We start from the raw sequence: 119,877 nt of genomic DNA on the forward strand, positions 1-119,877 counted from the left end.
GTGTAATCCACAATGACAATGATTGTAGGTATTTTGTCCAGTGAAAAGGAATCCTGATTTTTCAGGTAATTTGGGCCAGAGTTCTTCTTTTTTTTTTTTTTTTTAACGTTTATTTATTTTTGAGAGACAGAGACAGAGGGTGAGCACGGGAGGGGCAGAAACAGAATCGGAAACAGGCTCCCGACCCTGAGCTGTCAGCACAGAGCTCGACGTGGGGCTCGAACCCACAAACTGTGAGATCATGACCTGAGCACAGAAGTTGGACCCTTAACCAACTGAGCCACCCAGGTGTCCCATTTTTTCCCCCGGCCTGTAGTTCTGAAAGCAATTGCTTTCAGCCTACCTTACAGGAATCAAACACCAACTTTGTAGCATTACTAGAGGTGTGCCTGTAATCCCTCCATGTTTATAATAAGGACTAGGATAAATAAATCTGTACGAATCATGCAATCTTATGAACAAACAGGATATCCCAGTGACAACTGCCAGAATAGAAATGTTTTCTCTAACTCTGAGTATGATGTGCTTAATGGAGACAGTAGTATCTCTGCTGAAAATATCATGGTCTGTGGATTACGGTGAGACTGTTTTCTTCTGGAAGCTATTGAAAATAGCATTTAAGGAAAAGACAGTTCTGTAATAATGTGTTTCAGAGAGTAGCTGTTAGGCTCACGTGTATCCTATGGTGTTTTCTCTGGTATCAGTTGTAAATTCTATAACATCAGTTTGTAAAGCACACAATGGTCCTGTATTAGAGTTTACAATTTGCATATGTCATATTTTAATATATTTCAGAGAAGTTACCACATGGTTAATAGTTCCTAACCTGGTATTAATAAATAAGCATATGATCTAAAATTACTGATACTTCAGTTTTTACCTTACTCTATTTTATCCCATATTAGATTTCAACATCCCATACTTCAGGGCAACACATGAGATTATGATAGGTTTCCTTATACTTTTGTTCTTGACATAAAGGAAAATGCCCCAAAGTTTTTTTCTTTCTGTTTCCATCCTACTCTTGAGTCATTCTTGCTTGCATTCATTCAATTCAATTTGTCATGGGACAGGTTCCCATAACACGAATCTGCAATCAGTGCATCCACATTTTATTAAATCTCTAAAGCTTTATTCATTTTGATATTGGTGTACAGAACAAATCTTTACACACTGTGAAAGTTATTATAATAAAAATTATAAAGTAACATCCTATCAAGCTAAAATAAAAAGGCAAAGCTAAAACCAAAAGTCTATATATAGATTTTTCAAAGAACACAGCTGTCTAGCTTACTTAGCATAGTATAGCCATTAGATGCACTGACTCTGCAAACAACTCAGCCAGATTCAAGTCCACACTTTGCCCCAAGTACGGTATGAATTTAGACAAATCACCTATCCTGTCTGTATTCTCCTTGTCTTTAAAATGAAAGGGATAGTAGTGATGACTCAGAGTTTTGTTTAAAAAGTAAGTTACAACATGTATGAACCTCATAGCAATGGCTCATACATTGTTATTTGCTTTAAACTCTTGGGGCGTCTGGGTGGCTGAGTCAGTTGCACATCTGACTTCAGCTCAGGTTGCGATCTCATGGTTCTTGAATGTAAGCTGTACAACGGGTTTGCTGCTGTCATCACGGAGCCTGCTCTGGCTATCCTAATGCTCACTCTCTCCCAAAACTGATTAAACAATTTTTAAAAAAAGGTTTTATACTCAACTCTTGAAAATCTCTTTAAAAATTAATATTTCTCTTGTTAACCTTTATTGATATACAATTGACATGCCAAAAATCGCACATATTTAATGTATATATTTTGATGAGTTTGGAAATCTGCTTACCTATGTGATACCATCACCACAATCAAGGTACTAAAATATCCAGCACTTCCAAAACATTCCTTGTGTTCCTGTGTGTGTGTGTATGTGTGTTTGGTCAGAGCACTTCACTTAAAGTATAGGCTCTTTTCATAATTGAAAGTGCACAATACTGTACTACTAACTATAGTCACCATATTGTACAACAGATCTCTACAACTCACTCATCTTGTATAACTGAAACTTGACACACATTGAACAACAATTCCCCATTCCCCCTCCCTCCAGCCCCTGGCAACCACTGTTCTATTCTCTGCTTCTATGGGTTTGACTATTTTAGATTCCGCATGTAGGTGAAACCATACCGTATTTTTCCTTCTGTGATTCGCTTATTTCACTTAGCATAACGTCTTCTATGTTCATCCAAGTAGGAGTTCCTTCTTTTTGAAGCTTAGATAATATCTCATTGTATGTATATACTCCACTTTCCTCATCCATTCATAGTCAATGGGCATTTCAATTGCTTCCATAACTTGGCTATTGTGAATGATGCTGTAATGAATGTGGCCATGCAGACACCTCTTTGAGATCTTGGTTTCAATTCTTTTGGATATATACCAAGAAGTGGGATTTCTGGATGATGAGATAGTTCTATCACATTTTTTTTGAGGAACTTCTATACTTTTCCATGGTGGCTGCAATATTCTACATTTCTACCAGTAGTGTATAAGGACTCCAATTTTTCCACATCTTTACCAACACTTGTTATCTTTGGGGCTTGGAAGATACTAGTCATTCTAACAGATGTGAGATAACATCTCGTTGTGGATTTGATCTGCATTTCCCTGATGATTAGTAGAGTCGACCACCTTTTCATATACTTGATCATTCATATGTTCTTTGGAGAAATGTCTATTCCTAAAGTTGCCCGTTTCTTAATTGGGTTATTTGGTGGTTTCTTCTATTGAGTTGTTGGAGATTATTATGTTTTGTATATTAAACCCTTGTCAGATGAATGCTTTGCAAGTATTTTGTCGCATTCCATAGACTGCCTTTTCACTTTAGTGATTATTTCCTTTGCTCTGCAGAAGCTTTTTAGTTTTATATAATCCCACTTGTGTTTTTTTTGGTTTTGCTGCCTCTGCTGCTGATATCAGATCCAGGAAATCATTGCCAAGACCAGTGCCAAGAAGATTTTCCCCTATGTTTTCCTGAAGGGGTTTTACAGTTTCACATCTTATGTTTAAGTCTTTCATCCAGTTTGAGTTGATTTGTTGTGTATGGTCAAAGATAGGGGTCCAATTTCACCCTTTTACATATGGATATCTGGTTTTCTCAACACCATTTCAAAGGAGAAACTAGGGGCGCCTGGGTGGCGCAGTCGGTTAAGCGTCCGACTTCAGCCAGGTCACGATCTCGCGGTCCGTGAGTTCGAGCCCCGCGTCAGGCTCTGGGCTGATGGCTCAGAGCCTGGAACCTGTTTCCGATTCTGTGTCTCCCTCTCTCGCTGCCCCTCACCCGTTCATGCTCTGTCTCTCTCTGTCCCAAAAATAAATAAACGTTGAAAAAAAAAATTAAAAAAAAAAAAAAAGGAGAAACTAATGATAAGTGGAGAATATTGGATTTTAGTTGACAAGACGCATGATGCCCACACCTCATATTCCCATGCAGGATCCTCTGGTTCTGAAGATAAATCTCAGTGACTGGAAACCAGCAGAATGGCCTCCAGGGATTTGGTCATAGGCGTGATCTTCTTAACCCAAACTGTGGTCGGAATCTTGGGGAATTTCTCTCTTCTTTACTATTATATCTTCCTCTCCTTCACTGGGTGCAGGTTGAGGCCCACAGATTTGATTGTCAAACACCTGGTTGCAGGCAACTCCTTATCCCTCCTCTGTAAAGGAGTCCCCCAGATGATGGCAGCTTTCGGGTGGAACAATTTTCCAGGTGATTTTGGATGCAAACTTATTTTCTATCTTCACAGAATAGGCAGGGGTGTGTCCATAGGCAGCACCTGCCTCTTGAGTGCCTTCCAGGCCATCACAATCAGCCCCCAGAACGCCAGGGGGATAAAACTTAAAAGGAAAGCTCTGAAGTACATTGACTTCTCTATATTCCTGTGCTGGACTGTCTACATGCTGGTAAATATCATTTGCCCTATCTATGTGACTGGCAAATGGAACAACGTGAGCATCTCAATGAGAAAGGATTTGCAATACTGTTCGGGGACAACTAATAACAAAATCACACGATTGCTACCTGCAGCGTTTTTATTCCCTGATGTGTTATGTTTGGGGCTCATGGTCTGGGCCAGTGGCCACATGGTCTTCATCCTGCACAGGCACAGGCAGAGGGTCCAGCACATTCACAGCACTAATGTCTCCCCCAGATCCTCTCCTGAGTCCAGAGCCACCCAGAGCATCCTCGTCCTGGTGAGCACCTTTGTGTGTTTCTACTCCCTCTCCTCCATCTGCCAAGTCTTAATTGCTGTTTTCGATAATCCCAGCTGGTTGCTGGTGAACGTCTCTGCCTTGATCAGTGGATGTTTCCCAACTGCCTGCCCCTTTGTTCTCATGAACTGTAACTCCTGTGTGTCCAGGTTCTACCTTCCCTGGCTGAGGAACACAACATCCACGAAAGTGATAACAAACGCGTAAATTATACGTTTTTGCACAGTGTACAGTTGTTACTTCATTCATTCCCCGAGCTGCCAGCATAATGACGCAACAATCACACTCCAGGAGAGTGGTCAGCAAGCCAGAATGAGCATCTGTCCCAATAAAAAACAATCAGTGGTAATAGTAAATGTAAATGAAATATTAATGCAATTATTATGAAAATACTTATGTAACTGAAATTTTGTTCACACTTCCAGTGAAATAGTTTGGAATCTGTGCAATTGAAAAATGTTCCTGAAACAACCTAGAGATTGTGAGGGAGTATTTGAGTGTTGTAATTTTTAATTTGACATACTAAATATATCCAGAAATTAACTACGCTTGGAATTGTTGGAAAAGTTGCAAGAGAAGTTAACATGTGAGACCGCCATTCAAGAAAGTGAAGAAAAGAATGTTCTCAAGTAATAATGAAGTAGGATGGGGTGATGGTGGAGTGCAAATTCAGGTTCAGTTAGGAACCTTTGGGACGAAGTTATAAAATTTGTAGTTTAAACCTTAGGGAGACAGTAATCTTTAAAATATGATGACATGGAGGGATATTAGCACATTTAAGGCATTTAACATAGAAATGGACAAAGGGACCTGGGTTGGGACAAAGGAGAGCACAAAAACCTGTTGTCACTGATGAAAAAAGTGAGTGGGTGGCAATTTTAAAAAACACATCAGGCAACCTACTGAATGGGAGAAGATATTTGCAAATGATATATCTAATAAGGGGTAAGGGGGTAATGTTCAAAATATAAAAGGAGCTCATACAGCTCAACCAAAAAATGATAATAATCTGATTTTAAAATGAGCAGAGGAGTGCATCTGGGTGGCTCAGTTGGTTAAGTGTCTGACTTTAGCTCAGGTCATGACCTCAGAGTGTGTGAATTCGAGCCCAACATCAGGCTCTGTGCTGACAGCTCAGAGCCTGGAGCCTACTTCAGATTCTGTGTCTCCCTCTCTCTCCCCCTCCCCTACTCTCACTCTGTCTCTCTCTCTCTCAAAAATAAATAAACATAAGAGAACTTTTTAAAAAATTGGACATGGGGGGCGCCTGGGTGGCTCAGTCGGTTGAGTGTCTGACTTCGGCTCAGGTCAACAAACTCACAGACTGTGAGTTCGAGCCCCGCGTCGGGCTCTGTGCCGACAGCTCAGAGCCTGGAGCCTGTTTCAGATTCTGTGTCTCCTTCCCTTGTTCATGCTCTGTCTCTCTCTGTCTCAAAAAAATAAAGGTTAAAAAAAAAATGGACATAGGACCTGAATCAACATGTTTCCAAAAAAGACACTCACATGGCCAACAGACACATGAAAAGATGTTTCCTATCACTAATCGTCAGGGAAATGCAAATCAAAACCACAATGAGATATCATCTCACACCAGTTAGAGTGGCTAGTATCAAAGATATAAGAAATAGGGGCGCCTGGGTGGCGCAGTCGGTTAAGCGTCCGACTTCAGCCAGGTCACGATCTCGCGGTCCGGGAGTTCGAGCCCCGCGTCAGGCTCTGGGCTGATGGCTCAGAGCCTGGAGCCTGTTTCCGATTCTGTGTCTCCCTCTCTCTCTGCCCCTCCCCCATTCATGCTCTGTCTCTCTCTGTCCCAAAAATAAATAAACGTTGAAAAAAAAAATTAAAAAAAAAAAAGATATAAGAAATAACAAGTGTTGGCAAGGATATAGAGAAAAGGGAGCCTTGTGCATTATTGGTAGAAATGTCAGTTAGTGCAGCCACTTTAGTGGCCACTAGTAAACAGTATGGAGATGTCCACATAGTATTAAAATCAGAAATATAATACAACCCAGTAATTCTACTTTTGAGTATATGCCCGAGGAAAATTAAAACACTAATTTGAAAAGGTACACACAATGCCGCTGTTTACAGCATTATTTACAATAGCTAAGGTACAGAAGCATTCTGGGTGTCCATCAGTAGATAAAAATGGGATATATATACATGATGGAATATTACTCAACCATAAACAAGAATGAAATCATGTCATTTGTGACAACATAATAGACCTAGAGTTTATTATGTTCCATGAAATAAGTCAGAGAGAGAAGGACAAATACCATATGATTTCACTTATTTGTGGAATCTAAAAATCAAAAGAAATGAATGAATGAACAACAGCAACAAAAGAGACACATACTCACAAACACAGAGAATGAACTGGTGGTTGCCAGTGGGGAGGGTGTAGAGGGATAGATGAAAGAAATGAAGGGGACTAAGAGGCACACACTTTCAGTGATAAATAATCCATGAGGATGAAGAGTTACAGCATAGGGAATATAGTCAATAATACAGTAACAACTGTGTGAGGCGACAGAAGGTGACCATACTTATCATGGTGAGCATATCATAATGTACATAGTTGTCAAATCACTACGGTGTACACCTGAAAGTAATATGATATTATGTGTCAACTCTACTTCAATTAAAAGTTTTAAAAAAGGAAAAAAAAACCAAATACATGCCATCTGGGATAAACTGGCATGAATCTGTAGAAGGTAGGTTTTTCTTTAAAGTGTGAGGATGCCAGTTGGCCATGTTGGAATGAGGGAGATTTGGGAGGAGCACCCTCAAATGTCTAAGGTGAGAAAGTAAGGGGAGGCTTCCACTTTACTGAAATTCACTTCAATGGATAAAGAAAATGTGGTGTATCCATATACAATGGAACATTATCCAGCAACACAAAAGAAGGAAATCCTACCATTTGCAACAACACAGATGGCTCTCGAGGGCATTCTGCTAAGCAAGGTAAGTCAGATAGACAAAGATGCATATATGACATATATGATATTGTTTGTATGTGGAATATAAATAAAACCAAACTCCTAGACAATAGAATGGTCATTGACAGGGATGGGCGCCAGGGGAGATGGGGAGATGGTAGTCAAAGGGTACAAGCTTCCAGTTATAAGATGAATAAGTTTCTGGGGTTCTAATGTACAGCATGGTGACAATAGCTAACAATACTGTGTTACATACTTGGAAGTTGCTAAGAGAATAGATTTTAAACATTCCCAATACACCAAAAAAAGAATTACGTAATGAGATAAAGGTCTTAACTACCTCTGTTGTGGTATTCATTTTGCAATATATATGTGTATCAAATTGTCACGTTGTATATCTTAAACTTGCACAATGTTACATGTCAACTGTATCTCAATAAAACTGGGAGGGAAAAACACTCATTGTCTTCATGGTGCTTGCTTAAGATATTAGAATCCCTTCCATATTGTGGGAGGATGCCAATAGTTTTGCTTCTATTTTTCTTTTCTTTTTCATTTTTTTTTTTTTGAGAGAGAGAGCACATGCAAATGGGGTAGGGGCAGAAGGAGAGATAGGAGAAGAGGATCTTAAGCAGGCTCCATGCTCAGCATGGTGCTCAGTGTGGGGCTTGATCTCATCACCCCGGGATAATGACCTGAGCTGAAATCAAGAGTCTAATGCTTAGCTGATTGAGCCACCCAGGAGCCCCTCTATTTTTCTTACTTGGACCATTCCTGCTGGGCACTGCAAACCTTGTGCACACTGTGACTGCCAGCATGGCAGTGAAATTGGGGTCCTGGCCAAAGTGCTTGGGTGCAGCATGGGGTGCATCAATAAGTCCACCTCCCATCCTAAGGTTGGTTCATGAGCTAACAGAGAATTCAGTTTAAGTCTTTTTTTTTTTTTCTTAAGTTTGAGAGAGACAGAGAGAATGCAAGTGGGGGAGGGGAGAAAGAGAGGGAGAATCCCAGGCAGGCTCTGCACTGTCAGCACAGAGCCCAACATGGGGCTTGAACTCACAAAACGACGAGATCATGACCTGAGCTGAAATCAAGAGTCAGATGCTCAACCGACTGAGCCACCCAGGTGCCCCTTCAAATCCAAGTCTTTAGATGGAAGGCTGAATGGATCCACATGGGCGGATGTCATCTCAGGTTTCCTGACAGGTCAGATCTATTCCTGGATATGTGGGTAGGCGTCAGCCTGGTAGGATGTTGTAGAAAAACACCAGTCAAATAAAATATGTTTTACCATCAATGAAGAGTAAAAAGACATCTCAAAAAAGGAAAAAGAGACCTAGGACCTATGGAAACATTTCACAGGAAAAGAAATGCAAATGGTCATTTCACATATACAGAGGTATCCAACCTCAAGGGGCGCCTGGGTCGCTCACTTGGTTGAGCATCCGACTCATGATTTAGACTCAGGTCATGATCTCACAGTTGGTGAGTTCCAGCCCCAAATCAGGCTCTGCGCTGGCAGCACAGGTCCTGCTTGGGATTCTGTCTCCCTCTCTCTCTGCCCCTCCCCCACTTAGTCTCTCTCTCTCTCTCAAAATAAATAAAAGTAAACTACAAAACTGGAAATTTCAGCATACATATTCCTTAAATTTTATAATTTTATTTTATATTTTTATATATTTTATATACAATACAACATTTAAAATATAATATGCAATATAATAATATATAAAAATTTAAACATTATATATTAAACATATATCTGTTATATATAACATACGAGTTATATATATCATATATATTTACATATATTATACAATTTAAAATATATGTGTTATAGGGGGACCTGGCTGCCTTAGTCAGTGGAGCATAAAACTCTTGATCTCAGGGTTATGAGTTTGAGCCCCACATTGGGTGCAGAGATTATGTGAAAGTAAAATCCTTAAAAATATGTTATATATATATATATTTCATATATTTATATAACATAAAATATATATTTACGTACACAATGGGTAAATTTTTATGTATGATTATATTCTATACATATATTGTTATTATTTATCATTTTGCGTTCCTGAGTGAGGAACCCTGAAAACTATTGAGCTCTTTGTATATTTCTATTGAATCTCTGTCTGAGCTTGGAGATGGCTGTGCAAAGAAAAAGACATCGGATTCCAGGGTCCTCGGATTCCAGTTCTAAGAATGGTTTCAACCACCCAGATTCCTCACCTTTGCCTTTTTTGCTTCTGTCAGTCTTGCCAGGAGGCCCGGGGTCTGGAGTTGCTGAGGCTTCCTTGGTTCCAGGTTCTTCTCTTCCCTGGAGGCCGAGGGCTGGGAGACAAGGGCCCCAGCCCAGCCCTTCAGGGGACACCTCCTGGTCCTCGCCATGTGTCCACAGGCCTGATAACAGTTCTTGCACATTATCTGTGGGTCGAAGAGGACAGTGGTCAGTGAGACAGCATCAATCACAGGCAGTTTTCAAAGGTTACTATCATGACAAGCGTTTTAATTTGGGAATTGTTTTTTCTGGAGGGCACACAGACATGTAACCTCTTAAGTGTCTGGAACTTCATGATACAATCGATAGTCATAACCGCAACTCATTTTATTTTATTTAAAAAAATTTTTTTTATTTAAGTTTTTATTGAAATTCCAATTCACAACCCATTTTAAATCGGGAACCAAGGACAAAAGATCAAAAGGTCTGAGGAGGATGATAAAGACTCAGCTGTCCTTGCAGCTCAAATTTTGGATGCTGAGCAAACTCCATGGACATAGTGAATATGTCCAGGATGATTGAGAAAGGATGAGGCGGACCAGAAGCTTCCCCCTCCAGCTGGCCTTTTTAATGCCCGAGGAGGCCCCGCTCAAGCTTTGGAGCTCACCGCACCAGCTGGAGACAATCCACTTTGATTAATCACCAGCCCCCTCTGAAGATATAAAGGGATTATTTCCTGTTAATTTTCCTCTGCATTTTTATTTCATTTTTATTTGTTTTTTATTTTGCCACACATCTGATACCATCAACTATAATTTGATGAGTGTCATTTCCAAGCATTTAAGATATTTTAACATACATGTACATACTTTTTAAATTCTATATTGCTTTCTGAAAGTGCAAGATATGTATATACATCCATAGACTGTTCAATTCTGTATCATGACTTTTCTCTCAATTGTTTCTGAAGAATCTCCCTTTCCCACCTATACCTGTAGTTCATCCTGTTTCACCACTGTTTGCCATTTACTTGGGTCGACAGACTGGACTTTTTGGTTTTAATCTCTGATCCTATTCAAGGGGATTTATGTTGTTCCTAATATTTTCCTTCCACTGGCAATGCTGCCACGGACATACTTGGCCCATGTTCTTGTTTGCTATGAATTCCCTATTGTTATGAACAGAAAGTGAGGAACCAAATTTCTGCATCATGGTTTTCAGGCATCTTCATATTTAGTGCCCATATTGTCCCCTGAAGGGGTTAAGCCAATCACAACCCACACTAACCCTGGAGGAGAATCTTAAATTCCCCACATCCTTGGTACACAGGGTAATATCTGAATTTTATGCATGTGAGCTGGTGATGTTGTTTATTTCCATTTGTTTTATTCTCAGCAATGCTGTATGTAACATAATATCATGTTCATCACAGGCTTACTAACGCGTGAGCTGTTGTTTGTTTTTTTTTTTTTAATTTCTTTTTCAATTCACTGTGGATTGTCTTTCTTTCCTTTTAATGGGTAGACATTACTTTTTATATTTCCTGGATATATTTCTCTCTGAATGATGGGACTTGGGAGTATGTGCTTCCATTTTGTAACTGGTCTTAAATTATATTTTCAGACAAGATGTTCTAGTTTTAGTGATATAATAAGTATTAGTAATGTAGGAACTTTATTTAGATCCTGGTTCAAAAAAAGACAATTAAAAGATTTGTTTGAGTAATTTCAGAGAATGTGAATATGAACTGGGTATTAGACGACATTAAGAAATTAAAAAATAGGGGTGCCTGGTTGGCTCAGTCAGTAAAGCATGTGACTCTTGTACTCAGAATTGTGAGTTCAAGCCCCAGGTTGGGTGCAGAGATTACTTAAAAATAAAATCTTCAAAATAAAAAAAAAATTAAGTAAAAAATAAATTTGTGTTGTAATAGACTGGGAGTCTTTTCATCTTTATATCCTTGAGTAGTTATTTATTAGAGATGAATGTTATGGCTCGCCACTGGTTGATTACAGAAATCCTGAATTCCACGATTTGCACTCGATTCCGGTTCCATTTCCCACTGAACCCCCATTCCAAAGGAGAAGTTTTCAGTGGATGATACAAGAATGGCAAAACACCCACACATTTTGAGGTGGCCTCAAAAAACAGATTCACTTTATTTTCTTTAATTGTGTGAATGCTTGAAATTTCCATATTAAAACCTTTAATGAGGGCACTTGAGTTGCTCAGTCAGTGAAGCTCAGGTCTTGATCTCAGGGTTGGTGGGTTGAAGACCCACATGGTGCTGAGCACTGTGAGTGAGGAGCCTGCTTGGGATTCTCTCTGCCCCTCCCCCCCCACTTGCACGTGCATTCTCTCTCTCTCAAAATAAATAAATAAACTATTAAAAGTGTTTAAAAACCTTTAATGAAAATAAATCAATATTGGCGAACTATCTTCACCATGAATTATTTTTAGTTCATTGCTGGTTTCACTTTTATATAAACATGTGGTATTTGTCAGATGTACTTATAGGTAAGATTGACTTGTTGATGTTCCTACAGTGACATCCAGTCATTAAAGGTCCAGGGCAGAGTTCCCGCTCTCTTTGGCCAAGAATGGAAACACAGGAGAGAAATACGCCCTTTGCATCAGAGGGGTCTGGTGGACATTTTTTTTTAAGTCCGATTTTCCTGTGACTTACTCAGAACGAAATTATCAGTGAGAAGAATACTGACAATACACGTTTTCCAACGATATGGAAGAAATCTTTCCGATAAACCTACCTAATCCCTGTACTCCTGGGAAGAAGGAACACGAATCCAGCAGGGTCTTAACTACTTGTGGGTGGGAGTTGGACCAGAAGTAAGAGAGGGAGGGGTCCCCAGCCTTCCAGTCCCTCTGCCCCCTGGCTTTGCTGGCCCGCTTTTTGTCACCACGACAGGCCCCTAAAAGGCTCCCCTTGGCTGAGTGGGGCCTCCCACAGGAAGCACAAGCGGCCACGTTCCATCTCTCGCGAGAGCCCAGGTTCCCAAGCGGCAGGAAGGTGGAATTTTTCCAGCCAATAGGAGCGAGCCACGCCCTGCGAGGGCGCCTATAAAAGGCAGGTGCCAGCGGCCAGGCTGCACTTGGGAGATCTGGCGGTGCAGGGAGAAGGCTGTCCCCGGGGGCTTCCAGATGGACTCTGGAACTGAAGGCTCAGAGCCCCGCAGCTCCTCCGTGCGACACCCCACTGACCGGCCGCCCTGCCAGCAGAACTCGTTCCCAGAAAGCGGCTCGGATGTGGAGGAGAAAGCACTGGAAGGGAAAGAGGAGACGTTACTGTCGCCGTTGAGAGAGAGCCGCACCCAAAGGCGAGGTAGGAGTCGGGTGGGTTGTGTTGGGGGGGCTGGAAGGAGGGGTAGGGGTCAGGGTTGTATTCGGAAATCGGTGGTAGGGAACATCACCCAGCTCCAGGGAGGCTTTGAGAAGCGGGGCATTGATCCCCAGGGACCAACTTGCTCAGGTTCACCTCGGACCCTGGCTGAACAGCCTCTGTTGAGAGAACCGTCCACAAATCGGGGTCTGGGATGGACTAGAGGGTTCCGCGGGCCTCGAGAGAGGCCACTCGCGCAAACGGCCTCTTTTCCCCCAGGGTCAGAGCCCAAGACAGAGGAGGAGGATCCCAGGGAAAGTGAGCCCAAAAGGGACAGCTGCATTTCCGGATCAGGTGAGAGCTGGTTTTGCTGGGGAGGGGGCACAGGACGTGGGGCGGCTCAGTCTCCCCGGTCAGGGAACTGGAGCTCGGGGGCACCCTCGCACATCCTGGGCTCTAGGAAGAGCTGGGAACCTGGTCTTGGCTGCCAGCCCCGGTCCTCGCGTGTGCAGGACGGATTAGGGCCGCGAGGGTGTCGGCCCGAGGCGGTCACCAAACCTCTGGCCTTGTCCACAGAATCGGAAGGCTGCTCCAGTTGGGAGGGCTCCGGCAAGAGGAAAGTCACTTCCAGCGACAGCACCTGCCCCCCAGCAGCAGGTAGGATCTTGCTTTGGGGCGGAGGTGCGCGGAGAGGAAGGCAGGTCCAGCACGCGGGGCGTGGGCACCGAGGGTTGTTGAGGGGCTGAATCGGGTGAGGAGGCCCTGGAATCCAGGGAGCTCTGGGGGACCCGTGCCGGGCCTGGCCTCGCCTCGTCCCAGAGCCGGGGCAGGAAGGCTTAGGAGACCGGCGGGGTTCACCCGAGGGGGTGGGGTCCCCGGGAATCCAGCTGGCGGGGCGCTCGGCCACGTGCTGCCTCCGCAGGGCCCTCTCCAGCAGGTGAGCGCAGTGTGACTCCGGGAAAGAGGAAACGGACGACGCCGGACTCGGGCCAGGGCAGCGAGAGCGAGGAGACCGCGGGTGCCCAGCGCAGGAGACGCGGGGCGCGGGGCGCCGGGCGCGGCCGACGGAGCAGGTGCAGGTCCCCGGGAGACCGGCCGCCCCCACTTCGGAAGAGGCTGGTGACCGCCGTGCGCGCCCTGTCTGAGGCCGTCCGTCAGGACGTGGCTGGGGCGTGGGAGCAGCGGGAGCGTTCCCCGCTGACCTGGGAGCAGCGCTCGGGGCTCGGGCGGCTCTGGGCGCCTCTGTGCGCGGCCTTGCAGACCGTCTACACCATGGCCAACCAGGCGGCCTACGTCTTCCCTGCAGAGAGCTGGCTCGTCCCAGCCCCGCCGCCGGGCCCCCGGGCTCCAGCTGGGGATACAGGAGAAGCCCGGGGCTCCCCCCGCGAGGGACACGGGGCCTCCCCTCCGCGGGCCGGGAGCGAGGCCGCCCGGACTCCGTCAGGCGCCCGCGCTGCCGCAGAGCTGCGCGCGCAGCCCGCGGGGTGAGACCGAGGCCCTGCTACCGCCCACACTGCGGGCACCGCGCGTGTCAGACTTGGGGCGCTCGGAGCAAAGGCACTGCAAACACCGAGTGCGGAGCTGACGAGCTCGTGTCCGATTTCGTGTTAGGCACCGTAGTGTGTTTTGAGGGTCTTAGGACGGCCGAGCATTATTTCATGATGAGAACAGGTATCGGGGTGTAATTCCTATGTTGTTGCCAACGTCTCGCCAAGTAAACATACTTCTCTCCTCCCCTTTGATCCGAAAAGGCGCTAAGTCTTGGGTCCCCTGCCTCCAGTCTTGGAGGACTGAAGCCACAGGCCTGGGGGAGCATCTGTGTGGAGGGATGGTTGTACTGTGGTTTGTCCTTCGCTTTTCTGTTACTTTATATGAAACCTGGTTCAAGATACATTAGTGTTATTGACCGTATGTGCTTATTCTCACAGCTGGCTCATATGCCAAATTTTAAATTTTCTTCTAGTTTGCAGATTTCAAGTTATCCTATTTATGAGAGGATATTTAAGATAGATGCTGTCATTTTATATATATTTTATGTACTTTCCAATTTGTATTTTACACTGGGATCGTGTAGTCTTTCATCTATAAATGTGCAGAATTTTATGTAAGCAAAATCAACCTTTTTCCGTATTGTCTTGTCCTTTGGTTCCTAATTTCTACATAACAACGATAAAATAAAAATGCTGCTCATGGATTGTAGGTCTTAGATAATTTCATATTTATCTAGATGGAGTTTGTCTTATGGCAAGTGAGGGTTAGGAAGGAGGCTGTTTTCTTTTCACCTCTACTGCATTTCCACCTTGACTTTCCTACACCTAGCAGCTCTTATTGTAGGACGGGGATAGCAGTCAATTATCCCACTGAATGGGGCAATTCAATTATAATATATTATAAATCAGTTTGAACCCATGCCCTGGCTTCAAATTATACAAAACAAGTGCCTGCATGTGTACAAAAAATTACAATTGGCAAGTTACATTTGGGGATTGGAGGTGCTATTACCAAAGGATGAAAAATGAAATTTTAAAATAATAAAATAATACAACAAAATAAAATAAAAAACAGAACACCTGGGAATAAATCCAATAAAAATGTATCAAGTGTATATGAGAAACCATATAAGATTTCAGAAATATATGAAAGTAGACAGAAACAAATATAAAATCACATCATTGTTCTTAGGTAGAAAAACTCCATGTTATCAAACATCAATTGTCCCTAAGCTAATTTATAAATTTAATTTGTTTCTGAAACAGATACCACCAGTTCCTTATTGAATCCAAGCATGTTATTACAAAAAAAAAAAAAAAAATCCCTACAGCTGAAAATACAAATAAAAATATGCAAGAAAACTCTGAAAAAGAAAAAAAGATGAGGGTAAACTTTTAGTTAAGCAAGAGCTCCAGAGATCTCCTGTACAACATTGCACATATAGTCATCAATGTATTTGTACACTTAAAAATCCATTAAAAGTGGGGCAAGTGGATATGCACCCCGATGTTTAGAGCAGCGCTATAGACAATAGCCAAATTATGGAAAGAGCCCAAATGTCCATTGACTGATGAAGGATAAAGAAGTGGTATATGTATGCAATGTAGTACTACTCGGCAATCAAGAAGAACGAAATCTTGCCGTTTGAAACAATGTGGATGGAACTAGAGTGTATTATGCCAAGCAACGTAAATCAGAGAAAAACAAACATATGATTTCACTCATATGTGGAATTTGAGAAACTCAACAGATGAACATAGGGGAAAGGAAGGGAAATTAAGATAAAAACCAAGAGGGAGGCAACCATAAGGGACTCTCAAGTACAGAGAACAAACTGAGGGTTGCTGGAGAAGGGGTGTGTGGGGGGAATGGGTTTTGGGTGACAGGCATGAAGGAGGGCACTAAGACCACTAAGGTGACCTATCATATAAGTTATAAACATAGAAATGAAATGAAAGTACCTGAAAAGGATTTTCAGAGTTACAATCAAAGAGAAGAACATGCCAACAATAATTTACATCAGAGATCACTGGATTATTTGCACAACTCAGTGCCAGTATATTTGGAAGTGTACATGATGCGGAAATTTGGTACGAAGATATGCTTTACCAATATTGATCTCCCTAGTGTTAACAGGAAGTCTAAACAGAACAGTATCTACAAAAAGGAAGAAGTTTCTGAGACCCTCACAAACAAAAGCACCAGCATCAGAGGGTGAAATGTGAAGATTCAATAATTCCTTTAATTCTCAGTTAAGCCAATATTCATTTAAATTGAATTAATTTTAAAAAATTTAAATTTAATTTGAGAGAGAGAAAGAGAGAGAACAAGCACACAAGTAGGGGAGGGGCAGAGAGAAAGAGAGAGAGAATCCCAAGCAGGCTCTGGGCTGTCGGCACAGAGCCTGACATGGAACTCAATCTCACTAACTGTGAGATCATGACCTGAGTCGAAATTCAGAGTTGGATGCTTAACCAACTGAGTCACCCAGGTTCCCCAATACTCTTTTAAATAGCATTGGGTGGTTACCACATCTTTCCACACCTGTAGTTTTGCTGATTTTTCAGTCATCAGCTCTGATTAACTTTATTATTAAGAAACAAGAGTTCAAATTAATCCTTTGTTTTCCCTACCCACAAACACACAATCAAATACTCCCCGTATCCAAGTCAGACACTAGAACCATGATGGTGGACAACCCTTAGTTCACAAATATAAATACAGAAACATTACACATAGAGGCAAACACACATGCATATGCACAACATACACTCAAATGCACAGCCATACACATTTACACACTCACATACACTCCATAGCAAACTCACACTCATGCACACGCTCATCAAATACAAGCACACACTCACATTTACACACTCACCCATATTCCTACATTCCCAGTCCCGTGTATGTAATTACATTCAAACTGTCTGCATGCACATGTGTGTCTCGACGATATGCTCCCATGTTGGATGAATACAGGAATCTCCTGACCTTCGATGCCTGAAAGCGGGGGGCACTTTCCACCTTTCTAACTTCTTCCATCCCTGCAACAACCCCAAAGATGATATTTACCACGTGCTACATCTTCAAGTGCTGGGAGCATTGCCACTGCAGGTTCAGGCAAACAGGGCAAAGTTGGAAGGTTGCAGGTGTGTTGGAGCAGGGTCCAAATGAGGCCAGAGGGAGAGGGTATAGTTAGTGTGCAGAGAGCATGGGAGCATGGAGAAACAGATGCAAAACTCTTCAAAGGCATAAGATGCCACAGTACTTGGTAAATACAGATAGGGACAGAAAAGCAAGGGGGAAATGCTAAGATGAACCCTGAAGTATGGGATCAGAGTCAGGGACATCAGTATGTGCACAGAGTTGGCTGTAGATATGCAAGTAAAATCACTATGAAAAATAATTCAGTAAGCTAACAGGATATACTATTGATATACAAGGAAAAATGAAAGAGGGCTCATGAAATAAATAGCTTTAAAAAAAATAAAATGAAATAAACCCACCAGGTATGAACCTAACAAAAATGTGTAAAGCCAATATGTAGGAAAAAACAAAATATTCCTGACATATACGAAAGTAGAAATAAATGATGTAAATTTACATCATGTTCTTGAGTGGAAAAACTAAATATTATAAAAGGTCAATTTTCCTTAAGCTAATTTATAAATTTAATTGGATCATGATACAGATATCATCAGTTAGTTTTTCGAATTAACAATGTTACTGTAAAAATCTAACAGAATAATGAACAAAGAAGAATAGGCACAAAAACTCTAAAAAAAAAAAAAAAAAGAAAACAAAATGGGTATGGTTATCCTTCTGAGATGTTTTTTTATTAACAGACTATTAGGTCAATGAAGTCAAAAATTGAGAAGTATGCCAAAGTGCACAAGAAAAGTTAATAAACAGCAAAAACTAAAGTGGGGACACATCAATAACGCTTGGTATTTGGGAAATGGGAATTCCTATCAAAATGACCATGAATGGTCTTTTCTTTAAATCCCTCAGCAAGATAAAGGTCAAACAAAAGGGAAGTCTATAGGGTAAAAAATAATTAAAACAAGGTTAAATTCTTCGTAAGACTTGCTTCTTTCTCCCTGAGTAAATTTTTCTTAAAAATCTAATTTTCAAGCATAAAATAGTCTTCCAAAGTAACTGAGAACAAAGGTTTTTTAAAAATTGCAATTACAATGATATTTAGCAACTAAGGAGCTTAATCAATACACAAGTGCAATCTGGTAGTTCTGAAAGGCGTTTGGATTTATAATTCATCTCGAGATTCGAATATCAAAGAGAGAAAATTGATGACCACCCACAGAGGCAGAAATGTTTGTTCCTTTAAAACAACAAGCCGCCCTCCACCCCCCACAGCCCAGGGCCCAGCGGTGAACGCCAGGGAAGGCAGTCCAGCAAACAGGGAGCAGAAGTGACAATTCAGTGCAAAGCTCTGATGGGGAGTTAGTACCAAACTGCACATTGTCCACAGAACAGTTTTGCATTTCGCAATGTAGCGTCCATCACCGACACTGACCACCCCGGCTTTTGCTGCATTAAACAAGGAGCTGTTCCTGTCCAAGTCTCAGTCGCCCCTCAAAGACCCCAGGTCACAGGTTCCCGCACAGCTCCGCCTCACTAGTCGGAGCGCGTCTCCACCGCTGGCTACAAATGTTTCCCAGGGTACTGAGATCAACTTGTCAAATACCACCACTCCCAACAGAAGCGGCCCACCCTTCCCTAACGTTGTACCCAGGCTGGATCCGAACGACACCAGCGAGATTGGAATGAATCCAAAAGCGGAACCCGAAACCGCCGGTCTGCAGGACAGAGGACCAAATGCCAGGCGAAGGACGGTGCCGGAGGCGAGACCCGGCTCGCCCAGGCCCCCGCCCGCACCCGCCTCTTCCTAGACCGCTTCGGCCCCACCCCGAGATCGCCCCGCCCGTTCGTCTCGACGCACGCGCATGCGCGCCTTTCTGCAGACCCGGAAGCGGATCCCGCGGAGCAACGATCCAGCTGGTGGGAGTGAGTCTCCATTTTTTTGGATCTTGCCCTGGAGGCGTTCCTAGTCCCCGCCTCCACATCCAGATTTCGGGGATCGCCTGGTAAGGTAGAATCCTTGAACCCTCTCACCCCTCTCGCTGGGAGTTCGTCCCTTTCGCCTTCGCGGCGTTACCGTAAGACGTTTCGATCCCAGTCGCTGGGTGCGGGTCCCGGGCGTCCGTGTCGTTTCTGGTTAAAATCTCTCTGAGGCAGGTTCGGGCCAAGCCTTTCTGCCTCTGGCCCTTGCAGACCCCAGTCGCCTTGCCAGTCGCTTTCCTGCTCAGAACCTTTCTCTGACTCCCGAAACTCCCCCCTCCCCTCAATCGCGTCCGGCACAGTCGTCACTAGGAAGGTGGATGCAGGCCCTTCGCCCCGCCGCAGGGAGGGCATAGTGGGGACAGAGATGGCAGGGGAAGACGCAGGAATCTGCGGATCGAGGATCCGATCGAGGGTCATCGGAAAGTGTGGGGAGAAAGAACGGTGGGGATTCAAACAAAGGCTGCCACAGAGTAGGGTGAAACTTTTGGAAGAGGAATAGTGAGGGAGGGAAACGGAAATGGACTAAAGGACAGAAGAGAAACAAGGACACAGAGAGACTTACTCAGAGAACAAAACATGTAGTGATCTCAAACAAAGCACGGGACCCAAACGCTAGTGAGTACAGAAGATAGTAAGTTGTGAAGTACTGATTTGTGGCTCTATGATCTTGTTAATCTAAAATTTGGTAAATTTTTTCAGTTGTGCAGAAGAAAATGAGAGTTGTGAAACCTGGTGTTTGAAGCAACTGCACTTTCTAAGTATTGCATCGGAAGATAATTCCATTTGCAACCACTACTCATCTAGAGGGCAGAGGTCTAGCTCAGTCAGTCAATGGGGAAGACTTTCTGTAACCACATGGTGCTTTTTACAGTGGCCATTATTAACAGTACTGTTGCTGTTCCCCTTTTTTCTGTGGCTCATGGCATTCTTTTCTAAACTTGATGTTATCTGCACACTTGTTTTATCTTTAATCTCAGAATCCATTGGCTATCTTTTTAATTTCCAAATTATTTTACCTCTTAATTTTATTGTTCAGATTATGAGTTTTACTTTCTAACCTATCATATATTGGAAGTATTCTGGATGTCTGTTAAATAACTTTATAGTATTTCATTACACATCCGTTAAGGATGTTGATAATCTCTTAACACTCAAAACCTAGTTTAGTCAGTTAATTTAATATTCAACAGTTCTCTTCTTCCCCTAAGTTATCTTTTAAATTACCAAATGCTGAGCCGAAATCTCCAACTAAATAGATGTTCCCCTCAAGTCCCCTCTGCCTTCTCTGTACAGATGTTGAAGGGTGGTCTGGATTGATACGGAACTTTGTTCCAGCAGTGCTCATCTGTTCATAATACAGAGATTGCTCAGAGCTCATCCCCACAGGTGACCCTTTTTCATGTTTTCCAGGACTAGTAACTATTTGTAATTTCATATAGGTTTTCTGGAAAAGAGGAATTAAATGCTTGGGTTTGGTTAAACCCATGAAAGAGAAGCTTCTCTTGTTCAGGAATATGAACAGTAATCTGGAATTAGGATAAGCCCTTTGTACTTAAACCTGTCCAGACCACCTTTTCAGAATTTACTTACACACAGTTCTGCTCACTCTACTCAGATTTCTTAAGGCTAACTTGGTCAAATTACTCCTCTTTGGAGTGCACCCACCTGTAACGTGAGATGATAGGCCAAGAATTCTGAACCTGGGCTAATAAGATCCCTGAAATGATTTTCAGAATTGGGTGTGTGTTTGTCTTTGGCCATTTTCTAGGAGAGGGTGTACAGTTATCATTAGAGTTTACAGTGTGGTCTAGTTCCAAAAATAATGAAAACCACTAAGAAAGAGGCAGGAGCATAGTCTTAGAGACAGGGATATGCCTCTGTCAGCTCCATCCTCTCTGTGTATCCTGGCTAAATCTTAAACATTTGATCATGTCATCCTTTGACATTAAACCCTCTTACAGGCTTCCCATCACCATCAAGACAAAGATCTAGACTCTCAGTATGGCTACTGGGGAGCTCTGGAGCTGGGGTGACCCTTAAGAGTTATTCCAAATTGATGGCATGAACAGTCTTCTGTATCCTGCATCAACCATTCCTTGGATGCTGGCTGCCTACGGAGGAGCCAGGAACTTGAATGAAGCAATTCCTTTTGGTCAAGTGCCGGGATAACGTAGACTGTGGAGTGTGTTGGTTTCAGCAGCGGGGAGGGCTTTCTGAAGGAATGGGTGAAAAATGTACCTGTTGGACTCCATATAAGACTTTATTGTCCCTGCATCCCTCCTGTTGCAATGGGCAGCAAAGAACTCTTTCTCCCACAGTGAGCTTCTCTCTATGTATTGTGGCAGAGGAAGGGGTTATGTTGATTCCAAACATTAAACAACATACCTTTTGCCACACAGTATAACCTTACCTGAGAAAGAAGACCAGAAGGGGGAAAAAAGGAGGAATGGCTCTTTTCCAGGTAAAAGTCATATTTGTCACTGATTGTTCTTTTTCCTAAAATGTCACACTTTGGACTCATTAATCTTCTCTGTCTCCATAGAGTTCTGCCTGAATTATTTACTGACACCCACGGCCTTCTCCCTATTTCCTCTCATCTCCATGTAGATTCCATCTCACTGTGACCCAGTGACATGGCACTTGGGAAGACGCTCCTTTTAGGTGGTCGTCCTGTGAGGGATTTTCTCCGCAGGCAGGAACTGGAGATGGGGAGTAGGCTCTGTGGTGTCCATGAGGTTGGGCAGTAAGGATTCTTCACAGACCCCTTCTGGATGCCCTTCAGCTCATATAAACCAGAATTAAAGAGATTACTATTATGTAAGTAATGTGTTAGCATGCACAAGTACCTGAGAAACCCTGAAAAATAAGACGACTAATGGGGGAAGTTTGCTTGTCCAATTTTATAATGTCGTTTGACGTTAAACAAGAAAATCAGTGTGCTTCTGACTACAAAACATTAATATTTTGGAATAGAATGGGAAGTTCAAAGTAGGAATAAGGAATAGAGAGGGTGTTTTATTTAATTAACATAATTAGTTTTATTTTTTTGTTTTGTTTTTTTATTATTATTATTTTTTTATTTTTATTATTTTTTTTTTTTTTAATTTTTTTTTTTCAACGTTTATTTATTTTTGGGACAGAGAGAGACAGAGCATGAACGGGGGAGGGGCAGAGAGAGAGGGAGACACAGAATCGGAAACAGGCTCCAGGCTCTGAGCCATCAGCCCAGAGCCCGACGCGGGGCTCGAACTCACGGACCGCGAGATCGTGACCTGGCTGAAGTCGGACGCTTAACCGACTGCGCCACCCAGGCGCCCCTATTATTATTTTTTTTAATACATGAAGTTTATTGTCAAATTGGTTTCCATACAACATAATTAGTTTTAAAGTGTAGAATCAACCTATTTCTCTAACACTAAGTGTTCCTTGAATTATTTATAGCACATCCATCTCCAAAGACCATCTCAAAAGAGTACCTTTAGGAACTCTTACACCATACATCTTTTAGATAAAAATGTTTATAACTTAACCAGACATAGGAGCAGAACTTTCTGTCATCAGAGAGGCTGATGCTCAATTTTCATTTTATGAATTATTGTTAAATATTGTTATTTTTATATTTTTCTATTAAACTCCCCTAGAATATGTATTTTTGTGGTTCAGTTCCACACAGGTATGTATTCTGGAAGCTAAGAAGTAAAATACCTCCTTCGCTGTCATATCTTCCACCATCAATGATTGTCTTCATCAGGAAGTGGTGTTCTCTTTAGTGCAGATCTTCTAAAAATGCATTTATATATTATAATGTGATTTTAGAAAATATTTTTCTGTAAATGTTTTATCACATTTTCTGCAAATTTGAAATGTTTACATATGATATGTTTGGATGTTGTTTTCATGTTAGTAAACATAGAGATAACTGCTTTTTTTAGATCCTCATTGGAACATTCTGTAAGTGAAGATACGTGAGTCCTTTACAATTTCTTACTGTTACAAAGAATGCCATGGTTGCTGCTTCTGAGCAGGCCGACTTCACTACAGACTTCTAAGGATATCTTATGATTCTGCACCTTAAGCATGATTACCAGATTAATGATGGTCTTTCTGAGGAGACAGATGTTCCACTTACTAAAAAAAGATTTTAAATCAACTGTCTTGAACATCCTCAGCTAAAGGAAAACATGGAAGAGAACTAAGAAGTAGGGAAACAGTGTTTCAACAAATAGAAAATATCAGTAAAGAGACAGAAATTATAGTAAAGGGAAGGAATAGAAATTCTAGAGTTGAAAGAGTGTAAACACCAAAATTAGAAATTCACTAGAGGGTTCATTAGCAGATGGGCAATAAGAATAATCAGTGAACCTAAACATCGATTAACTGAAATTATCAAGCAGAAGAAAGGGGGGAAAAAGCTGAATAAAAGGGGAAAAACAGAAGAAAAATGACCAGAGACTAAGAAACCTTTATGATACTATCAAGAATACTTATATACATATAATAGGAGTCCCAGAAGAAAAGGACAGAGAAAAAAGGTACAGAAAGAATATTTGAAGAAATAAGACCTGAAAACCTAATTGTATCAAAAACAACCTACATATTCAAAAAACTCAATGAACTTCAGCTCTGACAGGTACATGGAGATCCCTGGCAGTCACATAATCAGTCAAATTTTATAAGACAAAAAAGAGAATGTGGAAAGCAGCAAGACAGAAAAACTTCTCGCATACAGGGATTCTGAATACGTTTAATGGCCTGTTTCTCATCAGAAACTGGAGGCCAGGGAGCATTCTCATGACGTATTTAAAGTTTGAAAGATTAAAAAAAAAAATCTATGAGGAATTCGTTATCAGGCAAACTATGCTTTAAAATTGATAGCGTAATTAAGAGCCTCCTACATGAACAAAAGCAGGTTGAGTTCACACTTACAGACTCAGCCTACGTGAAATACCAAATGGAGTTCTTCAGGCTGAAATGGGTAGTAATTAGTGGTACATCACTAATAATAACGAACACTAGTAAAGGTAACTACGTAAGTAAATACAAAAGCCAGTATTATATATTTGTTTTCTAAGTCATTTTTTCCTATGTGTCTTAAAAGACAAATGTGTAAAACAATAAGCAAACCTGACTTCGAGTGAGTGAAACATCTGTTCATTTGTTATAAAGTAGTTTTGACAGTAACATAAAGGGAGACTGTATAGCAGCAGTTGTTGTATGCTATTAAAGCTAAGTTAATATCAACTAAACTGTAAACTGTAGTTCCCAGGATATCCACTCAGAAAATAACTTGAAAATAGACAAAAATAAATACAAAGGCAATCAAAATGTTACGCACACACATAGACACCAAAAGAAAGGAGGAATTATGAAAGAAAATAGACATACAAACAGCAGATGTCAGAAGTATTTCTTACTAGTTGTAATTTAAAATATGCATAGATTAAACTCTTTAATAAAAGACAAAGGAATTGAGTTTTAAAAATGATTCCACTCTATGTCTATAAAAGGTTCACTTTTTTAAAGTCTTTATTTTGAGAGAGAGGTTGAGTGGGGGAGTGGCTGAGACAAGGAGAGAGAATCTTAAGCAGTCTTCACACTGTCAGTGCAGAATCAAATGCAGGGATCGAACTCATGAACTGTGCGATCATGACCTGAACTGAAATCGAGAGTCAGATGCTTAAGCGACTGAGCCACCCAGGTGCTCCAAGGCTTACTTTAGGCACACAAATAGGTTGAAAGTGGAAAGATGGAAAAAGATATTCCATGCAGATAGTAATGAAACCTAGCTGGGTAATTATACAGATATCAGCCCAAATAGAGTTTAAGTTGTAAAATTGTTATCAACGATGTGGAAGGACCTATACTGAAAAAAGTGCCGATCCATCAGGAAGATAAAACAAGTATAAGCAATATGTACATGGAAGCAAAGCCCCCAAATTTTTGAAGCAACCATTGAGGAGATGGTTCTATAGTAGTTGGAGACCTCAGTGCTCCCTTTTTTTAAATAATGCATAGAACAACCAGACATCAGTAAGAAAGGAGTGAGCAATGCTGTAAACCAGCTAGGCTCCGCAGATACATACAGAACACTGCATCCAACAAAAACTGAAAAATTAGGAGTAGAAAGGAACAAAAACTGAAAAATTAGCAGTAGAAAATACACTGGAAAAGTGTATTATTAAAATTCCATGGCTAACTTCATACTCAATGAACAACTGAAAACTTCCCCTTAATATCAAGAACAAAACAAGTGTGACTCATTTTGCCACCACATATCAACACTACTGGAAGTTCTAGCCAGAGAAAACACAGAAGAAAAATAAATACAGTATGTCAAAATTGGAAAAGAAATCAAACTATCTATATTCATAGTATACATGATCTTCTACTTAGAAATAAAGAATCCTTAGACTTAGAATGAATTCATTGAAGTTACAAAATACAATATCAACACTCAAATTTAGTTGTATTTCTCTGTACAGTAGCAATCAACAAATGGAAAGTAAGTAAACAATTCCATTTACAAGAGCAAGAAAATGAATGAGAATAAGTTTAACCGAGGAAATGGAAGATTTATATACAGTGAAAAACAAAAAGTTGCTGAGGAAAATTAAAGAAAACTTAAATGTCAAGATATCCAGTGTTTGTGGATTGGAAGACTGTAAAATGTGAGTCCTCCCCAGAGCAGTATAAAGTAATACAGTCCTCAGCAAAATCCCAGCAGTGTTTTTTGCCCAAATGGGAATCCTGATTCTAAAACTCATATTGAATTGGTAAGGATGCCACATAACCAAAATAAACATGAGAAAGAACAAAATTTGAGGACCTACAATTCCCGACATCAAACCTTCTACAATAACTTGGAGTAACCAAAAGTATAATTGCATCATAGGCTACAAATATTGATCAAAGCGATAGACCTGAGTGTCCACAAATAAACGCATACATCTATAATCCATTGCTTTTTTACAAGTGTGTCAAAACCAGTGGAAAAAGAATAGTCTTATAAATCGTACAACTAGTTGTCTGTGTGAGAATGAAATTGAAACTACCTTGTACAATATAAGGAAATCAATTCAGAATTAACGATTAAATGTAAGAGCTAAAACTATAAAAGTCTTAAGTGAAAACATAGGGGTAAATCTTTAGTACCTTAGGGTTGGCAGTGGATGTTTACACATGACCCCAAAAGCAAAAGAGAAAAAGGCAAAGTAGATAAATTGGTCATCATCATAATTAATCATATCTGTGCATTGAAGGACATTATCACATAAATGAATTGGTTTACTTTAATGGGAGGAGATAATTTGCCAATCACATATCTACTAAGGGTCTAGAACCTAGAATATAAGAACGTATACCTTATACATTTCATTATACATTAACATGTACAATATATGAAGAACATATACAAGTCAACAACCAAAATACAAAGAACCCAACTTAAAAAATGGTCAAAGGATTTTAATAGCCATTTCTCCATAGTAGATACACAAAGGAAATAAGCACATGAAGAGATGTTCAGTGAAAGGAGTCATTAGTAAAATGCATATGAAAACCACGATGAGATATCGTTTCACACCCACTAGGATGACTATTGTAAAACAACAATAACAAAAAAAGTGTCTGTAAAGAGGTGGAGGAATTAGAATCATGACACACCGTGTTAGAAAGTAGCTGCTGTGGAAAAGAGTGTGGCAGATTCTTAACAAAATTAAACCACGTGACCCAGTAATTACACTTCTAGGTATTTATATAACCAAAAGAATTGAAAACAAATATCTAAGCACTTACTTGTGCTCGAAAGTTCATAGCAACTTACTAATATTAGCCAAAGTTGATAACAACGAAATGCCCATCAGTAGTTGAGTGAATATGGTCTAGTCCTGCAGTGGAATACTCTGCAGCCAGAAGAAAGGAAATGTTCCACTGATATATACTATATCATGGATGAACCCCAAACATTATTCTAAGTGAAAGAAGGCAGATGCAAAAGGTCACATTTTTGATACCATTCCATTCACATGAAAAGTCCAAAATCGGTAAATCCATAGAGACAAAGCATTAGTGGTTGCCAGGGACTGGGCAATAGGAAGCACCTGTTAATGGGTAAAGGATTTCCTTTGGGGATGATGAAAATGTTTTCAATCTAGACAGAGGTGATGTTTGTGCAACATTGAATGCACTAAATGCCACTGAATGGTACTCGAAAATGGCTAATTTTATGTTAACTGTAGCTCATCAAAATTATTTTACACGGAAAGGGAACACTCACTCCAGCCTAGTCAGTCTTTACACATCTCTGCTTCTCTAATTTTGTGTCAAATAAGAACACTTTCCCTGTCCACTTGGTGAAATGTCTTTTCTTCTCAGGGACGGTTGACATTCAGGGATGTAGCCATAGAGTTCTCTCAGGAGGAGTGGGAATGCCTGGACCCTGCTCAGAGGGTCTTGTACAGGGATGTGATGTTGGAGAACTACAGGAACCTGGTCTCCGTGGGTGAGGATAACTTCCCTCCAGAAGTCGGTAATTACTTTTTATGTCTTTGCATTTTCTACTCAGAGCCACTGTTTTGATCATAGGAGTTTCAAATTCCTGTTCTTAAGGGAGTGATTGCAGCTGTTTTGATTGAGAATGGAAAGACTTCATAATGTGGCAAATGGATTCTAACTTCGTTTTCTTCAGAAGTTCTGCATTCCTGCATGTTTAGTTGGGAGGTGATGACAGGCACTGGATGTTATATGTAAGTGATGAATCACAAATTACTACTGAAACCAATATTATACTATATGTTAACCAACTAGAATTTAAAATCTGGGAGTTTGGGAAATAGGATTTAAAAACCCTTAAATTCTTAGTAAAGTCAACTCTCATTGACATCTTTAAAGATAAGGCTCAGAGAGAAGTTATTTAAAGTTGGGGGAAAAAAGGAAACCTTATAGTCAATTTTCATAAATATCTGATTCTGTGGTCTTACCCTTGTGCTTTTGGTTAGTCGTTCTTGGAAAAGAACCAGATCTCTGCATTCCTACAATAATCCTTAAGCATTCTGGCAGTTAGCTGATTAATTTTCGAAATATGTTTCTACACCCACATAAAATGAATGTCCTTTTTTCTTTGCTGAACAAAGAGCTGGGAATGTATTCTGGAAGAGCAAAGCAGATCATGTTCTGTTTTTCTTTATAAATGGAAATCTCTTCTTGAGCTGAATATCATCTCCATTTTGGAAGAAGGGAAAGATCCCAGGACTGTGGAAAGTGAACTGAATATATGGGAAAATCCAGACAGGTGGGAATGTGTTGGGATGTGAGCACAAGTCAGAGCTCAGATGGGCACAGAGTAAGCAGCTCCAGCAAACATTGTTTGGGAAGGATCTGTGGGAAAATAAAAGTTTATTTCTTAGGAGCTTTCAAAGGAAATCCCCTGCCACCCCCTACACACTTCTCATTCTGTTATTCAGATGAGTAAATCAAATATGTACAAGGTTAAACTCCAACTTTTAGAACCTATAACACAGTTACCTGGCCTCTCTGACCATACTGGTTCTGAGCTTTCAGAGGGACTGGGATGGCTGTCCCTAAGGAGCCTTTTCCCTGATCTCTCTTGGTTCTCATTCCATACAGGTCAGAGCTGAGGCCTCTGTAGTGCAGACCTCAGGACCTATTCACTTTCCATTTCCATTTTGTATCCTTGGGAGAACTTCTAAGGAGACAAACAAAATGTAATCAATGTCTAATAAAGTAGAGCTAAAGTTTATCTCTTTCTTTCCTGGGCCATCCTGGCTTCTTGAGGTCGGGTGCTTTTGCATTAATTAGGAGGAAGTCGTGATGTGGATAATTCCAAAAAGTGAAATTCCAAAATTAGATGTAGTTTACATATAGCACAGCTTAACTGATATCTCTAGTTAGCTTTTCTATTGAAAAAACCTGTAGTATTCCATAGATGTTTATTGTATTCTTAGTATACAGAAAGTACCATATATATATATATATATATATATATATATATATATATATATATATATATATGGTTTTTTTTTCCCCTGCAGGAGGGGGGAGTTGTTTTAAGAACTCGACGCAGCAGCAATTTTTGTTTTGTTTTTAAGTAATCTCTGCACCCTTTTGATCCCTTCACCCGTTTGTGCCACCATCCCCTCAACTTCCTGCCTCTAGTAACCACAAATATGCTCTATCTAAGAGGGGTTGTATTGTTTTTTTAAGATTCCACATATAAGAGAAATCATACTGTCTTGGTCTTGTACTCATTCTACTTAGTACAGTGTCCTCAAGGTCCATCCCTTTTGTCACAAGTGGCAAGATTCTACTCTTTTTTATGGCTGGATAATGTGTCATATACACACATCTTTATTTACCCATCAATGGACATTTAGATTGTGTCTGTATCTCAGCTATTGTAAATAGTGCTGCAGTGAACATTAGAATGCTTCTATCTTTTTGAGTTAGTATTTTGATTTCTTCAGATAACTACTCAGAAGTAGAATTAGCGGATCACACAGTAGTGTGTGGCCACACCAATTTTGGCTCCAACCAATAGTGCACAAATTCTCCACCCATCACCAACACTTGTTTATTTCTTGTCTTTTTGATAATTGACATTCTAAGAGGTGTGAAGTGAAACCTGATTGTGATTTGGATTTGCATTTCCTTGATGATGAATGATGTTGAGCATCTTTTCATGGCCCTGTTGGCCATCTCTAAGTCTTTGGAAAATGTCTATTCAGATCTTCTGCCCATTTCTTAAATTGGGTTATTTGAGCATTTTTGGGCAATATTTTAGTTTACCAGTCCATTATCAGATACATGATTTGCTAATATTTTCTCCTATTCAGTAGGTTCCCTTTGTATTTTGTTGAAAAGGTGTTCTTTTGCTGTGCAGACACTTTTTAGTTTGAAGTAGTCCCACTTACTCTTGGTTTTGTTGATTTATCTTTTGGTGTCAACAGTCAAAAAAACAAAAACAAAAATAAAACCATCCTTCCCGGGATCTGTGTCAAACAGCTCTTCCTATACCCCTATCTTATAGGAATTTTATGGTTTAAGGTCTTAAGTTTAAGTCTTTAATGCATTGTGAGTTAATTATCATGTATGATGTCAGACTGTGGTCCAGTTTCACTCTTTTGCCTGTGGCTGTCCAGTTTTCCCAAACCATCTATTAAAGAGATTGTGCTTTCCCCATTGTATAGTCTTTTCTCCTTTGTTGTAAATTAAGTGACCATCTGTGTGAGTTTATTTCTGGGCTCTATTTTGTTTTGGTGATCTATGTGTCTATTAGATTTATGCTAATACCACACTGTTTTAATTACCACAGATTTGTAATCAGGGTGTTGAAATCAAGGAATGTGATGCCTCCAGCTTTGTTCTTCTTTCTCAAGATGCTTTCACTTTGCAGGGTCTTTTGAGGTTCCATACATATTTTAGGATTTCTCTGTTTCATGTGTAGGTTTTTATGTGGACATAAATTTCAACTTATTTGTGTAAATACCAAAGAGTGCAATTGCTACATCACATTTGAGAGTATGTTTAGTTTTGTAAGAACGTGCAAACTGTCCTCCAGACTGGTGCACCATTTTGCGTTCCCACCAGCAATGAATGAGAATTCTTATTGGTCCACATTCTCACTAGTATTTGTGTTAGTGTTCTGGATTTTGGCCATTCACCTAAATGTGTAGTGATAACTCATTGTTACATATTTACCTCAGTTAAATTTATGACTTTTTTTAAAAAACATTTTTGAGAGAGAGCGTGATTTGGGTAGGGACAGAGAGAGAGTGAGAGAATCTGAGGTAGGCTCCAGTCTCAGAGCTGTCAGCACAGAGCCCAACATGGGTTTCAAAACTAAAAACTATGCAATCATGACATGAGTCAAAGTCAGACCCTCGAACGATTGAGCCACCCAGGCCGCCCCTATGGCATTCTTTAAACTGAGTGTTTTTGATATCTTGAGAACGTATTTTTTTAAGTTACTGCTTTAGTCAGAGAGATATCATTAACTTGATTTGTCATAGGTTTTTAAATAGTGATACATTATTTTTGTGAGCTTGTGTGTCTCAGTTGGTTAAGCGTCTTGACTCTGGATTTTGTCTGAGGTCATGATTTCACAGTTCCTGAGTTCGAGTCTGGCATTGTGCAGTGTGCTTACAGTGGGAAGACTGCTTGATATTCTCTCTCTTCCTGCCCCTCCCGTATTCACAAGCTTGCTCTCACTCTCTAAGTGAATAAACTTAAAAAAAAAAATTCTTGTACATGTCTCCTGGAACATGTATCTATTATATAATTCTTTTGATTATATACCTGGAAAATGAATTCGTGGGATATTTGGTTTGATAATTTTTAGAGCAAATACTGAAATAGATGTAAGCCTACAGTCTTCTTATAATACCATACTGTCTCCCTGTTGAATGTTTTCTACTGTTACATCATACCCGTAGTATAAGTTCTTACAGAATGAGTCACTATTATGCCTGTTGCTAAATCAGTTCCTTTTTCTAACATCAGGCTTTAAACTTACAACACAATCATATTCCCATAGATGTGCAAGTACAAGCACTGTCCCCACATTTATAGAAAGAAAACTTAAAAACATTGTAAATAACAATAGTGTTTGAAGTCTATGCTTGAGAAACTTCCTGTATCCATTATAAAATAATATTTTGGTGTTAATTATGGAATTCAGTATAAAATATTTACCTTCCAATTCTATTTGATAGGGAGTTCTGCTGGATTTGCAATCAAGGGATTATCACCAATACAGGACATTAATAAAGGAGAATTTTACCACTTAGTGATATTGGAGAGAAATGAAAGTCATGACATCAAGGATTTTGATCTCAAGGAAGTCTGGGAAAATAGGCATGAGTTTGAAAATCACTGGGGATATGATGCAAGAAATTACAAAGAAGTGCCTTTGACCCATAACAAAAATGTCACATGGAGAAAAGATCAAAAACTTAATCAGCTCTCAGTTACTCTTCCTCAAAAGCAGTGTGCTTCTGTAAGAAATAATACATACCTGTATTTCATGGATTATGAGCCATTTGTAAGGAATGTATTAAAAATGGACAATAATAGAAGTGGTGCTGGAAACCAGTACATAGACTGCTTGGAAAATAGAATTGGATTAAGTTTACAGGCACACCTGGCTGAACTGCAGACATTTCACAGTGAGGAGAAAATGTATGAATGTAATCCAACTGAGAAGTCTGTCGGCAATGGTTCCTCAGTCTCACCACTTGAAACAATTCCTCCCAGGACCCAAAACATTTGGAATAAGTCTAGGAAGATTTTTAAATATCGTTTGTTACCTGCACAAGACAGGAAAGCACACACTAGAGGAAAATCTTACAAATGTAATGAATGTGGGAAGGTTTTTAGCAAAAGCTCAAACCTCATGAGTCATGAAAGAATTCATTCTGGACAGAGACCTTATAAATGTAATGACTGTGGCAAAGCCTTTACGGAGCACTCACATCTTACTCAACATAAGAAAATCCATACTGGAGAGAAACCTTATAAATGTGATGAGTGTGGCAAAGCGTTTAACCAATGTTCGAACCTCACTAGGCATCAAAGAATCCATACAGGAGAGAAACCATATAAATGTAACATATGTGGCAAGGTCTGTAGTCAAAATTCAAACCTTGCAAATCATCAGAGAATGCATACTGGGGAGAAACCTTACAAATGTAATGAATGCAGCAAAGCCTTTGCTGAGCGTTCAAGCCTTACTCAACATAAAAAAATCCATACTGGAGAGAAACCTTACAAATGTAATGAGTGTGGCAAAGCTTTTAAACAGTGCTCTCACCTCATTAGACATCAGAATACACATCCTGGAGAGAAGCCACACAAATGTGATGTATGTGGCAAGGCTTTTATCCAGAGTTCTAGCCTTGTAGAACATCAGAGGATTCATACAGGAGAAAAACCGTATAAATGTAATAAATGTGATAAAGCTTTTATCAGACGTTCACACCTTTGGGGTCATGAACGAACTCATACTGGAGAGAAACCTTACAAATGTAGTGAGTGTGGCAAAGCCTTTGCTGAGCGCTCAAATCTTACTCAGCATAGAAAAATCCATACTGGAGAGAAACCTTATAAATGTAATGAGTGTGGCAAAGCGTTTACCCAATTTGCAAACCTTACTAGGCATCAGAAAATACACACTGGAGAGAAACCACACAAATGTAATGTGTGTGGCAAGGCTTTTATCCAAAGTTCAAGCCTTATGGAACATCAGAGAATTCATACAGGAGAAAAACCTTATAGATGTAATAAATGTGATAAGGCTTTTATCAAACGTTCACACCTTTGGGGTCATGAGAGAACTCATACTGGAGAGAAACCATACAAATGTATTGAGTGTGGCAAAGCATTTACGGAGCGTTCACATCTTACTCAGCATAAGAAAATCCATACCGGGGAGAAACCTTATAAGTGTAATGAGTGTGATAAAGCTTTTACCCAATTTGCAAAACTTACCAGGCATCAGAAAATACATAATGAAAAGAAACAGTATAAACCTAATATGTGTTGCAGTGCTTTTATTCAAAGCTCAAGCTTTGGAGATCATCAAAGAACTCATAGGAGAAAGAAACCTTGCAAGTAATATGAGCAAGTATTCAACACTTACTTAACATCAGATTTTCCATCATGGAGAGGAACCATATGAAACTAACATATTTGGGAAAGCTAGTAACGAGGGTTCACACTTCACCTGATATCAGAATACAAATCTCTGAAAGGAAGCACACTGAAGAAATGTATGGCAAGGCTTATCCAAAATTTGTTACACCTTGTGGAACATAAATTTTACCAGAGAATTCTTACAAATGTAGTGAGTGTGATCAGGTTTATAAAAAATGTATAAATTGGGGAGGGGGGTAAAATAGATGAATGAGATTAAGAGGTACTGACTTGCAGTTATAAAAAAAAAAAATGTACAACTCTGCTTTGTGGTCTTGAAAGCATTCACATAACATGGAAGCCATACAAATATGTCAAGGTCTTTACCTCAGGAAGCACCTAAGAATTTATCCTGGACAGAAACATTACACATGTAATGAAGGCGATAATTTCTTTAGCCAGTTCTCTCAGTAGATTGCAATTAAAGAATTCACACTAGAGGGAACTAGGTCTGTTTTGAGGATTAACTATTCTTAGGTATTAAATTCCACAGAAAATTAAAATTATTTAAAACTCATGAGATAATGTATGTCAATGGAACAAGTAGATCTGTGGAAAGACCTAATCATCTTCTGTTTAGATATTTTGTAAAGAGTTTATTTACCTCTCTACACCCAACGTGGGGCTCAAAGTCACAACCCTGAGAGCAAGAGTCATGCTTTTCCAACTGAGCCAGCCAGGAACCTCTATGACGTTTTTCACTCAGTTATTTAAGGTTTCTTGATGCTACATTATTATTGATGACTTATAACCTCAAGTTTGGAATCCACTGATGTTATACTTTCATTACATGTGTTTCATTTGTCAACCATCGTGGTGATCTCAGAGAAAGTATGAAAGGAACCTCTTTTATTAGGTGGGGCTTAGTCATACCTATATACCCTGGAAAAACTAGGATGCTGGTTTTAAGATCTAGAATAGTATATATTTTGGAGCATAAGGAGTGACAAGGAATAAATCTAAAAGCTATTATGTAAATTACCATGTTTTCTGTGGTCACATCCCCTTCTCTGGATTTGTTGGTATGATTGAGAGCCTTGGTTGATAACTATATGAAAGGGTTATGCTATCAAATGTGTGATCGTGAAACACTAGACTGAGACATTGAGACAATGATATTTTCATGTGGGAATGAGGGGTTATTAAGGATGCTATTTATGTTAGAGAAAATGGAGGGGGATTGATGGTCTCTCCCTCTTTTGAAACGTAATAGCTATTATATATCATGGATGAGTAAAAATTAGTCTTAATTTTGGAAACTGAAGAGAAAGTTCTAGAGGACACTTAAATCAAAAGAGCCAAAGTAGGGGCACATAGGTGGATCAGTATGTTTAGTATCTGCCTCAGTTTCTGCTCAGGGTCATGGGATCAACCTCTATGTTGGGCTTTCCTCTTGAGTGTAGAATCTGCTTATAATTTTCTCTCTCTCTCTGTCCCTCTTGCCTACTCATGCTCTTTCTAAAAAATAATAAGTAAATAAATAACCCAAAAGAGTATGCTTGCGAAAGACCCAAATTTGGCCACTTAAAATGCATTTTCATACCATTTTATTTAGGGTACCCTATTTCCCATATCTAAGTAAGTAAAATATAAGCTTTTATGTAACCCTGAATGAATCCTGTTCCTTTTATTATCCCAAGTGCATCACACTTCTTTGGGGCATTTCATAATGAACACTAATAAAACATCCTTAGACTCTTAGGTTGAATGTCATCCATAACAATTTTTTTTCATGTTATAGTCAAACCTACAGTTTTGGAAATATATGTTGAATTTCAGAGTTACCCACCCATAGCACATCCCAAGTATTTTTGTGGTTCTAATGAAAATACCATAGCAATGCAATTTCAAACTCTCACCCATCACAATTTGCATCCCCATTCATGAATACAGACCATGATTCTATTTCTGCCTGCCTTTTGTGCTGAAATGAGACCCATGGTTTGCATTAAGTGAAATTTACATTAAATGAAATTAGAAAAAGAGTAAGCATATGAAAAGTATTAGGAACTGAAGGAAAATTTGAGGAGTAAGGATAAAGGTAACACAATCTATATTTTGTGCTGGAGTGCTCAGGGAATAATTTGAAAAGATAAATCTTCATGAGTTTACTCTCAAGAATGAACAACACGATGGGAATCTTGTTTGATAACTAGAAATCTCACATATTTACCCTCTAAAACATTTTTTGCTTTTGTTTGCATTTGTGCTTACTCCACTGGGACAGGATGTTCGGATGTCAAGAATGATGACTCCGTTCACTCAAGTGTTCGGAGAATGTTGGTTATATAATGACGCTTTCTCGGGAGAGCAGGGCAGACTTCTCAAGTTCTGAAAATGGCTAGAGAAAGCAGGCAATGGTGACTACTTTGTTACGATGCATCCTGTGTGGGGCCAGGGTGATGGTACTCATTGACACTGTGAACTTAGAACTACTGCCAAGGGAAGGGCCTCTTGGGCTTTATTATTAGCTTGCCCTGCCCAGATGAGCAGAATAGTAAGAGGTAATGACGCTTCACAGGTATCATTAGTCGGCCATCAAGAGTAGAGTCAGACTCTTTTCTATAAAACTGAATGTTTACTCCTGACTGACTTGGTTGGGAAAGACCACAATCTTCCTCATGCTAACTACTACCTTCTTTTTCCAGCTGTATATGTAGCCCCCACCACACAATATGATTGTGGAAAAGGGTTATGATACACTGTTTAGATCAGTTACTTAAGGTATTTTTAGACTCGTTATGATGTCAGGATTTTTTTTTATTGAGTTATAGCCTAATATTAAAATACATTCAGAAATGATACAGTATTTCCCAACTACAAACCTTTTGTAGATCGTTCACTTTAAGGGAGGTTAGAATGAATTGAATCTCAAAATCAGTCCTATCATTTTTCTAGCAAGATGCTAGAATCAGAGAGTGCCTGAGTGGCTCAGTCAGCTAAGAGTCCAACTCTTGATTTTTTGTTCAGGGCATGATTTCATGATTCATGGGTTTGAGCCCCGGGTTGGGCTCCACACTGAGTATGGAAAAATAAACAAACTTTAAGAAACTTTTTTAAAAAGTACTAGAATCAGAATATCTGTATTGAAACTTTGCAAATTAGTGTTAGATGCAGGTAAATAAAATTAACTTAAAATTAATAAATTTCAAAGGAAATAAATCTGTAAGTTAGAAAACACTAAGGACTAATAATTTTGACACATTTGGAACACCTATGACACTGTTCATGGGTTGCATGCAATATTACACACTGAGGATAAAGAACAAAGTCTGGTGATGAAATCTGTCTCATCCACAGTTCTCCTTGACAACCTTGATCTTTAATATTAATAAGGAGTATGTTTAAATTTGTTCTGCAAAATGTTTTCTTTACCATCTTTTTCTTTTACCTTCTGTTTAGGCATGAATATGAAGTTTGAAAATTCCCCAATATACTTAATTAATTAATTAGAGAGAGAGAGTACACACAAGTGGGAGGCAGGGACAGAGGGAGAGGCAGAGAATCTTAAGCAGGTTTCACTCTCAGTGCAGAGCTGATACAGGCTCGATCCCAAGTCCCTGGGATGTTGGCCTGAGCAAAAATCAAGAGTGATGCTCAACTGACTGAGCCACCCAACTGCCCCCTAATATTCTTATAAAATTGCATTATTAAAATGTGTAGCTAATTAGGGAAAAAAAAAAACCTCCTGGGATTATATCCACGTAAATAAGACAAAACCTAATAAAAGGCCTTTGCCCCTCCCCATTCATCCTTCTTGGTCCTACAGCGGCCATCCTGCTGTAGGGAGAGAGAGTGCTGAGTCCTAAGGGAGGTGGAGCATGCAGAGGACTGCCCAGGGGACCCGTCCCATCCCAACCTGCATCTCTGGGTTTCCTGTTATGTGAGAATGATAAACCACCTAGTTGTTTCAGCCACTAACTTCCAGGAGGTCTGTCCTTCACAAATGAAAACTGTCTGACCTGACCAATAAGATTAATATTTGTATTGAGAGTAGAATGGAGCATTTGAGAGGGAATCTTGAATTTAACATTTTGTAGCTGAGAAAAGCTGCAAAAAGCATCATCTTTCACAGATGGGTTAGAGCTGTTTGGCACATGTTGCCTAAAACTCACAATGTGAATGAAACAAAATATAGCGTGAGAATTTATGACAAATGTTCAGGGTGCTAGGGTAGAGACTTACAGGAGTAAGGAATTTGGTGCCATAAATGGAATAACATGTTTACTTGAGTATGTGAACTATTAGTCTCTGAGTGTATACGCTGCAGTAACTTTCTACTTTGGACAGATAAAATGCATTCAGTCATTCTACCAGTCAGAAACTATTCTAATCACTGATATTAGCAGGAAACAAAACTCCCTGTCTTCAGGTAACTTATATTCTATAAGGTTGAGTCTATAAGGATAAAATATGATAGTGATAAATACCATAAACGTGTTCATATGTAATGATCGGCAGACAGGGTTTCCTAATTTAAACAACATTTTCAGGCAATGCCCACATGCTGAGGTCGTCTTTGGAGAACCACTGAAAGTATCATGCAAATACACATGGAGAAGGGCAAGTGGGTGTAGGAAAGAAGCAGAAAATCACCACAATGGGAACATAATTACGGTGGATCAGGAATACCCACAATTGGCATGTGGCTTGGTGAAATGTGAGGCTAAATTTCTACTGGAGACCTTTAAAATTTGGGAAACCTTATAGTTAGAATTTGTACAATTTTAATAACAAAACTCCCCAGAAGGCTTAGGAGCATATGTGATAGATCCAAAACCATGACCTGTTTGGAGAATGCACAGACCTATTTCTTTATGGCAGCCTTACCACTATTGAGAGAACACAGCAGTGAGGTGGGGTAATGAATTAATGGAAAGATGGTAAATACCATTTGTGAAAACTGTCTAGGGAGTTGATCCCAGGACTTGTTAAGATACATGCTTTTCCTGTTGTCTACGCTTATACCCAGACAAGGGTATGTTGCTTCTTCCGCTTACGAATGTGTACCAAGTAATACTAGTCAGGTCATTTATGCCCCAGTTATATCTTCAATGTCAATATCATCAAAAAAAATCGTTCACATGTAAGAAGATACTGTACTTACAAATTGAATAGTAACAATATCGCATATTTCATGTTTTCCTCACTAATTCAAGACCTAGTAACTCCCAATTATTCCTAGTTTTATTCTTCCAGTTGAGACCAGTCTTGTGTCAGCGTTGCCTAATATTTTGACTATAAAATTGACTTTTCAGTATGTTTCATATCCCAATTTTATACTAAATCAGATGTGATGAGAATGGGACTGTGTGCAAGGTCGGCAAACATTTATTTAAGGAACATACAGTAAATATTTTATTCTTTGTAGGCAATACTGTTTCTGTTACCACTCTTCCAGTATGTCCTTTTTGAGTCAAAAACACCTAAATATGAGTGTGGCTGCATTCCAGTTACACTTCACTTAAAAACAGACAGTAGGTTGCATTTGGCTCATGTTCTGTAGGTGGCAGACTCCTGATCTACCCAAAGGAATTAAGAGCGCTATATAGTAATAGTAACTATATGGTAAATAAAAACCGTCTTCCCTATTTTTAAGCCTCGTTAAAGAAACTAACAGTCTAGTGTATATGTGTATAGCATATGTAAAAGAAACCTATACTAATGGTAGCACAGGGCTGGAGTAGAGAAATGGAAGTCCATGTGGAAAGGAAAGGCCGGATGCTCTGTATGAAGAAGTATAAACGCACGTGAAGGTATACTGTGGCCATCTGTGTAGGATAACCCCTAAAGCAAACAAAAGCAATACTTAGAGCTAACAACAGTGAACCACAGTAAAGGATTTAAAACCGTCTGGAAAAATCAGTTATTTCAAAGAAGACAGATAGAGAGGGAATAGAGCAAAGGAGACATTATAAAAGCAAGAGCAAAATAATTTAAATCTATCTGTAAAACGAAATCATCTAAAGACCCCTTTGAAAAGCAAAATTGTCACTGGATTTTTTTTTAGTTTTATTTATTTTGAGAGAGAGAGACTCAAGGAGGCTCTGTGATGTCAGCGTAGGCCCAACATGGGGCTCCATTTCAAGAGCCATGAGATCATGGCCTGAGCTGAAATCAAGAGTCTTACACCAATAAGCATGTGAGCCAACCAGATGCCCCTGACAATTGGACTTTTTAAAGACAACACAATATTTCCTATGAGAAATTCACAAATTAAGGACACAAAGTAAACTCTTGAACAAAAGATAAACAAATGCTATAAAAAATAGCCATATTAAGATCAAAGTAATTTCAAGACCAAGCAATATGACTGGGGAAAATGAAATCTATTTCCTAATCATAAAGAGGCACATTCACCAGAATGACATGAAAATCCTAATTAATCCCTTGTTTTCACTACAAACAAATATGTAATCAAATGCTCCACATTTCCAAGTCAGACACTAGACTATGATGGCGGACATCCCTTAGTTCACAAGCACACACACGCACACACACACACAAGCATTACACATAGATGCAAACACACATGCATATGTGCAACATACACTCAAATGCACAGCCATATACATTTACCCACTCACACTCACATGCACTTCACAGCAAACACACTCATGCACACACTCATGAAATACAAGCACACACGTTTACACACACTCGTCCGTACTCCTACATTCCCAGTCCCGTGTATGTAATTACATTCAAAGAGTCTGCATGCACATGTGTGTCTCCACAATGTGCTCACATGTTGAAAGAATACAGGAATCTCCTGACCTTGGATGCCTGAAAATGGGGGGCACTTTTCACATTTTTTACTCATTCCATCCCTGCAACAACCCCCAAAAATGATATTTACCACATGCAATATCTTAAAGTGCTGCGAGCATTGCCACTGCAGGTGCAAGTGAATGGGGCAGAGTTGGAAGGTTGCAGGCATGTGATAGAGCAGGGTCCAAATGAGGCTAGAGGGAGGGGGTTATAGGCAGTATGCAGAGAGCATGGGACCATAGAGAAACAGATGCAAAACTCTTCAAAGGCATAAGATGCCATAGTACTTGGTAAATACAGATAGGGACAGAGAAGCAAGGGGGAAAGGCTAAAATGAACCCTGAAGTATGGGAACAGAGTCAGGGACATCAGTATGAGAACAGTTAGCTGTAGTTATGCAAATAAACTGACAGATAAAGAGACAACTATAGATATGGGTGTGAATAGGTTATTCCCAGGTCAGTCTACTCAGAGAGTCTTAACAGCAATGACATCCCAGTAGCAAGAACACTCAGCACCTTGGTTTCTAACACTATTCTAACATCTTGGTTTCTAACACTATTCTCTTTAAAAAAAAAAAAAAAAAAAAAAAAAAGGCTCCTTGTAATTATGGCTGATTCTATGGCAGGAGCAGGGAAAATACAAGATGTGGCCGGAGGATCTTGTAATGGCAGAATGTTAAGAGTAAGGAAGTAATAAAAAAAAAATGGGGACATATCAAAGGGACATAATAGCCAAACCTGAAAGAGCTCCTGCCTCCTGTTGCTAAATCTCTGATACCAACTGGGTGTCCTGCAATTCAGTGTAATTCTGACTTTATCTGGTGTTAGTAGAGACCCCACAAGTTAAGGGCAAAGTCCTTTCCAGGACTGCCCCCACTTCAGACACCAGTTAACAAGTCAGGCATTCCCAAACCTCCTGTGCATCTCCAGCCAACTACAAATTTAAGGCTTCCTCTGAGCCCTGGTCTTCAATATTTGCTGGAAAGACTCACAGAACTCGGAAATTGCTATATGTATGATAATCCTTGATAAAGTTAACTCATATATTGGGACCCACAAAAATGGAGGCCACCCCAGTGGCCCCACTCACATCACAAATCTAAACCTGAATCAGCCTGCTCTTATGTGACACATCCAGCAAGGGAGCCAATCACAGTCCTCCGACTCTGTTTCAGGTAGCTGACCATGCCCTAGAAAACACCTGCTAGTCTTTCTTCTAAGGAAGTCCCTGACCTCCCAGCCAATCATGCACTGTTTCTGCACTGCCTCTTCTAAAACTCAATCTTGCCCCAAATCCCCCAGGAAGAGCACTCCACTCACTACATGTGAGGCTCTGTCCTCCCCTCAATCAAGGGTTGTCTTCCCTGGAATAAAAGGCAGCAAACTCATTACTAAATTGTTTTAGTTTTGTCATTTCTCATTTTATTGTAAACGATAGCAGTAAAGATCCAGATGAAGGCATCCATAGAGCACGGTTTGGGAGGATTCCCCATACAGTAGCTTTTGTCCCCCACCAATAAACTCCCAGTATCTTCTCCAGGTGTTTAATCCAAGCGTCACTACCTAGGCATGAATGATTAAATCATTGGCCATATGACTGAACTCAATCTCCAGACAGACTCCTAACTCTCCCCAGAGGCTGTGCTGCTGAGTGATTCCATCTGATCATGTAGGTGGCTTTCACAGGTGTCCAGTCCCCTTTTTGAAGTTCTGTGGGGGAACTCACGAATGGTGAGTTCATGACCCATGCCAAAGTCAGATCCCCAATGGACTGAGCCACCTAGGTACCCCTAAAATATTTCATTTAAGAAATGTTCTATTTTTAAGTAATCTCTACACCCAATATGGAGCTCAAAGTCACAATCCAGAGATTAAGGGATGCATGCTATACTGACTGAGCCAGTCAGACCCTCCTTAAATAGTTCTAGGTTGCAGTTTTCTCTTCTTTTTCCCCTTTAAATGGTGTCTACATTGCCTTGGTGGTGTTTTCAAAAGCAATACTACCCTTGTTAAACAAAATATGTTCATATACTCCACCTTCAAATTGTTACTCATCTCCTGCACCAAGCTTGATGAAATGTCCTCTGTAACATCTTGTATCGTCAGGTTGGAAAAGCAGAAGTCCATCTTGAAATCTCTTTCTAGCCAACACATCCAACTGCCATCAAGATTTAACACAGAACAGTCTACCTTCTAAACATCTCAACAGTCCATTCAGTCTTTTCCCACATACCCAATCTGTTTACTGGCTGCCTCACACCTGCACTTTTTGGAAAATTTAGCTGACAACTCTTCCTATGTTCTTCTTTGTCCACTGCAGTTTACTCTTCAAATGTTGAGCAGAAAATATTTTCATACCCTCATCTTGCTCCATAAACATTATCATATTGAAACATCTCCAATTTCTCTTAGATATGAGGCATAATATTCACAACATAGCCTCCAAAGCCAACAATAAGTAAAACCTAGTTTTCCCTCCACCTTCACCCCAGGCCATTTGCATCACAAATCAGGATTTACAATTCCTGGATAATTGGAATTTAATGTCTTGGAAAATTTAATATCTTAATTTGAAAGTTACATATTCAGACATATTTCCAGTATTTCAGGACTCTTTTATGGAATCTTAACTTAGGCACCATTACCAATAATAAAATACAATTATAAAAGTACACACGTATTGATTACAGAATATTTCACGTACCATGCTCTTTACTACTTCATATTAGGCTAGTGTCAATGTGTTCTGTTCACCCCTCTCTCTGCAATGAAGATGGCACATGTTTGTTCTTACCATTCTTTGAGGTCTCAATGCATCCACGACTGAACAGGTGGAAGAAGATTCATAATTTCCCTGATGAGATAGGGAATTAAGTATTTCCTCCACAGAAGACAAGATACAGCCTGAATATAGTGGGGTCATGGTTCATGAGAACAAAGGGCTAGTATTGAAAAACACGCAGTGATTAGTACAGCGACATTCACCAGCCACCAGCTAGAATTATCCAAGAGAGCCAAGTAAACAAACTATGGACAAAACAGCATAAAACCGTACAAAGGTGGTCACCAAAACAAGGATGCTTTGGGTAGCTCTGGTCTCACGGTATCACTGGAGGCTCTCGGGGAGAGATTATTCCTAATGATACCCTGGACCCTCTGTGCCTGTGAAGGAGAAAAACCATGGAGTTTCTGGGCAGGGTCATGTGTCCCAAACACAAAATGTCATGGAAAGATGTCATTGCTGCACCTAATGAGCCTGTGATCTTGTCTCTACGCTGTGAAGCAGAACAATATACCAAATCACTTCTTTTGGTAATAGTTTTGTTGTTCCATTTACCAGTCATATAAATAGGAAAAAAAACATGTTTACGAACATGCGGAACACCCTACACAGGATACTGGAGGGGCCAATGTATTTTGGAGCTTTCACTTCAAGCTCTGTCTGCCTTGAGTTCCCAGGGCTGATCATGATGGCCTGAAAGACACAAAGGGACATACCTCTGGCCACTCTGAACACATAAGAGAACATAGCATCCATAATGATTGGTGAAATGTTTCAGCCCTAGGGGTGCCGTGGTCTCTGGGATTCCTCTAGAGAGAATGTGCAAGGAGTTGGCTACAGTCAAGTGCCTGAGAATCAAATTCATGGGTTTGCCTTGCATCCTCTGAAGCAAAGGGACATCTAATGATAGAAGAGGGAGAAATTGCCCAGGATTCTAATGACAATGTGGGATAGGAAGATCACTGCTATATACAAATGCACTGAGGCCATTCTATCATTATTTAGAACACAGTATTCAAATTCACAGGCAGCTAGTTCTGCCTGAAAAGGTGTTTCAGACTTCATGGAAAATAAAATGTCCACTTACCTTTCCTTTCCCTTCAGAATGAACATCTAAACTATATTGTCTTTTGTTAAGAGATGTCCAAAGTTACATGTGTGTCTTTTTATAGCACTTACAATGTGTGGGTCACTGTTATTACTGCTTTCCCTATTGTAACTTATATAATATTCACAACCCTATGAGTTAGGAACTAACATTACTCTCATTCTATAGACAAGGAGAATTTAACCATGGGAAGTTAAGTGACTCATGTAACTACCAGTAGAATCAGGATTTGAACCTGGGTAGCCTAGTTGCAATGACACGAATGCTTCCTACTGTACTATAGTCTGCCAGGAACCTCGTTATGGGCATAAACACACATACAGATGCCTTCTCATATTTTAAATTTATTTTACTTAATAAACCTGGTTTGATCATTTCCCACTTTTGTTTAAGTATCCTTTATAACGAATATAACTAAGGAGTGAAGATTCAAAGGTCTTAATAAATTATACTTGCACTGAATAGTTTTATATGAGCCAGTCAGATTTCTTTAATGTAGACAACTGTTAGGATAGTAGCTGAACTCATTTTATTTTTTTCCTGGACCAAAGGACAATGGCATCCATAACAAATTATTGTGCTGAACTGCACTGTGTGCTAACATATAGGACATGAAATATCACATAGTGTTAAAGCATGTTAGGGCATAAAATAAGTTAATCCTATTTAAAGATCACATCCCTGTATGTTTCTTGTTTTAGAGTAAACAAATGGAAACTCAAATCGATATTTGATTTGGAAAAGCTATTAAAATAAGTAAATAAATAAAACAAATCTGCAATATGGAATTTGAAGACTTGGAATCATGGGCATCTAATGAATTGAAAAGCAAGATAGGTGTGTGGTGAGCTGGGAATACTATTGAAGTGATTTTCACCGGAAGAAACATGGCTTAAAATTGCTTTTTTTTCTTGATGAGATTCTATTTTTAATTAATTTATTATTTTAAAATGAAATTAAAATGTAAAAATAAAGTCCTTAATACTTTGCTCTTTAAAACCCTCTATAGTGATGTTATCTTTTTCTTAAAGGATCTTTCCTAATTTTAGGAAAGAAGATTCTCTCACATATCAAGAGTCCACAGAGATTTTCAGTAGAGACACATTTACTGTCTCCATTAAGCACATGAAACTCAAGTTACAGAAGAGTAAATTTCAGCAATTCGCATTCAGTCACGCTGTTTCTGCTGTGAATCAGGTATTTCAGTTAGTTCCATCATACTTATTGTAACATGCACATGCCTTCCCAGGGCTCCCAGTATTGCTCCTGAAAATGTCTCTGTGACTCTTGCTCATGGCATTGAATAGCAGACAAATTCTGAAAGTATGATTTTTTTTTTTTTTTAAGTAGACTGTCCCTGCCCAGTGAGGGGTTGGAACTCATGACCCTGAGATCAAGAACTGAGCTGAGGTCGAGAGTTGGATGTGTAAATGACTGAGCCACCCCAGTGCTCCCTGAAATTATAATCTTGAAGCAGCATAAAATTCAGCCTCTGACAGCACTTGGATCAAACACAAAGCACCCCTTCAATGAGGATTTTGGTGAATTACATCATCAGCAGTCATGCACTGATTGAGCAGTCTCTCTCAAGCTCAGCCTGTGCCGGAAGATTCTTTCCCAGACGTGCTCACCTACCCAGATTCCTGCCGCATCTCCCAACCTTAGAGACTGCGCTCTCACACTAAACTAGAAGATTCTCACAGACTCCTTCCTGCTGCCAGGACTGGAAGCTGGGTGTAAAGTAGCAGGCAAAGCATGTGTGGGAGGGAGGGAGCCAAACCCTGAGATACAGGTTAGTGATTCTGTGACCTCACCTCCCCAAAGAATTGCCGTCATCATGTCAGCTGTAGTGACAATGATAGTTCAACACTTGGGGAACTGAGAACGGTTCTGAAAAACTCTTTAATTACCAGGATCTATTAGAAGCTTCTAGTGAACATATCCAAAGTGACTGTTGGAGTGTTTGAGAGAGACTCTTCCTTTTCCGTTATTTCTGGAAGCAGACAGGGTCTCACATGGAAGGAGGAAATGCCGAGGTCTGAGCCACTAAAGACCAGCCTCATTGGATTCTGTGCCTCCCTGAGAATTTCTTTTACTCCTGTCTAATTCTTTGTTAGTCTTCAGACCCAAGTACCACCACCATTTAACTTATGGGTAGAGAGAAAGAATCCTCCAAATGACTCAAGAAGGATTTTCTATGTTTAAAATTTTCAAGATCTGCAATTCATTTTAAATTTTCAATGAAGGGAAATAAAGGACATGAGGTCAGTAAGTGAGATTAAAAATAACTTGTTCCACTTCCCCAACGCAAAACAAATTAACTAGAAAGCCTACATAAAATGGACATTTACTAGGAAAATACATTTTGCCAAAATTGACTTCAGTAGGAGGAAATTTAAACAGATCAAAATCCATAGAGAAGAGGAAGATATTTATCAGAGTCCCTTATGAATAAAAGCACCTGTTTCAGACTAGCTGCCAGATTCTTCCATTCTTTTAAATACCAGGTAAGCTAATGCTACTTACTCAATTCAAGAACATCAAAGAGGAAGTAACATTTCCAAATTATCTTTATACATCACATAAAATTCTGAAACTAAAGCATCCTAAAGTTTGTACCAAAAAGAATACCACAGAAAGATGTCACCTTTTCCTACAGATGGTACCATGTAAAATAATGTAGCCCCAAACCCCTGAGAAATAAAACAAAAATATGATGAGCAAAGAAATTTGTGTCTCCAATTCAAGAATGATTCACTATTAGGAAGTTCATTAGTATGCTTCATCATATTTATGAAGAGAAATCAAGAAATCTTACTCATAGTTACAAAAATATTTTCTGGAAGAATTCATCATGTAAGAATGTTAAATCAAAACACTAGGAAATTCTTTAGAATCTTTCCAAACTTGAGAAAACAAAGTCTTCATCCTGCTCATAGGAAATCACTGGAGATATTCCACTCAGGCCAGAAAACCACAGTAAAAACAGTACGTGATCACCTGTTCTATTTATTTATCACTGTGTTGCAGGGTTAGCCAGGGCCATTTAAAATGGCAGAGGAGGGCGCCTGGGTGGCGCAGTCGGTTAAGCGTCCGACTTCAGCCAGGTCACGATCTCGCGGTCCGTGAGTTCGAGCCCCGCGTCGGGCTCTGGGCTGATGGCTCAGAGCCTGGAGCCTGCTTCCCATTCTGTGTCTCCCTCTCTCTCTGCCCCTGCCCCGTTCATGCTCTGTCTCTCTCTGTCCCAAAAATAAATAAACGTTGGAAAAAAAAAATTAAAAAAAAAAAATAAATAAAATGGCAGAGGAATTCGAAAGAAAGACCTAGAATTATGTTTTCATATGATACAAGTATACCTCTGGAAACATAAAGGAACTCATAGAAAATCCACTTGGAAAAACAATTCAGTATGCTAATGGGTTATACTGCTGATATACAAAAACAATAGGCTTTTGTATATAGGGTATTATTTTTAAGATTATGTTTTTAAGTAATCACTACAACCAAGATGGGTCATGATCCTGAGGTCAAGAGTGGCAGGCCCTACCAAGTAAGCCACCCAGGTGCCCCTGTACATAGCATGTGTTTGTACAATAGCCTATGTACAACAAAGAATCATTTATGAGTTTTAGCAGGAGTGTCTCCAATTACAAAAGTGTAATATAAAATGGAAGAGGGGAATAGGGGACTCAGTCAGTTAAGAATATGACTTTTAATTTCAGCTCAGGTTGTGATCCCAGGGTCGTGGGATTGAGCCCTGTGTCTTGTTGTGCTGAGCATCGAGCTTGCTTGGGATTCTCTCTCTCCCCCCCTTTCTCTGTCTCTGTCTCTCAAATAAATGAACAAACATACAAACAAATATTGTTGTAAAAAAACAAAATGAAATAAAGTAACCAGGAATGAATCTAACAAAAATCTGTAAAGCCTATATGGGGAAAAAAAATTCCTGACATATAGGAAAGGAGAAATAAATGAAAGGAAATTGACATCATGTTCTTGGGTGGACAAACTCAATATTATAGAAAGGTCAATTCTCCTTTAGCTAGTTTCTAAATTTAGTTTGATCCTGATATAGATACGATCAGTTTCTTCAAACTATCAATGTGACTGTAAAAATCTTACAGAATACGGAAGAATAGGCACAAAAACGTCCTCATTGAGTTTTGATGCAACTTGTTTTGTATGTTCCGAGTGGCCAGTGGTGTATCCATTGGCAGCACCTGCTTCTTGAGTGTCTTCCAGGACATCACGATTGGCCCCAGGAACTCCAAGATGATAGAACCTAAAATAGAGGCTCTGCGTGCCTCTCTAACAGTCAGCTGCCCAATCGTAACTTGGTGGTAAATACCACTTTCAATCTTCCTGCGACTGACTGAACCGTGAAACCATCACATAGAAACATGACTGGGGGTGCTGAATACCAAGATCACACAATCACCACTTTTAACCTTTTTGGGATTCATGCCCTGGGGCAGTATCTCCCTAGTTTTCAAGCTTTTAAGATACAAGCAGTGGGTCCAGCACATTTACAGGAACAACATCTCCAGAATTTCCCCAGAGGTGAGGTCTACCCAAGGCATCCTTGTCTTGGTAAGCACCTTTGTGTCTTTTTAAGCTCCCTCTTCCACCTTTTCACGTCATTTGGCTCTTTCTGAAAATCCCAGTTGGTGGGAGCTGAACCTCTGTGCTCTAATCACTCCATGTTTGTTTTTTTTTTTTTTTTTTTTTTTTTTTTTTTTTTCTTAACAGTCAGCCCTTTTGTTCTCTGGAGCCCTGACCTTATTGTGTCCAGGATCGTCTCTGCACGCTGCAGAAGGAATACACAACTGTCCAAAATGACAAGATACCTATAAACTATTGTAAACTGTTAGACAATGTGTAGTTACTTTTTAATTCACTCCTTGCAGAGATTTAAGCCCTGGAAGGGGCAGTCACATAATAGAGAGGATGTGAAAAGCAAATGCAGCCAGCACCACCTTCAGAATTTCCACAGGAAACAGAAGAGGAGCTATTAACTGGCACATTTCCTATTAAAAAGTATTAAGAGTGTATATGACGCTGCTGAAAACGTGAAACACTAGTGGCTGAATTTGCTTGCACCATTTACGTACAGAACAGAAATCCTTATCATATGTTTGTGGAAATACTTCAAAACCAGAATGTCATCAGTACTAGGAAAAGTTAAATCTCTCTGAAGGAGTCCACCTTTTAGAAGCTTCCTTATCTGCCCTTGACACCAACCAATCAGAAACAGAAAAAAAAAAAAAAAAGGATCAGTTAAAATATCTAATTTTCTGGGTACCTGGGTGTCTCAGTTGGCTGAGCCAGGGACTCTTCGTTTCGGCGGAGGTCATATCTCAGGGTTTGCGATATCCAGTCCAGACATGGGGTGACGGGCGGCGTACAGAGGGCTCTGCTCAGAGCCAGCTTGGGATTCTAGATCTAGCTGTCTGCCCCTTCCCGCTTGCATTCCCTCCCGTGCTCTCTCTCAAAATAAATAAATTTTTAAAACTCTAATTTTCAAGAAAAAAAAGAGACTTCTAAAATACCTGAGAACAAACACTTTAATTAAAATTGCAATGAAATTTGGCAGTTAAGGGCTTAAGCACATACAGGTCCCACTGGTAGGTCTCAAAGACATTTGGATTTGTAATTCATCTGGAGAGGTGTGGAGTCGAATATCAAATTTAAGAGAGAGACATTAATCAACACCCATTGACGCAGAAACTTTTATTCCTTTAAAGCAACGTGCCAGCGCTCCGTCCCACAGCCCAAGGCCCGGCGGGGAAAGCCTGGAGTGCAGTGCAAGGGATGGCGAGAAGTGACAGTTGAGTGAAAAGTCTGATGACGAGTTAATACCGAACAGCACAATTCCCACAGGACAGTGTTTATTTCTTTTAATGTTGACTTTATTTTTGAAAGAGAGAGAGTGCGAGCGAGATAGGGGCAGAGAGAGAAGGAGACAGAATCCAAAGCAGGCTCCAAGCTCTGAGGTGTCAGCACAGAGCCCGATGGGAGGCTCCAACCCACCATAGGGAGATCAGGACCAGAACCAAAGTCAGAGGCTTAACCTACTGAGCCACACAGGCGCCCCCCGCCCCCCAGAACAGTTGCGCGTGTCGCATTCTAGCGTCCATCACCGACAATGACCACCCCGGCTTTTACTTCACTAAACAAGGAGCTGTCACTATCCGGGTCTCAGTCGATCCACGAGGATCCCGGGCGCCAGGTCCCCACACTGCTCCGCCTCCCCCCTAGAGCGCATGTCCACCGCTCTCTAAAAACTTTTCTCTCACCCCCACCGCAACCCGCCCCCCCCCCCCCAATTGCTTCCCCGGGCACCGGGCTCAACTTGTGAAATACCGCCGCTCCCAATAGAAGCGGCCCACCCTTCCCCGAGGTTGCACCCAGCCTGGCTCGAAACGACACCAGCGGGATTGGACGGAATCCAAAAGCGGAACCCGAAACCGCGCGGCCGGAAGAGAAAACAGGCCCGCAGACGCTAGGAGGAGAGTGGTGCGCTGGACCCGCCCCACCGGATGTGTCCTGGACACGCCCCGGCACCGCCCCGCGGCGCACGCGCGTGCGCCATTTTCTGCAGCCCCGGAAGCTGATCCAGCAGGGCAACGTACGCTGTGGGGTGAGTGAGTCTTCATTTTTCTGATTCGCACCGGCGGTCGCGCTGCTCAGTGCCTGGGGCTCACCCCAGGTTCCGGGGTCGCCTGGTAAGGTAAAATTCTTGAACCGTCTCCTCCCTTTCATCTCTCGCGGCCTGGCTCTAAGACGTTCCGAGTCCTTTCTCTCGGGGCGGGTCCCGGGGGTCTGTGGTCGTTTTCGGTTAAAATCGCTCCGAGGCAGGTTCGGGCCAAGCCGTTCTGCCTGTGGCCCTTGCAGACCCCGATATCGTTGCCGGTCACTTTCCTGCTCAGAACCTTTCTCTGCCGAGTGTCCCCCGTGCTGCCCCAACCCCATACTGCGTCGGGCACAGTCGTCACTAGGGAGGTGGGTGCAGGCCGTTGGCCGCAGGGTGGCCGTCCGTCAGGATGTGGACGGAGCTGGCGGGGAAGGACGCAGAAATCTGCGGAGTTAGAGGGTCATCAGAAAGTGTGGGGAGAAAAACCTGCGGGGCTTGAAACAGGCTGCCGCAGAATAGGGTGAAACTGTCTGTTGGAGGAGGAATAGCGACGGAGGGAAACGGAAGTGGGCAAAAGGACTGAAGAGAAACAAGGACACAGACTTCTACAGAGAAGAAAACGCGTAGGGGTCACAGACAAGGCACAGGACCCAAACCCTAGTGAAGAACCGAGGATATCAAGTTGTGAAGTACCGACTTGAAGTTTTGTGACCTCGTTAATCTAACATTTGGTGAATTGTTTCAGTTGTGCAGAAGAGAATGAGAGGTGTGAAACCAGGTGTTGGAGGCATCTGCACTTTCTAAGCATTGCATCAGAAGATAATGCCATTGGCAACCCTTACTCATCTAGGGGGAATAGAACTGTCAGTTAAAGGGGACTTTCTGTAACCACATGGTGCTTTTACGATGGCCATTATTAACAATACTGTTTGTCTCTCCCCCTTTTTTCGTGGCTCACGGCATTCTTTTCTGAATTGGATGTATCCTCACACTTGTTGTGACTTTAATCTCAGATTCCACTGGAGAGCTTTTCAATTTCCAAATTATTTTCTCTTGTAATTTTATTGTTCAGAGTATGAGTTTTATATGCTTTTCTACTCTACCATATGTTGCAAGGATTCTTTGATGTCTCTTAGAGAACTTTATGGTATTTCATTACACATCCGTTAAGGATGTAGGTAACCTTTTAACACTCAAAACCTAGTTTAGTGTGCTAATTTAATAATTCAACAGTTCTCTTCTTGCGTTAAGGCAGTTTATAAATTATCAAGCTTTGAGCTGAGTTCTCCAGCTAAGTAGATGATCGCCTCAGGTCCCCTCTGTCTTCTCTGTACAGATGTTGAAGGGTGGTCTTGATTGATGTGGAACTTGGTTCCAGCAGAGCTCATCCGTTCATAACACAGAGAGTGTTCAGACCTCGTGCCCACAGGTGACCCTTTTTCATGTTTTCCAGGACCAGTAACTATTTGTAATGTCATATAGCTTTTCTGGAAAAGAGGAATTAAATGCTTGGGCTTGCTTAAACCCATAAAAGAGAAGCTTCTCTCCTTCAGGAACATGAAAGGTAATCTGGAATTAGGACAAGGCCTTTCTACTTCAACTTGTCCAGGCCACCTTTTCAGAGATTTCTTACACCCCCTTCTGCTCATTCAACTGAGACTTCTTCAGGGTAACTTGGCAAATTAACTCCCCCTGTAACCCCCGATGGACCCACCTGTAACAGGAGACAATAGGCCAAGAATTCTGAACCTGAGTTAATAAGATGCGTGAAATGATTTTCAAAAGTAGGTGCGTCTTTGGTAGTGTTCTGGGAGAGAGTGTGCAGTTATAGTGGGAGTTCACAATGTGACCCAGTTCCAAAAATATCGAAAGCCACTGGGAAAGAAGCAGGAGCACAGCTCAGAGACAGGGACGTGCCTCTGTCACCTCCACCCTCTCTGTGTATCCTGGCTAAACCTTAAAAATTTGATTGTGTCATCTTTTGACATTAAGCCCTCTTACAGGCTTCCGGTCAGCATCAGGACAAAGATCTAAACTTCTCAGTATGGCTTCCAGGGAGCTCTGGAGCTGGCTGGCCCTTAAGAGTTGGTCCATATTGACGGCATGGACAGGCTTCTGTGTCCTGCATCATCCATTCCTTGGATGCGGGCTACCTAGGGAGGAGCCAAGAACTTGAATGAGCCCATTCCCTTTGGCCAAGTGCCAGGTAGACAAGACAATGCAGTTGCAGTGGAGTGTGTAAGTTTGAGCGGTAGGGGAGGCCTTCATGAAGAAGTGGGTAAAAAATGCACTTGTTGGCCTCCACATAGGACCTTATTGTCTCCGCATCCCTCCTGTTGCAGTGGGCAGCAAAGGCCTTTTTCCCATGGCAAGTTTCTCCCCATATGTATATTGTGGCAGAGGATTGGGTTATGTTGATTCTGAAAATTAAACAACATCCTTTTTGTCACACAGTATAACCTTACTTGAGAAAGAAGACCAGAAGAAGGGGGAAAAAAGAAGGAATGGCTCTTTTCCAGGTAAAATCCCATTTTTTGTTGATTTTTCTTCCTAAAATGTCACTTTGGACTTGTTAATCTTGTCTGTCTGTGAGGTGTCCTGCCTGAGTTGTTTACTCACGTGAACCCAGGGCTTTCTCCCAATCTCCCCTCCTCTCCATGCATATTTCATCTTACTGCAACCAAGTGACGCGGAACTTAGGAAGAGGCACCTGTTAAGTGGTCATCCTGGGAATGTTGTTGTACACAGGCTAGGACTGTAGATAGGGAGTTAGCTCTTTGGTCTCTTCAGGAAGGATTCTTCAGAGATCCCTCCTGGATCCTTTTTCAGCTCATATAAACCAGGATTAAAGAGATTATGTATGTAAGTCATAACATACCTGAGTGCAAAAGTACCTGAGGAACCCGGAAAATAAGAGTGATGGAAATTTACTTCATCCGGTTTTACAAATGCATTTTGATGTTAAACCAGGGACTCATTGTGCTTCTGACTCCACGATATTAATACTTTGGAATAGAATGGAAAGTTGAAAGTAGGAATGAGAAGTAGAGAGGGTGTCTTGGTTTACTAACATAATTGGTTTTCAAATGTAGAACCAACCTACACGTCAAACAGTGTCACAGACGATGAGACTGGAGTTCTCTCTTGTCCAGAAGAGAGCAGATGCAGAATGGGATACGAGAAAGGGTGACGTCTGCGAGGAGACAGGGGCCCCCCACAGGGGTTTTGTGTCAGTATTTATTGAGCTCATGAGATATTACACATGTGGTACACGTGAAGAAAACAAGATCTTACACACGTGAATGTGGAGAAACCATCAGACAGGAATCATTAACTTGTGTGTGTAGGAAGCAGTGGGTCTGGAGGCAAGTGGAGTGTGTGACCAAAGTACATTAGTAGATTGGCGTCAGATGGAAAGGAATTTCCTGCAGGTGATCTAAGAAGTTACTCGTGATCCCTTTACAATATCTCACTAGCTAACTTCGGGCACGTTCGCCCCATGGTGGGAGATTTTCACCCTAAGCTTTTGTCTATCTAATGACTTTACCTTGGGTGCTTTTGTCCCGTGGTGGCAGCTTTCTGCCCTCAGCTTTCTAACCTGTTTGTGGAAGTCTAAGAGATTCTTGAACCTATTTCCCCCTGGCTCCCCATTTTGGTTTTTTTCATCTTACGTTTGCGTGTGAGGACTGTCATAATGGCTACCTGATCCATATTTTGCTGTCTGGAGGTTTGGAGAGTGATTCTGCAATGGCATAAAAGGAGACATCGTACAAGTATTCCACTTCACAGAGTTATAATGGAGGTTTAGCACCTATTGTCTTTTTCCTATAAGTTGGATGGCAGCCATAAGGGCTTTTAGGCGTGCCATTATTTGTTTGTAGAAGTTTGGCTTATTAGCTCTTTGATAGTGTTGACCATAACTGGGTTAAGTACATGTGCAGTTTCATCGTGTGCTGAAGACTAATTCGAGCAATGGTAGCAGAAGCTATAACGCTTACTGTGGCTTGGATCCTCATGATTAAGAGGCCTATGAAACGCCTTTGCCTGGTTAATGAATACCAGTGATGGAGATCATTGCCATCAGATGCAAATCAGGTGTGTAGGCAATACCACTGCGTTGTAAGAGGAAGTGGGCCTGGTTTGACAGGCGTTTAGGCTTCCCTCATGTTATATGAGGAGCTAGGAATTGCATTTGTGGAGCGACTTCAGGATGAGGAACAGTGAAGTGGTTTCTTCCATCCTGAAAATGGAGCGGTGGTCGTTCATCCTGAGTCATTCTCTGGAAGTCCTGGTTGATGGGAAGGTGTTCTGGGGTCTCCCCCATGCTGTGATACGGCTTCACCAACCAAGAGGGAATCCCCAGAGGTCCAGAATATGAAAGAATACAAGCATATTCTCAGACCCAAGTGAGAAGTTTGAACTGGCACCATAGGATGAGAGGGTTTATGGAATTTAGGAAAATGGAGCTTAGCTGCGTTAGTCCTTGAGGGTCAAGATTTGAAAACGTAAGAGTGATCATAGTGTGATCGAGGAGAAGTTGAGCTTGTAATGTAGAGAACCATGGGTAATTCTGCGTTTTTTGTTGTTTTTAACATATTTTTAAGTTTATTATGTGCTTGTTCTACAATTGCTTGTCCTTGTGGATTGTAGGGAATTTTAATGTTATCTGCCATTTCCTTCTTCCTTTGTTCCACATTGTTCCCCGTGAAAGTTTTGACTCTTAAAATCTTCAAGGTTGCTGAGGGTGGAGGGTCTTCTCTTCTATAACTTCTTGTTGAATAGGGCCATAGAGAGTCCATCCCTAGGGGCAACATTGGTAAGTTGGGGTAGGTATAGCAGAGTTAGGAAAAGGAAAGACAGTTCAGGGGAAACAGCCTCCTTGAGCATAAAGGATTATCTGTCTACTGGAAGTGATAGCGGTGAGGAAGTCTTCCAACAGGAGTCACAAAACTATGACAAAAAAGACACAAAAATGGACATGATTAAAAGATCTAATGGAGGTGAGAAGGAAATTCAGTTACTTCTGTGGCACATAACACTTCAATTATCAGAATATCAAGTGATGACCTTGTACCAAAACATATTAAAGCTAGGAATTGCATATAATCTCTATAATAGGTGTAGCATGTACTCAAATGTAACCTAAGGATTATTATTTGTTTGACGTTTCCAGAGTAACTTAACACACTAAAGAAGTCTAATTGGTCAAAAAGACTTCATTTACAATTTAAATTTTGGAAAATTTGTTAGAAAAAAAGTCAAAGTTGTATACCACCAAGTGTGTTTACCATTAGACCCCGATATCCTCACTTTCCCTGCAATAAGAAGCTGAAAGCAGATAAGCCTTACTTAGTAATCAGTGATTTAGCATCCCATCCTATTTAGAAAAGGCCTAGATGTCCCAACAAATTCAATCCCAATTTATCATGCATGGAAAACTTTTCGAGTTACTAAAGCCTTTGAAAGCTAGTGTAACAATGACTCATGAAACCTGTGAGACCAAGTTTCCAATTACTTTAAGTTGAAACATGAGCTTATTTGACCTTTGATTAACAGGTCTATTTCAAACCAACAAACTTACATTCGGGTCTCCCTAAGACAGTTGGTTCCCCATGGTTAATTTTTACCTGAAACACTGGTGAGGAAGTCTGAAGTGGATGGTCTTGGCTCGTTGACATCTCAGAGACAATTTTAAGGTTGGGAAAAGGTTTCTATAGGTCGTGATATGGCTTGCAGTTATGAATATTAGGTAGACCCTGGTTCAGTTTGTAATATGTGTTCCCATTTTTTTCCAATTTTCCAAAGGCAAGAAGTCTTGTGAGTTTTCTTGAGGTGTCTCTAAACACCATAAGGGTATTCTTAGTAGGTTGTTGCATCGGAGTGAGGATGTCTTCAGAAGGAATCTTTTGTTCCTTTAACAGGTTAGGTTTTCCCACTGACAAAGCGGGGAGTTGGCATTCTCAGGGTGTAGGGGTGCTGAAGGGGCTGGCTGACAATAAGGAGGTTTAGGTTCCGTGGCAAAAGTTTTTATTTACTTTCAGTGGGTCTACATCTTCATAAACATCTTCTGCACTCGGGGAAAATGGCCATAGGGACAGTAGACTATATAAGAATAACTCAGGCAGAACATTGGCGCCTTCCATATGTCATTCCTTTAGTGTGTCTTACCTGTTCATTCCCAAATGTCTAAGTCGAAGGTTCCTTGCTCGGGAGACCAAGGACAGTGTTGCTGGATAACCATTAGTAATTTAAGAAGTGCTGTATGAATTTGTTGTTTTCTGTTCTAGGGATAGGGAGTCTCCCATAATAATTCTCTCAAAAGTTCCACGGCAGTGAATCCTAATAGTTTTGCTTTTCTCTTACCTCATCAGGAGAGACTGTAGAACTGTGCACTTTTTCTGTTTGTAGAGTTCTAGTCATTCTGTGGCTTTCTGCAGTCCCTGAGTTGCATTCGCTTCTTAGCCACGTTGGCCTCTAGCTACATTGTGTTCTACCACATTGTCTTCTTAGACACGTCCCCTGCTTCACGTCGACTTCTTAGTCACGACGGCTTTTCTTCTAATCATGTTGACTTCACGTCACCTTCTATCACATGGACTTTGGTCACCTCAGTTTTTATCATGTCGATTTCTATCTCATCGGGATCACCATCTGGCAAAGATTATGAGCCTTGAGTTCTCTCTTGCCCAGCAAGAGAACAGACCTAGAATGGAATACGAGAGACGCTAATGTCCGGGAGGAGACAGGAGGCCCCAACAGGGGTTCATCTCTGTATTTATTGAGCTCCCAAGATACTACACACATGGTGAATGTGAAGAAAATAAGATCTTACACGTGTTAATGTGGACAAAACCATCAGACAGGAATCATTAAATTGTGTGGGTAAGAAGCAAAGGGTCTTGGGTGTAAGTTCAGTTTGTGATTAAAGTACATTAGTAGATTGGTGTCAGATGGGAAGTAATTTTCTGCAGATGATATACAAAGTTGCTCAGTATCCCATTACAGTATCTAGCTAACTAACCTCGGGTGATTTTGCTCATTTGTGGCTTTTTTCTATCCTAAGCATTTCTCTATTTAATGACTTAACCCTGGGCGCTTTAGCTCCGTGATGGCATCTTTCTGCCCTAAGCTTTCTTAACCCATTTAGATAAGTATAAGTGATTCTAGAACCTATTTCTCCACATAATAGTAATTTTTGTATAAATTATTGATAGCACATCCATCTCTTAAATACCATGGTTTCTTTTAGGAACTCTTATACGTTGTACATTTTTTAGAGAAAAATGTGTATAATTTAGCCAGACACAGCAGAACTTTCTGTCATCACAGAGGATGGTGCTCAATTTTAATTTTACATAATATTATTAAATTTTATTATTATTTTTGTGTGTATGTATTAAACTTCAGTTGTACAGATTTTTGCAGTTCATTTTCACACACTAATGCATTTTTGAAACTAAGAAGTAAAACATCCTCTTCCCTGTCATGTCTTCCACCATCACAGATTTTCTTCATCAAGAACCAATGTTGTCTTTCGTGCATATTTTCTAAACGTGCATTTTTGTATTATAGTATGATTTTAGAATATATTCTACTGTAAATATTTAATCCTGTTTTATTCTGCAAATTGGTATCTTTACATGCCATATGACTTGAAGTCACTTTCATGAAAGTCAACAAGAGATTACTGCTTTTTTAGATCCTCATGGGAGCATTCTCTAAATGAAGATACATGAGTCTTTTACAACTCCTTACTGTTTCAAAGAATGCCACGGTGGCTGCTTCTGAGCAGGCCGACTTCACTACACACTTCTAAGGATGTTTTAAGATTGCACATCTTTTAAGCATGATTACCAGGTTGATGATGGTCTTTCTGAGGAGGCACAGACATTCCACTTAGTAAATAAAGATTTTAAATCAACCGTCTTGACCATCCTCAGCTAAAGGAAAGCGTGGAAGAGAACTAAGAAGCAGGAGAACAATGTTTCAACACATAGAAAATATCAGTAAAGAGATAGAAATTATAGCAAAAGGATGGAATAGAAATGCTGGAGTTAAAGTATAAACACCAGAATTGAAAATTCACTAGAGAGTTCATCAGCAGATGGACAAAAAGAATAAAGAATCAGTGAACTTAAACAGAGGTTAACTGAAATTGTCAAGTGTGAGGAGGAGAGAGGGGAATAAAGCTGAATAAAAGGGAATAAAAGAAGAAAAATGGCCAGAGGCAAAGAAACCTTTGGGACACTATAACTAATACTCCTATAAACGTAATAGGAGTTCTAGAAGGAAGGGCAGAAAGAATAATTGAAGAAAGAAGAGCTGAAAACTTCCCAAATTTATCAGAGAGAACCTACACGCCCAAAAACCTCAATGAACTTCAACTAGGTCCAATGCATGGAGATCCCTGGCAGTCACATAATCAGTCAAGTTTTATAAGACAAAGAATGTGGAATGTAGCAAGACAGAAACAACTTCTCACGTACAGGGATTCTGAATAAGATTAATGGTCTGTTTCTTGTTAGAAACTGGAGGCCAGGAACCCATCTCCTTTGGTATTAAAAGATTGCAAAATTAAAAAAAAAAAAAAAAGCCGTATCAGGAATTCCTTACGAGGCAAACTATACTTCAAAATTGATAGTGAAGTTGAGATTCCTAGGTGAACAAATGCTGAGGGGGTTCACACTTACAGACTTAGACTATAGGAAATGCCACGTGGAGTTCTTCAGGCTGAAATGGATAGAAACTAGCAGTACCTCAAAGCCATAGGAACAAGTAAACAACGCTAGTAAAGGTAATTACATAAGTAAATATAAAAGCTAATTGTCTTTTTGTTTTGTAACTCATTTTGTCCTACATGTCTTAAGAGACAGTAAAACAATCAGAAAAATCTGCTCTTGAGTGTGTGCAACATCTGTTTGTATCTTTTATGAAGTAGTTTTTGACAACAACATAAAGGGAGAATGTATAACAGCACTTGTTTGTATGGCATTAAAGCTAAGTTAGCATCAACTGAAATTCAAATATTAGTGGTTTAATATTTAAGCTATAACCCCCAGGATAACCACTCAGAAATAACTTGAAAATGTACAGAAAAATAAATAGACCATCAAAATGGTATGCACGCACAGACACCCGAAGAAGGAAGGAATTATGTAACAAAATATTAGCCATACAAACAGCAGATGTTAGAATAATTCTTACCAGTAGCAATTTAAAATGTACCTAAATTAAACTCTTCAATAAAAGAGAAAGGAATTTTACAAATGGTTCCACTCTATGTCTGCATATGGCTCACTTTATTTTTACAAAGCATTTTTTGATTGTGAGAGAGCGTGAGTGGAAGAAGGGCAGAGAGCGAGGGAGAGAGAAATTCTCTCAAGCAAGCTCTGCACTGTCAGCCTGGAGACCAGTGTTGGGTTGGAACCCACAAACTGTGAGATCATGACCTGAGCTGAAACGGAGAGTAAGACGCTTAAGTGACTAAGCACCCAGGCGCTCCAAGGCTCACTTTAGATACACAAATAGGTTGACAGCAGGATGGAAAAAGATATTCCATGCAGATAGTAATGAAACCTAGTTGGGGAGCTATATAGATATCAGACCAAATAGAGTTTAAGTTGTAAAGTAGTCATCAAAGATACCGAAGAACATATATTGAAAAAAGGGCCAATCCATTAGGAAGATAAAACAAGTATAAATAATACTTACATAGAAACAAAGCCCCCGAGTTTCTGAAGCAAACATTGAGAAGCTTGTTCTACTATAGTGGTTGGAGATCACAATGCTCCCTATTTAATAATGGATAGAACAACCAGATATCAATTATAAAGCAGTGAGCAGCACTGTAAACAAGCTAGGCTCCACAGACAAATACAAAACACTGCGTCCAACAAAAAGTCAAAAATTAGGAGTAGAAGGGAACTGGCTCAGTCTGAAAAGGCGTTATTAAAATTCCATGGCTAACCATATACTCAATGGTGAACTCCTGAAAACTTCCCCCTGATACCAAGAAGAAAACAAGCATGCTCCATGTTGCCTCCACTAGTCAACACTCTCCTGGTAGTTCTAACCAGAGAAATTACAGAAGAAGAATAAATAAAATGTGCCAAAATGAGATAAGAAATCAAACTATCCCATTCATAGATTACATGATCTCCTATTTAGAAATAAAGAATCCTCAGACTTAGAATGAATTCATTGAAGTTACAAAATACAATATCAACACTCAAAATTCAGTTACATATCTGTACAGTAGCAATCAACAAATGGGAAGTAAATTCCATTTACAAAAACAAGAAAGTAAATGGGAATAATATTAATCAGGGAAGTGAAAGATTCATACAGAGTGAAAACTACAAATGTTGCTGAGGAAAATTAAAGAAAACCTAAGTAAATGTCAAGATATCTTGTGATTCTGGCTTGGAAGACCATAAAACAGAGGGATCCCCAGAGCGATATAAAGAGTAATGGAGTCCTCAGCAAAATCCGAACATGTTTTGCCCAAATGGGAATCGTGATTCTAAAACTCATATTGAATTGGTAAGGACGCCACATAACCAAAATAAACATGAGAAAACAAAATTGGAGGACCTACAATTCCCGACATCAAACCTTCTACAATAACTTGGAATAATCAAAAGTATAATTGCATCAGAGGCTAGAAATATTGATCAAAGATACAGAACTAAGCATCCACAAATAAACCCATACATCTATAATCCATTCCTTTTTTCCAAGTGTGCGGAAAACATTGGAAAAAGAAAAGTCTCTTAAATAGTAGTGACGTATCTAGGTATCTGTGAGAATGAAATTGAAACTACCTTGTACCATATAAGGAAATCAGTTCAGAACTAATCAAAGACTAAATGTAAGAGCCTAAACTATAAAAGTCTTAACTGAAAACATAGGGGTAAATTTTCATGACCTTAGGGTTGACAGGGGATTTTTATACATGATCCCAAAAGAAAAAGTGAAAAAGACAAAGTAGATAAATTGGCCATCATCTCAATTATTCACGTCTGTGCGGTGAAGGACATTATCACCTAAGTGGAACAGTCTAGCAAATGGGAGGAAATAATTTGCCAACACATATCTACTAAGCATCTAGAACCTAAAATATATGAAGAACTTACACAAGTGACAACCAACATACCAAGAACCCAATTTGAACAACGGTCAAAGGATTTTAATAGACACTTCTCCATAGAAGATACACAAATGAACCCAGCACATGAAGAGATGTTCAATGAAAGTAGTCATTATTAAAATGTAAAATCAAAACCACACTGAGCTATCGTTTCACATCCACTAGGATGACTATTATGAAACCACAAAAATAAAGAGGTTGAGAAATTCAAATCATGACATGTTGCTATAAAAACGTAGGTACTGTGGAAAAGAGTGTGACAGAGTCTGAAAAAATTAAACCATGTGCCCCAGTAATTCCACTCCTAGGTATATAACCAAAAGAATTGAAAACGGGCATCCAAACACTTCTACTGGAACTTAGTAATATTAGCCAAAGGTCGTAACTACCAAATGCTTTACAGTAGTTGAGTGAATATGGTCTACTCCTGTAATCGAATATTCTGCAGCCAGAAGAAAGGAAATGGACCACTGATACATACTATATTGTGGATGAACCCCAAAGATGATTCTGTGTGAAGAAGGCAGATGCAAAAGGCCACATATTTTATCCTTTTCCTTTTATATGAAACTATCCAAGATCGGTGAATCCACAGAGACAAAGCATTAGTGGTTGCCAGGGACTGGGCAATAGGAAGCACCTGTTAATGGGTAAAGTCTTTCCTATGGGGCTGATAAAAAAAGTTTTGGATCTAGACAGAGGTGATGTTTGTGCAATATTTGAATGCAATAATTGCCCCCTAATGGTATTTTAAAGTAGCTAATTTTATGTTCACTGTAACTCACTCAAAATTATGTTACATGGATCAAAGAACACTCATTCTAGTCAAGTCAGTCTTTACACATCTGTGCTTCTCTTGTCTTTGGTCAAATAAGAACACATTCCCTGTGCACTTGATGAAATGTGTTTTCCTTTCAGGGACGGTTGACCTTTAGGGATGTGACCATAGATTTCTCTCAGGAGGAGTGGGAGTGCCTGGACGCCGCTCAGAGGGCTTTGTACAAGGATGTGATGTTGGAGAACTACAGGAACCTGGTCTCCGTGGGTGAGGATAACTTGCCTCCAGAAGTCGGTAATTACTTTTTATCTGTGTACTGTGCATTTTCTAATGAGAGCCCCTGTTTTGATCATAAGAGTTCCAATTCCTTGTTCTTAAGGGAGTGATTGCAGCTGTTTTGATTGAGAGTGGAAAGGGTTCATAATGTGGCAAATGGACTCTAACTTCCCTTTCCTTCAGAAGTTCTGCATTCCTGCTTGTTGATGTGGTTGCAGAACTTAGCAGTCAGAAAAGTTTAAGGGAGGGAACTGGTGATGAGGAGCCCTGGTTGTTGTATGTATGTAACTGATGAATCACTAAATTCTACTCCTGAAACCAGTACTACACTCTGTTAAGTAACTAGAATTTAAATAACAATCTGGGAGTCTGGGGAATAGGATATAAAAACGCTTATATTCCTAGCAAAGTCTAATTTCGCTGAAATCTTTAAAGATAAAGCTCAGAGACAATACCGTTATTTAAAGTTGGGGGAAAAGGAAACCTCGTGGTGAATTTATTTAAATCTCTGATTCTGTGGTCTTACCTTCGTAAGAGTTTTGGTTGAGTAGTTCTTAGAAAAAACCCAGATGTCTGCACACCTAAAATAATCCTTAAGCTCTCAGGCACTCATTTGAGTAATTTTTGAAATACGTGGTTTCTACACCAAGCAAAATGAATGTTCTTTCTTGTTTGGTGACCCAAGAGCTGGAAACGTGTTCTGGAAGAGCAGAGGAGATCATGTTCTGTTTTTCTTTATGGATGGAAATCTCTTGTTGAGCTGAATATCATCTCGGTTTTGGAAGAAGAGAAAGAGCCCTGGACTGTGGAACATGAAGTGAGGTTAGGGAAACATCCAGACAGGGAATGTGAACGTATTGGAATGTGAGCACAAGTCCGCTCAGAAGGGCAGAGAGTAAATTGCTCCAGTAAATATTGTTTGGGAAGGATCTATGGGAAAATACAAGTTTATTTCTTAGGGGCTTTCAAAGGAAATCCTCCCCCACCCCCCACACACTTCTCATTCTGTTATTCAAACGAGTAAATCAGATGTGTAGAAGTTTAAACTTCCAGTGATAATGCCTACAACACTGTTACCTAGCCCCTCCGACCATACTGGTGTTGTGGCTTGAGAGGGACTGAGATGGCTGTCCCTAAGGAGTCTTTTCCCTGATCCCTCTTGGTTCTCATTCCATACAGGTCAGAGGTGAGGCCTCTGTAGTGCAAACCCCAGGACCTATTCACTTTCCATTTCCATTTTGTATTCTGGGGAGAACTTCTCAGGAGACACAAAAATTGTAGCATGTGTCTAATAAAGTAGATAAAAGTCTGTGTCTTTCCTCGGCCATCCTAGCTTCTGAAGGTTGCTCCCTTGTGCATTAATTAGGAGGAAGTCATGATGTGGATAATTCCAAAAAGTGAAAATCCAAAAGTAGATGTAGTGTAAATACAGCTCAGCTTGGTGATACCTAGTTAGCTTTTCTGTAGGAAAAACATGTATCATTCCACAGATGGTCATTGCATTCCTAGTATACTAAAAGCACCATATTGATATTTTTTGGTTTTGTTTGTTTGTTTTAAGAACTCGAGAGGCAGCAGCAACTTTTGATTTTAAGTAATCTCTACAACCAGAGTGGGGTTTGAACTCAACTGCAAAGTCAAGGGTTGCATAGTGTACTGACTGAGCCAGCCAGGCAGCCCAGTTTTTTCTTTATTAACCTTTTGATCACCTTCACCCATTTCTGCTCACCTACCTGCATGTAGCAACCACCAATATGTTCTCGGTATCTAATGGGTTTTTGTTTCTTTAAGATTGCACACATAGGAGCAATCTTTGACTCATTCCACATAGTGGTCTTTGACTCATTCCACATAGCATATTATCCTCAAGGTCCATCTCTGTTGTCACAAATGGCAAGATTGTATTCTGCTTAGTGGCTAGATAATAGTGTGTTGTATATACACATCTTTATCCATTCACCCATCAACGGACACTTAGATTGTGTTCGTATCTCAGCTATTATACATAGTGCTGCAGTGAACATCAGAACGCTTCTGTCTTTTTGAGTTAGTATTTTTGTTGTCTTCAGATAAATACCCAGTAGAATTGGTGGATCACACAGTAGTTCTGTTGGCTACACCAATCATTCTCCACCCGTTGACAACACGTGTTGTTTCTTGTCTTTTTACTAACGGCCATTCTAATATTAGGTGTGAAGCGATATTGTGCTTTTGATTTGCATTTCCCTGATGATGAATAACGTTGAGCATCTTTCATGGTCCTGTTGGCCATCTCTAAGTCTTTGGAAAATGTCTATTCAGATCTTGTGCCCATTTCTTAAATTGGGTTATTTGAGCATGTTTTGGCAATGTTTTAGATTACCAGTCCATTATCAGATGCATGATTTGCTAATAGTTTCTCCCATTCAGTAGGATGCCTTTTCATTTTGTTCAAAAACTGTTTCCTTTGCGGTGTAAACACGTTTCAGTTTGATATAATCCCACCTTTTTTACTTTTGTTGTTTTTCCTCTTTGGTGTGGAAAGTTAAAAATAAAATCATTGCCCACACATGTGTCAAGCTCATTACCCCCTAACTTTTCTTTCTTTTTTTTTTTTTTTTCCAATTTTTTTAATGTTTATTTTTGAGAGACAGAGGCAGAGTGTGAGTGGGGAAGGGGCAGAGGGAGAAAGACACAAGATCTTAAGAGGCTCCAGGCTCTGAGCTGTCCGCACAGAGCCCAACATGGGGCTCGAACTACAAGCCGTGGTATCATGACCTCATCCAACGTCAGAAGCTTATCCAGCTGAGCCACCCCAGCCCTCCACCCCTAACTTTTCTTAATAGGAGTTTTTATGGTTTCAGGTCTTAGGTTTAAGTCTTTAATCCATTCTGAGTTAATTTTTGTGTATGGTGTCAGATAGTGGTCCAGTTTCATGCTTTTGCCTCTGGCTGTCCCGTTTTCCCAAACCATTGATTGAAGAGATGATACTTTCCCCCATTTTATACTCATGTCTCCTTTGTTGTAAATTTTTTTTTTCCTTTTTTTTTTTTTTTAATTTTTTTTTCAACGTTTATTTATTTTTGGGACAGAGAGAGAAAGAGCATGAATGGGGGAGGGGCAGAGAGAGAGGGAGACACAGAATCGGAAACAGGCTCCAGGCTCTGAGCCATCAGCTCAGAGCCTGACGCGGGGCTCGAGCTCACGGATGGCAAGATCGTGACCTGGCTGAAGTCGGACGCTTAACCGACTGCGCCACCCAGGCGCCCCACTCCTTTGTTGTAAATTAAGTGAACATGTGTGTGGGTTTATTTCTGGTCTCTATTCTGTTCTGTTGATCTATGTGTGTATTTTTATGCTAATACCATACTGTTTTAATGACTATAGCTTTGTAGTCCCGGAGTTTGAAATCAGGGAACATGATGCCTCCGACACGTACTTCTTTGTTAAGATGCTTTGGCGATTCGGGATCTTTAGCGGCTGCATAGAAATTTTAGGATTTTCCCTTTTGCGGATATGTTTTCATGTGGACAGAAATATTCCACTTTTTTGAATGAATACCAAGGAGTGGGAATGCTAGGTCATATTTAAGAGTACATTTAGTTTTGTAAGAAAGTGCAAACTTCTCCAAAGGGGAGTACCATTTTGCATTTCCACCAGCAATGAATGAGAGTTCTTATAGTTCCACATTCTCACTAGGATTTGGTGTTGGTTTTGTGGATTTTGGCCATTCTCATAAATGTGCAGTGATATCTAATTGTTACAACACATATTTTCCTTGATTAAAGTTACCACTTTTCTTTAATGTTTATTTATTTTGAGATAGAGAAAAAGAGGCAGCAAGGGAGCGAGCGTGAGCAGTATAGAGGCAGAGAGAGATACACACAGAATCCAAAGCAGGCTCCAGGCTCTGAGCTTTCAGCACAGAGCGTGTCGTAGGCTTTGAAGTCCTAACTCTGTGTTCATGACCTGAGTTGATGACAGACACTTAACCAACTTAGCCCCGCAGCTGATCCTATGGCATTCTTTAAGAATTTGTGATATCTTGGGGCGCCTGGGTGGCGCAGTCGGTTAAGCGTCCGACTTCAGCCAGGTCATGATCTCGCGGTCCGTGAGTTCGAGCCCCGCGTCGGGCTCTGGGCTGATGGCTCAGAGCCTGGAGCCTGTTTCCGATTCTGTGTCTCCCTCTCTCTCTGCCCTTCCCCCGTTCATGCTCTGTCTCTCTCTGTCCCAAAAATAAATAAACGTTGAAAAAAAAATTTTTTTTAAAAGAATTTGTGATATCTTGGAAACATATTTTTTAAAGTTCCTGCTTTAGTCCCAGCAGTATCATTAACCTGATTTGCCGTAGCTTTTTCTATAATGATATATTATTTTGGGGCTTGGGTGGCTCAGTCAGTTAAGCATCTGACTGTTTTTTTTTTGGCCTAGGTCATGAAGTTACAGTTAGTTCAAGTCCCACATTGGGCAGTGCGCTTACAGTGTGGAGACCTCTGGGGAATCTCTCTCTCTCCCCCTGCCTCTCCCCCATTCACGAGCTTGTTCTCAGTATCTCTCTCTATAAGTAACAACCTTAAAAACGTGTCTCCTGGAATATGTATACATTATATAATTGTCTTGAGTATATACCTAGAAGCGAAGTCTTGGTATATTTAGTTTGATAATTTTTAGAGCAAATATTGAATTAGATATAACTGTACAGTTTTCCTATAACCCCCTACTGTTTCCCTGTTGAATGTTTTCCACCTTTGCTTCATGCCCATAGTATGAGTTCTTACAGAATGCATCAGTATTATGCCTTTTGCTGAATGTGTTTTCTTTTTCCCCAAGGTCCTGCTTTTAATTTACACCACAATCATATTCCCATAGATGTGCAAGCACAAGCACTGTCCCCACACGGTCAGTTACTTCTTATGCTTCACTCTTGCTTTTCTGAATCCAAGTCCTGGCCTTTCCTCAGATGTTGCATTGAGCTAAACAAACCACCCTTGTATATCCTGGTATATTAATTTTGATCAACAAAGCACCTCAGTTTACACAGCACCGGACTCCCCTGCCCTCCGTATTGCAGAAGGAACCCTATTCATACACAGGGGACATGTGTATGAATTGCTCAGGACAGCAGTTTGATCTGGTGGTTAATTATTCTGTGTGTTTACTAATGTATGAGCATATGATGAAAGAAACAAGATATTTTAAGGACTCTGTATGTTACAACCTACATGTTGATTGATCTAGGGGGTTAAGTTAATAAGTAACCATAGTTACACAAACTAGTAGTCTCTGGAATTCTAAAGCAGTTTTTCTTGGAGACGTAAAGACAGGATTTACATTCCATAAGGAACTCCTACTAGAAGGAATGAAAGATTCATTGAGCATCACTTAATTATGAGATATTGGGTTCAGGTAAACACGTTTTTATAAAGATTAAGAATTAAGGAAGAGAGACAACTCTATAATTTCATGCACAGTTATAAAATAGCCATTGTATAAATGGGGTCAGTAATCATGAAGTGTCATTTAATTATCCAGTTATGTGTCCAAAAAATATGGATAGTGTAAAATGTGTTTCGAAAAATTACCTCAAAATCAGAGAAATTGTTACTATGGAAAACGTTATAAAAAGAGAACTCAAAAACACTGTATATGACAGTAGTGTTTGAAGACCATGGTTGGTTAACATCCTTTGTTTATAATAAAGTGTTATTTAGGTATGTAATTATGTAATTTAGTATAAAATATTTATCTTCCAACTCTATTTGATAGGAAGCTTTTCTCCTGGATTTGCACTCAAGGAATTGTCACCAGTAGAGGACATTTATAAAGGAAAATTTTACCACTTAGTGATATTGGAGAGAAATGAAAGCCATGGCATCAAGAATTTTGATCTCAAGGAAGTCTGGGAAAATAGGCATGAGTTTGAAAATCGGTGGGGAGATGATGCAAGAAATTACAAAGAAGTGCCTTTGACTCATAACAAAAATCTCACTTGTAGGAAAGATCAGCCACTTAATCAGCCCTCAGTTACTCTTCCTGAAAAGCAGAGTGTTTCTGTGAGAAAAAATACATACCAGTATGTCATGAATAATGAACCATTCATCAGGACTTTGTTACAACAGGACAGTAATGTAAGTGGTTCTGGAAACCAGTATATAAACTGCTTGGAAAATAGAATTGGATTAAGTTTGCAGGCACACCTGGGTGAACTCCAGAGATTTGACAGTGAGGAGGAAATGTATGAATGTAGTAATCCAATTGAGAAGTCTGTCAGCAATGGTTCCTCAGTCTCACCACTTGAAAGAATTCCTCCCAGGACCCAAAACATTTGGAATAAATCTAGGAAGATTTATCATTTGTTACCTGCCCAAGCCAGGAGAGGATACACCAGAGGAAAATCTTATAAATGTAATGAATGTGGGAAGGATTTTAGCAAGAGCTCAAACCTCATGAATCATGAGGGTATTCTTTGTGGACAGAGACCTTACAAATGTAATGCATGTAGCAAAGCGTTTGTTGAGTGTTCAAGCCTTACTCAAGATAAGAAAATCCATACCGGTGAGAAACCTTACAAAGGTAATGAGTGTGCCAAAGCGTTTACCCAATTTGGCAACCTTAGTAGTCATCAGAAAATACATGCTGGGGAGAAACAGCACAAATGTAATGTGTGTGACAAGGCTTTTATCCAAAGGTCATACCTTGTGGTACATCAGAGAATTCACACAGGAGAAAGACCTTATAGATGTACTAAATGTGATAAGGCTTTTACCAAACATTCAGAACTTTTGCGTCATGAGAGGACTCATACCGGTGAGAAACCTTACAAATGTATTGACTGTGGCAAGGCCTTTTTGAGGAGTTCACACCTTACTCAGCATAAGAGAATCCATACTGGAGAGAAACCTTACAAGTGTAATGAATGTGGCAAGGCTTTTAACCAATTTTCAAACCTTCGGTGTCATGAGAAAATTCATACTGGCGACAAACCTTACAAATGTAATGAGTGTGGCAAAGCCTTTACCCAGGCTTCAGGACTCACTGAACATCAGAGAGTCCATACAGGACAGAAACCATATAAATGTAATGAATGTGGTAGGGCTTTTATCCGATCTTCACACCTTAGGCGTCATGAGAAAATTCATACTGGTGACAAACCTTACATATGTCATGAGTGTGGCAAAGCCTTTACCCAGCGTTCAGAACTCTCTACACATCAGAGAGTCCATACAGGAGAGAAAGTATATAAGTGTTTCGTAAGTGGCAAATCCTATAGTCAAAATTCAAACCTGGCAAATCATCAGAGAATGCATACTGGAGAGAAACCTTACAAATGTAAAGAGTGTGGCAAATCATTTACACAATTTGGAAATCTCACTATGCATCAGAAAATACACACTGGGGAAAAACCACACAAATGTAATGTGTGTGACAAGGCTTTTATCCAAAGGTCATACCTTGTGGTACATCAGAGAATTCACACAGGAGAAAGACCTTATAGATGTACTAAATGTGATAAGGCTTTTACCAAACATTCAAAACTTTTGCGTCATGAGAGGACTCATACCGGTGAGAAACCTTACAAATGTATTGACTGTGGCAAGGCCTTTTTGAGGAGTTCATACCTTACTCAGCATAAGAGAATCCATACTGGAGAGAAACCTTACAAGTGTAATGAATGTGGCAAGGCTTTTAACCAATTTTCAAACCTTCGGTGTCATGAGAAAATTCATACTGGCGACAAACCTTACAAATGTAATGAGTGTGGCAAAGCCTTTACCCAGCCTTCAGGACTCACTGAACATCAGAGAGTCCATACAGGACAGAAACCATATAAATGTAATGAATGTGGTAGGGCTTTTATCCGATCTTCACACCTTAGGCGTCATGAGAAAATTCATACTGGTGACAAACCTTACATATGTCATGAGTGTGGCAAAGCCTTTACCCAGCGTTCAGAACTCTCTACACATCAGAGAGTCCATACAGGAGAGAAAGTATATAAGTGTTTCGTAAGTGGCAAATCCTATAGTCAAAATTCAAACCTGGCAAATCATCAGAGAATGCATACTGGAGAGAAACCTTACAAATGTAAAGAGTGTGGCAAATCATTTACACAATTTGGAAATCTCACTATGCATCAGAAAATACACACTGGGGAAAAACCACACAAATGTAATGTGTGTGACAAGGCTTTTATCCAAAGGTCATACCTTGTGGTACATCAGAGAATTCACACAGGAGAAAGACCTTATAGATGTACTAAATGTGATAAGGCTTTTACCAAACATTCAGAACTTTTGCGTCATGAGAGGACTCATACCGGTGAGAAACCTTACAAATGTATTGACTGTGGCAAGGCCTTTTTGAGGAGTTCACACCTTACTCAGCATAAGAGAATCCATACTGGAGAGAAACCTTACAAGTGTAATGAATGTGGCAAGGCTTTTAACCATTTTTCAAACCTTTGGTGTCATGAGAAAATTCATACTGGCGACAAACCTTACAAATGTAATGAGTGTGGCAAAGCCTTTACCCAGGCTTCAGGACTCACTGAACATCAGAGAGTCCATACAGGACAGAAACCATATAAATGTAATGAATGTGGTAGGGCTTTTATCCGATCTTCACACCTTAGGCGTCATGAGAAAATTCATACTGGTGACAAACCTTACATATGTCATGAGTGTGGCAAAGCCTTTACCCAGCGTTCAGAACTCTCTACACATCAGAGAGTCCATACAGGAGAGAAAGTATATAAGTGTTTCGTAAGTGGCAAATCCTATAGTCAAAATTCAAACCTGGCAAATCATCAGAGAATGCATACTGGAGAGAAACCTTACAAATGTAAAGAGTGTGGCAAATCATTTACACAATTTGGAAATCTCACTATGCATCAGAAAATACACACTGGGGAAAAACCACACAAATGTAATGTGTGTGACAAGGCTTTTATCCAAAGGTCATACCTTGTGGTACATCAGAGAATTCACACAGGAGAAAGACCTTATAGATGTACTAAATGTGATAAGGCTTTTACCAAACATTCAGAACTTTTGCGTCATGAGAGGACTCATACCGGTGAGAAACCTTACAAATGTATTGACTGTGGCAAGGCCTTTTTGAGGAGTTCATACCTTACTCAGCATAAGAGAATCCATACTGGAGAGAAACCTTACAAGTGTAATGAATGTGGCAAGGCTTTTAACCAATTTTCAAACCTTCGGTGTCATGAGAAAATTCATACTGGCGACAAACCTTACAAATGTAATGAGTGTGGCAAAGCCTTTACCCAGCCTTCAGGACTCACTGAACATCAGAGAGTCCATACAGGACAGAAACCATATAAATGTAATGAATGTGGTAGGGCTTTTATCCGATCTTCACACCTTAGGCGTCATGAGAAAATTCATACTGGTGACAAACCTTACATATGTCATGAGTGTGGCAAAGCCTTTACCCAGCGTTCAGAACTCTCTACACATCAGAGAGTCCATACAGGAGAGAAAGTATATAAGTGTTTCGTAAGTGGCAAATCCTATAGTCAAAATTCAAACCTGGCAAATCATCAGAGAATGCATACTGGAGAGAAACCTTACAAATGTAAAGAGTGTGGCAAATCATTTACACAATTTGGAAATCTCACTATGCATCAGAAAATACACACTGGGGAAAAACCACACAAATGTAATGTGTGTGACAAGGCTTTTATCCAAAGGTCATACCTTGTGGTACATCAGAGAATTCACACAGGAGAAAGACCTTATAGATGTACTAAATGTGATAAGGCTTTTATCAAACATTCAGAACTTTTGCGTCATGAGAGGACTCATACCGGTGAGAAACCTTACAAATGTATTGACTGTGGCAAGGCCTTTTTGAGGAGTTCACACCTTACTCAGCATAAGAGAATCCATACTGGAGAGAAACCTTACAAGTGTAATGAATGTGGCAAGGCTTTTAACCATTTTTCACACCTTTGGTGTCATGAGAAAATTCATACTGGCGACAAACCTTACAAATGTAATGAGTGTGGCAAAGCGTTTACCCGACTTGGAAAACTTACTAATCATCAGAAAATACACGCTGGCTAGCAACCACCCAAATGTGATGTGTGTAACAAGGCTTTTATCCAAACGTCAGGCCTTTGGCACCTCAGAGAATCCGTACAGGAGAAAACCCTTGTAAATGTACTAAATGTGATAAAGCTTTTAGCACACGTTGAGACCTTTGTAGTCATGAGAGTACTTCTACTGGAGAGAAACTTTACAGATGTAGTGAGTGTGGCAAAACCTTTGCTGAGCGCTCACATGTTAACAGAAAAATCCATACTAAAGAGAAACCTTAACAGATATAATGAGTGTGGCAAAGCGTTTACCCAATTTGGAAACCTTACTGGGCCTCAGAAAATACACACTGGGCAGAAACCACACAAATGTAATGTGTATAACAAGGCTTTTATCCATTGTTCAAGTCTTATGGCACATCAGAGAATTCATACAGCAGAAAAACTTTACAAATGTAATATGTGTAATGAGGCTTTTATCAAACATTCTCACCTTTGGTGTCGTGAGAGATCTCATACTAGAGAGAAACTGTACAAATGTATTTAGTGTGGAAAAGCCTTTATGGAGCATTCACATCTTACTCACTGTGAACCTAATATGTGTGGCAGTGCTTTTATTCAAAGCTCAAACTTTGGTGAGCATCAAAGAATTCATAGGAGAAAAAAACAAATGAGCAAGGGTTCAACACTTGCTCAGCATCAGAGATTCCATCATGGAGAGGAACCATATGGAACTAACATAAGTGGGAAATCTTGTAACCATGGTTCACAACTCACCTGATAGAATAGAAGCCTCTGAAAGGAAGAACACTGAAGGAATGTATGGCAGGGCTTATCCAAAGCTTATTTTAAGTTGTGGAATGTAATTTCTACTAGAGAGAAAAACCTTACAAATAAAATAGGTGTGATCTGGGTTATAAAAAATGTACAAATTGGGGAGGGGATAAAAATAGGTCAATGGAGTTAGGAGGTACAGACTTCCAGTGATAAGAAAACAAAATGTACAACTTTGTGCTTTGTGGTCTAGAAAGAATTCACATAACACTGAAACCATACAAATGTGTCAATGTCTTTACCTCAGGAAATACTGAATAATTCATGCTGGACAGGAACATTAACGTATAATGAAGGCGGTAATTTGTTTAGCCAGTTCTTCAATGGACTACAATTTAAAACTTCACACTAGGGAGAAGTAGGTCTATTTTGAGGATTAACCAATCTTAGGTGTTAAGTTCCACAGAAAATTAAAATTATTTAAAAGTCATGAGATGGTGTGTCAATGGTACAAGTATATCTGTGGAAAGACCTAATCATCTTCTGTTCAAGTATTTTATAAAGATTTTATTTTCTTCTGTGCACACAACATGGGGCTCAAACTCAACAACCCCCAGAGCAAGAGTCACATGCTCTTTTGGCTTAGCTTGCCAGGTTAACATTTTTTATTCAATTATTTGAGGTTTCTGTTTTTTTTTTTAATGTTTTTATTTTTCATAGAGTGAGAGGAAGAGAGATCTAGTGGGGGAGAGGGAGAGGGAGGCAATCGGAAGCAGGCTCCAGGCTTTAAGCTGACAGCAGAGAGCCAGACTGGAGTGTTGAACTCATGAACCACAAGATGACCTGAGCCGAGGTTGGATGCTTAACCAACTCAGCCATCCAGGCACCCCAATTATTTGAGGTTTCTTGACACTACATTATTATTGATGACTTATAGCCTCAAGTTTGGATTCCATTGATGTTATACTTTCATTATATGTGTTTCATTGGCAACCATAGTGGTGGTCTCAGAGAAAGCATCTGTATGGTAAATGGAACCTCTTCAATGAGGGTGAGGGGCTTAGTCATACCTATATACCCAGGAAAACTGGTATGCTAAGTTTAAGATAGACTATACTATATACATTTGGGAGCATAGGGAGTGGCAAGGAATAAACCTAAAACTCTTATGTAAATTGTAATGTTTTCTTTGTGGTCACAGCCCCTTCTCTGGATTTGTTGGTACGGTTGAGCACCTTTGTTGAATACTACAGGAAAGAATTACTCTATCAGATAGTTGACCATGAAGCAGTAGGTCAGGACATTGAGAGAATATTTTCATGTAACGATGGGTTACTTGGGATGGCATTTGTACTAGAGAAAATAGACAGTGAGCAATGGTCTCTCCTTTTGAAAGGTAATAGCTATCATATATCACGGATGAGTAAAAATTCGTCTTAATTTTGGAAACTGAAGAGAAAGTTCTAGAGGACATTTAAATCAAAAGATTTAAATCAAAGATTAAATCAAGATTTAAATCAAAGTAGGATTGCCTGTGTGGTTCAGTATGTTGAGTATTTGACTCCATTTTGGCTCACGGTCATGGGATCAATCTTTATGTTGGGGTCTCCACTGAGTGTAGAGCCTCCTTACAATTCTCTTTCTCTCTCTTTCTCTCTCTCTGCCGCTCTCTGCTACCTGTGCTCTCTCTCAAAAAACAAAACAAAACAAAAATACACCCAGAAGTAGTATGCTTGTAAAAGACGCAAATTTGGGCACTGAAATTGCATTTTGATTCCATTTTTTTTAGGATACCCTATTTCTCATATGTAAGTAAGTAAAATATAAGCTTTTGTGTAAACCTAAATGAATCCTGTGCCTTATTATCCTGTGTGCATCACACTTCTTTGGGGAATTTCATAACGAACACTAATCATACATCCTTAAGCTCTGTATGTTGAATGTCATCTGTAGTAATTTTCATGTTATATTTAAATCTATAGTTTTGGAAATATATATTCATAAGTTGAATTTGAGAGTTACCCACCCATTGTATATCCCATAGTATTTAGTGGCTCTAAGGGAAATACCATAGCAATGCAATTTCAGACTCTCACCCTCTACAACCAGCCTCCCCATTCATGAGTATACATCATATGATTCTATTTCTCCCTGCCTTTTGTGCTGAAATGAGACCCATGGTTTGCACCTTTACAGTAAATGAAATTAGAAAAATAGCAAGCATGTGAAAAGTATTAGGAGCTAAAAGAAAAGTTGAGAAGTAAGGATAAAGGTAACAATATTTTGTGCTGGACTGCTCAGGGAATAATTAGAAAAGATAATTGTCATGAGTTTACTTTCAAGAATGAACAACACAATGGGAATCTTGTTTGATAACTAGAAATCTCACATATTTAGCCTCTAAACCATTTTTTGCTCGTTTACGCTTGTGCTTACTCCTCGAACAGGATGTTCAGATGTCAGGAATGTTGACTGCATACACTGAAGTGTTAGGAGAATGTTAATTATATACTGATGCTTGCTCAGGAGAGCAGGGTAGACTTCTCAAGTTCTGAAAATGGCTGGAGAAAGCAGGGAATGGTGACTGCATTGTTATGATGCATCCTGTGTGGGGTCAGGGTGATGATACTCAGGCACTGTGAACTTATAACTACTGCCAAGGGAGGGTCCTCTGCGGCTTCATTATTACCTTTTCTTGCCCAAATGGGCAGAATAGTAAGAGGTTGTAATGCTGCTTCATAGGTATCATCAGTCGGGCATCAAAAGTACAGTCAGACCCAGTAATACAAAACTGAAGTTTACTCCTGACTGACTTGGTTGGGAAAGACCACAATCTTCCTCAGGCTAACTACTACCTCCTTTTTCCTGATGTACACATAGCCCCACCACACAGTTGATTATGGAAAATGGCTGTGAAATAACTGTTTAGAGCAATTACTGAAGACATTTTTAGACTTGTATGATGTCATGGTTCTTTTTCTATTAAGTTATAGTCTAATATTAAAATATTATTCAAAACCGAGAGAATATTTTCCAACTCCAAGCCTTTTGTAGATCTGTCACTTTAAGGGAGAAAGCAACGAATGGAATCTCAAAATCAGTGCTTCAGTTTTTCTCCCAAGGTACTAGAATCAAGGAATTGCCAGGTCAGCTCAGTCAGTGAGGCTTCCAACTCTTGATTTTGGCTCAGGTCTTGGTCTCACAGTTCAAGGGATCACGCCCTGTATTGGGCTCCACACTGAGTGTGGAAAAATAACTGAACTTTAAAAAACTTTTTAAAAAGGTTCTAGAATCAGAATATCTGTATTGAAACTTTGCAAATTAGTGTTATATTCAGGTAAGTTAAATTAATAAATTTCAAAGGAAAGACATCTGTAACTCAGAAAACACTAAGGACTAATAAATTTTGACTCATTTGGAACACCTATGACACTGGTGATGGGTTGCGTGCAATATTATACATACAGGATAAAGAAAAAGTCTAGTGATTAAATCTGTCATCCTGTTATCCTTGACTACTTTTTCATTTAATATTATTGTGGGGTATATTTAAATTTGGTCTCCAAATGTTTTCTTTACCATCTTTTTCTTTTACCTTCTGTTGTTTAGGTGTGAATATGAAATTTGAAAATTCCCCAATATCCTGATTTTAATTAACTTATTAAATTTATTTTAGGAAGAGAGTGCACACAAGTGGGGGACAGGGGCAGAGGGAAAGGGAGGGAATCTTAAGCAGGCTACACGCTTGGTGCAGAGTGTACAGAGATCTCGATCCCACAACTCTGGGATGTTGGCCAGAGCCACCTGACTGAGCCACCCAACTGCCCCCCTAATACCCTTTTAAAATTGTGTTATTTTTTTATGTTTTTATTTATTTTTGAGAGACATATTGCGAGCAGGGGAAGGACAGAGAAGAACCGAGACACAGAATCCAAAGCAGGCTCCAGCCTCTGAGCTGTCAGCACAGAGCCCGATGTTGGACTCGAAGTTTTGACCCACTAGATCATGACTTGAGCCAATGTCAGAGGCTTAAGTGATTCAGCCACCCAGGAGCCCTTCATTCATTTTTCTTGGTCATACAGCAGCCATCCTGTTGTAAGGAGAGAGAGTGCTGAGTGCTAAAGGAGGTGGCCCATCCCAACCTGCATCTCTGGGCTTCCTGTTATGTGAAAATGATAAACCACCTTGTTTCAGCCACTGATTCCAGGAGGTCTGTCATTCACAAATAAGAACTGTCTTATGTGACCCATAAGATTAATATTTGTATTGAGAGTAGAATGGAGCATTTGAGAGAATCCTGAATTTGACATTTTGTAGTGTAGAAGAGCTACAAGAGGCATCCTCATTCCCAGATGGGTTATAGCTGTTTGGCACGTGCTGCCTAAAACTCAAAATGTTAACCAAACAAAATACAGCTTGAGAATTTATGACGAATGTTCAGAATGCTAGGGTAGAAAGTTGAGCATGTGAACTTAGTCTCTGACCTTATGCACTTTAGTAACTTTTTACTTTCCACAGATAAACTGCATTTGCTCATTCTACCAGTCAGGAACTATCCTAATCACTGATATTAGCAGGAAACAAAACTCCCTGTCTTCAAGTAACTTATATTCTATAAAGTTGAGTCTATAAGGATAAATATGATAGTGGTAAGTACCATAAACATGTGCATGTACAATGATAGATCACAGGGTTTCCTAATTTAAACAATGTTTTCAGGCAATGCCCACATGATGAGGTCATCTTTGAGCAGAACCACTGAAAGTGTATCATGCAAATACCAATGAGGAAGGGCAAGGGGTGGAGGAAAGAGGCAGAAAATTGCCCAAATGGGAACATGTTTATAGTGGATTGGGAAAATCTACAATTGGCGTGTGGCTTGGTGAAATGTGAGGCTAAGTTTCTACTTGAGATATTTAAAATTATGGACTCCTTGTAGTTAGAATTTTAAAAATTTTAATAACAAAACTCCCCAGAAGGCTAATAAAGAGTATATGTGATAGATCCAAACCATGACCTGTTTGGAGCATACACAGACCTATTTCTTTATGGCAGCCTTACCCCTACCAAGAGAACACAGCCATGGGGTGGAGTAATGAATTAATGGAAAGTTGCTAAATACCGTTTGTGAAAACTGTATAGGGAATTGATCCCAGGAGTTGTTAAGATACATACTTATCCTGTTGTCTACACTTATACCCAGACAAGGGTATATTGCTTCTTCCACTTATGAATGTGTACCAAGTAATACTAGTTGGGTCTTTTATGCCCCAGTTATATGTTCAATGTCAATATCATCAAAAATTTTTTTTTACATATAATAAATACTGTACTTACAAATTGAATAGTAACAATATCGCATAAAACATATTCATGTTTTCCTCACTAATTCAAGACCTAGTAACTCCCAGTTATTCCTAGTTTTATTCTTCCAGTTGAGACCAATCTTGTCAGCGTTGCCTAATATTTTGGCTATAAAACTGACTTCAATATGTTTCATATTCCAATTTTATACTAAATCAGATGTGATGAGAATGGGACTATGTGCGAGGTCAGCAAATATTTATGTAAGGAATATATAGTAAATATTTTATTCTTTGCAGGGCACACTGTTTCTGTTACCACTCTTCCAGTATGTCCTTACTGAGTCAAAAACACCTAAATATGAGTGTGCCTGCATTACAGTTAGCACTTCACTTAAAAATAGACAGTAGGTTGCATTTGGCTCATGTTCTGTAGGTGGCAGACCCCTGATCTACCCAAAGGAATTAAGAGCGCTATATAGTAATAGTAACTATATGGTAAATAAAAACCGTCTTCCCTATTTTTAAGCCTCATTAAAGAAACTAACAGTCTAGTGTATATGTGTATAGCATATGTAAAAGAAACCTATACTAATGGTAGCACAGGGCAGGAGTGGAGAAATGGAAGTCTTTGTGGAAAGGAAAGGTTGGGTGATCTATATGAAGATGTATAAACTTTTTGAAGGTACTGGGGTCAGCTGTATAGGATAACCCCCATTGCAAACAAAAGCAATACTTAGAGCTAACACCAGTGAGCCAAAGAAAAGGATTTAAATCATCTGTAAAAATCAGTTATTTCAAAGAAGACAGGGAATAGAGGAAAGGAGACTTTATAAAAGCAGGAGCAAAACAATTTATCTGTATTTATCTGTAAAAGGGAATAGTCTAAAGGCCCTATTGAAAAGCAAAAATTGTCACTGGGTTTTTTTTTCTGTTTTACTTATTTTGAGAGAGAAGGAGAGAGACACTCGAGGCTCTGTGATGTCAGCATAGGCCCAACATAGGGCTCCATTTCAAGAGCCATGAGATCATGACTTGAAAGAAATGCAGTCTTATACCAATAACCATGTGTGTCAACCAGCCATCCCTGACCATTGGATTTTTTAAAGACAGGCAACGCAATATATCCTATGAGAAATTCACTTCACAAATTAAGAACACAAAATAAAATCCTGTACAAAAGATAAACGCTATAAAAAATAGAATGGCTATATTAAGATCAAAGTAATTTCAAGAGCAAGTAATATGACGGGATAATGAAATCTATTTCCTAATCATAGTGAGTTACATTCACCAGAATGACATGAGAATCCTAATTAATCCCTTTGGTTTTCACTACACACAAATACATAATCAAATACTCCCCATATCCAAGTCACAGACTAGGACCATGATGTGTGCACAAACACACACACTCATACATAAATATTATATATAGATGCAAACACACATGCATGTGGGCAACATAACACTCAAATGCACAGCCATATACCCTCACACTCACATACACTCCATAGCAAACGCACACTCATGCACTCATGAAATACAAGCACACACGTTTACACACACTTGCCCATACTCCCACATTCCCAGTGCCGTGTATGTAATTACATTCAAACAGTCTGCATGCACATGTGTGCCTTGACAATATTCTCACATGATGGAAGAATTCAGGAATCTTCTGACCTTGGATGCCTAAAAATGGGGAGCACTTTGCATGTTTTTTACTTCTTCCATCCCTGCAACAACCCCTAACGATATTTGTCACATGCAGTATCTTAAACTACTGTGAGCATTGCCACTGCAAGTCCAGGCGAACGGGGCAGAGTTGATAGGTTTCAGGGTAACCTATCAGAGTGATAGAGCAGGGTCCAAATGAGGCCAGAGGAAGAGGATTATAGTTCGTGTGCAGAGAGCATGGGAGCGTGGAGGAATAGACACAAAACTCTTCAAAGGCATATGTTGCCATAGTGCTTGGTAAATACAGACAGGTACAGAAAAGCAAGGGGAGAAGGCTAAAATGAACTCTGAAGTACAGGATCCGAGTCGGCGGCATCACTATGAGCACAGAAGTAGCTGTAGATAAGTAAATAAAATGGCAAAGAGAAAACTACAGATCTGTGTGAGGACAGGTAATTCCCAGGGCGGTCTACTCAGAGAGTCTAAGAGCAATGACACCCCAGTAGCAAGGAGAACACTCAGCACCCACATCTTGGTCTCTAACAAGTCTCTAAGAAAAAGACTCCTTGGAGTTATGGCTGATTCTATGGCAGGAGCAGGGAAAATACAAGAGGAGCCTAGAGGATCTTGAAGTGACAGAATGTTAAGAGTAAGGAAGTAATAAAATGTACATATCAAAGGGACATAATAGCCAAACCTGAAAGAGCTCCTGCAGCCTGTCACCAAATCTCTGGTACCAACTGGGTGTCATGCAATTTAATATAATTCTGACTTTATCTGGTGTTAGTAGAGACCCCACAAGTTAAGATCAAGGTCCTTCCCGGCACTGCCCCACTTCAGACACCAGTCACAAGTCAGGCATTCCCATACCTGTGCATCTCCAGCCAAGTACAAATTTAAGGCTTCCTCCAAGCCTCTCTGCTTCAATATTTGCTGGGAAGACTCACAGAACTTGGAAAGTGCTATCTGTATGGTAATCCTTGATAAAGTTAACTCGTATTTTGGGACCCACAAAAATGGAGGCCATGCCAGTGGCCCACCCACATCACAAATCTAAACCTAAGTCAGCTTGCTCTTATGTGAAACATCAGAAGGAAACCTAACATACACTAATCATAATCCTCCAACTCAGCTTCAGCTAGTGGACCCTACCCTGGAAAACAGCAGGTCTTGTAAGGAAATCCCCGATCTCTTGGCCAGTCATGCCCTGTTTCTGTACTGCCTCTTCTAAAACTCAATCTTGCCCCAAATCCCTCAGGAAGAGCACTCCATTCACTGTATGAGAGGCTCTGTCCTCCCCCAAATCAAGGGTTGTCTTCCCTGGAATAAATTACAGCAAACTTGTTACTAAATTGTTTTAGCTTTGTCATTTCACATCTTATTGTAAAGGATAGCAGTAAAGAGCCAGATGAAGGCATCCATAGAGTAAGGTTTGGGAGGAGGACTGCCCATACAGTAGCTTTTGTCCCCCACCAAGAAGCTCCCAGGAGCTTCTCCAGGTGTTTAATCAGGGCTTCACTACCTAGACTTGGTTGAGTAAATCATTGGCCGTATGACTGAACCCAATCCCCAGCCAGCCTCCTTTCTCTTCCCAGAGGTTGGGCTGCTGAGCATTTCCATCCAATCATGTAGTTGGTCTTTCAGAGGTGTCCAGTACCCCATTTTGAAGTTCTGTGTTGGAACTCACAAACTGCGAGTTCATGATCTAAGCTGAAGCCAGATGCTCAATGGACTGAGCAAGTCAGGCTCCCCTAACGTATTTCGTTTAAGAAATGTTTATTTTTAAGTAATCTCTACACCCAATATGGGACTCAAAGTCATTATCCGGAGATTAAGAGACACATGCTCTACTACTGAGCCAACCAGGTCGCCCTAAAATAGTTCTGTGTTTGAGTTACATCATTTTTTTTCCTTTCAACGGTGTCTACATTGTCTTTTTGATGATTTCAAAAGTGATACTACCCCTTGTTAGACAAAATATGTTCATATACTCCACCTGCAAATTGCTACTCGCCTCCTGCACCATGCTTGATGAAAGGGTCCTCTGTAATGTCTTGTATCCTCAAGACAGAAAAGCGGAAGACCATCTTGCAGTCTGTTTCTCACCAACACACCCAACTGGTGTCAAGATTTAACACAGAACATTCTACCTTCTAAACATCTCAAAAGTACATTCAGTCTTTTTCCCACATACCCAATGTGTTTACTGGCTGCCACCCATCTGCACCCTTTGTAAAATTCAGCTGACACCTATTCCTGTGTTCCTTTTTGTTCTCTGCAGTTTAGTGTTCAAATGTTGACCAGAAAATATTTTAATTAAAGCACTCATGTTGCTCCACAAACATGAGCATATTTCAAACATCCCCAATATCTCTTAGATATGAGGCATAATATTCACAACATAACCCCCAAAGCCAACAATAAGTAAAACCTGTTATAGAATCTTGATTTCTCCATGGTTATCAATACAAATAAAACTATATAAGTACACACATATTAATTCAAGAAGATTTCATGTACCATGCTCTTTAATATTAGGCTGGGTGTCAGTCTGTCTCATTCAGCCATGTCTCTGCAAGAAACTACTCATAATTTTCTTAACGTTTTTGAGATCTCAGTGCATCCATGTCTGAACACGTGAAGACAATTCATATTTCCCTGATGAGATGAGGTAATTATGTATTTCTTCCACAGCAGACACAGTACAGCCTGAATATGTTGGGGTCATGGTGCATGAGAGAAAAAGGGCTAATAATTGGAAAACATGCAATGATTAGTATAGTGACATTCACCAGCCACCAACTAGAGTTCGAGAGCCACTTAATCATAAATGATGGACAAAACAGCATAAGACAATACAAAGGTAGTCACCAAGACAAGGATGCTTTGGATGGCTCTGGTCTCATGGTCTCAAGGGAGGGTCTGGGGGAGAGATTGTTCCTATGGATGCCTTAGACCCTCTGCTTGTGACTGTGAAGGAGAAAAACCATGGAATTCCCTCACAGAACTTCAAAATGGGGGACTTGCTGGCTAAGGTCATGAGTCTCAAACACAAAATGCCATGGAAAGATGTCATTGCTGCATATAATGAGCCTGTGATCTTGTCAGTACACTATAAGTCAGAACAATATCCCAATCTACTTTTTTTGGTAATAGTTTTGTTGTTCCACTTACCAGCCATATAAATAGGGAAAAAAAAAATATATTTATCAACATGTGGAACACCCTGCACAGGATACTGGAGGGACCAATTACTTTGGAGCTTTCACTTTAAGCTCTGCCCATCTGGAGTTCCCAGGGCTGATCGCGATGGCCTCGAAGACACACAAGGGGCAGGTGGAACAAATGGAGATACCTCTGAACACTTTGTGAACATATAAGAGAATGTAGCATCCATAATAATTGGTGAAATGTTTCAGCCCTAGAGGTGCTATGGTCTCTGGGATTCCTCTAGAGAGAATGTGCAAGGAGTTGGCTACGATCAGGTGCCTGAGAATGAAATTGGTGGATCTTGGCTTGCATTACCTGAAGCTAAGGGACATCTAATGATAGAAGAGTCAGAAATTGCCCAGGATTCCGATGACAATGTGGGATAGGAAGATCGCTGCTATATTCAAATCCACCGAGGCCATTCTGTTATTGTCCAAAACTCAGTATTCAAATACACAGGCAGAAGGTTCTGCATGAAAATATGAGTTACAGGCTGCATTTTCCTGGAAAATAAAATCACTTACCTTTTCTTTCCCCTGAGAATTGACATGGAACTTCCCTAACCTTATGAGTTAGGAACTAACATTACTCTCATTCTATAGACAAGGAGAATTTAACCATGGGAAGTTAAGTGACTCATGTAACTAGCAGTAGAATCAGGATTTGAACCTTGGTAGCCTAGTTGCCATGACAAGAATGCTTCCTACTGTACTATACACCGCCAGGAACCTCATCATGGGTACACACACACACACACACACACACACACACACACACAGACACCTTCTCATTTTAAATTTATTTTACTTAATTAACATGGTGTGATCATTTCCCATTTTTAAGTATTCTTTGTGAGTAATATAAGGAGTGAAGATTCAAAGGTCTTAATAAATTATACATGCACTGAATAATTTTATATGAGTCAGTCTGATTTATTTAATATAGACAATGTTAGGATGACAGCAGAACTCACTTCATTTTTTTCTTGGACCAAAAGGATAATGGCATCCATAACAGATATTGTGTGGAACTGCACTGTGTGCTAACATACGGGACATGAAACATCACATAGTGATAAAACATGTTAGGGCAGAAAATAAATTAATCCTATTTAAAGATCACATAACTGTATATTTGTTATTTTAGAATAAACAAATTAAAAATTAAATTGATATTTGAGTTGGAAAAGCTATTAAAATTCTATACAAACATGCAAAATGGAATTTGAAGACTTGAAATCTTGAGCATTTAATGAATTGAAAAGCAAGAGAGGTGAGTGGTGAGCTGGGAATACTATTGAAATGATTTTCACCAGTAGAAACATAGCTTAAAATTGCTTTTTTTCTTGATGAGATTATATTTTTAAATTAATTTATTATTTTAAAATTAAATTACATTTAAAAAATATAGTCCTTAATATTTTACTCTTTAAAACCTTCTATAATGACGTTTTCATTTCTTTTTTCTTTCTTTTTTGACGTTAACTTTTTCTTAAAGGACCTTTCCTAATTTTTGGAAAGAAGATTGTCTCACAGATCGAGAGTCCACAGACATTTTTCAGTAGAGACACATTTACTGTCTCCATTAAGCACATCACACTCAAATTACAGAAGAATAAATTTCAGCAATTCCTGTTAGACATGCTGTTTCTGCTGTGAATCAAGTATTTCAATTAGATCCATCATTCTCATTATCACATGCACATGCCCTTACAGTGCTCACAGTATTGCTCCTGAAAATGTCTCTGTGACTCTTGCTCACTATTGAAAAGCAGATTAAATCTGAAAGTAAAATCTTTATGTTTCTAAGTAGACTGTCCATGCTCAGTGTGGGGCTTGAACTCGTGACCTTGAGATCAAGACCTGAGGTGAGATCAAGAGTTGGATGCTTAAATGACTTAGCTACCCAGGTGCCCCCCCTGAAATTACAATCTTGAAGCAGCTTAAAATTCAGCCTCTGACAGCACTTGGATCAAACACAAACCACCCCTTCAATGAGGATTTTGGTAAATTACATTAGCAGCAGTCATGCAATGATTGAGCAGTCTCTCTCACAAGCTTAGCCTGTGCCGGAAGATTCTTTCCCTGACATTCTCACCTACCCAGATTCCTGCCGCGTCTCCTAACCTTAGAGACTGCGCTCTCACACTAAACTAGAAGATTCTCACAGACTCCTTCCTGCTGCCAGGACTGGAAGCTGGGTGTAAAGTAGCAGGCAAAAGCATGTGTGGGAGGGAGGAAGCCAAACCTTGAGATAGAGGTTAGTGATTCTGTGACTTCACCTCCCCAAAGAATTGTCATCATTATATCAGCTGTAGTGACAATGATAGTTCAACACTTGGGGAACTGAGAATGGTTCTGAAAAACTCTTAATTACCAGGATCTGTTAGAAGTTTGTAGTGAACAGGTCCAAAGGAACCGTTGGAGTGTTTGAGAGAGACTCTTCCTTTTCCGTTATTTCTGGAAGCAGACAGGGTCTCACATGCAAGGTGGAAATGCTGAGGTCTGAGCCATTAAAGACCAGCCTCATTGGATTCTGTGCCTCCCTGAGAATTTTTTTTATTCCTGTCTAATTCTTTGTTAGTCTTCAGACCCAAGTACCACCACCATTTAACTTATGGGCAGAGAGAAAGAATCCTCCATATGACCCAAGAAGGATTTTCTAGTTTTAAAATTTTCAATATCTGCAATACATTTTAAATTTTCAATGAAGGGAAATAAAGGACATGAGGTCAATAAGTGACATTAAAAATTACTTGTCCCATTTCCCCAACTCAAAACAAGTTAACTAGAAAGCCTAGGTAAAATGGACATTTACTAGGAAAATACATTTTGCCAAAATTGACCTCAGTAAGAGGGAATCTAAACAGATCAAAATCCATAGAGAAGAGGAAGACATTTATCAGTATCCCTCATAAATAAAAAGCACTTGGATCAGATTAGCAGCCAGATTCTTGCATTCTTTTAAATAGCATATAAGCTAATGCTGCCTACTCAATTCACAAGCATTAAAGAGGAAGTAAAATCTCCAAATTATCTTTATACATGATATAAAATTCTGATACTGAAACATCCTAAAGTATGTACCAGAAAGAATACCACAGAAAAATGTCACCTCTTCATACAGATGGTACCATGTAAAATAAAATAGCCCAAACTCCTGAAACTATATGAAAATATGATGAGCAAAGCAATTTGTGTCTCGAATTCAAAAATGATTCACCTTTGGGAAGTTCATTAATATACTTCATCATATTTATGAAGAGAAGTCAGGAAATCTTACTCGTAGTTACAAAAAAGATTATTTGGAAGAATTCATCATATAAGAATGTTAAAACACTCGATATTTGGGAATTCTTTAGGATCTTTCTCAACTTGACAAAACAAAGTCTTCATTTTGGTCATAGGGAAGCGCTAGAGATATTCCACTGAGGCCAGAAAACCCCAGTAGAAAAAGTACATGATCAGCTGTTCCATTCATTTGTCATTGTGTTGTAGGTTTAGCCAGGGCCATTTAAAATGGTAGAGGAATTAGATGTAGAACTATGTTTGCAGACGATACAAGTATACTTCTGGAAACAGAAAGGACCTCATAGAAAATCCACTTTGAAAAATAATTCAGTAGGCTAATAGGTTTTGGTACTGATATACAAAACCATAGCCTTTTGTACATGGGGTATTATTTTGAAGATTTTATTTTTAAGTTGGGATGAGCACTGAGCGTTGTATGGAAACCAATTTGGCAGTAAATTATATTTAAAAACAAGATTTTATTTTTAAGTAATCTCTATACCCAAGATGGGGTTCAGGTCATGATCCTAAGGTCAAGAGTGGCAGGCTCCACCAACTGAACCACCTAGGTGCTGCTGTACATATTATTTGTTTGCACAATAGATTATGTACAACAAAGAATCATTTATGGGTTTTAGTAGGAGGGTCTGCAATTACAAAAGTATAACATGAAATAGGGACACATGGGGGGCTCAGTCGGTTACGAGTACGACTCTTGATTTCAGCTCATATTGTGATCCCAGGGTTATGGGATCAAGCCTTGTGTCTTGGTCTGTGCTGAGCATAGAAACCACTTGGGATTCATTCTCTCTCTCTCTCTCTCTCTCTCTCTCTCTCTCTCTCCCCCCCCCCCCACCATCTCTATCTCTCAAATAAACAAACAAGTAAATAGCTTTAGAAAAGTAAAATGAAAGAAACTACCAGGAATGAATCTAACAAAAATGTGTAAAGCCTATATGGGGAAAAAACTAAAACATTCCTGAAATATGTGAAAGGAGAAATAAATGAATGTAAATTTACATCATGTTCTTGGGTAGAATATCTCAATTTTATAAAATCTCAATAATATAAAATCTCAATATTATAAAAGAAAATCTCATTATTATCAATTCTCCTTTAGCTAATTTATAAATTTAATTTGATCCTGATATAGATATGATCAGTTAGTTTTTCAAACTAATAATGTGATTGCAAAAATGTTACAGAATATTGAACAATAAGAATAGCCCTGGGGCGCCTGGGTGGCGCAGTCGGTTAGGCGTCCGACTTCAGCCAGGTCACGATCTCGCGGTCCGGGAGTTCGAGCCCCGCGTCGGGCTCTGGGCTGATGGCTCAGAGCCTGGAGCCTGTTTCCGATTCTGTGTCTCCCTCTCTCTCTGCCCCTCCCCGTTCATACCCTGTCTCTCTCTGTCCCAAAAATAAATAAACGTTGAAAAAATTAAAAAAAAAAAAAGAATAGCCCAAAAAGTCTAAACAAAACAAAAAACCCAAAATGAGTATAGTTATCCTTATGAGATGTTATTTATAAACAGACTATTATATCAGTGAAGTTAAAAAGTTAAATGTATGCAAAAGTGCATAAGAAAAGTTAATAACCAGCAAAAACTAAAGTGGGGATAATACTAATTCTTGGTTATGTGGGAAATGGGAATTCCTATCAAATGACAATCAGTGTTCTTATTCTTCACATCCTAGAGCGGGATAAAGGTCAAACAAAAGAGAAGTCTATACAGTAAAAAATAATTAAAAATGATTAAATACCTTCCTAAGACCTGCTTCTCAAGCACCTGACTATAGCCAACCTCTGGCTCGTCTTCATAAAAGAAGTTGCTCAGCAACACTGTTGGCTTGAAAAACATCTTTGTTGAGTGTTGATACAACTTGTTTTGTATGTTCCGAGTGGCCAGTGGTGTATCCATTGGCAGCACCTGCTTCTTGAGTGTCTTCCAGGACATCACGATTGGCCCCAGGAACTCCAAGATGATAGAACCTAAAATAGAGGCTCTGCGTGCCTCTCTAACAGTCAGCTGCCCAATCGTAACTTGGTGGTAAATACCACTTTCAATCTTCCTGCGACTGACTGAACCGTGAAACCATCACATAGAAACATGACTGGGGGTGCTGAATACCAAGATCACACAATCACCACTTTTAACCTTTTTGGGATTCATGCCCTGGGGCAGTATCTCCCTAGTTTTCAAGCTTTTAAGATACAAGCAGTGGGTCCAGCACATTTACAGGAACAACATCTCCAGAATTTCCCCAGAGGTGAGGTCTACCCAAGGCATCCTTGTCTTGGTAAGCACCTTTGTGTCTTTTTAAGCTCCCTCTTCCACCTTTTCACGTCATTTGGCTCTTTCTGAAAATCCCAGTTGGTGGGAGCTGAACCTCTGTGCTCTAATCACTCCATGTTTGTTTTTTTTTTTTTTTTTTTTTTTTTTTTCTTAACAGTCAGCCCTTTTGTTCTCTGGAGCCCTGACCTTATTGTGTCCAGGATCGTCTCTGCACGCTGCAGAAGGAATACACAACTGTCCAAAATGACAAGATACCTATAAACTATTGTAAACTGTTAGACAATGTGTAGTTACTTTTTAATTCACTCCTTGCAGAGATTTAAGCCCTGGAAGGGGCAGTCACATAATAGAGAGGATGTGAAAAGCAAATGCAGCCAGCACCACCTTCAGAATTTCCACAGGAAACAGAAGAGGAGCTATTAACTGGCACATTTCCTATTAAAAAGTATTAAGAGTGTATATGACGCTGCTGAAAACGTGAAACACTAGTGGCTGAATTTGCTTGCACCATTTACGTACAGAACAGAAATCCTTATCATATGTTTGTGGAAATACTTCAAAACCAGAATGTCATCAGTACTAGGAAAAGTTAAATCTCTCTGAAGGAGTCCACCTTTTAGAAGCTTCCTTATCTGCCCTTGACACCAACCAATCAGAAACAGAAAAAAAAAAAAAAAGGATCAGTTAAAATATCTAATTTTCTGGGTACCTGGGTGTCTCAGTTGGCTGAGCCAGGGACTCTTCGTTTCGGCGGAGGTCATATCTCAGGGTTTGCGATATCCAGTCCAGACATGGGGTGACGGGCGGCGTACAGAGGGCTCTGCTCAGAGCCAGCTTGGGATTCTAGATCTAGCTGTCTGCCCCTTCCCGCTTGCATTCCCTCCCGTGCTCTCTCTCAAAATAAATAAATTTTTAAAACTCTAATTTTCAAGAAAAAAAAGAGACTTCTAAAATACCTGAGAACAAACACTTTAATTAAAATTGCAATGAAATTTGGCAGTTAAGGGCTTAAGCACATACAGGTCCCACTGGTAGGTCTCAAAGACATTTGGATTTGTAATTCATCTGGAGAGGTGTGGAGTCGAATATCAAATTTAAGAGAGAGACATTAATCAACACCCATTGACGCAGAAACTTTTATTCCTTTAAAGCAACGTGCCAGCGCTCCGTCCCACAGCCCAAGGCCCGGCGGGGAAAGCCTGGAGTGCAGTGCAAGGGATGGCGAGAAGTGACAGTTGAGTGAAAAGTCTGATGACGAGTTAATACCGAACAGCACAATTCCCACAGGACAGTGTTTATTTCTTTTAATGTTGACTTTATTTTTGAAAGAGAGAGAGTGCGAGCGAGGTAGGGGCAGAGAGAGAAGGAGACAGAATCCAAAGCAGGCTCCAAGCTCTGAGGTGTCAGCACAGAGCCCGATGGGAGGCTCCAACCCACCATAGGGAGATCAGGACCAGAACCAAAGTCAGAGGCTTAACCTACTGAGCCACACAGGCGCCCCCCGCCCCCCAGAACAGTTGCGCGTGTCGCATTCTAGCGTCCATCACCGACACTGACCACCCCGGCTTTTACTTCACTAAACAAGGAGCTGTCACTATCCGGGTCTCAGTCGATCCACGAGGATCCCGGGCGCCAGGTCCCCACACTGCTCCGCCTCCCCCCTAGAGCGCATGTCCACCGCTCTCTAAAAACTTTTCTCTCACCCCCACCGCAACCCGCCCCCCCCCCCCCAATTGCTTCCCCAGGCACCGGGCTCAACTTGTGAAATACCGCCGCTCCCAATAGAAGCGGCCCACCCTTCCCCGAGGTTGCACCCAGCCTGGCTCGAAACGACACCAGCGGGATTGGACGGAATCCAAAAGCGGAACCCGAAACCGCGCGGCCGGAAGAGAAAACAGGCCCGCAGACGCTAGGAGGAGAGTGGTGCGCTGGACCCGCCCCACCGGATGTGTCCTGGACACGCCCCGGCACCGCCCCGCGGCGCACGCGCGTGCGCCATTTTCTGCAGCCCCGGAAGCTGATCCAGCAGGGCAACGTACGCTGTGGGGTGAGTGAGTCTTCATTTTTCTGATTCGCACCGGCGGTCGCGCTGCTCAGTGCCTGGGGCTCACCCCAGGTTCCGGGGTCGCCTGGTAAGGTAAAATTCTTGAACCGTCTCCTCCCTTTCATCTCTCGCGGCCTGGCTCTAAGACGTTCCGAGTCCTTTCTCTCGGGGCGGGTCCCGGGGGTCTGTGGTCGTTTTCGGTTAAAATCGCTCCGAGGCAGGTTCGGGCCAAGCCGTTCTGCCTGTGGCCCTTGCAGACCCCGATATCGTTGCCGGTCACTTTCCTGCTCAGAACCTTTCTCTGCCGAGTGTCCCCCGTGCTGCCCCAACCCCATACTGCGTCGGGCACAGTCGTCACTAGGGAGGTGGGTGCAGGCCGTTGGCCGCAGGGTGGCCGTCCGTCAGGATGTGGACGGAGCTGGCGGGGAAGGACGCAGAAATCTGCGGAGTTAGAGGGTCATCAGAAAGTGTGGGGAGAAAAACCTGCGGGGCTTGAAACAGGCTGCCGCAGAATAGGGTGAAACTGTCTGTTGGAGGAGGAATAGCGACGGAGGGAAACGGAAGTGGGCAAAAGGACTGAAGAGAAACAAGGACACAGACTTCTACAGAGAAGAAAACGCGTAGGGGTCACAGACAAGGCACAGGACCCAAACCCTAGTGAAGAACCGAGGATATCAAGTTGTGAAGTACCGACTTGAAGTTTTGTGACCTCGTTAATCTAACATTTGGTGAATTGTTTCAGTTGTGCAGAAGAGAATGAGAGGTGTGAAACCAGGTGTTGGAGGCATCTGCACTTTCTAAGCATTGCATCAGAAGATAATGCCATTGGCAACCCTTACTCATCTAGGGGGAATAGAACTGTCAGTTAAAGGGGACTTTCTGTAACCACATGGTGCTTTTACGATGGCCATTATTAACAATACTGTTTGTCTCTCCCCCTTTTTTCGTGGCTCACGGCATTCTTTTCTGAATTGGATGTATCCTCACACTTGTTGTGACTTTAATCTCAGATTCCACTGGAGAGCTTTTCAATTTCCAAATTATTTTCTCTTGTAATTTTATTGTTCAGAGTATGAGTTTTATATGCTTTTCTACTCTACCATATGTTGCAAGGATTCTTTGATGTCTCTTAGAGAACTTTATGGTATTTCATTACACATCCGTTAAGGATGTAGGTAACCTTTTAACACTCAAAACCTAGTTTAGTGTGCTAATTTAATAATTCAACAGTTCTCTTCTTGCGTTAAGGCAGTTTATAAATTATCAAGCTTTGAGCTGAGTTCTCCAGCTAAGTAGATGATCGCCTCAGGTCCCCTCTGTCTTCTCTGTACAGATGTTGAAGGGTGGTCTTGATTGATGTGGAACTTGGTTCCAGCAGAGCTCATCCGTTCATAACACAGAGAGTGTTCAGACCTCGTGCCCACAGGTGACCCTTTTTCATGTTTTCCAGGACCAGTAACTATTTGTAATGTCATATAGCTTTTCTGGAAAAGAGGAATTAAATGCTTGGGCTTGCTTAAACCCATAAAAGAGAAGCTTCTCTCCTTCAGGAACATGAAAGGTAATCTGGAATTAGGACAAGGCCTTTCTACTTCAACTTGTCCAGGCCACCTTTTCAGAGATTTCTTACACCCCCTTCTGCTCATTCAACTGAGACTTCTTCAGGGTAACTTGGCAAATTAACTCCCCCTGTAACCCCCGATGGACCCACCTGTAACAGGAGACAATAGGCCAAGAATTCTGAACCTGAGTTAATAAGATGCGTGAAATGATTTTCAAAAGTAGGTGCGTCTTTGGTAGTGTTCTGGGAGAGAGTGTGCAGTTATAGTGGGAGTTCACAATGTGACCCAGTTCCAAAAATATCGAAAGCCACTGGGAAAGAAGCAGGAGCACAGCTCAGAGACAGGGACGTGCCTCTGTCACCTCCACCCTCTCTGTGTATCCTGGCTAAACCTTAAAAATTTGATTGTGTCATCTTTTGACATTAAGCCCTCTTACAGGCTTCCGGTCAGCATCAGGACAAAGATCTAAACTTCTCAGTATGGCTTCCAGGGAGCTCTGGAGCTGGCTGGCCCTTAAGAGTTGGTCCATATTGACGGCATGGACAGGCTTCTGTGTCCTGCATCATCCATTCCTTGGATGCGGGCTACCTAGGGAGGAGCCAAGAACTTGAATGAGCCCATTCCCTTTGGCCAAGTGCCAGGTAGACAAGACAATGCAGTTGCAGTGGAGTGTGTAAGTTTGAGCGGTAGGGGAGGCCTTCATGAAGAAGTGGGTAAAAAATGCACTTGTTGGCCTCCACATAGGACCTTATTGTCTCCGCATCCCTCCTGTTGCAGTGGGCAGCAAAGGCCTTTTTCCCATGGCAAGTTTCTCCCCATATGTATATTGTGGCAGAGGATTGGGTTATGTTGATTCTGAAAATTAAACAACATCCTTTTTGTCACACAGTATAACCTTACTTGAGAAAGAAGACCAGAAGAAGGGGGAAAAAAGAAGGAATGGCTCTTTTCCAGGTAAAATCCCATTTTTTGTTGATTTTTCTTCCTAAAATGTCACTTTGGACTTGTTAATCTTGTCTGTCTGTGAGGTGTCCTGCCTGAGTTGTTTACTCACGTGAACCCAGGGCTTTCTCCCAATCTCCCCTCCTCTCCATGCATATTTCATCTTACTGCAACCAAGTGACGCGGAACTTAGGAAGAGGCACCTGTTAAGTGGTCATCCTGGGAATGTTGTTGTACACAGGCTAGGACTGTAGATAGGGAGTTAGCTCTTTGGTCTCTTCAGGAAGGATTCTTCAGAGATCCCTCCTGGATCCTTTTTCAGCTCATATAAACCAGGATTAAAGAGATTATGTATGTAAGTCATAACATACCTGAGTGCAAAAGTACCTGAGGAACCCGGAAAATAAGAGTGATGGAAATTTACTTCATCCGGTTTTACAAATGCATTTTGATGTTAAACCAGGGACTCATTGTGCTTCTGACTCCACGATATTAATACTTTGGAATAGAATGGAAAGTTGAAAGTAGGAATGAGAAGTAGAGAGGGTGTCTTGGTTTACTAACATAATTGGTTTTCAAATGTAGAACCAACCTACACGTCAAACAGTGTCACAGACGATGAGACTGGAGTTCTCTCTTGTCCAGAAGAGAGCAGATGCAGAATGGGATACGAGAAAGGGTGACGTCTGCGAGGAGACAGGGGCCCCCCACAGGGGTTTTGTGTCAGTATTTATTGAGCTCATGAGATATTACACATGTGGTACACGTGAAGAAAACAAGATCTTACACACGTGAATGTGGAGAAACCATCAGACAGGAATCATTAACTTGTGTGTGTAGGAAGCAGTGGGTCTGGAGGCAAGTGGAGTGTGTGACCAAAGTACATTAGTAGATTGGCGTCAGATGGAAAGGAATTTCCTGCAGGTGATCTAAGAAGTTACTCGTGATCCCTTTACAATATCTCACTAGCTAACTTCGGGCACGTTCGCCCCATGGTGGGAGATTTTCACCCTAAGCTTTTGTCTATCTAATGACTTTACCTTGGGTGCTTTTGTCCCGTGGTGGCAGCTTTCTGCCCTCAGCTTTCTAACCTGTTTGTGGAAGTCTAAGAGATTCTTGAACCTATTTCCCCCTGGCTCCCCATTTTGGTTTTTTTCATCTTACGTTTGCGTGTGAGGACTGTCATAATGGCTACCTGATCCATATTTTGCTGTCTGGAGGTTTGGAGAGTGATTCTGCAATGGCATAAAAGGAGACATCGTACAAGTATTCCACTTCACAGAGTTATAATGGAGGTTTAGCACCTATTGTCTTTTTCCTATAAGTTGGATGGCAGCCATAAGGGCTTTTAGGCGTGCCATTATTTGTTTGTAGAAGTTTGGCTTATTAGCTCTTTGATAGTGTTGACCATAACTGGGTTAAGTACATGTGCAGTTTCATCGTGTGCTGAAGACTAATTCGAGCAATGGTAGCAGAAGCTATAACGCTTACTGTGGCTTGGATCCTCATGATTAAGAGGCCTATGAAACGCCTTTGCCTGGTTAATGAATACCAGTGATGGAGATCATTGCCATCAGATGCAAATCAGGTGTGTAGGCAATACCACTGCGTTGTAAGAGGAAGTGGGCCTGGTTTGACAGGCGTTTAGGCTTCCCTCATGTTATATGAGGAGCTAGGAATTGCATTTGTGGAGCGACTTCAGGATGAGGAACAGTGAAGTGGTTTCTTCCATCCTGAAAATGGAGCGGTGGTCGTTCATCCTGAGTCATTCTCTGGAAGTCCTGGTTGATGGGAAGGTGTTCTGGGGTCTCCCCCATGCTGTGATACGGCTTCACCAACCAAGAGGGAATCCCCAGAGGTCCAGAATATGAAAGAATACAAGCATATTCTCAGACCCAAGTGAGAAGTTTGAACTGGCACCATAGGATGAGAGGGTTTATGGAATTTAGGAAAATGGAGCTTAGCTGCGTTAGTCCTTGAGGGTCAAGATTTGAAAACGTAAGAGTGATCATAGTGTGATCGAGGAGAAGTTGAGCTTGTAATGTAGAGAACCATGGGTAATTCTGCGTTTTTTGTTGTTTTTAACATATTTTTAAGTTTATTATGTGCTTGTTCTACAATTGCTTGTCCTTGTGGATTGTAGGGAATTTTAATGTTATCTGCCATTTCCTTCTTCCTTTGTTCCACATTGTTCCCCGTGAAAGTTTTGACTCTTAAAATCTTCAAGGTTGCTGAGGGTGGAGGGTCTTCTCTTCTATAACTTCTTGTTGAATAGGGCCATAGAGAGTCCATCCCTAGGGGCAACATTGGTAAGTTGGGGTAGGTATAGCAGAGTTAGGAAAAGGAAAGACAGTTCAGGGGAAACAGCCTCCTTGAGCATAAAGGATTATCTGTCTACTGGAAGTGATAGCGGTGAGGAAGTCTTCCAACAGGAGTCACAAAACTATGACAAAAAAGACACAAAAATGGACATGATTAAAAGATCTAATGGAGGTGAGAAGGAAATTCAGTTACTTCTGTGGCACATAACACTTCAATTATCAGAATATCAAGTGATGACCTTGTACCAAAACATATTAAAGCTAGGAATTGCATATAATCTCTATAATAGGTGTAGCATGTACTCAAATGTAACCTAAGGATTATTATTTGTTTGACGTTTCCAGAGTAACTTAACACACTAAAGAAGTCTAATTGGTCAAAAAGACTTCATTTACAATTTAAATTTTGGAAAATTTGTTAGAAAAAAAGTCAAAGTTGTATACCACCAAGTGTGTTTACCATTAGACCCCGATATCCTCACTTTCCCTGCAATAAGAAGCTGAAAGCAGATAAGCCTTACTTAGTAATCAGTGATTTAGCATCCCATCCTATTTAGAAAAGGCCTAGATGTCCCAACAAATTCAATCCCAATTTATCATGCATGGAAAACTTTTCGAGTTACTAAAGCCTTTGAAAGCTAGTGTAACAATGACTCATGAAACCTGTGAGACCAAGTTTCCAATTACTTTAAGTTGAAACATGAGCTTATTTGACCTTTGATTAACAGGTCTATTTCAAACCAACAAACTTACATTCGGGTCTCCCTAAGACAGTTGGTTCCCCATGGTTAATTTTTACCTGAAACACTGGTGAGGAAGTCTGAAGTGGATGGTCTTGGCTCGTTGACATCTCAGAGACAATTTTAAGGTTGGGAAAAGGTTTCTATAGGTCATGATATGGCTTGCAGTTATGAATATTAGGTAGACCCTGGTTCAGTTTGTAATATGTGTTCCCATTTTTTTCCAATTTTCCAAAGGCAAGAAGTCTTGTGAGTTTTCTTGAGGTGTCTCTAAACACCATAAGGGTATTCTTAGTAGGTTGTTGCATCGGAGTGAGGATGTCTTCAGAAGGAATCTTTTGTTCCTTTAACAGGTTAGGTTTTCCCACTGACAAAGCGGGGAGTTGGCATTCTCAGGGTGTAGGGGTGCTGAAGGGGCTGGCTGACAATAAGGAGGTTTAGGTTCCGTGGCAAAAGTTTTTATTTACTTTCAGTGGGTCTACATCTTCATAAACATCTTCTGCACTCGGGGAAAATGGCCATAGGGACAGTAGACTATATAAGAATAACTCAGGCAGAACATTGGCGCCTTCCATATGTCATTCCTTTAGTGTGTCTTACCTGTTCATTCCCAAATGTCTAAGTCGAAGGTTCCTTGCTCGGGAGACCAAGGACAGTGTTGCTGGATAACCATTAGTAATTTAAGAAGTGCTGTATGAATTTGTTGTTTTCTGTTCTAGGGATAGGGAGTCTCCCATAATAATTCTCTCAAAAGTTCCACGGCAGTGAATCCTAATAGTTTTGCTTTTCTCTTACCTCATCAGGAGAGACTGTAGAACTGTGCACTTTTTCTGTTTGTAGAGTTCTAGTCATTCTGTGGCTTTCTGCAGTCCCTGAGTTGCATTCGCTTCTTAGCCACGTTGGCCTCTAGCTACATTGTGTTCTACCACATTGTCTTCTTAGACACGTCCCCTGCTTCACGTCGACTTCTTAGTCACGACGGCTTTTCTTCTAATCATGTTGACTTCACGTCACCTTCTATCACATGGACTTTGGTCACCTCAGTTTTTATCATGTCGATTTCTATCTCATCGGGATCACCATCTGGCAAAGATTATGAGCCTTGAGTTCTCTCTTGCCCAGCAAGAGAACAGACCTAGAATGGAATACGAGAGACGCTAATGTCCGGGAGGAGACAGGAGGCCCCAACAGGGGTTCATCTCTGTATTTATTGAGCTCCCAAGATACTACACACATGGTGAATGTGAAGAAAATAAGATCTTACACGTGTTAATGTGGACAAAACCATCAGACAGGAATCATTAAATTGTGTGGGTAAGAAGCAAAGGGTCTTGGGTGTAAGTTCAGTTTGTGATTAAAGTACATTAGTAGATTGGTGTCAGATGGGAAGTAATTTTCTGCAGATGATATACAAAGTTGCTCAGTATCCCATTACAGTATCTAGCTAACTAACCTCGGGTGATTTTGCTCATTTGTGGCTTTTTTCTATCCTAAGCATTTCTCTATTTAATGACTTAACCCTGGGCGCTTTAGCTCCGTGATGGCATCTTTCTGCCCTAAGCTTTCTTAACCCATTTAGATAAGTATAAGTGATTCTAGAACCTATTTCTCCACATAATAGTAATTTTTGTATAAATTATTGATAGCACATCCATCTCTTAAATACCATGGTTTCTTTTAGGAACTCTTATACGTTGTACATTTTTTAGAGAAAAATGTGTATAATTTAGCCAGACACAGCAGAACTTTCTGTCATCACAGAGGATGGTGCTCAATTTTAATTTTACATAATATTATTAAATTTTATTATTATTTTTGTGTGTATGTATTAAACTTCAGTTGTACAGATTTTTGCAGTTCATTTTCACACACTAATGCATTTTTGAAACTAAGAAGTAAAACATCCTCTTCCCTGTCATGTCTTCCACCATCACAGATTTTCTTCATCAAGAACCAATGTTGTCTTTCGTGCATATTTTCTAAACGTGCATTTTTGTATTATAGTATGATTTTAGAATATATTCTACTGTAAATATTTAATCCTGTTTTATTCTGCAAATTGGTATCTTTACATGCCATATGACTTGAAGTCACTTTCATGAAAGTCAACAAGAGATTACTGCTTTTTTAGATCCTCATGGGAGCATTCTCTAAATGAAGATACATGAGTCTTTTACAACTCCTTACTGTTTCAAAGAATGCCACGGTGGCTGCTTCTGAGCAGGCCGACTTCACTACACACTTCTAAGGATGTTTTAAGATTGCACATCTTTTAAGCATGATTACCAGGTTGATGATGGTCTTTCTGAGGAGGCACAGACATTCCACTTAGTAAATAAAGATTTTAAATCAACCGTCTTGACCATCCTCAGCTAAAGGAAAGCGTGGAAGAGAACTAAGAAGCAGGAGAACAATGTTTCAACACATAGAAAATATCAGTAAAGAGATAGAAATTATAGCAAAAGGATGGAATAGAAATGCTGGAGTTAAAGTATAAACACCAGAATTGAAAATTCACTAGAGAGTTCATCAGCAGATGGACAAAAAGAATAAAGAATCAGTGAACTTAAACAGAGGTTAACTGAAATTGTCAAGTGTGAGGAGGAGAGAGGGGAATAAAGCTGAATAAAAGGGAATAAAAGAAGAAAAATGGCCAGAGGCAAAGAAACCTTTGGGACACTATAACTAATACTCCTATAAACGTAATAGGAGTTCTAGAAGGAAGGGCAGAAAGAATAATTGAAGAAAGAAGAGCTGAAAACTTCCCAAATTTATCAGAGAGAACCTACACGCCCAAAAACCTCAATGAACTTCAACTAGGTCCAATGCATGGAGATCCCTGGCAGTCACATAATCAGTCAAGTTTTATAAGACAAAGAATGTGGAATGTAGCAAGACAGAAACAACTTCTCACGTACAGGGATTCTGAATAAGATTAATGGTCTGTTTCTTGTTAGAAACTGGAGGCCAGGAACCCATCTCCTTTGGTATTAAAAGATTGCAAAATTAAAAAAAAAAAAAAAAGCCGTATCAGGAATTCCTTACGAGGCAAACTATACTTCAAAATTGATAGTGAAGTTGAGATTCCTAGGTGAACAAATGCTGAGGGGGTTCACACTTACAGACTTAGACTATAGGAAATGCCACGTGGAGTTCTTCAGGCTGAAATGGATAGAAACTAGCAGTACCTCAAAGCCATAGGAACAAGTAAACAACGCTAGTAAAGGTAATTACATAAGTAAATATAAAAGCTAATTGTCTTTTTGTTTTGTAACTCATTTTGTCCTACATGTCTTAAGAGACAGTAAAACAATCAGAAAAATCTGCTCTTGAGTGTGTGCAACATCTGTTTGTATCTTTTATGAAGTAGTTTTTGACAACAACATAAAGGGAGAATGTATAACAGCACTTGTTTGTATGGCATTAAAGCTAAGTTAGCATCAACTGAAATTCAAATATTAGTGGTTTAATATTTAAGCTATAACCCCCAGGATAACCACTCAGAAATAACTTGAAAATGTACAGAAAAATAAATAGACCATCAAAATGGTATGCACGCACAGACACCCGAAGAAGGAAGGAATTATGTAACAAAATATTAGCCATACAAACAGCGGATGTTAGAAGTAATTCTTATCAGTAACAACTTGAAAAGTACCTAAATTAAACTCTCCAATAAAAGAGAAAGGAATTTTTAAAAATGGTTCCACTCTATGTCTACATACAGCTCACTTTATTTTTCAAAGTATTTATTGATTGTGAGAGAGCGTGAGTGGGAGAGGGGCAGAGAGAGAGAGAGAGGGAGAGAGAAATTCACGCAGGCTCTGCAGTGTCAGTGCAGAGACCATTGCTGGGTTCGGTCTCACAAACTGTGAGATCGTAACCTGAGCTGAAATTGAGAGTCAGATGCTTACGTGACTGAGCCCCCCCAGGCACTCCGAGGCTCACTTTAGATATACAAATAGGTTGAAAGTTGAAGGATAGAAAAAGATATTTATGTGGATAGTAATGAACCCTAGCTGGGTAGCTATACAGGTTTCAGAGCAAATGGGCTTGAAGGTGTAAAATTGTTACCAAGCATGTTGAGACTCATTATATATTGAAAAAAGGGCAAATCATCGAGGAAGATAGGTACATAACAACAAAGCCCCCAAGCATTTGAAGCAAACATTGGGGAGATTGTTCTACTATACTAGTTGGAGCACTCAATGTTCCCTATTTAATAGTTGATAGAACAACCAGGCATCAGTAATAAAGCAGTGAGCAACACTGTAAACCAGCAAGGCTCAGCAGACATATACAGAACAGTGCATCCTGCAAAAACTCAAAAATTAGGGGTAGAAGGGAACTGGCTTAGTCTGAAAAAGCTTATTATTAAATTTCCCTGGCTAACCTCATATTCGCTGGTGAACACCTGAAAACATCCCTTAAAGCTGAGAACAAAACAAGCATGCCCCATGTTGCCGCTCCAACTGAGCACTCTACTGGAAGTTCTAACCAGAGAAATTACAGAAGAAAAATAAATAAAATGTGTCAAAATGGGAAAACAATTCAAATTATGTTTACTCATAGTATACATGATCTCCTCTTTAGAAATAAAGAATACTCATTCCTAGAGTGAATTTACTGAAGTTACAGAATACAATATCAACACTCAAAATTCAGTTGCATTTCTGTACACTAGCAGTCAACAAAGGGAAAGTAAGTCAACACTTCCATTTACAAGAGCAAGACATCAAATGGGAATAAATTTAATTGAGTTTGAAGTTGTATACAGAGTGAAAACTACAAATGTTGGTGAGGGAAATTAAAACCTATGTAAATGTCAAGATATCTTGTGTTTCTGCCTTGGAAGACTGTAAAACGGAGAGCTCCCCAGAGTAACATAAAGAGTAATGCAGTCCTTGGCAAAACCTCAACAGTGTTTCTTGCTATATTGGGAATCGTGATTCTCAAACTCATATTGAATTGGTATGGACACCACATAACCAAAATAAATGTGAGAAGGAACAAAATTGGAGGACCTACATTTCCCAACATCAATACTAATATAGTTACGTGAAGTAATCAAAGTATAATTGCACCAGAGGCTAGAAATATTGATCAAAACGATAGAACTGAGCATCCACAAGTAAACCCACACATCTTCAGTCCATTCCTTTTTTTACAAGTGTGCTGAAAACAGACACTGGAAAAATAAAAGTCTCTTATATGGTACTGACACATTTAGATATCTGTGTGAGAATGAAATTGAAACTATCTTGTGCCATGTAAGGAAATGAATTCAGATTTAATCAAAGACTAAGTGTAAGAGCCTAAACTATAAAAGTCTCACGTGAAAACATAGGGGGTAAGTCTTCATCACCTTCGGGTTGGCAGTGGATTTTTACACATGATCCCAAAAGAAAAAGAGAACCAGACAAAGTAGATAAATTGGTCATCATCTCAATTATTCATGTCTGTTCACTGGAGGACATTATCACCTAAGTGGAACAATCTAGCAAATGGGAGGAAATAATTTGCCAACACATATCTACTAAGCAGCAACAACCCAGAATATGTGAAGAACTTCTACAACTCACAACCAACATACAAAGAACCCAACTTGAACAATGGTCAAAGGATTTTAATAGACATTTCTCCATAGAAGATACACAAATGAACCCAGCACATGAAGAGATGTTCAATGAAAGTAGTCATTATTAAAATGTAAAATCAGAACCACAGTGAGCTATCATTTCACATCCACTAGGATGACTGTTGTGAAACAAAGATGTGGAGAAATTCGAATCATGACACGTTGCTGTAAAAATATAGGTACTGTGGGAAAGAGTGTGACAGAGTCTGAAAAAATTAAACCATGTGCCCCAGTAATTCCACTCCTAGGTATATAACCAAAAGAATTGAAAACGGGCATCCAAACACTTCTACTGGAACTTAGTAATATTAGCCAAAAGTCGTAACTACCAAATGCTTTACAGTAGTTGAGTGAATATGGTCTACTCCTGTAATCGAATATTCTGCAGCCAGAAGAAAGGAAATGGACCACTGATACATACTATATCGTAGATGAGCCCCAAGGATGATTCTATGTGAAAGAAGGCAGATGCAAAAGGTCACATTTTTGATCCCTTTCCTTTTACACGAAAAGATCCAAGGTCGGTGAATCCACAGAGAAAAGCATTAGTGGTTGCCAGGGACTGGGCAATAGGAAGCACCTGTTAATGGGTAAAGTCTTTCCTTTGGGGCTGGTAAAAAAGTTTTGGATCTAGACAGAGGTGATGTTTGTGCAATATTTGAGTGCAATAATTGCCCCCTAATGGTATTTTAAAGTGGCTAATTTTATGTTCACTGTAACTCACTCAAAATTATCTTACACGGATCAAAGAACACTCACTCCAGTCAAGTCAGTCTTTACACATCTGTGCTTCTCTTGTCTTTGGTCAAATAAGAACATGTTCCCTGTCCATTTGGTGAAATGTGTTTTCCTTTCAGGCACGGTTGACCTTCAGGGATGTGGCCATAGAGTTCTCTCAGGAGGAGTGGGAGTGCCTGGACCCCGCTCAGAGGGCCTTGTACAGGGACGTGATGTTGGAGAACTACAGGAACCTGGTCTCCTTGGGTGAGGATAACTTGCTTCCAGAAGTCGGTATTTACTTTTTATGTCTGTGCTGTGCATTTTCTGTTTTGTTTTTTTTTAATTTTTTTTTTCAACGTTTATTTATTTTTGGGACAGAGAGAGACAGAGCATGAACGGGGGAGGGGCAGAGAGAGAGAGGGAGACACAGAATCCGAAACAGGCTCCAGGCTCTGAGCCATCAGCCCAGAGCCCGACGCGGGGCTCGAACTCATGTACCGCAAGATCGTGACCTGGCTGAAGTTGGACGCTTAACCGACTGCGCCACCCAGGCGCCCCTGTGCTGTGCATTTTCTAATGAGAGCCCCTGTTTTGATCATAAGAGTTCCAATTCCATGTTCTTAAAGGAATGATTGCAGCTGTTTTGATTGAGAGTGGAAAGGGTTCATAATGTGGCAGGTGGACTCTAACTTCCCTTTCCTTCAGAAGTTCTGCATTCCTGCTTGTTTAGGTGGTTGCAGAACTTAGCAGTCAGAAAAGCCTAAGGGAGGGAACTGGTGATGAGGAGCCTTGGGTGTTCTGTGTAAGTGAAGACTCTCTAAATTTTACTCCTGAAACCAGCATTACATTCTCTGTTAACTAACTAGAATCTAAGTAACAATCTCGGAGTTGGGGAATAGGATCTAAAACCCTTATATTCTTAGCAAAGTCCAAGTTTGCTGACATCTTGAAAGATAAGGCTCAGAGAGAAAAACAGTATTTAAAGTAGAAGGGAGAAAAGGAAACCTCGTGGTGAATTTATTTAAATCTCTGATTCTGTGGGCTTACCCTTGTGCCTTTGGTTAAGTGGTTCTTGGAAAAAACCCAGATGTCTGCACACCTAAAATAATCCTTAAGCACACAGGCACTCATTTGAGTAATTTTTGAAATATGTTTCTACACCACTTAAAATGAATATCCTTTCTTGTTTGCTGAACCAAGAGCAGGGAATTTGTTCTGGAAGAGCCAAGGAGATCATGTTCTGTTTTTCTTGATAAACGAAAATCTGTTCTTGAGCTGAATATCATCTCTGTTTTGGAAAAAGAGAAAGAGACTTGGATAGTGGAAAGTGAAATGAAGACCGGGGAACATGCACATAGTGGGCAATGTATTGGGGTGTGAGCACAAGTAGAGCTCAGATGAGCAGAGAGGAAGCTGCTCCAGTAAATATCGTTTGGGAAGAACCTGTGAGAAAATACAAGTTTATTTCTTAGGAACTTTCAAAGGAAATCCGCCTCCACCCCCCAAACATTTCTCAATCTGTTAAATGTGTAGAAATTTAAACTTCCACTATTATACCTACAACCCTGTTACCTAGCCCCTCCGACCATACTGGTGCCGTGGTTTGAGAGGGACTGGGATTGCTGTCCCTACGGAGTCTTTTCCCTGATCCCTCTTGGTTCTCATTCCATACAGGTCAGAGGTGAGGCCTTTGTAGTGCAGACCCCATGATGTATTCACTTTGCATTTCCATTTTGTATCCTTGGAGAACTTCTCAGGAGACACAAAAATTATAGCATCTGTCTAATAAAGTAGATAAAAGTCTGTGTCTTTCCTCGGCCATCCTGGCTTCTGAAGATCACTGCCTTGTGCATACATTGGGCATAAGTCACGATGTGGATATTTCCAAAAGTGAAAAATCCAAAAGTAGATGTAGTGTAAATACAGCTCAGCTTGGTGATATCTCTAGTTTGTTTTTCTTTTTTTTAAAAAAAATTTTTTTTTCAACGTTTATTTATTTTTGGGACAGAGAGAGACAGAGCATGAACGGGGGAGGGGCAGAGAGAGAGGGAGACAGAATCGGAAACAGGCTCCAGGCTCTGAGCCATCAGCCCAGAGCCTGACGCGGGGCTCGAACTCACGGACCGCGAGATCGTGACCTGGCTGAAGTCGGACGCTTAACCGACTGCGCCACCCAGGCGCCCCTCTAGTTTGTTTTTCTGTAGGAAAAACATGTATCATTCTACAAATGTTTATTGCATTCCTGGTATACTGTAACTACCATATTGATTTTTTTGGTTTTGTTTGTTTGTTTTAAGAACTTAAGAGGCAGCAACAATTTTTGATTTTAAGTAATTTCTACAACCAGAGTGGGGTTTGAACTCAACTGCAAAGTCAAGGGTTGCATGGTGTACTGACTTAGCCAGGCAGCCCTCTTTTTTGTTTATTAACCTTTTGATCACCTTCACCCATTTCTGCTCACCTACCTGCGTGTAGCAACCACCAATATGTTCTCTGTATCTAATGAGTTTTTGTTTCTTTAAGATTGCACACATAGGAGCAATCTTTGACTCATTCCACATAGTGGTCTTTGACTCATTCCACATATCATATTGTCCTCAAGGTCCATCTCTGTTGTCACAAATGGCAAGATTGTATTCTGCTTAGTGGCTAGATAATAGTGTGTTGTGTATACACATCTTTATCCATTCACCCATCAACGGACACTTAGATTGTGTTCGTATCTCAGCTGTTATACATAGTGCTGCAGTGAACATCAGAACGCTTCTGTCTTTTCGAGTTAGTATTTTTGTTGTCTTCAGATAAATACCCAGTAGAATTGGTGGATCACACAGTAGTTCTCTTGGCTACACCAATCATTCTCCACCCGTTGACAACACGTGTTGTTTCTTGTCTTTTTACTAACAGCCATTCTAATATTAGGTGTGAAGCGATATTGTGGTTTTGATTTGCATTTCCCTGATGATGAATAACGTTGAGCATCTTTCATGGTCCTGTTGGCCATCTCTAAGTCTTTGGAAAATGTCTATTCAGATCTTGTGCCCATTTCTTAAATTGGGTTATTTGAGCATGCTTTGGGAATGTTTTAGATTACTAGTCCATTATCAGATACATGGTCTGCTAATAGTTTCTCCCGTTCAGTAGGCTGCCTTTTCATTTTGTTGAAAAAGTGTTCCTTTGCTGTGTAGACATGTTTCAGTTTGATAAAATTCCAAACGTTTTTGCTTTTGTTGTTTTTTCTTTTGGTGTTGAGAGTCAAAAAACAAAAGCAAAAGTCATTGCCTAGACATGTTTCAAGAAGCTCATTACCCCCTAACTTTTCTTAATAGGGGTTTTATGATTTCAGGTCTTAGGTTTAAGTCTTTAATCCATTCTTAGTTAAGTTTTGTGTATGGTGTCAGATAGTGGTACAGTTTCATGCCTTTGCCTCTGGCTGTCCCGTTTTCCCAAACCATCAATTGTACTTTCCCCTTTTGTATAGTCATGTCTCCTTTATTGTAAATTAAGTGACCATGTGTGTGGGTTTATTTCTGGGCTGTATTCTGTTCTGTTGATCTATTTGTGTATTTTTATGCTAATACCATACTGTTTTAATTACCACAGCTTTGTAGTCAGGGGGTTTGAAATCAGGGAATGTGATGCCTCCAGCTTCATACTTTGTTGTCAAGATGCTTTGGCCTTTCAGGATCTTTAGTGGCTCCATAGAAATTTTAGGATTTTTCACTTTTGTGGGTATGTTTTCATGTGGACAGAAATTTTCCACTTATTTGTATGAATACCAAAGAGTGGGACTGCTAGGTTGTATTTAAGGGTACATTTAGTTTTGTAAGAAAGTGCAAACTGTTCCAAAGAGGAGTACCATTTTGCATTCCCCCCAGCAATGAATGAGAGTTCTTATGGCTCCACATTCTCACTAGTATTTGGTGTTAGTGTTGTGGATTTGGGCCATTCTCATAAATGTGCAGTGATATCTAATTGTTACAACAGATATATTCCTCGATTAAAGTTATGACTTTTCTTTAATGTTTGTTTACTTTTGAGAGAGAGAGAGAGAGAGGGAGGGAGGGAGGGAGCATGAGCGGGGTAGGGGCAGAGAGAGAGGCACAGAATCCGAAACAGGCTTCAGGCTCTGAGCTATCAGCACAGAGCATGTTGCGGGCTTTTGAAGTCCTAAGCCTGCAATCATGACCTGAGTCGATGTCAGACACTTAACTGACTGAGCCCCCCAACTGATGCTATGGTATTCTTTAAGAATTTGTGGTATCTTGAAAACGTATTTTTTAAGTTCCTGTTTAGTCCCAGAAATATCATTAACCTGATTTGCCATAGGTTTTTCTGTAATGATACATTATGTTGGGGTGCTTGGGTGGGTCAGTCAGTTAAGGATCTGAGTCTTGATATTGACTCAGGTCATGAAGTCACAGTATGTGAGTTTGAGCCCCGCGTTGCACAATGTGCTTACAAGCTGGAGACCTCAGGGGAATTTCCCCCTCCCCCCTCCTGCCCACCCCTCCCCCTTTTGCAAGCTCGCTCCCTCTAAGCAACAACCTTAAAAAGCATTCTAGTACATGTCTCCTGGAACATGTATACATTATGTAATTCTCTTGAGTATATACCTAGAAGTGGAATTCATGGGATAGTTTGATAATTTTTAGAGCAAATACTGAAATAGATACAACTGTACAGTCTTCCTATAACCCTGTCTCCCTGTTGAATGTTTTCCACCTTTGCTTCATGCCCATAGTTGCGTTCCTACAGAATGTGTCAGTATTATACCTTTTGCTGAATGTGTTTTCTTTTTCCCCAAGGTCCTGCATTAAACTTACACCACAATCATATTCCCATAGATGTGCAGGCACAAGCCCTGTCCCCACATGGTCAGTTACTTCTTATGCTTCATTCTTGCTTCTCTGAATCCAAGTCCTGGCCTTTCCTCAGATATTTCATTGAGCTAAACAAACCATCCTCGTATATCCTGGTATATTAATTTTGATCAACAAAGCACCTCAGTTTACACAGCACCTGACTCCCCTGTCCCCTGTACTGCAGAAGGATCCCTATTCACACAGGGGAACGTGCGTATGAATTGCTCAGGACAGCAGCTTGATCTGGTGGTTAATTATACTGTGTGTTTAATAATGTGTGAACATATGTTGAGAGAAGCAAGATATTTAAAGACTCTGTATGTTACAACCTACATATTGATAGATCTAGGAGGTTAAGTTAATAAGTAACCATAGTTACACAAACTAGTAGTCCCTGGAATTCTAAAGCAGTTTTTGTTGGAGACATAAAAACAGGATTTACGTTCCATAAGGAACACATACTAGGAGGAATGAAAGATTCGTTGAGCATCACTGAAATATGAGATATTGGGTTCAGGTAAACACATTTTTATAAAGACTAAGATTTAAGGAAGACAGACATCTCTATGATTTTCATGCACAGTTATAAAATAACCAGTGTGTAGATGGGCTCTGTAATCATGAAGTGTCATTTAATTATCCAGTTATGTGTCCAAAAAACATGGATAGTGTAAAATGTGTTTCGAAAAATTACCTTAAAGTCAGAGAAATTGTTAATATGGAAAACGTTATAAAAAGAGAACTGAAAAACATTGTATATGACAAAAGTGAAGACCATTGTTGTCTAACTTCCTTTATTTACTGTAATTATTTAGGTGTGTAATTACTGAATTTAGCATAAAATATTTACCTTCCGACTTTATTTGATAGGAAGCCTTTCTGCTGGATTTGCACTCATGGAATTGTCACCAGGGGAGGACATTTATAAAGAAGTATTTTACCACTTAGTGATATTGGAGAGAAATGAAAGCCATGGCATCAAGGATTTTGGTCTCAAGGAAGTCTGGGAAAATAGGCATGAGTTTGAAAATCGGTGGGGAGATGATGCAAGAAATTACAAAGAAGTGCCTTTGACCCATAACAAAAATCTCACTTGTAGGAAAGATCAGCCACTTAATCAGCCCTCAGTTACTCTTCCTGAAAAGCAGAGTGTTTCTGTGAGAAAAAATACATATCAGTATGTCTTGAATAATGAACCATTCATCAGGACTTTGTTACAACAGGACAGTAATGTAAGTGGTTCTGGAAACCAGTATATAAACTGCTTGGAAAATAGAATTGGATTAAGTTTGCAGGCACACCTGGATGAGCTCCAGAGGTTTCACAGTGAGGAGAAAATGTATGAATGTAATCCAACTGAGAAGTCTGTCAGCAGTGGTTCCTCAGTCTCACCATTTGAAAGAAGTCCCAGGGCCCAAAACATTTGGAATAAATCTAGGAAAGTTTTTCATTTGTTACCTGCACAGGCCAGGAGAGCATGCACTAGACAAAAATCTTATCAGTGTACTGACTGTGGGGAGGGTTTTAGCAAAACCTCAAACCTCATGAGCGATGAGGGTATTCTTTCTGGACAGAGACCTTACAGATGTAATGCATGCAGCAAAGCCTTTGCTGAGCGTTCAAGCCTTACTCAAGATAAAATCCATAGTGGAGAGAAACCTTACAAATGTAGTGAGTATGGCAAAGGTTTTAAGCAGTGCTCACACCTCTTTAGACATCAGAGTACACATCCTGGAGAAAAACCACACATATGTGATGTGTGTGGCAAGGCTTTTATCAGAAGCTGTAGGCTTAATCAACATCGGAAGATTCACACAGGAGAAAAACCTTATTCATGTAGTAAATGTGATAAGGCTTTTCGCACGCGTTCTCACCTCTCGGGTCATGAGAGAACTCATACTGGAGAGAAACCTTACAAGTGTAGTGAGTGTGGCAAAGCCTTTACCGATGGTTCACATCTTAGTCAACATAGAAAAATCCATACTGGAGAGAAACCGTACAAATGTAATGAGTGTGCCAAAGCGTTTACCCAATCTGGAAACCTTACTAGGCATCAGAAAATACACACTGGTGAGAAACCACACAAATGTAATGTGTGTGACAAGGCTTTTATCCAAAGTTCAAGCCTTATAGCACATCAGAGAATTCATACAAGACAAAGACCTTATAAATGTAATAAATGTGATAAGGCTTTTATCAAACATTCACAGCTTTGCGGACATGAGAGAACTCATACTGGAGAGAAACCTTACAAATGTAATGAGTGTGGTAAAGAGTTTACCCAGTCTTCACGCCTCTCTACTCATCACAGAGTCCATACAGGAGAGAAACTATATAAATGTAACCTATGTGGCAAGGTCCATAGTCAAATTTCAAACCTTGCAAATCATCAGGATATGTATACTGGAGAGAAACCTTACAAAGTCAATGAGTGTGCCAAAGCATTTTCCCAATTTGGAAACCTTACTAGGCATCAGAAAATACACACTGGGGAGAAACCACACAAATGTAATATGTGTGACAAGGCTTTTATCCAAAGTTCAAGACTTATGGCACATCAGAGAATTCATACAGGAGAAAAGCTTCCTAAATGTACTAAATGTGATAAGGCTTTTATCAAACATTCAGAACTTTTACGTCATGAGAGAACTCATACTGGAGAGAAACCTTACAAATGTATTGATTGTGGCAAGGCCTTCTCATGTAGTTCACATCTTACTCAGCATAAGAAAATCCATACTGGAGAGAAACCGTACAAATGTATTGATTGTGGCAAAGCCTTTGCGATGCGTACACGTCTGACACAGCATAAGAGAATCCATACAGGAGAGAAACCTTACAAATGTAATGAATGTGGTAAGGCTTTTACCCAACGTTCACACCTTTGGAGTCATGAGAAAATTCATACTGGTGACAAACCTCACAAATGTAATCAGTGTGGCAAAGCCTTTACCCAGCCTTCAAAACTCACTAGACATCAGAAAGCCCATACCGGAAAGAAAACATGTAAGTGTAACATATGTGGCAAGTTGTATACTACAAATTCAAACTTTGCAAATCATCAGAGAATCCATACTGTTGACAAACCTTATAAATGTAATGAGTGTGACAAAGCGTTTACCCAATTTCAGAGCCTTACTAATCAACAGAAAATACACACTGGCTAGAAATCACACAAACAATATGTGTGTAACAAGGCTTTTATCCAAATGTCAAGCCTTTTGGCATTTCAGAGAATCCATACAGGTGAAAATCCTTGTAAATGTACTAAATGTTGTAAAGCTTTTAGCACAAGTTCAAACCTTTTTGTTCATGAAAGTACTCATACTGGAGAGAAACCTTACAAATGTAGTGAGTGTCGCAAAACCTTACTGAGTGCTCAAATCTTACTCAACATAAAAAAAATCAGTACTGGGGAGAAACTTTACTAATGTAATGAGTGTGTCAAAGCGTTTACCCCATTGGGCAACCTTGCTAAGCATCAGAAAATATACACTGGCATAAACCACACAAATGTAATGTGTGTAACAAGGCTTTTATCCAGTGTTCAAGCATTACAGAAGATCAGAGAATTCATTCAGGAGGAAAACCTTTTAAATGTAATAAATGTGGTGAAGCTTTTATCAAATGTTCTCACCTTTGGGGTCATGATGGAACTCATACTGGATAGAAACTGTACAAATGTATTGAGTGTGGAAAAGCCTTTATGGAGCGTTCACATCTTACTCAATGTGAACCTAATATGTGTGGCAGTGCTTTTATTCAAAGCTCAAGCTTTGGGAAGCATCAAAGAATTCGTAGGAGAAAGAAACAAATGAGCAAGTGTTCAAGACTTGCTCAGTATCAGATTTCACCATGGAGAGGAACCATATGAAACTAACATAAGTGGGAAAGCTTGTAACCAGGGTTCGTACCTCACCTGATAGAATAGAAGCCTCTGAAAGAAAGCACACACTAGGAATGTATGACAAGGCTTATCTAAAGCTTATACTTTGGGGAATGTAATTTCTTCTAGAGAGAACCCTTACAAATAAAATGAGTGTCATCTGGGTTATAAAAAGTGTACAAGTTGGGGATGGGTTAAAACAGGTGAATGGAGTTAAGAGGTACAGACTTCCATTGATAAAAAAACAAAATATACAACTTTGTGCTTTGTGGTCTAGAAAGAATTCACATAACATGGAAACCATATAAATGTGTCAAAGTCTTTACGTCAGCATACACCAAAGAATTCTTACTGGACAGGAACATTAAAGAGTAATGAAGGCGATAACTTTGCCAATTCTTCAATGGACTACAATTTAAAACTTCATGCTAGGGGGACCTCGGTTTGCTCTGACAATTAACCAATCTTAGGTGTTAAATTCCAGAAAATAAAAAGTATTTAAAACTCATGAGATGATGTGTGTCAATGGAATAAGTATATATGTGGAAAGACCTAATCATATTCCGTTGAAATCTTTTTATAAAGATTTTATTGTCAGGGCGCCTGGGTGGCTCAGTTGGTTAAGCAACTGACTTCGGCTCAGGTCATGGTCTCACAGTTTGTGTTCAAGCCCCACGTCGGACTCTGTGCTGACAGCTCAGAGCCTGGAGCCTACTTCAGATTCTGTGTCTCCCCGTCTCTCTACCCCTGCCCTGCTCACCCTCTGTGACTCTCTGTCTCTCAATAATAAATAAATGTTAAAAAAAATTTTTTTTAAAGATTTTATTTTCCTCTGTACATCCAACATGGGGCTCACACTCAGAACCCCAAGAGCAAGAGTAACATGTTCTTTTGACTGAGCTAGCCAGGTACCCCTATAACTTTTTTTACTCAATTATTTCAGGTTTCTTGACATTGAATTATCATTGATGACTTGTAACCTCAAGTTTGGACTCCACTGATGTTATACTTTAATTTTATGCATTTCATTTGTCAAGCGTAGTGGTGGTCTGAGAGAAAGCATTGGTAAGGTGAAAGGAACCTCTTTCATTGGGGGCACTTAGCCATACGTATATACCCTGGAAAAGGTAGGATTCTAAGCTTAAGATAAAATGTACTATACATTTGGAAGCATAGGGAATGGCAAGGAATAAACCTAACACTGATATGTAAATTGTCATGTTTTCTGAGGTCACGGCCCCTTCTCTGGATTTGATGGTATGATTGAGTTCCTTTGTTGATTTTTATAGGAGAGAATTACTCTGTCAGATAGATGATCATGAAATAGTAGGTTGGGACATGGAGAAAGAGATTTTTTTTTTAACATTTATTTATTTTTGAGAGAGCGTGAACAGGGGAGGGTCAGAGAGAGAGGGAGACACAGAATCTGAAACAGGCTCCAGGCTCTGAGCTGTCAACACAGAGCCCGACGCGGGGCTCGAACCCACAGACCGCGAGATCATGACCTGAGCTGAAGTCGGACGCCTAACTGACTGAGCCACCCAGGTGCCCCGAGAAAGAGATTTTCATGTGAGAACTATGGGTTACTTGGGATAGCATTTGTACTAGAGAAAATAGAGGGGGGATGATGGTCTGTCCATGTTTTGAAAGGTAATGGCTGTTGTATATCACAGATGAGTAAAAACTAGTCTTAATTTTGGAAACTGAAGAGAAAATTTTAGAGCATTTAAAAGAACCAAAGTAGGCGTGCTTGGGTGGCTCACTCTGTTTGGGTGACTGACTCAATTTTGGCTGAGGGTCATGAGGTTGACCTCTGTACTGGGCTCTCCGCTGAGTGTAGAGCCTGCTTGCTGTTCTCATTCTTTCTCTGTCTCTGTCTCTCTGTCCCTCTCGCCTACTTGTGCTCTAAAAAGAAAAAGAAAAACTAAACTCAAATGTAATATGCTTGAGAAAGACTCAATTTTGGCCACTTAAACTGCATTTTGATACCATTTTGTTTGGGATACCCTATTTCTCATTTTTGGGTCATTTCATAATGAACACTAATAATACATCCTTAGGCTCTGTGGTTGAATGTCATCTATAACAATGTCATTTCATGTTAGATTCAAACATACAGTTTTGGAAGTATATATTCATAAGTTGTATTTGAGAGTTACCTACCCCACATATATCCCATAGTATTTTTGTGGCTCTAATGAAAATGCTATTGCAATGCAATTTCAAACTCTCACCCTCTACCACCGGCCTCCCCATTCATGAATGCACACCATATGATTCTGTTTCTCCCTGTCTTCTGTGCTGAAATGTGACCCATGGTTTGCACCTTTACATTAAATGAAATTAGAAAAATGGCAAGCATATAAAAAGTATTAGGAACTAAAAGAAAATGTGAGGAGAAAACTAACACAATCTTTATTTTGTGCTATAGTGCTCAGAGAATAATTTGAAAAGATAAATTGTCATGACTTTACCCTCAAGAATGAACATTAAACAATGGGAATCTTGTTTGAAAACTAGAAATCTCCTATTTACCCTCTAAAACATGTTTTGCTCGTTTGCATTTGTGCTTACTTCACTGGAACAGGATGTTCACATGTCAAGAATGATGGCTGCATGCAGCTAAGTGTTAGGAGGTAGTTGAGTATCTGATAATGCTTTCTTGGGAGCCCAGGATAGATTTCTCAAGTTCTGAAAATGGCTAGGGAGAACAGGGAATAGTGAACTACTTTGTTATGATGCATAATGTGCAGCGTCAGGTTGATGATACTCGTTGACACTCTGAACTTACAACTACTGCCAAAGGAAAGGCTTGTCTGCCTTCATTATTAGCTTTTCCTGCCCAGATGGGCAGAATAGTAAGAGGTTGTAATGAAGCTTCACAGGTATCATTAGTCGGGTATCAAAAGTACAGTCAGATCCTGTAATACAAAACTGAAGTTTACTCCTTACTGACTTGCTTGGGAAAGACCACAATCTTCCTCGTGCTAACTAATACCTTCTTCTTTCTGATGCATTCATAGCCCCACCACACAGTATGACTGTGGAAAATGGTTGTGAAATACTGTTTATTTCAATTACTGAAGATATTTTTAGACTTGTGATGTCACGATTCTTCTATAAAGTTTTGGTCTAATATTAAATACATTCAGACATGATAGAATATTCTCAACTACAAACCTTCTGTAGATGTTTGACTTTAAAGGAGAATGGAAAGAATGGAATCTCAAAATCATTCCTTCCATTTTGCTACCAAGTCACTAGAAGCAGGGACTGCCTGGGTGGCTGTCGGTTAAGCATCCAACTCTTGATTTTGGCTCAGGTTGTGATCTCATGGATCATGGGATTGAGCCCTGGGTCAGTTTCAACACTGAGCGTGGAAAAATAAAATTTAAGAAGCTTTTTTTTTTTTTTTAATGTTTATTTATTTTTGAGACAGAGAGAGACGGAGCATGAATGGGGGAGGGGCAGAGAGAGTGGGAGACACAGATCGGAAGCAGGCTCCAGGCTCTGAGCCATCAGCCCAGAGCCCGACGCGGGGCTCGAACTCACAAACCGTGAGATCGTGACCTGAGCTGAAGTCGGATGCTCAACCGACTGAGCCACCCAGGCGCCCCAAGAAGCTTTTTAAAAAAGGTACTAAACGGGGCGCCTGGGTGGCTCAGTCGGTTGGGCGGCCGACTTCGGCTCAGGTCACGATCTCGCGGTCCATGAGTTCGAGCCCCGCGTCGGGCTCTGGGCTGATGGCTCAGAGCCTGGAGCCTGCTTCCAATTCTGTGTCTCCCTCTCTCTCTGACCCTCCCCCGTTCATGCTCTGTCTCTGTCTCAAAAATAAATAAAACGTTAAAAAAAAAAAAAAAGGTACTAGTTGGGGCGCCTGGGTGGCGCAGTCGGTTAAGCGTCCGACTTCAGCCAGGTCACGATCTCGCGGTCCGTGAGTTCGAGCCCCGCGTCAGGCTCTGGGCTGATGGCTCAGAGCCTGGAACCTGTTTCCGATTCTGTGTCTCCCTCTCTCTCTGCCCCTCCCCCGTTCATGCTCTCTCTGTCCCAAAAATAAATAAACGTTGAAAAAATAAAAATAAATAAATAAATAAATAAGGTACTAGCATCGGAAGCTCTGTATTGAAACTTGGCAAATTAGTGTCAAATTCAGGTAAATAAAATTAAAAGTAATAAATTTCAAAGGAAATAAATGTGTAAGTTAGAAGACACTAAGTACTAATAACTTTTCACTCATTTGGAATACCTACAATACTGGTCATGGGTTGCATGTGATACTATACACTCAGGATAAAGAAAATCTGTGATGAAATCGGTCTTATCCACAGTTATCCTTCACTACCTTTTCAGTATTGAGTACGTATTTTTTTGTTTTAATTTTTTAACATTCATTTATTTTTGAGAGACAGAGCACAAGTGGGAGAGGAGCAGAGAGAGAAGGAGACACAGAATCCTAAGCAAGCTCCAGACTCTGAGCTGTCAGTGCGGAGCCCAACACGGGGCTCGAACTCACAAACTGTGAGACATGACTGGAGCCAAAGTCAGATGCTTAACCGAATGAGCCACCCAGATGCCCCAGTTATGGGGTATATTTAAATTTGGTCTGCAAAATATTCTCTTTACGATCTTTTACTTTCTGTTGTTTAGTCATGAATATGAAATTTGAAAATTCCCCAATACCGTTATTTTAATTTATTCATTTATTTTACAGTGAGGGTGCACGCTAGTAGGGGACAGGGGCAGAGGGAGAGGGAGAGAATCTTATGCAGGCTCCACAATCAGTGCAGAGCCTACCCAGGTCTCCATCCCACAACCCTGGAATGTTGGCCTGAGCCCAAATCAAGAGGCAGATGCTCAACCGACTGAGCCACCCAGTCATCCCCCTAAGACCCTGATCAAAGTTGAATTACAATGCGTAGCTGATTGGGATGAACCTCCTGGGATTATTTCCATGTAAATGAGACAAAACCTAATAAAAGGCCTTTGCCCCTTACCATTCATCCTTCTTGGTCCTACAGCAGCCATCCTGCTGTAAGGAGAGAGAGTGCTGAGTGCCAAGGGAGGTGGAGCAGGCAGAGGACTGCCCAGGACCCATCCCATCCCAACCTGCATCTGTGGGCTTCCTGTTACGTGAGAATGATAAACCACCTAGTTGTTTCAGCCACTGATTTCCAGGAGGTCTGTCCCTCACAAATGAACACTGTCCGACCTGACCAATAAGAGTAGTATTTGTATTGAGAGTAGAATGGAGCAAGTGAGAGGGAATATTGAATTTAACATTTTGTAGCTGAGAAGATCTACAAAAGGCATCCTTCACAGATGGGTTAGAGCTGTTTGGCACGTGCTGCCTAAAACTCACAAGATGAACCAAACAAAATACAGCTTGAAAATTTATGAGAAATGTGCAGAATGCTGGGATAGAAAGTTACAGGAGTAAGGAATTTGGTGCCACAAATGAAATTACATGTTTACTGGAGCATGTGAACTATTAGTCTCTTAGCTTTTATGCAATACAGTAACTTTCTACTTTGTAGCAGGAAACAAAAATCCATGTCTTCAAGTAACTTAGATACTCTAAACGGAAGTGTATAAGATAAAATATGGTGGTAAGTACCATGAACGTGTTCGCGTGTAATGATCGACTGACAGGGTTTCCTAATTTAAACAGTGTTTTCAGGCAATGCCCACATGCTGAGGTCATCTTTGTGCAGAACCACTGAAAGCGTATCATGCAAATCCAAATGGGGAAGGGCAAGTGGGTGGAGGAAACAAGCAGAAAATTGCCCAGATGGGAACATACTAAATTGGTTGAGGAATATCCACAATTGTTGTTTGTCTTGGTGAAATGTGATACTACATTTCCACTATAGACATTTGAAATTTGGGACTCCTCGTAGTTAGAATTTTTATTTTTTATTTATATATTTTTGAAGTTTTTTTAATGTGTATTTATTTTTTAAGAGATGGAGAGACGGTGTGAGTGGGGAAGGAGCAGAGAGAGAGAGTTACAGAATCCAAAACAGGCTTCAGGCTGTGGTGTCAGCACAGAGCCTGATGCGGGGCTCAAACCCACCAGCCATGAGATTATGACCTGAGCTGAAGTGGGGTGCTCACCCAACCGAGCCACCCAGGCGCCCAGTAGTTAGAATTTTTGAAATTTTAATAACAAAACTCCCCAGAGGACTTAAGATTATATATGATAGATCCAAAACCATGACCTATTTGGAGAATGCACAGACCTATTTCTTTACGTCAGACTTACCACTACCGAGAACACAGTGGTGGGGTAGGGTAATGAATTAATGGACAGATAGTAAATCTCATTTGTCAGAACTGTCTAGGGATTTGATCCCAGGACTTGTTAAGATACATACTTTTCCTATTGTCTACCCTTATACCCAGCCAGGGGTATGTTGCTTCTTCCACTTACAAAAGTGTATCAAGTAATATTGGGTGTGTCTTTTACACCTCAGTTATATCTTCAATGTCCATATCATCAAAAAAAATTAGATATAAGAAGATATTGTACTTGCAAATTGAAGAGGAACAAAATCGCATTATTGCATGTTTTCCTAATTTAAGACCTAGTAACTCCCAGTTCCTAGTTTTATTCTTACAGTTGAGAGCAATCTTGTGTTACCATTGCCTAATACTTTGACTATAAGATTGACCTTTCAGTATGTTTTATGTCCCAATTTTGTACTAACTGAGATGTGATGAGAATGGGACTCTATGTGCAAGATCAGCAAATTTTTATGTAAGGAACATATAGTAGATATTTTATTCTTTGTAGGTCATGCTGTTTCTGTTATCGCTCTTCCAGTATGTCCTCATTGGGTCAAAAGTACCTAAATATGAGTGTGGCTGCATTCCAGTTACACTTCACATAAAAACAGACGGTAAGCTGTACTTGGCTCATGTTCTATAGGTGGCAGAGTCCTGATCTACACAAAGGAATTAAGAGCACTAGAAGTAGTAATTATATGAGTAAAGAAAACCTGTCTTTCCTATTTTTAAGCCT

At 40.2% G+C, this 119,877-nt stretch overlaps 5 protein-coding genes and 2 pseudogenes across 9 annotated transcripts; 5 read left to right on the forward strand and 2 right to left on the reverse strand.

Moving 5' to 3' along the window:
• The first annotated feature begins 3,421 nt into the window (after positions 1-3,421).
• Positions 3,422-4,578, forward strand: LOC123578017 (vomeronasal type-1 receptor 4-like). Its single transcript, XM_045440513.1, has one exon. It carries the CDS (start codon positions 3,535-3,537, stop codon positions 4,471-4,473), a length of 939 nt encoding a protein of 312 aa, XP_045296469.1. The 5' UTR covers positions 3,422-3,534; the 3' UTR covers positions 4,474-4,578.
• Positions 4,579-12,554: 7,976 nt separating this feature from the next.
• On the forward strand, positions 12,555-14,254 carry LOC123578479. The gene is made up of 3 exons (XM_045441351.1): positions 12,555-12,769; positions 13,046-13,463; positions 13,630-14,254. The coding sequence occupies exons 1-3, from the start codon at positions 12,589-12,591 to the stop codon at positions 14,252-14,254; spliced, it is 1,224 nt and encodes a 407-aa protein (XP_045297307.1). The 5' UTR covers positions 12,555-12,588.
• Positions 14,255-19,240: 4,986 nt separating this feature from the next.
• LOC123577988 (zinc finger protein 677-like) lies at positions 19,241-39,639 on the forward strand. The gene is made up of 4 exons (XM_045440443.1): positions 19,241-19,365; positions 21,742-21,803; positions 27,716-27,869; positions 32,071-39,639. Exons 2-4 carry the CDS (start codon positions 21,789-21,791, stop codon positions 33,969-33,971), a joined length of 2,070 nt encoding a protein of 689 aa, XP_045296399.1. The 5' UTR covers positions 19,241-19,365; positions 21,742-21,788; the 3' UTR covers positions 33,972-39,639.
• Positions 39,640-43,691: 4,052 nt separating this feature from the next.
• LOC123578481 lies at positions 43,692-51,683 on the reverse strand (annotated as a pseudogene).
• Positions 48,664-75,530, forward strand: LOC123577979 (zinc finger protein 160-like). Of its 3 annotated transcripts, none has more exons than XM_045440409.1 (4): positions 48,664-51,441; positions 53,800-53,864; positions 63,413-63,566; positions 69,294-75,530. In XM_045440409.1, exons 2-4 carry the CDS (start codon positions 53,850-53,852, stop codon positions 73,613-73,615), a joined length of 4,491 nt encoding a protein of 1,496 aa, XP_045296365.1. In that variant the 5' UTR covers positions 48,664-51,441; positions 53,800-53,849; the 3' UTR covers positions 73,616-75,530. The 3 variants fall into 3 exon arrangements, with proteins under 3 accessions (XP_045296365.1, XP_045296366.1, XP_045296367.1); XM_045440410.1 differs by having other exon boundaries at positions 48,664-51,436; XM_045440411.1 differs by having other exon boundaries at positions 48,664-51,351.
• On the forward strand, positions 63,462-113,364 carry LOC123577980 (zinc finger protein 665-like). Of its 3 annotated transcripts, none has more exons than XM_045440415.1 (5): positions 63,462-63,566; positions 90,296-92,185; positions 94,634-94,698; positions 104,243-104,369; positions 109,841-113,364. In XM_045440415.1, exons 3-5 carry the CDS (start codon positions 94,684-94,686, stop codon positions 112,135-112,137), a joined length of 2,439 nt encoding a protein of 812 aa, XP_045296371.1. In that variant the 5' UTR covers positions 63,462-63,566; positions 90,296-92,185; positions 94,634-94,683; the 3' UTR covers positions 112,138-113,364. The 3 variants fall into 3 exon arrangements, with proteins under 3 accessions (XP_045296371.1, XP_045296369.1, XP_045296370.1); XM_045440413.1 differs by lacking the exon at positions 63,462-63,566 and adding an exon at positions 108,914-108,982 and having other exon boundaries at positions 90,748-92,275; XM_045440414.1 differs by lacking the exon at positions 63,462-63,566 and having other exon boundaries at positions 90,748-92,270.
• LOC123578482 lies at positions 84,247-84,976 on the reverse strand (annotated as a pseudogene).
• Positions 113,365-119,877: the final 6,513 nt, after the last annotated feature.

The sequence above is a fragment of the Leopardus geoffroyi genome, chromosome E2, assembly GCF_018350155.1.
Source record: "Leopardus geoffroyi isolate Oge1 chromosome E2, O.geoffroyi_Oge1_pat1.0, whole genome shotgun sequence".
Taxonomy (NCBI): Eukaryota; Metazoa; Chordata; class Mammalia; order Carnivora; family Felidae; genus Leopardus; species Leopardus geoffroyi.

Bases quoted from the DNA above. Each gene is read 5' to 3' on its own strand.
- LOC123578017 (XM_045440513.1), top strand. From the start codon at position 3,535: ATGGCCTCCAGGGATTTGGTCATAGGCGTGATCTTCTTAACCCAAACT.
- LOC123577980 (XM_045440413.1), top strand. The intron at 104,370-108,913 runs GTGAGGATAACT...TTTTTCCCCAAG, and splicing joins CAGGAACCTGGTCTCCTTGG to GTCCTGCATTAAACTTACAC. The intron at 108,983-109,840 runs GTCAGTTACTTC...TTTATTTGATAG, and splicing joins ACAAGCCCTGTCCCCACATG to GAAGCCTTTCTGCTGGATTT.
- LOC123577979 (XM_045440409.1), top strand. The intron at 63,567-69,293 runs GTAATTACTTTT...TCTATTTGATAG, and splicing joins TAACTTGCCTCCAGAAGTCG to GAAGCTTTTCTCCTGGATTT.
- LOC123577988 (XM_045440443.1), top strand. The intron at 27,870-32,070 runs GTAATTACTTTT...TCTATTTGATAG, and splicing joins TAACTTCCCTCCAGAAGTCG to GGAGTTCTGCTGGATTTGCA.
- LOC123578479 (XM_045441351.1), top strand. From the start codon at position 12,589: ATGGACTCTGGAACTGAAGGCTCAGAGCCCCGCAGCTCCTCCGTGCGA. The intron at 12,770-13,045 runs GTAGGAGTCGGG...CTTTTCCCCCAG, and splicing joins GAGCCGCACCCAAAGGCGAG to GGTCAGAGCCCAAGACAGAG. The intron at 13,464-13,629 runs GCAGGTCCAGCA...GGTTCACCCGAG, and splicing joins GGAGGTGCGCGGAGAGGAAG to GGGGTGGGGTCCCCGGGAAT.